This window comes from Diadema antillarum, unplaced genomic scaffold (assembly GCF_040938485.1).
Source record: "Diadema antillarum isolate AM-2024a unplaced genomic scaffold, OU_Dant_1.0 scf00000149, whole genome shotgun sequence".
NCBI lineage: Eukaryota > Metazoa > Echinodermata > Echinoidea > Diadematoida > Diadematidae > Diadema > Diadema antillarum.
Genome location: NW_027271038.1, coordinates 216,437 through 360,615, shown reverse-complemented (window position 1 = coordinate 360,615; position 144,179 = coordinate 216,437). Strand labels below are relative to the sequence as shown.

The 144,179-nt window shown below is 39.6% G+C and overlaps 1 protein-coding gene across 4 annotated transcripts; it reads right to left on the bottom strand.

Annotated features, from left to right (window-relative positions):
- Positions 1 to 27,032: 27,032 nt before the first annotated feature.
- On the bottom strand, positions 27,033 to 143,673 carry LOC139721757 (uncharacterized). 4 transcript variants are annotated; one of them, XM_071633079.1, is made up of 5 exons: positions 143,375 to 143,672; positions 130,315 to 130,598; positions 86,218 to 86,409; positions 44,742 to 45,071; positions 27,033 to 29,060 (listed from the first exon to the last, which is right to left on the bottom strand). In XM_071633079.1, the coding sequence occupies exons 3-5, from the start codon at positions 86,400 to 86,402 to the stop codon at positions 28,106 to 28,108; spliced, it is 1,470 nt and encodes a 489-aa protein (XP_071489180.1). In that variant the 5' UTR covers positions 86,403 to 86,409; positions 130,315 to 130,598; positions 143,375 to 143,672; the 3' UTR covers positions 27,033 to 28,105. The 4 variants fall into 4 exon arrangements, with proteins under 4 accessions (XP_071489180.1, XP_071489179.1, XP_071489181.1 ...); XM_071633078.1 differs by lacking the exon at positions 143,375 to 143,672 and adding an exon at positions 131,985 to 133,915; XM_071633080.1 differs by lacking the exon at positions 130,315 to 130,598 and having other exon boundaries at positions 44,820 to 45,071; positions 143,375 to 143,673.
- Between the last annotated feature and the right edge of the window lie 506 nt (positions 143,674 to 144,179).

Sequence of the window (144,179 nt, the reverse complement as noted above, 5' to 3'; positions counted from 1 at the left end):
CCACTTTTGAAGGCGCTAAGACAATTTTGAACACATATTTTGCGCCAAAACGCAATGTTCAGATGGAAATCTATGTCTTCCGATCATGTAAACACAAAAACCAGATCAAACGCTTGAGGCGTATGTGACAGAACTTCTCCACCTAGCTCTTACCTGTTCTTTTCCGGACACTGAAAAAGAAATCCTGAGTCAAGTCATCCAACACTGCTCATCAGAACGCTTGCGTAGACGAGCCCTACGCGAACCAGACAAGAGTTTGAATGAGATCGTCACAATCGGTCGTATGCTTGAACAGGCTGACCAGCAAGCCCGAGCCATGGAGAAGGACGAGGTGAATGCCCTCCCACGCCAAACATACTCTTCACCGGGACAAACACATCACGAGAAGGGATATTCTAAGCCTCCCCACCGTTCCAGTGATGCAAAAGCTCAAGCACACAAAGCCACTCGCTCTACCTCTACTACTTGTGGCAATTGTGGTGGTCGTTATCCCCACAACGGACAGTGCCCAGCAGCAGGAAAATTTTGTAATTCATGTCACAAGCCAAATCATTTTGCTTCAGTTTGTTGCTCTCAAATTTGTAGCAACTGCGGTGGCCGCTACCCCCATGATGGTCCATGCCCAGCAGCAGGGAAAACATGCAAATCCTGTCTCAAAATGAACTATTTCGAAGCAGTTTGTCGCTCCAAAGCAAGAGCTAAGCAACAGCTCAATGTTGTTGAAGACACCGATCCAATCGATCCAACACAGTCCGATGATAACGATGACTATTGTTTTCCTGTATCCAGTGGTCCATCTATCGCTGCTGTTTCTCCTAAGATTGAACTCTATGTGCAGGATGTTCCGGTCAACTTCCTCATCGACATGGGTGCTTCGGTCAATATCATTGACGAAAGCACATCCGAACGCCTTGGCAAACTGCCGTTTCGCGATACACGTCTGTCCCCATTGTTCCCATATGGCAGGTCAACACCGATACAGGTCCTTGGATCTTGCTGTTTACCGACGCGCCTAGCTGACCATGAATCAGTGCTTGTCGATTTACCATGTCGTAGCTGGATCTCAGGGATGCCTCTTGGGATATGACACTTCAAACTCCCTTTGCCTTGTACATGTCATTCGTGAGATTAGTGATTGCAGAAGTCCTTCCCTAAACTGTCACAAGGCATTGGTAAACTCAAAGGCAGAACATTCGAATTGCACATTGACAAAGATGTGCCACCTGTTGCAATTACAAACCGTCGCACACCCTTTCACCTATGCAAAAAGGTGGAAGACGAGCTTGCTAAGCTTTTGCAAGAGGACATCATCGAGGAAGTCAATGGTGAACCAACACCTTGGGTTTCACCATAGTCCCCGCCCCCCCCAAAAAAGATGGTTCCATCAGACTATGAGTGGATATGCGAGAGCCGAATAAAGCAATCCAATGCGAGCGCCATTGCATGCCAACAACTGACAAACATATCCAAGACCTGAACGGCGCTACAGTCTTTTCCAAGGTTGATTTGAGAGCCGGATACCATCAGTTAGAACTTGCACCACAGTCACGCTATGTCACGACCTTTGCCATGCATAAAGGACTCTACAGATACATGCGGCTCAACTTTGGAATATGTTCAGCTGGTGAAATATTCCAATATGCAATCCACGAGGTCATTCGCGATGTCAAGGGTGCCAAGAACATCAGCAATGACATCTGCTTTGGACGCGGACCAAACGCACCAGCTGATCATGACAGAGCAGTCAAAGAAACCCTCACAAAGCTCAAAGACAGCGACCTAACAGTGAATTGGTCGAAAGTACAGGCAGTTCACAACACTGACCCTCCAACCAACGCATCACAGGTCCGCAGCTTTCTTGGCATGCTCACATACAGCACAAGGTTTATTCGGGACTTTGCAACGATCAGTGAACCACTACGCAAACTCACTGTAAGGGATGCCCAATGGGTATGGGGTCCTGAGCAGTCAACCACATTCAATACACTGAAGGACAGATTGACAGACCGCACCACCATAGGGTATTATGATCCGCATGCCCCCATCGAAGTCCTGACAGATGCTAGTCCCGTTGGACTAGGAGCGATTCTCGCCCAGAACAACAAAGTCGTAGCATATGCCAGAAGAGCGCTCAGTAATGTTGAATCGCACTACAGCCAGACCGAACGCGAGGCACTCGCGGTTGTATGGGCCTGTGAGCACTTTGATATTTACCTTCGTGGTGCAACCTTATTCGACGTTATCACTGATCACAAGCCCCTAGTCACGATTTGGGCAAAACCACCACCATTACTACGTATAGAAAGATGGGATCTACGCCTACAACCCTACAAAATGGTGATCAAGTACCGCCCAGGTCGCGACAATCCAGCCGATTACATGTCTCGACGCCCAATCGCACACTCTGCAAAGTCGCTATCGCAGGATTTCGCTGAGCAATATGTACATTTCATAGCCACAACATCTACACCCAAAGCATTGTCACTGACAGAGATCGCTGACGAATTGAGCAAAGATCACACGCTCATGAAAGCCATAGACCTCTTGCAATCGGGCAGATGGCATGAAATCGCAAACCTCGACGACCCCGACATCAATAAACGTGAGCTTCTTGAGTACAAAAATGTCAAAGATGAGTTGACATTTCACACAGCCGGCGTATCGCTCCATGGTACTCTCGTCATCATACCAGCACGTTTATGCGGCCGAGTAGTAACACTGGCCCACGAAGGTCATCAAGGTATGGCGCGAACGAAAGCACTGTTGCGTTCGGTTTGGTTTCCAGGAATCAATGCAGCTGTCGAATCCATGATCAAACGGTGTGTCATTTGTCAAGCGGTTCAAGACACGCCCACACCCATAGAACCACTACGCATGTCTCCCATGCCTCCTGGCCCATGGCAGCACGTTAGTATGAACTTTTGTGGTCCTCTACCATCCGGTGACTACCTACTCGTCCTAGTCGATGAATATTCGCGATATCCAATTGTTGAGATCGTGAAATCTGTTTCAGCTGCAGCAGTCTTGCCGGTACTCGACAAAGTGCTTTCCATGTTTGGGTTTCCAAAAGTTTTGAAATCTGACAATGGCAGCCCATTCAATTCAGCACAGTTTGCACAATACGCGAAACATTGTGGATTTGTACACCGACGAATCACATCGCACTGGCCCAGAGCGAATTCACAGGCGGAATCGTTCAATAAGCCATTGATGAAATCCATTCGCGCAGCCCATCTCGAAGGAAAGAATTGGAAGCAAGAAATATTCGCGTTCCTCCACCAATACAGATGTATGCCACACACTTCAACTAGCGTCAGCCCACATCGCCTACTGTTTGGTCGTGATGCGATGCATTAGCAGAAGTCATACGCTGACCAACACAACAAAGCACGCATTCGCAGTCTCGACATCGGTGACCATGTCATGCTTCACCGCGATTCGCATGCAAACAAATTGACCTCGACATTCCACCCATTCTCCATGATCGTCGCAAGGAAAGGGAACATGATCACAGCGAAAGGAAAAAACCATGTTGTCACGCGAAACATTTCGTTCTTCAAGTGAGTCCCCATCGATGACACCTCTCGCGACACAGATGATCGCTTAGCTAATGATGTCGACAACGACGACAGTGCCATGCCTCCTATGCAGCAGATGCCTAACCCTCCCACAGCTGCATGCAACTCACCACCCACACGACGCACACAAAGGCACCATCGTCCTCCCAAATATCTCAAAGATTATGTCACCAATACTGTCACAAAATAAACATTAACTGTATGACATTATGATTGGTGACAGTCAAACTTTTCACAAGTTTGAAACTTTAAATTTGACCCCAAGCAAAACTTTTTTCATTATTAGTTTGTTTGCCCCCCCCCCCAATCGTTTGTAAACTTTTATTATTTTGCATATCAAAGGTGTTGAAACAAAGTGCCGAATATTTTGTTGAGTTCAACACACAATGTTATTGTGGTTTGAATGCACATGAGTACATGTATTTTAACATTTTGAGATATATTTTTGTGTATTTATGACACCAAAAAAAAAAATAATGATAAAAAGTATTTTAATGTTTTATGATAAAATAACCAAGAAGAAAAATATAAACAGGAGACTTTTATTATTATGTTTTTATTTAATGACATAGGAGCCCATAAAGATTCATGTAATATTCTTATTCCATAAGGGCATAGGATACATGCTCCATTTTTAAATCATTTTCACATTTACATTTGTTCGTGTATTGAATATGATGTAAATTTAGATAACTAAATTATTATAAAATGATGTCAGGCAACTCAAACTGTTTTGCTGGCTTCAACTAATACTGTTCAAATGAATGTTGTTCACTGACATTTTGAATGATATGCAATGGTATGGTTGTTTCCATTGTCATCCTTTTCTTAAACAGGTTTTGGTGTTAAAGGATTCAGTGTTACAGAGGTGTTAATGTCACATGTTTATGTAATATTTCACATTATTTTTGAACTTGTAAGTTTTCAGGATTTCTTATGCAAACTGATTTTCTCCCACACTACATCTCAATAATAAGTCAAAGTTATTTTTAATACTAAGTTCAGGCTGTGTACCAGTTTTAGGTTTATGCCAAGTGATATTTTTCTCATGTGTTCATTGTGCTTCATAGTCTACTCAATGATTTATGGATTTTTAAAAAAAAGTTGTTAGGTTGATTGATGATATTATACCATAGATATCTCCAAGTGCCTGTTTTTCATTTTTGTGTAACATTCACTGGATTTATTTGATACAGTACATACCTGCTGATTACTTCAAACATGATTTTATTAGACTTATGTGGTGAACCTTTTTTTTTTATTAGTAAATTTCATAAAATAGCTTTTGACGCATTGAAATGAGATTTGTTTTCTCAAGTGTTATTATTTTTTTTAAAGGACAAAACAAAAATGATAACAGTGACAAAAAACAACAACAACAACAAAAGACATTATGTCTTACTCGCATAGTATTTTTCATGCCAAGCAATTTGCAGGTATGGGTTTGACCAAATGAGAAGTTCTTCATTTCGCGAGTGAACTTTTTGACAGAACGTTTATTGTGTAAATGACAATTATGTTTTATTCGCTCCTTGCCTTGTCACAAAGACACTTGTAGATTGATTCATGTACCACTTCAGGTTATTTTTGCATAATTTATTTCCCTGTTTTAAGGTTTTGATTCATTTGTTTATTATTCTACATATTAACCAAAGTTTGGACATAGACTCACTAATCTTGGAATGTGTTTTTTTTTTCATTTCCTATGTAAGTAGTGTTGTTTGAACTTTTTGAAAAAAGGAAGGGGTGAACAGGTCAAAATAATTACATGTTCATACTTTGTTCGTATAGTGTAGGGTAAGTGTTAAGGGTTTTTTTGAGTTACAGAGTTATGAATATGGATGTGGTCTAGGAGGTTAAACTGTTGTTGTTAAACTGGAAATGGTTAAATGACAAATATTTGTTTTACATGTATAACGAAGCCTCCGGCTAAAAAGAAGAGGAGGGATGTAGTGTCTTGAACTATGAGGGCGCTAGTCTCTGTTTCGTTGTACCATCGTTGAACCATTCTGAGCAGTCATGGAGCGATAAGACTCCCGAGAATAAATGGAAACACACATCCAGTATAACGTGTCGGACTGAGTTTGATGTCTCTGTTAACCGTAACAAAACCCATAAAACAACAGGACATTACAAGGATCTCATTTGTTCAAATGGGCACTAGAAGGGAATCCCAACTCCCCCACCCTGGGAGGAAGGGGAAGGATTCTTGAAAAATCTTCTATGGAACCAGAAGTGATAGAGCTAAGTTACTACTATGAGTACGTGCATGGATGGCTGTGGTTTCAAATTTGTTTGTTGCTCATCCAGGGGTACCCCCCCCCCCCCCCTTGAGCCATTGGAGTCCTTAACTTTACATTTTAACTTCTTCTTAAAAATGTGTAGTCAAATTTTCTTCAAACTAGGCAGGTTTAATCCCTTGGGTGTTAGAATTATATTTGTACAAATGGGCACCATTCCCTACCAAATTTTCAATGTTGTCAGGAACTTGTCTGCAAGAATGCATGGAAAGTTAAATTGCAATACTCAGGTGAGCACAAGACCCCAGGGTCTCTTGTTTCTTGTGCTATGCTGTCAACTGAAATAGCATCAATGAAATAGTATCATCTAAACTTACATATATCTCGAAAGTATTGATGTCTACTTCATAATTTTCCAGTATATAACATCAATAATTCAGATTTGAATGATTTGTCACCCACTGTCAAAGTGGGGCAGTATGACTGCATATAGTGAGTGTGTACTTTAATCACTTAAGAAGGACTTTCATTTACATTTGAAGACATTTTAAAAGACGTACTCCGGGATGTTTCAAGGGGCAAATCATCAAGTCAAATGATTTTCATACTTATCAATCTGCCATTTTTATGTTCAAATACATCAAAAATTTACTCATATAGTAAAGTACACTCTTATCCCACTCGTCATTGCAATGACATTATTTAAATAACCTGAGGTTACTGTGTATGTGTCGCCCATAGATCTTTCTGACACCACAGACCGGATATATGGAATTCTCTGCCTGAACGAATCAAATCATGTATATCACTTTTCTTTCAAAGCAAAGATATATGAAAAAGCACATTATATCAAATTATGGGGATTAGCCGATATCTGATTATTGTAACTATAAAATGGTTAAGTTTTTGAATGTTTTGGTATCCCCCTCCCCAGTCTTTTACATCACACTATCTAATAAACATATATAAGTCTTTATTATCGTAAAAGACACCTCGTACCACGTGCCCGCTAGGCAAATTCACTTGGACTAGCACTCGCCTCATTAAGGTTACTTTCTAGTACATTGTACTATTTTTTCTAGTACATTGTACAATTTTTGGTGTCGCAATGTGATGCCAGAATGACACTCTGGCCTTTTTTATTCTCTCTCTCTCTCTCTCTCTCTCCATCTCTTCTCTTCTATTTTTTTAAATATAAATACATAATGTATGTTTTGCCCCCTTTTTTTTCTCCCTATCTTTTAAGGCTGTCGTATCTTCACGCTATATGCTTATTTGATGATAGTCTTCTGCATTCACACTCGCAATGGATGCGCCATAATTCAGTCAGATCATTTGTTTCACTATATCCCAAGTAGTTCCCTATCTACATGTTTTCTTATTCTTTTCTTCTTCTGTACACTTAAATTCCAATTATGTTCGGATGTACACACTGTATGCTTAATTGTGTGGAAAAAAGAAGAAGAAATGACTGTATTTCATTTGTATATATATTCAATGCAGAAAATTTTTGATAAATTCATTTGAATTGAAATTGAAAATGGTCCCTGAAAAATGTTGCTGAATTGAATTGAACTGAATTCACTGTTGAGTCTTGAAAACATCTTTTAATAGAAACTTCCAATTAATTTTAATCACTTTTTTGTTCACAGTCGAGAGAAAATTGTGAAACAATGACATGAACTCACTCATTTGCTTATCATATCAACTGTAGGAGGACTGTTCTGCAGAAATTACTGTATGCACTATAATTTTCGTGTACATAAATTTTCGCGAATTGCTGCTGTCAAACATTTTCGCGAGTGTTAAATTCGCGATTGGGGACCAGAGAAACTATGAAGTGGCAAAGAAGGTGTGAATTTCAACTTACTAGCAATTAAGAATGATACTAGTTATACACTGCATGAAATAAACTTACCAAACTCTGCGAACTAGTAAGTTAGAATTCAACATTTTTGAAGTGGTTAAGTCCATCGTGCTAGATATCTGACGAGTGGTCCCCTTGCGATAATGGATTGGCTCTCTACAGTATTCGTAAGTAGACGTGGATGTGCTATATGTACGTAAACAAGCTTAGCAAGTATGGTCTGTTGGGTAAGTCATGACATGGTATACTACTACTGGGCCCTGTTTTATCAAAAGATAAATTTAACGTTCAGTCAAAATAATCTATGATTAACCTCTCATATCAACTCTAAGTCCACTTAATCTATGATTAACTTCCAAGTTAACTTGAAGTCCGTTTTATCAAGACACCCACAGTTGTAAAAAAATTTAACTTCCTCCAAAATCAACATATAAGTTTTCTCAACCGCTCCAAATCCATGATTAACTTAACAGTTGATAAATATCAACTTTAAGTAGAAACAGTCTAGGTAGACTCAATTGTAAGGAAATTTACAGAAGAAAGATGACTGTCACACTTTCCTAGTCTAGCTCGGGTCTTGTCACAAATGTTTGTCTGTTAACTGCTCACCTTTCTCTAACATTTTGTTGCGTTTCTTTCATGTAATTATGGTTTTTTCCTGGCATGAAATTCACGATCGGCACGCATTGCTTACGCGACTGTAGCCGGCCCGGAGACCGCGCTGGTCGCAGTTAACGCGACTGCTGCATGCAAACACCCTAGACAGCAGTCTCAATCCCAGCCTGCGCGCCCGGCGCCTCGGCCCGCCCGCCCTCCAATCAAGCCATCGCCAGCAAGGGCAAGTAACCGAGTACGGTACTGTAACTGGAACCGCGTTTGTGCGCAATGCATATCTTGCCAAAGAACCCATATGCAAGGAAACCAGTGATTTCTGACGTGCGTAGGCCTACGTAGATCTAGTTCGTCAATAGATACTAATTAAGAGTTTAGTAGGCCTATAGATCTACAGAAAATAAAGAGTTTAATTCTATAGCACAGAGTACAACAGTAAATTGAGATCTAAGTTAGGCTAACCAGTAATAGGCTTAACGTTAGGCCTAAGTAACGTTCAGCGAGTCGTTTGTACTTACCTAACCCCGGGACGCTCCGTGTACACAGCAACACTGCGTGTTGGGGCTGGTCGCAGTTAGTACTTACCGTAACACATACTGCAGATTAGAGCGTCTATTGGAGTCTAGAATTTCGACATGTATGTTGATGTAGACTCGCGATCTATTCTTTACAAAGCCGATCTGCGCCGTAGAGGTAAAAACAAGCTACTGTAGTCACCACACTCTCACAAGTTTCCATAATCCTACATGTAAACACACAGGACTTCAGCCTATTGTAAGACTTGAAACAATGCATATAGGCCTACACGACCTTCACCTTGGACAGTCAGTTACGTTAAAGTTACTGTACGTTTAGATCCATGTCAATAAATACGTGAGTGTTTATTCCTACGTAGTGTGCGTAATCTTTACGGTACACGCGTACGCAGATTTTGTTGAGCTCGAGATGTGCTAGATCTATCGACCTACTTTCTTCAATACAACACAAAACGGCGTATTTTGTGGTTCTGTTGCAAACTTTATACTTTTAATTCAGCGGCTGTAGCGCTACTGCGTCGCACTAGCAGACTACGCTTCCGTGGCCATGGCAAATAATCATGTTTTTGTGGTTTGTTTTGCTTAAAGTATTGTATTGTTTTTGAGTAGACAGTACCGGAAACCAGCCTCGTCCCGTGTTTTTTGTTTTGACTAAATCAATAATTAAGTCATGGTGATCACCTATAACTATAATCGAGTGTTAAGTCTCTTCGTAAAACGGAAACTTGCAGTTGATTTAAAGTTAAAGCGGACTTCAAGTTGGATAAAGTTAGCGTTGATTTCAAAATCAACGCTAACTTTATCTTGATAAAATAGGGCCTTGAAATGTTCGTATCATCAAGGCAAGGGATTCATTTTGGAAGGTGATATTTTCGCGTGTTGTTAATTTCACGAATAGCTCCCGACTCGCGAAATTTGTGAAAATAAACCCCCCGCGAAATATATAGCATATACAGTAGTGAAATTTCATAATTTTATATAATTTTGTAAAGACTCTGTAGAATGTGTATGCATGTGAAAGGAAGAGAGAAAAAGAAACTGTATGTGTGTGAGAGACTGTAGCCTACATGAGTTATAAATACTGAGGGTAGGGTATATATACAGAGGATATTAAAAAAAGGTAATCCAAATTTGGAGGGCTACCATTTCATAATTGTGAGCTCTGGAGAGTGCAATGTTGGTTGTGTGGAAAGAGGAACTCTTCCTCTTTCCACTGATACCTAATTATGTTGACAAATGTCATGCATGAATGAGCAAATGAACTTCAAAGACAACAATGCCAAATTACATTTTTTTCAAGTTTGAGAGTTATCATGAAGAAACAATGCATGTCTCACTGAATGGATTGAATCTCTCAATGAAAGCAGTAACCAATGGTAACGCTAACAGGGCAGCCCGCATGACTGCAGGTTTGTGTTTAGGGCTTCTTCTAACCTTTTATGGTCCGTAATCTTCAATATGGCCACCTTTGTTGATAACTTTGTCACTCCCACAAAGGCTAAACCATTATCCATTTTCTCTCTTCGCATTCAAAACTTCGTTTGGCGCTGCGAGCTATGTGTTGAATATGGACAGGGAAAAAAAGGACTGTGTGGATTTGCCTTAGTAGGAGTGACCACGTTATCAGACAGGTGGCCATGTTAAAGGACAAGTTCACCTTCATAAACATAAGGATTGAGAGAATGTAGCAATATTAGTAGAACACATCATTGAAAGTTTGAGGAAAATCAGACAATCCATTCAAAAGTTATGAATTTTTGAAGTTTTTGTGCAGTACCCGCTGGATGAGAAGACTACTGCAGTGTATGAATAACTTAGATGTCACATGCGTACAACAATATAAGGAAAATATAAAGAGAATTTCACAAAATTCCATCTTTTGAAAAAAGTACACATTCCCCTGACTCGCTACCGACAAATGTTATGTGTAATATTATTCCCCCTGCCTTTAGAAAGAGGCAAGTCAAGTGCTCTTTTATTATACGAAAAAGTGAAAATATGTTGAATTTTCTTTTACATTTTCCTTATACTGTTGTACGCATATGACTCACAAGCTGTAGTAGTCTCCTCATCCAGCGGTTCCAACACAAAAATTTAAAAAATTCATAACTTCTGCATCGATTGTCCAATTTTCCTCAAACTTTCACTGATGTGTTCTACTAATATTGTTCCATTTTCTCAATCCTTATGTTTATGAAGGTGAACTTGTCCTTTATAGACACTCAGTCGTGGCGAGTGGTTTGTGCAGCACGGAGACGAACGCAACACGCTGCCTCCCTCATTCTGTATCAAATGTAGTGACCCCGAATGAGAATAGTGCTGGCTCAATGGGTCAGCGAACAAAACGTAAGAGTTCTGTGGGCTACAAGAGAGCTCTCTGTGCTAATCTCCTAACCGAAAATGGCTGTCCGAGCGAGCCACGGGAGCTTCCGAATAAACGCACAATAAAACAGTGCGCATGCGCATGAAGAGAGGCCAAAAGAGCCACGCGGCTTCTGACCTCTCTCCTCCAATCACCGCAGCTCGCGGTGACAATATTTGTGTATGATGCGTACACACACACACACGCGCGCGCGCGCGTCTTCTGGCCTCTCTCCTCCAATCACCGCAGCTCGCGGTGACAATGTTTGTGTATGATGCGTACACACACGCACACACACACACACGTGTCTCAGTGGCAGCATTGTTCCACACGTTTATGGATATAGCACCGAGTCTGGCATTGCGCAATTGCATGCACAAACTTCGGTCGTTCGGAGTTTACGTACCATTAGAGATGGCGATCGGCTGCCTTTAAAGTTATGAACCATAAAATGTTAGAAGAAACCCTAAACACTAAACCTTAACACATACCTGCAGTCACGCAGGCTGGCCTGTTAATGTTACCACTTTCATTGAGAGATCCCATCTATTCAGATAGACATGCATTGTTCCTTCACGATAACACTCAAACTTGAAAAAAAATGTAATTTGGCATTGTTGTCTTTGAAGTTCATTTGCTCATTCATGCATGACATTTGTCAACATAATTAGGTATCAGTGGAAAGAGGAAGAGTTCCTCTTTCCACACAAGCAACATTGCACTCTCCAGAGCTCACAATTGTGAAATGGTAGCCCTCCAAATTGGATTACCTTTTTTTTTAATATCCCCTGTATATATACCCTACCTTCAGTATTTATAACTCATGTAGGCTACAGTCTCTCACACACGTACAGTTTCTTTTTCTCTCTTCCTTTCACATGCATACACATTATACAGAGTCTTTACACATAAACAGACGTTATGCAGTGAATGAGTATGTGTGTTATTGTATGTGATTAATCTCGTGTGGGCACTTTTTGCCCAGATTAAAGTTGAAACATTGTACTTGTAAGGGCTAAAAATTCATCTTTCACCGATTTAAATTTGCTGGCAATATATTGGGAAGCTCTACCAAGAAATTTGTCCGTCTGATGCAATTTGCAAAGATTTACAAATTATGAGCCATTTTTTGTTGTATTTTGAGATCAAAATAGTGAAATAATAAAAGCCGGTCTAACAACTTTTATTCCTGAAGCGACCTCCCCACTCTATAGCTGATATGCAGATTGCTGCTAGTATGTGATGATCAAAGCGTGTCAAAGCAGTAGTATTGAATCGCATGCTAAACAAGCAGTAGGCAATGCACTCTTGCATGCAATGGATACCTTTGTGGCCCAATATGCTGTAAAACATGATATTTTTGCCGCACAACATTTTCCAGAATTGGAGCCAACCGCCTTTTTCGCGGTGTGAAATTTTTGGCAAGTTGCCTCTAACATTCAATGCATATAGTGTAGACAAAAACTTTCATGTGCATTTTAATTTCGCGAATCTAGGCTCTCGCGAAATTCACGAAATTAAAGTGCATGCGAACATTCCGCATTTTACAGTATTTTAATTGATGTAATGGAATATGAAAAACACACGTAGCAACCAAGATCCAAGATTGTAGTACTTCCAGTGAAACTTTTTGGCTAATATTTCACATTTTCGTTGTTGCCCAAGTGAAATTATGTTATTACGGCATGATTGCACACATTTTTTATTATGCATAATTTGAGGGCATCTTCAATCAGAAATCGACGGTCCTGCAGCCATACGAAAAGTATGTTTTCACTTTAAGATGGAGGATGGCTCCTTTCATATGAGGGAGGGAGCCCCGTAGTGTTCTTAGTTATTATATGGGTGAGAATTTTGAACCACAAGTACACTCGCTAATTGTATCCCCGAACAGAGTTCTTCGGATACTATGGATTTGGCCTCGTCGCGCCACGTCGGCCGCGTCCGCTGCCGCCAGCCGCCACAGCCAGCCGCGCTACCGCCGCAGAGATTCTTCAAATTTGACATGAAGGTGTATTATGATCAGACGAAGAAGCCTATTGTTTTTGGTGATGGCACCCTTACTTGTTCCGTCTTTATACATGAAAAGGAAAATTCAATAGGGTCTGCATGTGAGCGCTCTACTGGCTGCAGTTCTTCTTCGATCATCTTCAAATTTGGCATGAAGGTGTATCATGTTAAGATGAAGAGGCCTATTCTTTTTGTGATGGCGCCCTTGCTTGTTCCGTCTTTATACATGAAGAGGTAAATTTTAAAGAGTCTGCTTGTGTGTGTGACGCTGGCATTGTTTCCTGACCAATTTTTTTTATGCCTCCGCCACGAAGTTGCATGTTCTGCCTGACAGTGATTATCTAATGAATTCTAGGGTCATAGGCCAGATGAAAATGGTAACAATTTACTATTCAATACAGAAATTGAACTTTTTCTCCATACCTTGAAAATTACTCAATGCATAAACGTATGAATGGGTCAAAGTCAAGTTAAAGTCCGTAAATCACAAATTCATGCTCTCCTTTTCATCCAATTAACCTAGGTCAAGGAAGGTGAACATTCAACACATTTGTGACAAACTTGTCATTTTAACATTTTGCCAATTTTGTGAAAATGTAATCACACATTGTCCACATGTACTATTTAGACCTATTAGGAGAATCATGCATTATGGCGGAGGCATACCAGTCGCCATAGCGACATTTCTAATCAAATTTGGTATGTAAATATATCATAGTCAAATCTATACATCTATACCTATTGATAATGCTGCCCTCACTGTTCCACCTTTTACAGGGTCAAAGGTCACCTTGATCATTTCAAAATTTGCAAAAGTGCTTATTTATGCAATGACTTGATTGTTACTCAACAGATTTTATTCAGACTTGCTAGGGAGGAGTACGGGTGATCATTCTACATGAAGGACACAACAGTTTGTGGTGACGGCGCCCTCACTCAGTGTTCTGACTTTGGATGCAAATGCACATTTCTTGTGTGTGCTCTATCAGCCACATTTCTTATAAGATTTTCTTCAAATTTGGCAAAAAGGTGCATTATAGTGAAATGAAGATGCCCATATTGTTTTGGGTGGTGGCGCCCTCACTTGTTCTGTCTTTATACATGAAAAGGTAATTTTACAGGGTCTGCTTGTGTGTGCGACGCTGCCTTGTTTCTTTACCGATTTTTTTTTCAAATTTGGTATGTAAATGTATCATAGTCAAATCTATACTCCTACACTTATTTGGATTTTGTTGTATCCTGCAACAGTTGCCATATCATACAAAATTCTGGCCTAAAAAGTAATCCCGATGGAGTATGGGAGACGGGTTCGGGGGATACATGTGCTCGATTGCGAGTGCTCTAGTATTCACACCTTTTGACACTCTATCCCTTAGAACACACCAGGATGATCTTAGAAACCATTTCCTTTCATGTCATTTCAAAGCCTGCTGAATTTACTTTCAGGAAATGTATGGGTTGATATACTTTTGACTGATATTTTGAATTTGACAAGGACTTTAAACATCAAAATATGGTAAAAATGTTATACTAGCACAATAATTTTTGGTATTCAAACTAATGATGTGACTTTTTGAAAGGTATGTGTCATGTATTATGTAGCTGTGTTTTGGATCTGACATATCTTGGGTATGTACCATAACAATATAAGAAGTTTTTAAACACAAATAAAATCACAATTGAAAGATCAATTGAAATGACCTGAAAAGTCCTAGACGAGCAAAGATCTGTGATACTTTTATTTCTATCGCTACTGCAAATTCTACTTTTTTGTCCCAACAAAATTCTACTTTGTTGTCCCAACAGTAATGTGTACTAAAATTTGGTGTTCCACCTGATGTACATATCCTGCAAAAATTGTAGGTCTGCTGACTGTACATGGGATGAAACATGCTTTTATGCAAGATTATACTTGGTTTACCTCATGGAAGTGCATCCACTATTTACTAATAAAGATCATAGCCCACTAAACATTATTAGGGATATTCTCAGTCATAATCAACTAAGATCCAGCCACATGGTTGTATGTGTGTTTTGAGTTCCATTGGCAGAAGAAGAGCCTAGAAAGAGGAGAATTGAAGAGGGAAACATTTTATCCCTTGGGTTCAACTTTGCAACACCACCCAAGAAGATTCCTTTCACAGAAATCATACAACAAACGGAACCCAAACTCAGATACCTGAACAAAGCCACAGCCGACAACACAGACGACTCCTTGTTACTCAAGCTCTCTCCACAGCCAAGGCACCGCCACCCAACCTCAACAAAGAAGAACTAACAGCGGTAAAGACTCTACAAAGCAACGCATCCATCGATATCATTCAAGCAGACAAAGGCAACGCCATGGTCGTCATGGACAAAACACAATACGAACAAAAGATACAAGACATCCTTCATGCCCCTACATACGCCAAAATGAAATTGACCCGACACCTGCCACTGAGAGGAAACTCAATGCCAAGCTCCTCCAACTTCATCGATCTAATGCCCTTCCTCAACAGCTTTATTTCAGACTCCGTGCCTCTGCCAGCAGATGTCCTATCCTCTTCGGACAACCCAAAATTCACAAGCCACCAGTGCCTCTTCGCCCCATCATTCTACACCAGGTTCCCCCTGCTACGAAACAGCCAAACACCTGTCAGACATCCTACAGCCACTCGTTGGTAACACAGAACACCACATTCACTATTCCAAACACTTCATTGACATTCTCTCTCACACCACTGTCAATTCTACAGACACCCTAGTCAGTTTTGATGTAGAATCACTCTTCACCAGTGTTCCTGTCAACGAAGCCTGCGACATCATCAAACAACGTCTCACCGATGATGCCTCTCTTTCTTTCAGAACACAACTCACACCACAACAGATACAAGACCTCCTCCTTACATGCCTCAATTCTACCTCCTGATGGAGGGACACACACTACAAACAGCAACAAGGCGCAGCCATATAACGCTTTCCAGACAATAATGCGGTCGTATTCTAGAAAAAAGAAAAGGAATTTTGTAGCAAAAATAAAGAAGTCCTAGTGCCGTAAAATCCGTAGTTTTGCTTCGTTCAGCTGACTCAATCGACTCACCACACCGTCTCAGCACTGTAGCTATAGCGAGAGCGCAGCATGATCCATGCACCGCACATATACATGTAGTACATCGCCTAGAAACACCACACGTTGTTCGATCGCGATCGCACGTGCTGGTATAACGCTTTCCAGACAATAATGCGGTCGTATTCTAGAAAAAAAAAAGGAATTTGTAGCAAAAATAAAGAAGTCCTAGTGCCGTAAAATCCGTAGTTTTGCTTCGTTCAGCGGACTCAATCGACTCACCACACCGTCTCAGCACTGTAGCTATAGCGAGAGCGCAGTATGATTCATGCACCGCGACCGCACATAGTACATCGCATAGAAACACCACACACTGTTCGATCGCTATCATCGCACGTGTTGTATGTCCCAGCTAGCAGCAGCAACATCGCGCTAGTTTTGCATGACAGTCGTTTTGTGATATTCTCATGCCCAAGTATATGCGAAACATACTACGGAAATCGTGAAAGTGAATGTCCCGTAAGTTTAGATGATCATATTTTATTCGTTTTTCTTTCTTTGTTTCTTTCTTGTGTTTTCCGGCTTTCCCACACAGACGGAAATAATATCACGAAGCCGGAAATTGGACACCAAAATATGAAAAAGCCGGAATTCCGGCTATTGCCGGAAAACTGGCATCCCTGTAATCCGGATTCCAATCTCCGGCCACGTCCTACTAACAGCCAAGTTAGCCCTCACAGATATACTCCACCATCAACACACTCCGAGAACAATAGCACACTTCAATGACCGCAACACTCCACCTCGCACGCCAACAGGTGACGCCCAGCCTGCCCCAACCGACTACTTCCATCAAGGTCCGCATTCTCCATATATAGCCCGCCTCTTCTCAGAAACACGAACAACAACAACAAAAACAATCACACTTCACTTCTGACGAAGGACAGTCAACCTGCCCGAAACGTCAAGTTCCTCGGTTCTCCTAGTTATTCTTATAACTAGATATCTCTTACTCTACCTTCACTAACACCTTTTACTCAGTTTTTCTTTCTCTTTCCTCTCTCTCCTACAGTGTTATCTGTTTCTATGCTACTTATCTTTTCTTTTCTGTTCTCTTCTTTCCTTTCTTCTTCTTCTTTTATTTCATTTCTTGCTTCCACACAACCCAACGGTCCTTTTCAGGACCACTGTATTAATTTACAGTTTTCTTCACAGGTTATTTCTCTTTGCCTTCTCCCATCAGGACTACATCTTAACCTCGTTTTAATCTCTCATTTGCATTTCTCCAACAGGAACCTTTTCAGGATTTAACTGTCAGTAATTTTCCTCTCCACATTTATTGTATCCCCAGAACAGAGTTAGGAGGATACTATGGATTTGGTCTCGTTGCGCCACCGCCACCGCGTCCGCCGCCACCGCGTCCGCCGCAGAGATTTTCTTGTGAGCGCTCTACTGGCTGCTGTTCTTCTTGGATCATCTTCAAATTTGGCATATCTATGCAATGCCTCGAGGTTTTTTTTTGAAATTTGGTGTGACATGTAATAGCAAATAAAGATTCTCCAGAGAGAGTTTTGGGTCATGAGGTCAAAGGTCAGAGGTCAAGTTAAAATGTTAAAATTTCACTTTTTTCTCCATAACTTGGAAATGGTTCAAGGTATCTTCATGGAACCTCGTACATATGCATGTATTGACTAGCAGTGATTATCTAGGGAATGTAGGGACCATGGTCAAAGGTCAAGGTCAAGGTCAACTCCTCAAAATTTCACTTTTCCCCCATATATACTTGCCAGATATTTCTTGAAACTTGAGATTTCGTATTACCTTATAGAGATTCTCTGAGAAGTTTCTTAAGGTCAAGTGAAACGGCTAAATTTAATTTCATTTTTCCATATCTTGAAAGTGACTTGAGGTATCATCATGAAACTTACATTACACAGGGATGTCGTTAACAGCCGGTAACCTGTAAAATTTACCGCCTGTTCACTTGTTTCTTACCGGCTGTAATTCCTATAGTTCCTAGTTTAGATCTAGAGCTGGATACTAATCTGAAATTTCCTCGATTTTGGACCGCGCATAATCGGCCAATGTCGACGAAATCCCTTGCGATCGTCATCAAGACTTCTATATCTACGCGATCACATAGCTATTTGTTACGAAAAATCGAAGGGAATACGAAAATACAAAAACGTCTTTACAAAGTACGAATTCACAGTGGGAAAAAATAATGGGTAAAAAAATGGCAAACGCACATCGCATTATGTGCCATGTTATTTGTACTCGGATGGGATATCGATGCAACGTGTACGCACCGTATGTGGAAAGCGCTGAATAGAAAAGTGTGCGCATACGCAAACCGCTGCTTGCGTACAGTGTACACCGAACGGAACTTCGCGCGCGTGAATCCCTGCCACCTACGGACCCATTTTTCCGATCAAAATGAATTAATTTCCTTTGTTTTGTATCGTTTCTTGACTTGATCCCAAAGATCTCGTCGCAATACCGAGTTTCCAGTGTGTATTTATTTTCGCGTAGCTTTCGGCGCTGCAAACTTCTGCTAAGGCCTACTATTAAACTTATCGTTTTATTTCTGTCTCGCATGTACTGTATATGCATTTTCGTAACGGCGATTTCTCCGCTGTGCTGCAATACTACAACGTATTTCGAATCAGAGCGAGTTTGATCCCAGCCGCTTCAGTGTGCTGTGTGTTGTCTTTTGTAATGTTTGTGTTGATGTCGGGAGGTGTTCATACTTTGTATTTGTGATTTATTTTCCTAGGTGTTATCTCGAGTGATGATGGTGATCGTGTTTCTTAACCCTATTTCTGTCACATACGATGTAGCCAGACTGCTCAGACATTTTGCAGTGCACAGACACAAGATTGTTGATGGCCATTTCTGATTATTAGGTGATACGCTATCAGCGTATCACCTATTGTGATTGTCAAAATCTCTCTTTATTTTTTTTTATTCTTCTTTCTTTCTGGACAATTTTGTGTCGTCAATATCTCAAGAATGACATTATACAAATGATGCACAGGATAGAGTGTGTTAGTGTACCCGAGAGTGAGCTACACCTCCACTAACGCCAAGAAATAATCCTGTGCATCATTTGTTTTATAAAATGGGTCGAAAATTCGAAAACTAACAGCATTTGTCAGCGTTTTTCACGTACCTTTGTGGGTCAAGACGTCCGAGGATGTTCGTCCCAAACATTTACGCACGTCGCACTCGGAAATCCCGCACATGTAAGTACTGTACGTATAAGCGTATACGTACGCCACATGATTGTTGTGCACAAGAAAGGCCGGCTGGCAGCCCGAACGAGAAGTTGTTTACAGGATTGACAGCGCGTATGGTAGCGCGCGACGCACTTGTAACAACTGATTAAGTGCGCACTGCTAGTGTAAACATTGTGACGTCAGTGACTTTACGCTTTTTTGCAAGGCCGTGCATGATAGTAAAAATTAATGCACGCACACGTGACTCATTTCAGCGCTTCCAATTGGCTACATTCTTGAACCCATTTTATAATACGAAATAACATGACATTTTCAGTCAACATGTCTCATGACAAAATCTAGCCACAATAAGGTTTTCATGACAGTAACATATCTATGACGTCATCTAGGTGCCATTTTGTGATTTTCGGACCTTGTCACATGTTCGATCATAACTTCATAACTAGATGTCATTTCTGTATCATTTTCGGTGGACATGAAGTTCAGGTCACGCTCTATCTTACTTTTTAACGCTAGTTACACAGGTCATAATTACGCGTGCGTAAGCGCGCGTCAAAATTTTAAAAGGCTCAAAACGACTTCCCAATGGGAAATCTCGAAGTTTCAGACAATTTTAAGCGTTTCAAACATTTTCTCGCGTGCGTGTCCGTCCGCGCAATTTCGCGCGCAGAGCCCGTAAGCAACATGAAAATGCAATTTTTTTGACTGATTTGGATTTCTGATACTTTGAGTAACAATATCCATTGATTTCCGATCGATTTTGACCTATAACAAAGGAATGCACTGGCGTAAAAGTTGAAATTCCGCGCGCGCGTCTTTCTGCAAATATAGTGAAAAAACATGTTTTTGTTTATGTCGCCATAGCTCTTTAAAACGTCTGGTGACCCTATATTTCTATTGCATATTACAAAAGCATATGAATTGGAAATAACGTTTCAAGTACCAATATTGCCAGGAAAACTCATGACGTCATCATATCATCATCTGAAATCAAAAAAGTGGAATTAATTTTTTTGAGGTACTGTTTCTGACATTCATTTACTCGAATCTCTGTTGTTTAAGCTCAATATTATCCCAAATTCAGATATGTTGTACTTTGAACATTTGCCTTTTAAGTCCATGTCATGCTTTTGATATTTGATGACGTCATCATACCTTAAATTGTGATTAAAGGTAAAGACGCAAAATTGGACAAGTTCACGTGTATTGTCTATGGGAGGTGATTTTTTTTAAAACCATGCATTGACTTAACGTTTAAGCACCTTTATCTCAGCTGATTTTGCTTCATTTCCTCTGAAACTTTAGTATGTTGTAGCTGAGACAATAAGCTGCAGTAATCATGCATTTTATTCTTTGAAATCTTCTCATCAGATTGACAATTTTGCAGTTTAAAACTGAAACTGAAAATGGAATGTGGACAAAACGATTCCTCATGTATCTTTCACACACATAAGTTTACGTTCCCCATATTTTCTTGTCGAGATGTATGGCCGAGTGGATAAAGGCGACGTCTCAGAGACTTGAGGTTGCAGGTTCGAACCCCACAAGATCACGAAACAAAATACTTAGCTATTTTACTTTTTTTTTCTTCAATTTTGTATTACATATTCGTCCATGTAGAAATCACGTTCGTATATAAACGCACCTATACACACATACAGACACACACACACGCCATATCCCTCTTTTTTGTGTGTTGGAGACCACATTGCTTCGACTGCAGCAAAATTTTGCAGGTTGACTTTGTCAAACCGTTCATAGTATGTAATGACGACGACTGAGGTGTTGTACTTTGAACAATTGTCTTTCAAGACGATGTCATTGTTTTGTAATTTGATGACGTCATTACACTGAAAATTGTGATTAAAGGCAAGGTATCAAAACCAGCCGATTATAGGTTTTATGTCTGCGGGACGTATTTTTCCCAAGTTGCCAGAAATGGCATAGCGACCTCAGTCGTTACAAGGCCGCTTTTCCATCTAGCAATGCAATAGATGTTCACACGGCCACGTTAGTTGAGTGGGCATGGACTTTCCCCCTGTTATATCTATACATTGTTGTTTTTTTTTTTGTCTTACCATTTCCGTGGATGACCCGTGGCCGAGTGGTTACAGAAACGGTTTCGCATGCACGCTCAATATAACTTCAAGGTGCCTATATCACATTCTTTTCTTGTCGATCACAGATGACTGTCATCTGATGACCACAAGCATATCACCTAACTCGTCCTCAATGTGACGAGTTTTCATGTCTCGTTATTATTGACATTAATGTGTCATGTTATACATCATTTAAAAGCTTATGGTCTAAACTATCATATTACATAATAATCCGAGTGAGGGCGCCCTTAAATTTTAAGTAGGACGCCCTCTTATGTCACACAATTATCATTGCAGACTTACTTCTACATGTTACCACCTCATTCTTCCACACAACATGCTCTTGCATCACAAAAACTGTTAACCCTAAAAAGACTGGGGGGGGGGGGGGCTAAAAAGCCCCCCCTCGACATTTCGCGCGATTACTCAGCAACACGCAATGCTCTCGCCACGATGCTCTATGACTTTTTTCTTTCGAGTTTCCCGCACATTTTGACACCAAATTTGTGACGCCCGGGGGTACGGTTCTGAAGTTACATAACTTTTTGTACATGCACGTGAGACCGAAAATGGCTCAAAAATGTGATTTTGTGTACAAAGTCAATACAAATTGAGTTTTATCACATGGTTCATATAAATATGCTTATTTTTACTCTCAATGGCTAAAATCAATTTGTTTTAGTAGTATTATGCTTCAAAAAGGGTCTGCCACAAATTTTGCTGAAAAAAACAACAAAAACAAAAGGTCAAAAAAACAAAGAAATACATAAGAAATTCATAAAACAATAAAATAAATAAGAAATTAATTTTGATACCGAATTTTTTTTCAAGTACATTTGCTAAGAATGCTACAAAGAATATCTAGACCAAAAATGAGCACTTATGGAGCTTTATTTACTGATTTAGATAAATAAATTAGCATAATTAATCAAAATAAAATAAAAGAAGACTATTTTGGAAAATTGAAATACACGATCTTGTAGATTACATCGCACACTACCATTGTGCAAATTTCCGCGGCGATCGCGCGATCCACGGCAGAGATCTTAAGGGGGGGCCCTTTAGGCCCCCCCAGTCTTTCGAGCTACCAAAATAGCCCAGTCTTTTTAGGGTTAAGCAAAGAAAGACAGGATGGAAATAACCTGATACCCTTGTATTTATGTAGAAAGCATGTTTATTGGCAAAACTGTATTAACAAACTACATACAGAATTACTCTGAGGTCATACTTCTTGTGTGTTGTATGGAAAAGTCTTCTATATTAGTCGTGTTTTCTTAGCAAAACTGAAACATGCAGCAGTACATTGATTTTGTATATCAGAATTATGGCCATGTCTATGCATGAATAATTTTAGGCCACAGAGGACGATTGTTAGATGGACAATTTGTGTAGCCTTTTACGGCAGAAGACATCTTACAGAGCATTTAAACGCAATTTTACACACTTGTAAGCAGTTTTACATTGGAGCATGTATCATAAACTGTTACTTCCAAGATATTGAAATTGCTCGTGTGGTTGACATGTGGCACACCTGGTTCTCATGAACAAGGGGTGAAGACATTATCAGTCATTAGTGAGAATGATAATGTGTATTCATTTCATGACACTTCACTTTTAGCTCTTCTTTGCGTGTTACACATTGTAGGTGGACTGGCAATAGTGCAATTTCACAAAGGAAAAGTACAATAGGTCAACTAAGATTACAAGGTATTATGAATATTAGTGTTTACAACAGAGTGATTTGTACACTTTTAGTATCAAAAACAAGAATGATGTGAACCATGGTATTATTCATGTACATTCCGACCTCTCCTATCTGGCCTCCCTTTATCTGGATCTCTCTATTACCCGGATGTGATCGCAGAGTGATTTTTTTTTTTTCCAATCTAATAATTCTGGGGGAAAAGGGGATTTCAAACTCAAACAAAACTAGACTTGGAATTTGTCAACACTGACAAATTAGGTGATCCGATCTATTTGGAAATCAATGATTTGAGTCCTGATCCCAATAGGCATGACCATACAGGTTTCATCTGTGTTTAGGGGACATTGGCCGTGTGATGTTTGGATGCTCATTTAGAAAAGGGAGTCAGACCTGTCATCTTTGGTACTGAATTCCGTATACACTAACGAAGATACAGAATAAAGTATATTTGACCTTTGACCCCACTTTGCACAGCCAAGATGGCATCTGAGCAGAAAGTGTTTATTTTGTGAAATGATTCTTGTAACATGGTCTTTGTGTTTGCAAAATGTGGGAAAGATAGGACATGTATTCACCAAGATACAGGATGAAACATGTATGACCTTTGACCCTAATTAACATACTCAAGATGGTGTCCAATCAAGTAGTCGTTATTTTATGAAATAATGTATGTGACATGAACTAAACATGTGCAAAATATGAAGGTGATAGACCCTGTTTTTCTTGAGTTATTGCAAAAAAAGTTGCAGAAAGAAAGAAATATCGCAATACATCGAAAATAAGCTTTAATTTCAACCAAGTATTTTGATGTGATCCCGACATCGTATGAAAAAACGAAGGGCACACTGACGATAGCCAAAAGTCTCAGCTACAACATATTAAAATTTGGGAGAAATTCACCGAAGCATAAGTGAGCCAGTGCTCGAAAAAAATAATCATGTCAATTTTCATTTCCAGAAACACTGCACTCCCATAGAGATAACACGTAAACTGGTCAAATTTGTCAAGGTTACTTTCAATCCATTTTTACGAGGTGATGCCGTCATCCCATCAAAATTTTGTTTGCACACTATTAAAAGAACATTTAATAAGCTACAACATACCGAAATCTGGGTTAAAAATCGGCTAAGGATAAGTGAGATACGGTCGAATAAACTTGAAATTTGATGACGTCATTTTGAAAATTTACTTTTTTTATTTTGTTAAGAAATTTGATATCTTTTAATCATTTTTTCAGCATTGCCAACCCATGAAATGACATGTACAACTCATCAGCTTTAAGAATATGTAAAGAAAATGGGGGGTCACCGTCCATCCTAATGAGTAAAATCGAATTTAAAATTGGTGTTTTTTTGGCATAGTTGCACTGTATATCGCCATTGACGCGCGCGGGGAATTTCAACTTTGACGGGCTCGTATGATGTCATATCGAGTCAGATTGACTTGAAACTTGGTAGAATTGTTCTCTGACATTTCAGACATCCGATCCATGTGAAAAAATGGGAAATTTCCATTACATACAAGATGTGCGTGCGTATATGCGCGCGTGCGTACGAGTCCGTCGATTTTTTAATGAAATGCTCCAAATGACCTAAAACGTGTGCAAAACAATTTTGAGCTTGATTGGAGAATGTTAAAATTTCAACGCACGCATACGCCCTCGTTTATTGAAACATGATCAAATTTTAGGACATGAATCAACAGACCTTGACTTGAACTATGTGATATGTAAAGTTCATTGAAAAATTCCATTCCATTAATATGATACGAATGCAAACGTGATTTCACATGACGTCATAGTGACGTCACGGTTGACTGATCACAATGATACATTAGATCTGTCACGCCTAGAACATGATACATGGTATGAGTTTGAAAGTAATAGGCGAAGAACTTTTTGAGTTAACCGCTGCACAACATTTGAGGAGAAAGAAATAAATGAAGAATCAGTACAGATACAGAAGGTGATCCGAGAGGATACTCGGATCACCTAATTCCTATGCAAACTCACTTGAATTACATATTATTCACAACATAATTAACATACATTCACATCTAATTTTCGTCTATAGAAATAACATGCATTCAGACATTCACTACCCCCAAATCAACGCAAGAACATCTAAGAAGGACAACTTTTCATTAAATCAGGGCATGGTACAGGTGATTGTTCATTGAGCAAATGATGACATAAATGGTATCCCGGGTTACCAAATAAGAATCAGCCATTTTGTTGAATTATTTTTTTTTTTTAAAAAGGTTGTGCCCAGGGTTGTCAAAAAGTGGAAATTATTTTGGTGCCTGAGCTAGCGCGTGCTAGCCACTGCACTGCACTGCACAGAAGCACACGCTATTGGTAGCACAGCATGCCATGTACGCATAGTATAACATGCAGTGGCATGAGAATGACTAAGTACACGGGCACACAGTGCATGCATTTCTTTCTGGCTGTCTTCAAGTGGACGCGAGGTGGCGCTACACAACACAGTAACCCGGGGTACTACGGTACCCCGGGGTAACGCATGATGCATCAAATGTTCAGAGAATTCTGAACGCAGACCAGCTGACAAGGATGTGACATGTTCATGCAAAATTAATACATATATATGTATGTACCATTGGATAGGCAAATGTGTGTATTGAACACATCCGGCCAAATCATCTGGAACACATCTGCCCAAATCCCTTATCCGGATGAGCGCCGGTCCTGACATGTCTGGATAGGAGAGGTTGGACTGAATTCCATAGCAGTATTTCTCATGTTGTAGTGCAAAAATTAGATTTGTTCTTCACTCTATACTCCAAATGGAGAATATCATTGCAATTTATTCAAGGCATGCTTTTCCTATACATGGTTCACACAAACTTCATGAGTGCCCCCCCCCCCAAAAAAAAAAGAGAGAAAGAAAAGATGTCAACTTATTTTTGTATGTTTTATTATTCCTTTTTTTTTGTTGCCGAAGAATTGCTCCTCAAATCCAGCACACATCATAATAGTAATCTCCACAGATGTTACATAACCAAATAGCAGTATGCTCAGATTTTCTGCCAGTTTAAGCTTTGTTTGTTTTTTTTTTAATAAAGATGAGAGTGTTTAGTATGTTACTTCATATGCAATAAATTGTATTTCTTTTTAATGTGAACTGAGTGAAATTCTAAAAGCTTTTTTACTGTCCATTATTGCCTGAAAATTTGGTTGAAATATTGGGTCGTGATCAGGTAGTGCTGCTTTATCCATGTCTCATGGATACTCTCCTCTGGCTACTTCTGTTTTGTTGATGCTGTTGTTTTTATTGTCTCACTTGTGGGGTGGTATGATGAGAAAGGAAGGCAACCTTACCTTTTTTTTTAAACATATTTTGAGTTTAATGCAACACAAAACCATGTGATCAAATGTATTGGTGAACATGATGAGGACAGGATGGAAGCATGTTTTGATGATGAAACTCACTTTTTATCCCAATCCTTAGGCCAAGTGTTTTAACGTGCTCAACACTGTGACTCTACACATTGCTACAACTTCATCTATTCAATAACAGAGATAAGTTCCATTGTTTCAACAAAATATTTTCATACTAAAGAAAATTACTGTTTTTCGCATGTACAACTTCATGAATACACGATGCACAATATACAATGATTATGATATCTTCAATTTTCTAGATAGTTGGATCCCTTAACCCTAGAAGGGCCGGGGGGCGGAATCCGCCCCCCCCCCCCCCCCCCCCCCCCGACGTTTTGTGCTATAATTCTGTAATGCAAGAAGGCCTCTTCGTGAGGCTTCTTTACTTTGTTTGATCAGGTCTCACGCAACTTTTGAGACCAAATTTGTGACATCCTCGCATACTTTTGCGAAGCCACGCCCGTTTTTGTAACGGAATGTCGCCCCAAAACAGGCACAATTTTGTGATTTTGTGTACATTTCATATGGAAAACAGTGCTCTGTCATGAAAGTCATAAACACCTCATTATTTTTACAATTACTTTCATTGATTAGTTTTGTGCTAATTATGGTAGAAAAAGGGTCAGTGACAATATCGAATGAATAAACAAAGAAAAAACAAAAGTTGAAAAACAGAAATACATAAGAAATTCTGAAAACAATAAAATACATTAGAATTGAAATGAGTTTGGGAAGTTTTTGTGATGTAAAGTTGTTGAATATGCTAAAACAGACTTACAGATCAAAAATTAGACTCTCAATGCTTTTGATTAGGCTAAAATATGATCTTGAGCTTAATTTGCATAATTAATTAATTAAAATTAGAAATTGATTGTTTCAAAAAATCTTATAACACAATCTTGTAGATTATGATGCGGGTCTCACGCATGCAAAATTTAATCGCGATTACACTACCGATGGCCGAGATCTCTGGGGGGAGGGGCGGAATCCACCCCCCCACCCGGTCTGAGCTTAGACAAAAAAGCCCGGCCCCTTTAGGGTTAATCTGTTGAGGACGGACTGATTTTGCTACAACACGCATTTCCCGAAAACACCTGCCCGAGTATACATGGGGCTCATCCTCAACAGGTTAAATGTGGTCAACCAGCAGTAAGATAACTTCCCATTTCATAACTGTTTGCTTTCTAGTACTAATTCTCCGGTAAGGTTTCATCAAAAGATACTAGTAAATTAAAGAAGTATGAGATGCAAAGGAAGCTCAAGTAATGTAAGTCATACAAGTTGACGATCACATTATTTCTCCAGACTCTGGAATCATACATGAAGAGTTGTAACTGTAAAAGGAAGGTAATCACACTGCAATTGTGGCATTGGTGGCATCTTAGCAAGTGTCTCCTCAGTACTTCTAGGGTTGAATACTGTGATAGCTCTCATGGGATGCAGCCTGGTAGCACACTGGAGGAGAACTGGTGTATCTCTCAGTAGGCGCATGTGACTGCTGCAAACCTGACCCAGGGGCATCAATATCAGATCCCTCTGGAGCACTGTGAGCATCTTGGGCTTGAGCCTCACTGCCTGTGAAGTTCTTTGGGGAATGCACAGCAGCAGCCTCAGCCTGTGGATTACCATCAGCAGACTCGCCTCTCGACTTGCTTGCCTCAGGCTTTAGAGGGCCATTTATCGCACCCGCTGCAGGACATTGAGATGATGGGCTAGTCGGGTGTTCAGTGGGTGGAGGCACAACAACAGATGCAGATGCTGAAGCACCACTTGCTCCTGCCTCAGATGAAAGCATCCCACTCTCTTCGGCTTCCTCGTCATCTTCTTCGTCTTCATCAGCAATATCCTTGTGCCTTCCACTTTCATTGAGGACCTCCAATTTCTGGGACCAGTACTCTTTTTGAAGAGCAAGAATATCTTTCTCCAATTTCAGAAGCTGCATCTTGCTTTTATGTTCAGTTGTCATCATGGTTGTACGCTTCCTATGCTCCACTAGGTAAAGGTTAAGGATTTCCTGCTGGTTCTGCTCACTCAGACCAGTTATCACACAACCCGACTGAATATTTGCTGGTGGATCAATTTCTTCTTGGACAGACTTTTGCTTTCTGGCCTGTTTCTCTGCTTCTGCTTTCTTTGCCTGTGCTGCCAAAGCCCTTGCTGATGTACGTGTAGGTTGTGCTCCTTTTCCGCTCCTTCCAGAGGATGTTCTGCGACGTTTACGAGCACCAGAGCGTCTTGATGGTGCATAGTCCTCATCTTTGGCATCATCTGGCTGCTCAGTTTCACTCTCGCTGACAACTTCTCCTTCAAATGTCTCAAGCTCTTCGTATTCCATGAGGATGTCTTCAGTTGGAGGATTACTTTTAAGAGAAATAGGAATATGGAGACATTAAAAAAACATTGTCAGCAATCTTATATGAACATTACATCATGATGATTGTAACAGCTGACCCAATTATAACTTCATACTCTTGACTAAGAGAGGTTTTTTTCATTAAAAAAACTTCTTTACACAGATGTCCATGGGCTGCTACACAAGAAGTACTCACAAGTAGAACTATACAGTCACAAAACATGAAGTCCCATTTATTTGCATGTACGGAAGAGTCATAAACTCATGTCAAATAGAGAGTATCTTAGAAATAAACATATGAGATACTAAGAAACCACTTTATGCAATGTTAGAGAGCATACATTTCTAGAGGAATTCAAAGTTTATTTGTAGAAAATCGATTTTCACATGGCTGAGATATCCAAAAACAAAGTAAGGCAAAGTGATCCTAATAAAAGCTGGGTCCCACCTTTTATTAGGATTGCTTTGGATATCACAGCCATTTCAAAACCAATGTTCATCAAATAAACTTTGGATAGAATTCCTCATAGAATTATATATGCTCTTTTATATTTCATAAGGGTTTTCTCAATCTCATCTCAAAAAAATTCTCCATATAAAAGTTGAAAACCTGAAGCCCCATTTCAACCGAAACTGTAGCAACCTTTAAACAGGGAAGCCTAAATGCAAAATCATTCACCCTGAACAGCTCGCTATGTGGTGGCATTTCTGACACAACACAAAATGGATAAACAATATACAGTCAACCTCGCATAAGTCGACATAATCGGGACTGAGCAAAACACGTTGACTTACGCAAAAGTCAACATCCATGTAAGTCCACATTTTTGGGTCTCACTCGGGTTTGTTTACCACTACGTCTTTCAAGATTGAGGATAGGATAATTGCAAGCCTGCTGGTGTATGTGAGTATGGCGCACGCATTACCCAATGGCAACATAACAGGAGCGGGTGGTGTATTCGTGTCCACATCTCTACAAATCGCGTTTTCATTGTGGTTGATTTGAATTTTCATCACTGGGGACCCTTTGGAAGGCAGAAAAATTGCTAACAGCAGAGCTACCAAGTCTCATGCATTCTGCGTGAGACTCAAGCATTTAGGGGTCATCTCATGATCTAACGCATGGCACCCATTTTTCTCACGCATCGGGCGAAGTCTGCAACTTGGGCCTATACATGATAATGAGCATAGCTCAAAAGATTAAAGTGATAGTTGCAAATGGAGGTATATTTCCCTTTTGTCCTTCAAAATAAGTAAAAAATAGGGAGTCACTTAAGTATGCACCTGATCGCACCATGAAGAGCTAAAAATTGAAAAAGCTCCCTACCGTGGGAGGCCATGGGGGGGAACCCCTCCCACACCCTCGCTCGCGCGCACATTCTGAGTCATGAAAATCTCAGTCATAAAATTTTTTTGAACTTGGCATCCCTGTAACAGTTCAGAGCTGTTATTTTTTTTTTAAACAAGCCATGCATGTGAAGCACTATGCGATGGTGCTTATCATAGTAAAATTAGAAATGTCGCTATGGCGACTGATGCCTCTGCCAGAACGCATGATTCTCCCAATAGGCGTATAGTACAATGTCTTAAAAATGTGTGATCCATGACAGTTTCACATAACTGGCAAAATATTGATATGACAGGTTTGTCAGAAATAACTTGAATGTCCACTTTCCTTGAACTGGGTTTGCTATAATTGTCGAAGAGTGCAGGTAGACATATTTGGGGAATTGAGAATTTTTACTTGAATTCTGACGGACCCTTTTATAAGTTTATGCATTGAGTGATCTCCAAGGTATGAAGAAAGAGTGTAATTACAGTACAAAATAGATTTTTTTTTTTTTTTTGAGGGGGAGGCATTGAAACCTGGCCTTTGACCCTTAACCTTTGACCTTTGACATTCTGGCTGGAAATTTCCAGGAGAATCTCCATTAGGTAATGCATGTATATATTAAGTTTGAAAACTAATAATGCAAGCATTTCATATACTAGTGTATGAGGGAAATAGTAAAATATTGAGGAGTTGACCTTGACCTTTGACCCCATGACTATTGACCTATGACCCCTAAATTCCCTAGATAATCTCTGCCAGTCAGTACATGCGTATCTACCAAGTTCCATGAAGATACATTGAACCATTTGTGAGAAAAGTGATATTATATTTTCACCTAACCTTTGACCTTTGACCTTATGACATGAAACTCTCTGGAGAATCTTTATGCAGTAGTACATGTCTACACCAAGTTTCAAGAAAATACCTTAGGGCATTGCGGAGGCCCCCAAGAGGGTCATGGTGCCCATTTGAAGGAATTGAGATTCTATCCCCCTAGGGATGCTACCTGCTAAGTTTGGTCAAAATTCATCATGTTTTCAAGAAGATGAACATGTACAATTCAGGCTCCATTACAACTGTAGGACTTCTCCCCATCCCCTCTCCTGGGTCCAGGGGGGGGGGGGGGGGGGCACCCCTGATTTCGCCAACCCCATGAACAAACTTGAAACTACAGTCATCAATGTACTAACTCATAGTATTATCTAAGCCCTATCACTTCTGGTTCTAGAGAAAATTTTAAAGATTCCTTGATTTTAGGGGGTTTTGGCCCCCTGGGGGCCCCACAGGTGGGCTATGGTGCCCATTTGAACAAATTGAGATCCTATCCCCCTAGGGATGCTACCTAACAAGTTTGGTGAAAATCAGACATGGTGATCTCAAAGTGAAGATGAAAATATACAATTTAGGCCCTATTAGGACCCCTCCCCACCCCCCTCCCCTGGGTCCCAAGGGGGCACCCCTGATTCCCCTATGAACAAACTTGAAACTACAGTCATCAATGTACTTACTCATAGTATCAACTAAGCCCTATCACTTCTGGTTCTAGAGAAGAAGATTTTTAAAGATTCCTTCATTTTAGGGTGTTTGGGCCCCCTTGGGGCCACCCCCCCCCCCCCCCAAGTGGGCCATGGTGCCCATTTGAACAAATTGAGATCTTATCCCCCTAGGGATACTACCGGCCAAGTTTGGTGAAAATCGGTCATGGGGTTCTCAAGAAGAAGATAAAAATGTAAAAAGTTTACAGACGACGCAAGACGGAAGACGCACGACGGACGCCGGACAAAGAGCGATCACAATAGCTCACCTGAGCCGAAATCAACAAAAATAATGTTTAAAATCTTTGTACCCTGCCTAGGGGGAAATTTGCTCTTGCGACTTTTGCCTGAAACTGTTGTCACGGTTAACATTTGGTGAAGCAGCATGCATTTCGGTAGTTTGAAATGTGTAAATGTTGTGATGTCTTTCCCCTGCTACTAAGTTCGGTCACAGTGAAAGTTCCGTTTGATATTTTAATTTTGCATACGAAATAAAATGCAAGTCTTTTCAACAATAATGCACTTGCGCTTAGATGCAGTTTCTAGTTTTGTATGAAAAATTGCAAGTCTTTCTGCAATGCTCTTGCATTCAAATACAGCATTGCGTGTGATATCCCTGCAAACGGCGTGAACAACCATTTTCAATGAGCGTGCAGAGAGGAGGTGTGAAATAAGTGTCTTCAAATTGTGTACGTTAGTGACAAAAATCACACAAAATATCTTTTTGACTTAGCTCAGAAGGCAAGTGTAATCCCAAGGTACAATACTATGGGGCCCCCAATCCCCCAATATTAAGGAATCTTTAAAAAAAATTGGGCCCTTATTGTACATTTTCATCTTCTACTTGAGCATGCCTGGTCAAATTTTGGTAGAGCTGTGAATAATTTAAATTAGTGACTGCGTAAAAGGTGAACTTGCGATACTCAGGTGAGCACAAGACCCCTGGGTCTCTTGTTTTTGTGTTTTTTCAATAAGTATACATGATGTGTGTTTTGCCCATTTCTTTTTTTTTCTTCTCTTTTAAGGCTGTCGTATCTTCAAGCTATATTCTTATTTGATGACAGTCTTCTGCATCCACACTCCTAATACATGCACCATAATTCAGTCAGATCATTCGATTCACTATATCCCGAGTGGTTTCCAATTGAAGTGTTCTCTTATTCTTTTCTTCAATCCGTTATGTATATCTCAGTTATGTTTGGATGCACACACTGTATGTTTTATTATCTTGAAAATAAAAAGAATGACTATATTTTGATTGTACATATATTCAAAGCAGAAAATTCCCAATAAATTCATTTGAATTTGAAATGTGAATCATTTTCATTCGGTCCAATTTCCAGAAGGTCTGCTCTGGTTTCATCTACAGACATACAAACGGGGCATATCACACAATGAATATTACTAACCTTGTAGTGATGGAAGTACAGTTCACGTAAGGTATAAAATACTATGTAACCATTATACTAAAATCAATTGTGATTTCTTCTGTCTATTCTACATGTGCCTGTGTAGTTTGTGCCCCCGTGTCTGAATTGTGGAAAGTTTACAGATAATAATTTCTCCCTGTGACTTGCACTCCGCATGAAACGTATCTCGAGAAGATCCATACTAGTATTCAATCTGAAAAGCGCAACCGCTCAATTCGGTCAGGTATGTTTAGTATATAGCCCATGTGAACATCGGATGTATAGTGTAAATGGTAGTAGACCAGTTGGGTATTAGACTAAGATGGTCATTAGACTAAATGGTGGCAGACCAGTTGGGTATAAGACTAAGTGGTCATTAGACCAAATGGTCCATAGAGTGATCATAGACCAATTCATAAGTAGCCCAACTGGTTATTAGACTAATTGATAAATTGCCTAAGTGGGCGGAGCCCCAGTGCGAATTAGACGAAATGGTGATTATAGACAAAATGGTTACAGACGAATCGAGTATTAGACGAATAGGTGAGGAAACCATGTGACATGTGTGACCCGCGACAATGGTTTCAGGCAAAAGTCGCAAGAGCAAATTCCCTCCTAGGTGGGTACAAAGATTTTGACCATTATTTTTGTCAATTCAGGTTTTTTTCAGAAATCGAATCTTTGATATGTTTTCTACATCTATGCTAAATTTCATAGCATAAGACTAAGTTTTTCCTATAATCGAAAATGGAATTTTAAGCACCCTATGTTGGATCGCACTTGTCAGTTTTGAGCTTCTTTCGAACACTGCGCCAATATCCCCAATGTTGCTAGGTGAAGGGTCTCTCATGCGATTGGCTAGTGCGTCGCATACATTTACATAATTCGGCTTTCGGAGACACTAGATGCAGCGTTTGGGGAATGCTTTGTGCACGATTACATGTTCCATTGTTCTTGCTATAGTGGTTTATATACGCTCGCTCTGTAGTGAGTGCTCTTCGTTTGGCTTTCTATCCAAACTATTCTACCGCAATGTTCGACAACGGAAGTGAAACAAAAATCATGTAGCATGACATAATCGTGTGAAAAGAAAACTAAATATTCTCAAATTTGTCTCGGTATAACGAACACTGCTATAACGAGATATCGGTTATTTCGAGGAAATTTTCCCGGTCCCAAATTTCCTTCCACACAAGTCTATGTAAAATGCTACTCTTATAGCGAGATCGGCTATAACGAAATAACTGCTACAACGAGATAAAGTTTGTGATTTCCAAACAAAGAAAAACATAGCCAATCAAACCTGTTATAGCGAGGTAAAGCAAAATGTCTTCGGGTAAGCTTCACTTCGCCTGTGCTAGAGTGTCCCTCTTGCAAAAGAAAGCCCTCCGCATTATCTGCCATTCCCCTGTACGTTCTCATACAAACATGTTGTTTGCCTCTAATAAGCTCTTAAAAATTAAAGATTTATTTTTGTGTAATTTAGGCCAATTTATGTACAAGTATTGTAACAATTTGCTTCCACCTATTTTTGATTCCATGTTCCTGAAAAACCAATCATTTCATGCAGACGTTCCAATGAATTTCATTTACCCTCTTACGCACGATCCTTGCTAAAAATACACTTATTTATATCGGCCCAAATTATTGGAATTCTCTGAATCATGATATAAAAAACGCCCCATCCATACATTCTTTCAAGAGGAGACTGAAGTCCTTTCTATTGCAGTCGTATGACTATGCAGGACACAACTAGCCATTTGGCCTTCTTTCTCACATAAAGACTTACTCACTTTTTCCTCTTTGAAGAAGAAATTGTAATCTTTTGGATGTCTGCTGCCATCTACGCTTTCGCCATCTACGCTTTCGCCAAAAGAGTCAAAGACATGAATGTCTGTCTTATTCCTGTTCTCACGTCCATTCATTTCCTTGCTTTTCTCTTTTCAGACACTACAATATCACTTTTTTTTCCTCCACAACTATCATCTGTTTCTCTTGACACGCTTTTGTCGAAGATCACTGTCTCTGTTGTGCATTTTCGTTTGCTATTTTGTCTTCTATTTGTTAATCGTTTCTAGTCCGTTTGTCCCGTACAGCCTTTTCTTCAGTAGTTGTTTTGTTGTCTAGTCTTGTTTCATGTTTGTTCGTGTCTGTTAGTCTTGTCCATCCCGTTTTGTCCCGTACAGCCTGTTCTCCAGCAATTGTTTTGTTGTCTAGTCTTGTCCTATGTTGTTCACGTCTATGATAGTACGTGTATTTATCTGTGAATCTAATTCTCAGTGGGCTTCCAGACTTCTTCCTCTTTTTTTCTCTCCTTTTGTATTTATGATGCTTCAATTAATCTTTCCATTGATGTTGTTATTCTAGAGGGGCCCACATTCTACAAGCTCTGCTTTTTGGGGGGTCTCTCCATTTTTTCGCACTTTAAGCAAAGCTATACATGTACTTTATTTCGATCACTTCTGGTTTTTTTAACTACAATGTATAATTTCTATAAGGTCCTCCTCAATTGTTTTACATTCTTTTTGATACATAAGGTTCTGTTTACCTTATTCTCTGTTGTCAAAAGAAGTGTAACTTATATGTTTTGTCGAAAAATGAAATAAACTTTGAATTGAATGGAATTGAATTGCTATCATGTTCCGAGATTATAAAGCTCGATGCGCCAAAAACTGTCTTGTACGTACACAAATTTTCTTCAGTTCACTCTACAGCTAGCACCGCATGTTGTACGTGTATGTGTGTGTGTGCGCGCACTGATACATGCAGAAAATGTGGTGGGACGGCCGTATACATGACATCATCATGACGTTTAGCAAGTGTGAGGCAATCTGATGCTGTGATTGGCTTTCTACATAGGGAATTCCCCATCTTCACACACACGCAGTCATAATGTACGTACATACAGAATGTGTCGCACACACACACACACAGCATTGTGCAGACCATATTCAAGCTTTCCACACACAACACACACCCATACCCATACCATAACCACATACCAATCCACAGACGATCTTCACACAATCGCAAGCTATATAGATTTACAAATTCAAACATCTACAATTAATAAGAAAAACATTCTTGATATCAGATTTCATTGGCGAAAAAACATCTTCTTACCCATAAAGGTGAGTAATTACCTCACACACATTACCAAGTGATCAGTATTGATTGAAAGCTGATGGGTAGTCCCACATGTACAAATTAATGTCTTTATGGTATGCTTTCTTTTATGCCTACTGATATATAATGAGATATCGGCTGTAACGAGGAAAACGACTCGGTCCCGACCTTCTCGTTATATTGAGTTTCCACTGTATTAACGTCATTGCCCTCATGACATCACAAACTATAAAGCAACACTAGGGGCGGGGGTATTAATCACCTTCAGTGATAATTCTAGTTTTGCTGGCTAGTTTATATGAGTGTATATATGATTAAAGCCGAAATAAAATTAATGAAATCATAGCGATCCTGCCGGGTGACAGTATAGCATTCAAAAAATAGTTGAATAACGCATGTTAATCTACTTAATTGAGTCAGTGTTTAGAAAAAGAAACAAACGCATTTAACAGTTTAAATAGATCTGGGATTGTCCATTATCATGTAACAAATGATAACATAAATATGAGTGTGTATGGTTTAAGTCACAATAATTACTGAAATCATCGCGATCCCGCCGGGTTACAGTAGCGTAAAAATAGTTGAATAAGTGCATGTTAATCTACTTAATTGAGTTGGTGTTCAGCAAAAGAAACAAACACATTTAACAGTTTGAATAGATCTGGGTTTGTTCATTATCATGTAATGTTCACTGCATTTCACGATGAAGATTTTTCTTTCTTTCAGAATGGTCTATGAGGTACAGATCTGCATAAAAAGGATCACAACCTTCCAAATTCAACCCTGTCGCATATTTTTCAAGAACGGGTGTACAAAATGAGAGGAGATTTTCAGAAGAAAACAAAGAACGCATTTTTTAATCCCTTCGGGCGCAACAATCATACATTGTATGGGATTACAACCGAAATGATTTATGAAATCATCGCATTCCTGCTGGGCACCAACAGCATTACATACTTCGCAAGTTACAATAAACAACGCACGTATGTTACTCTATTTGCGCTGGTGTTTAGAAAAACTTCCTTTAACAAACGCATTTTTTACAATCTGATTTTGTTCATTGTCATTTTACACTGTATTTCACAAATGAAAAAATATCACTCTTTCAGAATGGTTCAATACAAGAGGAAGAAATAGGTGTAGAAAGAATCACGAACATGATCCTGCCGAGTAGGCCTACTTCTCAAGAACATAATTATTGTGCAACTATTAAGCGAAGAGATTTTTGGCAGAAAAATTAACGCATTTCAACTCCTATTTTTTCCCCATATTTTTATGTATAAATTCACAAATATTTGCCCTTTATTGTCTCAATAATAACGATCCTTAATTGTGTAATAACAACGCAAAGGATGTTCTTAAGTTTGATTGACGGGTATATGACGTCGTGTTTATGTTTTTCTTTGTTTTTGATGCGTACGGTTATAACGAGGTAATATCGCCGGTCCCACGGACCTCGTTATAACAGGGTTTCACTGTGTAATGATAAGCAGGTGCTGCGGGGATCTATCATTTGGTCTACTCCCACTTCGTCCATTACCCGTTTCGTCTCAACCCACATCCGTGGTTTTATCATATTTTCTGAAAGAGCTATCTTTCTTCTACATTATTCTTTAGTTTGGGATCATAACATGAATGGGAAAGTGTGTTTACAGCAGATTTTCTACAACCCCCTCTTTGAGGGAGAGTAGACTGATCAGGTTTGTATTAGAGGTCCCCTTTCATTTCTTGAAATCCTTTGGACACTCTTCACTTTCAGGTCCAATAACTCTAGAAAGGATAATGACACTGCTTTGAAAGTTGGCAATAATCATGGACAGAATGTGTGAATACATATACGATGTACAACATGCTAAATTTCAGCTTAATCTGGTAAGCCCTCCATTGTTGTTGCTCCGGTGGTTGACATCCTGTGTTTTGTCCCTTTCATCGCACAGCTAGCGCAGCCTGGTGAAAGATTAAGTGCTTGAATAGACCCTGTACTTCAGAGCTTCTTTTCTCAGTTCAAACTTTTCCAGAGTGTGGGCTTTCTTTCCGATATGTATATAGGTTAGGAGAATCCACTTGAGTTGAGTTATACATCATTTTAAAGTTTAGAGTCTGCTCTTTCAGAATATGCCCTTAACTAAAAATCCACATCTGGCGATTTTTTTGTTGGTTTTGTGGTGCAGGGTCACATTAAGTCCAATCGCCACTATGTCTAATAATGACCAGTCCCTCTACTTACGAGATGGGCTATGCCTATTCCGTCTAATATCCATTTCGTCTGTTACCATTTGGTCTATATGTGATCGGCGACAACGGTTTCAGGCAAAAGTCGGGAATTTTGAAAATTCATTTTTTTCACTGAATCATGTTGCCCATTTCCTAAGCTTTGCATTGATATAAAACACTTGTATTCTTCGGCAACATAAGTGGGCATAGAAAGAGAAATAAAATGCACTTTTTAAGTTGTTAGCCTGACAAACTTGCGAGAAAACAGGCTTTGAAGATTCACCTCTTTCTCAAAGACAATGTCCGAGCGGCGATGCGAGGGGAGAATCACCCATCCGTAAGATGGTGCCAATCAATGTTAAGCTCCGCCTCTAGCAACCACATCGCCTTCTGATTGGCTCACTGAGAGAGTCAAATTTCCCGGGCACCTTCCTCTGAGCTCAGAGTATGGAGCCGAAAAACAATGCGTTTCACTCGGGTTTGTTTACCAGTGCGTCTTTCAAGATGGCGAATACGATAATTGCACGTATGGTGTACATGTACATGTGTATGGTGCACGCATTACGCAATGGCATCCACACGCCATGACCGTGTGCATGTAACAGGAACGGTGGCGAATCCACACATTTACAAATCGCGTTTTCATTGTGGTTGATTTGTCTTTATCATTGGCGACCCTTTTGAAGGCAGAAAATTGCTAGTGCTGGCAAGGGTCACGCTTCCTGTTGTTTTGCTTTTACCAGACATGCATATGTTACTTTGTTCGGTGGTGCTAATTAAATTATAACAAGCAAACAAACAAACACGAGTCGTTAGTCTGGTGCGATCTTGATGTGTAGTATTTGAATATAATTGGTCACATATGACCGCTCCTTTAATCTCATCTACCTTCCATTGAGTCAGTCTGCTGTCATAATTTTTACTACACTGGAAACTCGATATAACGAGATGGTCGGAACCGAGTTGTTTTCCTCGTTATAGCCGATATCTCGTTATATCAGTAGGCATAAAAGAAAGCATAACATAAAGACATTAATTTGCACATGTAGGACTACCCATCATCTTTCAATCAATACTGATAACTTGGTAATGTGTGTGAGGTAATTACTCACCTTTATGTGTAAGAAGATGTTTTTTCGCCAATGAAATCCGATATCAAGAATGCTTTTCTTATTAATTGTAGAAGTTTGAATTTGTAAATCTATATAGCTTGCAATTGTGTGAAGATCGTCTGTGGATTGGTATGTGGTTATCGCATGGGTGTATGTGTGTCACGTGTGTGTGTGACACATTCTGTATGTACATTATTACTGTGTGTGTGTGAAGATGGGGAATTCCCTACGTACATGTAGAAAGCCAATCACAGCATCAGATTGTCTCACACTTGCTAAACGTCACGATGATGTCATGTATACGGCCATCCCACCACATTTTCTGCATGTATCAGTGCGCACACACACACACATACACGTACAACATGCGGTGCTAGCTGTAGAGTGAACTGAAGAAAATATGTGTGTACAAGCGTATAGCTGGACTACAGAGCTTTACAATCTCGGAACATGATTCGGATAGCACAGACGAAGTAAAGCTTTACCCGAAGACATTTTGCTTTACCTCGCTATAACAGGTTTGATTGGCTATGTTTTTCTTTGTTTGGAAATCACAAAATTTATCTCGATATAGCAGTTATTTCGTTATAGCCGATCTCGCTATAAGAGTAGCATTTTACATAGACTTGTGTGGAAGGAAATTTGGGACTGGGAAAATTTCCTCGTAATAACTGATATCTCGTTATAGCAGTGCTCGTTATACCGAGTTTCCCCTGTACCAAGTTTGTGCATTTGTCGAATTGGAAACAGAATAATTTTAGTTTACTGTACAATTACAGAGTTGACCCTGAGTATACAACTTACAGCAAGTGGAAACATGCTTTCCCCCACTACACTTAAAGACCATCATACACACCAAATTTGACCTTCATAGCTTGAATGGTTTATTTTGATACAAAAATTAGTGGTTACCATGGCAACACATTTTCCTTAAACTAACACATTGGCGTCTTGCAAAACTACACTTCTAGATCATGATACATACTAAATTTGACTTTAATTGCTTGAATGATGGAAAAGTTATTCGATCTGTAAGATTTTGGCAATGGTTTGTGTGACATACACAAAAATTATGTGTTCCACATCTATACCTCAGGGCCATAATGCCTACCAAATTTGGTTTCAATTGCTTGAAAACTGTGGAAGAAGTTCACTCTACAGGATTTTTTTTTAAAAATGCGGTTACCATGGCAACGCATTGTCCGATACAAATACAAAGGACATTTTGCAAAACTACACTTAAAGAGCATCATACACACCAAATTTCACCTTCATAGATTAAATGGTTCAATTTGATACAAAAATGAGTGGTTACCATGGCAACACATTTTTCTTATATTAACACATTGGTGTCTCGCAGAACTACACCTCCCGACCATCATACATGCTAAATTTGACCTTAATTGCTTGAATGATGTGGAAGTTATTCAATCCACAAGGTTTTGGTAAAATTATGGTTACCATGGCAACGCTTTGTCCGACAAACAAAAATTATGTGTTCCACATCTATACCTCAGGGCCATAATGCCTACCAAATTTGGTTTCAATTGCTTGAAAACTGGAAGAAGTTCACTCCACAGGATTTATAAAAAAACATGCGGTTACCATGGCAACGCATTGTCCGATACAAATACAAAGGACATTTTGCAAAACTACACTTAAAGAGCATCATACACACCAAATTTCACCTTCATAGATAAAATGGTTCAATTTGATACAAAAATGAGTGGTTACCATGGCAACACATTTTTCTTATATTAACACATTGGTGTCTCGCAGAACTACACCTCCCGACCATCATACATGCTAAATTTGACCTTAATTGCTTGAATGATGTGGAAGTTATTCAATCCACAAGGTTTTGGTAAAATAATGGTTACCATGGCAACGCTTTGTCTGACAAACAAAAATTATGTGTTCCACATCTATGCCTCAAGGCCATAATGCCTACCAAATTTGATTTCAATTGCTTCAAAACTGTGGAAGTTGTTCACTCTACAAGATTTCGAAGAAAACATGCGGTTACCATGGCAACACTTTGTCAAATACAAACACAAAGAGTGTCTTGCATAACTATACCTATAGATCATCATAGATACCAATTTTGAAATTGATTGCTTAAATACTATGGAAGTTATTCAATCCACAAGGATTTGGTAAAATTATGGTTACCATGGCAACGCATTGTCCGACAAACATAAAAGACATGTCTTGCACATCTATACCTCAATATCATTTACCGTAAGTTTCATTTCAATTGCTTCAAAACTGTAGGAGTTCACGACGCAAGATTTTCAACAGACCGACCGACCGCCTGCCCGACCAACATCACGGTGATTCCTATATACCCCCTTCACACTATGTGTGACTATGGCTGCGTTTATCAACTCCTTTTCTCAGCTGAAACAGGTTATCCAAACAGCTTTCAAGGAATTTTTACGAGTTGATAAACGCAAAGCTGTTTTGAAAGCCCTTTAGGAAAGCCTTTTATGAAAGGGTGCGTTTATCAACTCTCCTTTCTCAGCAGAAACAGGTTATCCAAACAGCTTTCGAGGAATTTTCACAAGTTGATAAACGCAAAGCTGTTTTAAAAGCCCTTTAGGAAAGCCTTTTCGAAAGCCCCAAATTTGTGACGATCCAAGCTGGTTTCCTAAACAGGTTATCAGAAACCTGTTTGTAAAAGCCTTTCGAAGTTGATAAACGCAAAGCTGTTTTGAAAGCCCTTTAGGTCGCCCTACTGCGGTTACGCATGTTTCCAGTTTCTGAAAAGACTCGCACCACGTAAAGTGCACACGAGTACGTGTACACAGGTGTATACATACAGCTATGTGTAATGCACGCATATGCTTGGAACAAGGAGGTGTTTCTCTCACCAACAAGGTTTGAGAAATAGAGTAACAACAGTCTCATTCCCTTTGATCCCATGTCTCATGCCGCCACTCAGAAATATTTGAAGTATGTGCTAAACTGGAGCTGCCTCACAGATAGGAAGACAATTGATTCATGTGGCACTGTATCATGACTCGTCACTCTCAAAGGAAGATATGTCTTTATGATGGTAATTGCTTTTCGCCGTCCCTTCTTAGAAAACAAGCGGCACATACATAGTACAGGCAGTCAGTGCCATGGAAAGGGCTCTCGAAAGGGCTATGGAAAGGGCTATGGCTATCGAAAGCCGTTTAAACAGGGGAAAGTTGATAAACGCAGCCGATGAAAACAAGTGGCACATTAATAGTACAGGGAGTGGACAGGGCTTTCGAAAGGGCTATGGAAAGGGCTTTCAAAAGGGCTATGGAAAGGGCTATGGAAAGGGCTATCGAAAGGGCTTTCAAAAGTCGTTTAAACTGGGGAAAGTTGATAAACGCAGCCTATGTGTGGCGGGGGTATAAGAACTGGGAGTCGGAACTAAAAATGGAAAGGATATACAGTAATGATAAGTTGCACACGCATTAAAATATTGTCCATTTTGGCCACGAGTGTCGCTACATGAAAAGTTTTTGAATACTTTATTTTTTTTTCTCTCGTTGCAGTGTGGTCTGACCTATTATCACACACGCGTATCTCGCGAAAAAGAAAATCGAATGATTATATTCAATAGCTTAGGAACATTGGAAGGTATTTCTGTGTCATATCGCATGGTTTAAAGAAAACATGAACTACTCTGCAAAACAGGAAAGAGACATGGATAGCTTGAATTTGGTTTTCAATGGTTCGTTTGTCATGTGATTGAAAGCGGCAAGTCAAGAAATGGAACCTTCCAAAAAGAAAATGGAATTATTATGATTATGTTATGTGGTTTAGAAGAAACATGGAAGGAACGGTACTCGGTTATTTGTCACTGATAATGGGTGGTAAAGAAGGATAACAGCGGGACTGAAACATGTTTGTTTCTGAGTCTTCCCACTTCAGATAGTACATGTAGAAATCGAGACTGAACGGGCACTTGTGCAGTGTGTTACTGCGTTCAGTACAGACTCTGTAAAACGGGATAGCTGCGTGAATTCGCTTCTCAATGTTTCATTCATCGCATGTTTGAAAGCGGCAGGTCAAGAAAATGGAACCTCGATGTACTGTAAAACATGATATATTCGCGGCATGAAATTTTCGCGAATTGCTACTGGCATTCAATGCATGTAGTGTAGACAAAAGCTTTCGCGTGCATTTTAATTTTGCGAATTTTGGCGCTCGCGAAATTCGCGAAATTAAAGTGCATGCGAAAATTCCTCGTTTTACAGGATCCGATCAGATTGCTTATGTTTCTTCTTTATCATGATGCACCAAAAATGTCCTTGTTATAACCAGAATCTCGTTATAACCGAACTCGTAACCGATTCGTTTTGCCATAGGTTTACACGCAAAGGAAAATGGGACCAACGCGATCACTTGTTATAAGCAGTTCCTCGTTACAACCGAACTCGTTATAATGGGGTTTCACTGTATTCTTATCCACTAAGCCAATCGTCCGACCTAAGATTATATGGGGCACACATGTGTGGTGCTTCTCAACTTTAGAGCAAGTCTGTACAGTGCACTCACATTATAATTGAACACATTTGTGATGAAATTTTCATCACAAAGAAATGCCGAGTGGTTTGCCGATTAGGACACCATGCATGATTTTTCACTGCTGCTTGGTTTGGGTGCAGAAGTGCTCATTGTTATATTCACACAAACTCTTCTATGTTTTTCTTTTTTCTTTTTTTTTCCCCTTTTTTTTTTCAGAATTTATACCACTGACAAGAAACTTCAATCCCATAGGTTAAAACGGATGTGGTTAGTTGGGACCTGATATTAAAAAACAGATTCTTATATCTGACCTCAGCTAAAATGGGTTTCCCTCTATCAGGAGTATTTTGCAAACAACACTAAAACAACCTGTCTCTCTACATTTCAAGAAATATGAGGCTACATGTAATTTCAACACAACTTAACAAAATTCTTGGACTTAATGCAGCTTACTCATAGAATCCTTGAGCATAGTCATTGTTGATTCTTCTAGCCATCTCCTTAAGTTCTTGGCAGAGCTCCGGCTGATACCTGAATTCAGGATGATCCTCTGTCCAGTCATTCTCCTCATTGTCCTGATCTCCAAGTCCATCATCAAGGTCAATGGACATAAGGCGGCATATTTTTCGGGAGAGAAGGGTCATGTTATGCCGTTTTCCCACCATCTTTGCCTCCATGTACTGCTTGTACTCCTTCCTAGCGGCCTGGACTAGATTCTTCCACTGAGTGCGGCATTTCTCCCCACCTTTGCCACGCACAAGGTGGTCTTCAAGGGGGCCAAACCTGAACAGAAACAACATATCACAAGATAGTGATCATCAATGCATCACACTTTTATTTACTTTTTTTTTGTACTGTGGGGGAGGGGATATTGTTTATAGCTGTGTTACTTTCATTCTTTCCATTGCAGTGGAATTCTGTTATATAATAAGATCGTTGGTTCCAGATGATTTATCTTGTTATACTTGGTGTTACAACAAACATTTCCCACTTTTGATCCTGAATTAGTTCAAAAATTTTACATCAGATGACATTGATATGAGCAATAAATGAACAGTGTACAATTTTGTTGGAGGCAATTCTAAAATGACAGTATAATTCAGTTTCATGAAATTAAACATTAATTTTTCAATTTTCAACCCTCTGTACAAAACTTTAACTTTACACAGAAGTCAATTGGTGTGTATGGGAGTGTGTAGTTGACACGCAGACAATAGTCCTGGACAATGACCAGGATTTGAATGCTCTATCTATTCATGAGGAATTCCACTAGCACAGCTAGTCTTTATTTATTCTGAAATGTGGTGTATGCAAGCACATGGAAGCATGTGCTTACTTTTTACATGTGCATGCATTTCACCCTTTGCTAGGAATTCAGACTGGCAGTGCCCAGGGCAATCCATCATGTATAATTAACCCTATTTCTGTCACATACGCCGTTAGCCAGACTGGCTCAGACATTTTGCAGTGCACAGACACAATATTGTTGATGGCCATTTCTGATTATCATTATTGACATTAATGTGTAACGTTGTACATCATTTAAAAGCCTATGGTCTAAACTTTCATATTACATAATAATCTGAGTGAGGGCGCCCTTCAATTTTAAGTAGGACGCCCTCTTATGTCACATATCTATCATTGCAGACTTACTTCTACATGTTACCACCTCATTTTTTCACACAACATGCCCTTGCATCACAAAAAGGTCTCACAGATGTTGTAGAGAATTTATTCAGCTTTCAGATGATATGATTTTTTCATCAATAGCATCAGTACTTTTCATTTTATTAACAAAAGTCTGTGGCAATTACAACCTAGATTTCACACATTTTGTGTATCGGTACTGTAATTTCTGATTTTGTGAATGATGTTGGCCTGAAAGTAGATAAAGCGTGTTTGTATCTTGTCAAGCTGATACAAATTGAATTGTGCTTTTTCTTTTAAACTTACATTAATCTTGTCCTATGATATTGCCATAATGATAAGAAAATCTGCGGATAAAAATTATTATTGAAAATATTCAAACTTCCGAGTGTCCATTCCAGTTGATCATATGCTAGTTGACGACTTTCTGCACTCTCCTCATTGAAACAGAGTTGAACTATCACAGCAGTCACTTTCTTTATAATAAACCTGCATTGAACTGAAGTTTCACATAGTGATTTCCTATGTAATAATAATGATAAACAGTCAAACATACCCGAACATCAAGACTGTACAGCTTCAGGCGGCCAGCAGGAGGCTCCTCTAACCCTATTGCTCCTTGCACCCTGCCCCGCTGGCCCCGGCTAACTAGAGACCCATTGCACTGCTGTTACTGCTGAGTAAACAGTTACAACTGCTGCACTGAATGTGCAGTGTTCATTTATTCTACAGATAGACCGGGGGCCCAGAATATTTATTCAGCTGAAAAGGGTCTCACGGTTTGATGGTCTCATCATATTAGGATGTGGCCAAGGGTCAATAAAAAGAATTGCTGGCAAGTCACATCCTGTGCCGTAAGCCTAGGGGCCACAAAAAGGGGCCCTGAAAAATGCATTTATTCAGCCAAAGGGGGTCACGGACAAAAGTTGGTGGATATTGTTCCTTTGGGTGTACCTATCATGAAAACAGCAATGCCAGCTATTTTATCCTGTACGGGGCCCCAGACAGTAGCCCCAAAGGGCCCCACCCATATGGTGTTATTCAGCTGAAAAGGGTCACGGCTAATTTCTTTTGCAATGGAAGAAGTACCCATCAGAGATATCCAAAACATCAATGCCAGCTATTTTATCCTGTATGGGGCCCCAGACAGTAGCCCCAAACAGTAGCCCCAAAGTGCCCCACCCATATACTGTTAATCAGCTGAAAATGATCTTGGCAAATTCTTTTGCAACGGAAATATTAGGTCCAGATTTGTCCCCCTCCCCCTCCCGCACATAATACGATCTTATCTACCTGAAAACAGCCATGGCTAATTTCTTTTGAGATGGATGTAGGCCCTGTATAGTACACGCCAGATATACAAAAGACACCATTTGTGTGTGTGTGTGTGTGTGTGTGTGTGCGTGGGGGGGGGGGGAGGGTCTCAGCCAGTAGCCAAGAAGTGCCCCCTGAATGATTTTAAAAGGAGTCAACTTCTTTTGCAATGGAACAAGTACACAACAAGATATCCAAAACACCAAAGCCAGTTATTATCCTGATATACGGCTAATTTCTTTTGTGATGGACGTAGTACGCAAAAGTGATAACCACACCACCAAAGCAAGTTGTATTATGCTGCACTGGGCCCCAGACAGTATAGCCCCAATGTGCCCCACCCATAAGGTTTTTTTTTTTTTTTTTCCAGCTGAAAAGGGTCATGGCTACTTTCTTTGTTTGCAAAGGAAGGAGCTAGTACTCAACAAAGATACCCAAAGCACAAATACCAGTTATTTTGTCTTTTACGGGGACCTACAGTAGCCCAGAAAAACCATTTCATTTGAGTTTGTTTAGCTGAAAAGGGTCATGACTATTTTCTCTTTTGGCAATTGAATTAGTACAGCTGAGATACACCAAACATCAAGGCCAGTTATTTTTTCCTGTACAAGGCCCTTTCATACAGTAGCCCACAATTAAGCGCCCCCACATGATTTCTTTTAAAATTAGTTGGAAAGAGTCATTATTAATTCCTTTTTCAACAGAAGAAGTACACAACAGAAATGCCCATAACACCAAAGTCAGCCATTTTATCCTGTACATACTGCATATGGGGCCCCAGACAGTAGACCAGGGCCCCGTTTCATAAAACTTGTGATCAGTGACAAGTTGTCATAGTTGTTATAAGCTACTGATATCCTTTCATCAGATTGGCTGAGAGCAAATTTGTCACAGAAATGTGGCAGTTGTCATTGATAACAAGTTTTATGAAATGGGGCCCAGAAGTAACCCCATTTGATTTTTAAGGAGAGTCATGGCTAGTTTCTTTTGCAATGGAAGTTGTAGACAAGAGTGATACCATACACACTAAAGCCAGCTACCAGGTATGTAATCCTGTACAAGACCCTACATATATAGTAGCACTAAAGTGTTCCCCCTTCTTCTGGTTTTATTCACCTAAAATAATAATAATGAACATAATAAAAACAACAATAATAATAGTAATCACCATCATCACCATCATCATGGCTAATTTCTTTTGCAATGGAAGTTGTACACAACAGCTGAGATACATGAAACACCAAAGCCAGTTATTTTATCCTGTCCGGGTCCCGAGACAGTAGCCCAGAAGTGCCCCAAATGGTTTGAGCAAAATGTCATGGCTATTGTCTTTTGTGATACAAGTGGTACACAACTGAGAAATGCAGAACATGAAAGCTAGTTATTTCTTCCAACATTTGGCCCAAGACAGTAGCCCAGCATTGCCCCACATAAGTTGTCAAAAGAGTCATGGCCAATTTCATTTGCAACTGAAGTAGAACACAACGGAGATACCCAAAACACCAAAGCCAGTTATTTCATCCTGTACGGGGTCCCAAACAGTAGCCCATAAGTGTCCCCTATGATATTTAAAATGGAGTCATGATTAATTTCGTAGACTATATCCAGCTGATAAATTTTGTAGATTGAATTACTTTCATGTTCACTATGTTTCTTTCCTATGTTCTTTCCAGGGCATAAGAACTCAATTTCCTTATTTACCTTCAAGGTTATTGAGATGATAAAAAACAATCTAGTCCAATTCGGACCTGTCACTTCTACAATGATCATTTTGAGGCTCACATTTCTTCCATGTGCTTACAGGCTTTCATTTGTATAATTCTAGATCTACAGGTTGTCTTATTAAGCAATTATTTCAGACAAGTTTGTGAATCTCATATCAACAATTGAAAATAATGTATCATAATATTTATTAAGAATGTTTACCTTTACAGAAAATATTAAATCACCAGTTTTGTTGAAGGAGCTAACATCATTAGGATTACAATTGGATGGGGGTATCGGTCACATTAAGTGATGGCTCAGTTTCATTTGTATTAATTTGTATTTGGATTTAGTACATATTTTTGTGGAATAATAAATATTATTCTAATTCTATATTGTTTGTAACTGTGTTACGTTGATATAGCTGATTCTGGGTGAATGCACTGGTCGGCGAGGAAGGTCTCGAATCTAGGTGATCAAGTTTGCCTTTTTCTCCCCTGGCAACCAGCGGTGTGCACCTAGAATCACCACAGTTATGATTAAATGTAATATAATAAATGACAATGATAACAAAAATGAGATTCCATGGATAATGACAGAAATTCATAAGTTTATACTTGACAGGTAGAAAGTATGGGGAATGGAGTGTCATCTTATCAACCAAATGCACACATACGTATCAAAAGGCATTTTATATTCTGAGTTCCTTGAGGCTACTGTCTGATGAAAATCTTATTGTCATCAACACATCACATTTGTTTCTCACAGTAAAATACAAAATAATTCTTTTCATGTCATTCTTGAGGTAAATATATCAGCTCTGGGATTTAGGAGTCATTCAGGGCTACTGTCTAGGGCCCTGCACAGGACAAAAGGGCTTAGGTTTTTCGGGTATCACTGCACCAAAATATATGAGCAATGATGATTGTCTCTAAAGCCCCTGTTCCTCTATGCCGTTCTCGCCATGATTTGACAATTTTCTAAGACCGGGAAGGGTCAGGTAAAGCATGAGTCGATCTGGACACAGTATGATGTTAGAACACTTCAAGAACGCTGTATTTACGACTAGCACGACGTCATGCTTACTACGCTCTTAATATACGATGATCGGGAATGAGACATTACAATCTCTGCCGCTGCAGTTAGGCTTTAGAATGATAAAACTATGCTGTCAGTGAGATGTTGCCGATGTTATCCGATCTACACACGCTGTATTTATACTCTGAATGATCTATGCAATCTTATCATGCTGCCTCCCCCTTCCACAAAGCTAAAAAGTACTCGATGTGCCCTGATGTACCCCTATTCGGCTGCCGACTCAGTCAGTCAACTTATTAGCATGCAGAACCAAAGAGATACTGTGGACATCGGAGGGGCTCATCAACTCGCGGTTCTTCTGCTGCAATTCATTAGGGAGTTTTCGCAAGCACGACGCGGCCAGGAGTTGAGCGTACCGTGTGCAAAATTTGCTTCTGCGCATGATCAAAGCCGAGAAACGCCCGGTACTCGGCCAAAATAGCGTTCGGTCCCGATGCATCCCAATGTATCCAGGTCCATTGTTCCGCGTCATTGTAAGTACACACTCACATACACATCATTAGTTCCTGTGTAAAGTTCAGGTTTTGTACAGAGGGTTCAAATTTGACCAAAATCTGGAACCTAAGTTTGAAATTGATCATGGATTTATAATAATCATAATATATAAGAATAAGGTCGTATTTACCCAGGGTAGCCTCTTCAGTGTTGCCACTGCTCTACCAGAGGGCCCTGCTATTATTTCCCCCCTTCCCCCCACCCCCCCCCCCCCCCCCCCCCCCCGAACAGAGTTCGGAGGATACTATGGATTTGGCCTCGTTGCGCCGTTGCGTCCACCGCAGAGATTTTCTTGTGAGCGCTCTACTGGCTGCAGTTCTTCTTAGATCATCTTCAAATTTGGCATGAAGGTGTATTACGGCTATACTTTTTGGTGATGGCGCCCTCGCTTGTTCTGTCTTTAAACATGAAAAGGTAAATTTAACAGGGTCTGCTTGTGTGCGCGACGCTGGCCTTGTTTCTTGACCGATTTTTTTTTCAAATTTGGTATGTAAATGTACCATCGTCAAATCTATACACCTATCTCTATTGATAATGCTGCCCTCACTGTTCCACCTTTTACAGGATCAAAGGTCACCCTGATCATGTCAAAATTTGCAAAAGTGCTTATTTATGCAATAACTTTATTGTTACTCAACGGATTTTATTCAGACTTGCTAAGGAGGTGTATGGGTGGTCATTCTACATGAAGGACACAACAGTTTGTGGTGACGGCGCCCTTAGTGTTCTGACTTGGATGCCATGTCACATTTCTTGTGTGCACTCTATCAGCAACATTTCATATCAGATTTTCTTCAAATTTGGCAAAAAGGTGCATTATATAGTGAAATGAAGATGCCTATTGTTTTTGGTGGTGGCGCCCTCGCTTGTTCCGTATATAATCATGAAAAGGTAAATTTAACAGGGTCTGCTTGTGTGTGTGACGCTGGCCTTCTTTCTTGACTGATTTTTCTTTTTTCAAATTTGGTATGTAACTGTATCATCGTCAAATCTATACACCTATACCTATTGATAATGCTGCCCTCACTGTTCCACCTTTTACAGGGTCAAAGGTCACCCGATCATGTCAAAATTTGCAAAAATGAGTATTTATGCAATAACTTGATTGTTACTCACTGGATTTTACTCAGACTGGCTAAGGAGGTGTTTGGGTGGTCATTCTACATGAAGGACACAACAGTTTGTGGTGACGGCGCCCTTAGTGTTCCTACTTGGAGGCCAGTCACATTTCTTGTGCATGCTGTATCAGCCACATTTGAGGTTTATGGGGAGTTATTGGGGAGTTTATGGGGAGTTAGTCATTCTACATGAAGGACACAACAGTTTGTGGTGATGGCGCCCTCAGTGTTCCTACTTGGAGGCCAGTCACATTTCTTGTAAATGCTCTATATAAGCCACATTTCTTGTCGGATTTTATTCAAACTTGCTATGGAGGTTTGTGGGGGGTTATTCTAGGTAACAATTGTGACCCTGCACCTCAAAACAAACAAAAAGTCGCCAGACATGAATTTTTAGTTAAGACCATATTCTGAAAGAGCAGACTTTAAGCTTTAAAATGATGTATAACTCAAATCAAATGGACTCTCCTAACCTATCTAAATATTGGAAAGAAAGCACAAACTCACGAAAAGTGTGAACTGAGAAAAGAGGCTCTGAAGGGATTATCAGATTAAATTGAAATTAAATATGCCTCATTAACACATTATGTCCATAATTAATGCCAACTTTCAAAGCAGTAGCACTATCCTTTCAAAAGTTATTACAGTTGAAAGTGAAGAGTGTGGACAAAGTTTTTCAGAAATGAAAAAGGGATTCTAAAGACACACCTAATCACACTATTCTACCTAAAATGTTTGAGATAAACTGCTAAAAAAAAACACACTTTCCTGCCCGTTTTATGATACCAAATTTTAGCATAATGTAGCATAATGAAAAAGTCAAGTTCGGCTAGGTTGACCCATTTCACTTATTATCAGTCCTCACGCAAAATCAGTGTGTGCGACTTTATGTTCGTTTTGAGGTGCACGGTCACAATTTAAGTTTCCATTGACAGCGCCCTCATTTTTCCAACTTTTGTATGTGCTATACTACATGTAACCTCAATTCTCATGGGATTTTATTCAGACTTGCTAAGGATCAGTGAATGGATGGTCATTCTACATGTACATGTAGGACACAACAGTTTGTTGTGGTGGTGCCCTCAGTGCTCCAACTTGGATGCCAGTCACATTTCTTGTGCATGCTCTGTCAGCCACATTTGAGGTTTATTGGGAGTTATTCTGGGTAACAAAAGTTTTCATTGCTAGCACTCTCATTGTTCAAACTTTTATAGGATGACATGTCATATTCCCTGTATGTGCTATATACTAGCCTCATTTCTCATCCGATTTTATTGTATCCTGCGACAGTTGCCATATTATACAACATTCTGGCCTAAAAAGTAATCCAGGTAGGGTATGGGAGACGGGTTCGGGGATACATGTGCTCGAACGGGTCTCCTGTGCGAGTGCTCTAGTTATTACCCTAGCATTGCCAGGTACCCATTTATACACCTGGGTCGAGAGGGACAGAGTGGGTAAAAACATCTTGTCCAAGGATGTATGCACTGGGCGGGATTCAAACTTGGGTTCTCCGATCGGGAGTCACGAGTCTTATCCACGATGCCACATCGCCCTCAGTCATTTCATGAAACTGGTATTGGTTTTCATATTCAAATCACTTCCAACTAAATTGTACACTATTTAGCTATTACCCATATCAATGACAGTTTTATCTGATATATAGTTTTTGAGCTATCAAGCATCAAAAGTGGGAAATGTTTTTTGTAACACCTAGTACCTGGATTCTTGTATCTATGGCAGAACACGCCATACTTGCCTATACCCTATCGCTATTTCCCTACCTGCTTTAAAAACGGCAAAGGTTCTCTCTGGTAGAGAGAAACAAGAAAAAAAAGGGTCTGTGAGAGCAGACTAATTCACAGAACTCCCTTTACTGCATAACGGGAAACCCTGCACTCCTTACTATAAAAGGCCATGCCAACCTCGTATCCTCCTCTTTCCTTTCCCGGTGCCTGCTAGGCAGTCGCCTGTGTTTTTAAGTACTGGCTATCTTTACAAGTTCTAATATATTACTTCCTCCAACTATCTTCGCAAGCACTACATTTTTCCACCAACACTTATAGAGATGTCGCAGACTCAAGATTCTAACTCTTCTCTATGACGACGGTTAGATTTGAACACAGAAAAGTCAGGGAATAATGACAGTGCGGGAGTCGCCATTTTGAGATGGGCTCTTCCGCGGCTGTCGCTCCGACTAACAATCCCATTCACTGAAGCGTACAGAGCCCCGAGAAGGGCTGTGCTGAATCCGTACATGAACCTCTCAAAAACCGACGTCAGTTCGGGGGAGAAACGAGAAAAATACGGACAATCAAAAAACCATAACTCCCAAGAAGCCGAACAGAGTTCAGGGGAAAATGAGAAAGATAAGGATGACCATAAATCCACAGATCTGCCTTCCTGAAAAGCCGACCAGTGTTTGGGGTAAAAGTGAACAAAACAAGGACAACAAGAAAACAATTGGTCCTCCCAAGAAGTTGATCAGTGTTCAGGAGAAAAACTGGAAAAATCAGGGCGGCCAAAATACAGGTTCACAGGCTGTACACAACATTCACAGACATGAAGGATGCATGCGTAGAGGGCGCACTGTATTCATCAGAATCCAACATGGATGCCCGTAGTACCAGAGAAAACTCAGCAATCGACACAAAATCCAGCCCATAGTTCTAACCAAGTCCCGTCTACATGTATCCCGAAGGCATCAGCGGCGGTGGCTTGGTTTATTCAGGCCATTCAAACGGCACAGCAAGGATATAGTCAGCCTTTTGGGGGAAGTTTGGAAATGTCTACTCCCGCCACTTCAACGCACCCGCGACAGCTACCCACCCCGATGGACCCCGGGAACGTACCACCCCCGCATCGCTAGACTCTGCGGGCAAATTGGCCAGACACTCGCACCCACGGGATCGGGAAGGGGCCCGACACCGTAATTGGGGATCAAGCCTGAGCCTGCCACGATCCGGCCTCTCGCGTTATGCCGCCTCCATCCAATTGGATTCTGATTCAGACTCGGACTTAGGCTATCATTGCCCTACCGTGGCTTGTGGTTGTTGGTAAAGAGAATTCAGCATGACTCAACATCCGCCACATCTCATAAAAAGGCTACCACTCTTCAGTCTCTGCCTCAGAGAAAAGCTCTATATAATGCCTGACAATCAAAGCTGTTTCGGACTTGGCCAGGTCTATGACTACGGGTCCCATACATACGCATAGTTTGAACTTGAGACAGGGAAAAGACTCTAGTTCCCCACCTACAGCAGCCGAAATCATTACAACATATTGCCCCCATTTGAGCCGAACCAGGAGAACATCACTAAGTTCCGCAACCCATTTTTTTTGTCTGGAGTCGGATCTTGGCTCCAGCAAAGGCAAAACAGCAACATGTTTCGTGAAATTGGATGCTCCTTTCTTTCCTGCATAAACCACCTCAACGATATGGGAAATCATCTGCGACCAATGCGCAGGGAGGTAAGTAAGAACCTCTTATTTGGAGACAAAGACTTTAAGGCCTTTTTCAAGGCCCCCTCCATGCCTGATGCATCCTTTCGAGTGGGAGATTCCAAAGCAAAACGTTTGCCATCACAACCCAATCCTCTTCGTACACAAGAATTTCAGAAATTGGAATCCCAACTAGTCAATGTAGAACATTCATCAAGAGCGTCTATGCGCCTGGCTACCTTCCAGACATAACTCCTTTCAGCACAACATGACAGACTGAATATCTCAGCAGTTGACTGCAAACACATTGCTGACCTCCTCTTACTGATTTCTGAACTGCAATTTGAGCAGGCAGCGCGGACAGCCTTACTCACCACACGAGTCAGAAGAGCATGGGTTTTGGAAAACTGCAAATTGAAAAGAATGCAACGAGACTCTTAGAAAAACTCCCAGTAAAAGGAGATTCCATGAAATCTTTGACTCATCTCTAACAGCTGTCTTGATGGCCAACAAGGCAGTCTACAAACATCAACCTACCACCCATCCAAGACTCACTTTGACACCTGGCATAGGGAGGCTTATAGTTATAACCACAATGGCCCATCCAGACCAACTCCATGGGAGACGATGAAATCACTCAGAATTCTAGGGGGTGGTCATTGACATTCCACATCTACGAGCAACACCGGCCCTGCACAAGGATAAAAGTAAGAGCCATGGCCCATGCCCTCTTATCACATCAGAAATCCTCGGTCAGGGATTGGCAAGTATTTTTAGGCCTGCTGGCCAGCCTGGTAGATGTGACATAATGTTGAATGATGAGAGTTCTACAACTACACCTCTTAAAATTCAAATGCCCCCCTACGCAGACAAGACGTATGAATATTCTGATGACGTCCAAGATCCGGGAGGTGATCAACCAGTGGATTCAACTGCGCTACTTAGAGGCAGGAAAACCCTTCTGGGACCCCCACCCAATGCTGACTATTCTGACCGATGAATCCAAACAGGGCTGACAAGCTGTTTTGGATTTGAGCCAAGCAGGGAGCCCCTGGGACCCACAGGAAAAGGGATGGCAAATCAACAGAATGGAAATGCTTGCGGTCAAACATGCACTCCAACACTTTCAGGTGTTAGAAGGGAAATCTGTCCTCATAAAGTAAGAAGACAGAACAGTAGTGACCCAGAGCTGCCAACCGTTCCGAAAAAATTCGTATTTGTTACGAAAAATCGAAGGGAATACGAAAATACGAAAACGTCCCTAGAAAGTACGAATTCACAGTGGGAAAAAATAATGGGTAAAAAAATGGCAAACGCATGTCGCGTGTGCCGTGTTATCTGTACTCAGCTGGGATTTCGATGCACCGTGTACGCACCGTATGTGGAAAGCGCTGAATAGAAAAGTGTGCGCACACGCATATCGCTGCTTGCGTACTGTGTACACCGAACAGAACTTCGCGCGCATGAATCCCTGCCGCCTACGGACCCTGGATGTTTACATTGATCGCCGTGGTATCCCCATGTGTGGCTCTGGCTGGGGAGCGTGAGTATAGTAGCTTAGCTACACGCTGTAGCCAGCTGCCACCACTACAGTACCCTATTTCGTTTTGAGGCGGGGTAGAAAGCGTTCTGTTGTACTATGTCTGCTTCTTTTTCTCTTCTTCTTCATCCACTTGTCCCTTTCCTCCCAAGTACGAAATGATTTTTAGAGTGTTGTGTGTTTTTTTTATAACGTTATTGCATCATTTTCTGCAAGGAAGAGGTGAGTTTCTGTTCGTGTATTGATGTGCACTGCAGTATGTGCAGGTGAAAAGCATTCGAACTTTCTTTCCCGAGTATCGTGGAAACTCGATGTATTTCTAGGCCTATTAAAGGAGATCTCATATAACAGAACACTTATAACAAACTATTTTCCGGTCAAAATGAATTAATTTCCTTTGTTTTGTATCGTTTATTGACTTGATCCCAAGGATCTCGTCGCAATATCGAGTTTCCAATGTGTATTTATTTTCGCGTAGCTTTCGGTGCTGCAAAATTTTGCTAGGGCCTAAGCTTACTACTAAACTTCGTTTTATTTCTGTCATTTCTCACACCTCGTTTGGTACGATTTCTTCCATTTTATATCACTTTATCCGTTCCTTTTATACTTTGAAGTATTTAAACGTAATTCTCTTAAGTGTCTCGCTCTGTTATTTTCGTAACGGCGATTTCTCCGCTTCGCTGCAATACTTTTTCGAATCGAAGCGACGAAGTTTGATCCTAGCCGCTTCGATGTGCTGTTTGGTGTATTTTCTAAAATGTTTGTGTTGTTGGGAGGTGTTGATATTTTGTATTTATTTATTTTCCTAGGTATTTATCTCGAGGGATTATGCGTGTTTCTTAATGTTGATAGGAAAAGGCCAAAATGATCTTGAGTGATGTCTGATGGAGATGATGATAACTATGCTGGTGACTGGTGTAAAAAGATGGCTTCCTGTGAATGCTGAGCGTACGTGACTGATGTTCGTTTTATTTCCCTTTCCCTCTTACTCTTCTTTCCCCCTTACTCTTCTTTCCCCTCTCAAGAATGATAAAAAAAAAAGAAATTACATACACCTCACAACAAAAAGAACCACGTGCTATAGCAACTTTCGTAAAGTTAAATCTAAATGTTCAATATCGGCAAAGAATAAGGGGAAAACACGAATGACAATAAATAACAGCGAAGAGATCGTGTATGCAGTCTCTTCGGCTCGAAGAAACTTGACACCCCACCCCTCTCCCTGGTGGAAATTTCCACAAAAGCATGTGCCACACCCAGGTGCGTGCCAGACGAAAGAATGCGCGCACTGAAATAAACAGCGTGTTAATATCCTGGAAATATCGATCGAAGAACCAGCTCATTAGTTGAATTAAAGGAATCATTGCAAAGATATGATTCTACTTCTATAGCCTTTCTTTTGGCGCATAGTAGGAAACATCGAACAGTCGATTATAGTGTACTTGATCGAATATCTAATGTTCCCTGAACAATAAAAAAAGGATTGATTATTCAGTCAATTAAAAATGCAATCACAGAAATACATGAAAGGTCTCGTATGCCCAGACAAATTCACTACGAGTAGGTCCAATGAGATGCAGTCACCACCTGGTTAGACAGCAAAATACGTGTAATGACAATTAATTTCAGGTCACGCTCATCAAAACTGCTTATTACTTTTCAAAGTTTTGGCTATCAACTTCGTTCGTGGGTGTATTTTGTTTGTTTTTTGTTTTGTGTGTTTTTCCCTTGTGAAAGACGTAATGATTTCTTCGTGTCGAACATAAACTGCACGTTTACCGTAAACAAGCCATTCAGCTCAGCTCAGCTCAGCTATGGCGCATTCGATCCATCGAACTTGCAGTAACCTCTTATAGGCAGGAGCACATTCCTTTAAACTTGAAAGTGAATCCACGTGTTTGCACATCGGCGCTTCCACACACAGCGCGGCATTTTGCGATCATCGTTATAGCAGACTTTCCGATTCCAGTCTGGGAAAAAGGAATTGGAATACTTCGGAAAATACTGATGTTTGAAATCCAATAAAATGAAAAAAGCCTGCAAACAGCGCATGATTATGTTTTAATAGTAAACAATAATTGGAAACACAGAACAGAGTTTTGCATCCGCTCACATAGAAGCTCTCTTGAGAAGATGAAAGCATTCCCCGTCCCCCGCTAGATAGTGGAAGCTTCCATAATCAGCCCAGCAAGTTTTTGGAGGTACATACTTGCACTTGTGCACATTCATTGCAAGAAAGCAATCAATCCACGCTGAACATTGCGTAGTTTGGCATCTTTATCGTGCTGGTGACCAGCTCGATGCTTCGGCATGTGTCATAACGTTTTTAGAGCCTGTAGGCCTCATAAGTCGACGAGTGTAATTCAAAATAGCAAAAAGAGGGAGATTGAAAAAATATGAATTGTGGTGGAAAAATACTAATTTTGGAGCTGCTGAGTACTAAATTGTGCTTCCAAGGGTTGGCAGCTCTGGTGACCTATCTCAACCGACAGGGGGAACTCGGTCATGCACGCTTTGCACCCTTAACACTAAAAATCCTAATCTGGGCCGAGAGAAATATCCATATCGGCCTCACATATCCCAGGTAAGGACAACTATATTGCCAATTCTATTGCGTAATACTCGTTAGATATTACGTCAGGAGAGAGCCCGCCATGTGTGCATGCGCAGTAGGACCATATACGTCATCATGCATGCTGAGATTCGGACGGAGGATTTTATCCCTCCGTTTTTTCTGTCATTTTTTCTTCGGATTTTGCCTATCTAGTGAATGTGTTTTGGGGTATAATTGCTCCAAGACACTAGAACTGTACCCTGTAATTGGGCAGACAAAACAGTTTTTGAGCATCGATGTGAGCCCACGGCAGCTTCACACGCCGCCATGGGCGGGCAACCAGCCGCCGCACAGGGGAAGCTCACAGAGCTGTGTGCCCCTACGGCTACACAAGATGGCGGGAAATCGAAACCTGCACAGCGCAAGTAAAGAAGAGCAAAACTACAAATCCCGCAAAAACCCAGTCATCGACAAGCTCCGATGTGAACACTAGACTGAGTAAATTGGAAGACTTGCTGGAGTCGGTTATTCAGCGATTACTGGCCGAAAATCATATTGCAAACTCTACAGGAGTATTGCATACGTCTGCAGTTACACCGCAGCCACGGGCTGCACTCACTACCGATGATACGTATACACATATGAGTACACAGCAGCCATACAGTGGCGAGCATTGTGAATACACGGGCGCCGGTATGGGGCAAACGCATTCAATCGCGGATGACGAGGAATGCTACCCAATCATGCCAGACAAAGTGCCACATATTGCGGCGAAGTTCGCAGTGAACGCAGATATCGGGGAACCGATAGAAGAAGAAATTGCTCAGTCAGCTACATATTTGCTCACACATCAACTGGAAAACAAAGTACTAGAGGAGACAGCAGCTAAATATGCTCTGCCCAGCAACTGCCAAGCTATGGATTCCCCAAAAGTGAACCCCGTCATTTGGGACAATCTTCCGACACATACAAAGTCAAGAGACTTGAAACTGCAAAAAATTCAGAAATCAATGACAAAGGGCATTAATGCCTTTGTCCGTTCGCTTCCATCGGGCAACATCACGGACCCACAACAAGATGCGCTGGCCCTACTTTGCAGTTCTTCTTTTGAGTTGAATTGCTTACGACGTGAGCTAATCAAATCAGACCTAGACACGAGATGTGCCAGGCTGTGCAAGCCAGAGAATATGGTTGGTACTACCAACAAACTACTGTTTGGCGACAACCTCTGCAAGAAGGTTAAGGACCTTATGGAAGAACAGAAAGTTACGGCAGGGGTGATGAAGGGACAAAGAAAGAGCTACTCAAGCCCACATCCCTACAGGGGATTCAGGCCCTCACCAGGGTTCGCTAGTGCTACCCACCGAAGCTACAAGGAAGCAGGCTGGTCCAGATCTCGTGCCCCTGCCACTGCGACTCAGCCTTTTTCTGGTACTGGTGACCGGCCTTTTTTAGAGCGGAACCCGAGGCAGTACCGCCAGAGCCAAGCACAAGGCAACAAGAAGCCACTGCCTCCAGCGCCTCACACACAACGGAAACGCTAAGCCTTTGTACAGAGGTGAGAGATGAAATAACTCCAGAAACCCCTCATGATTCTCCCAAAGTTGGAGGTCGACTGTATGCCTTTCAGGATAATTGGCGAGCTGTTACTTCTGACCCATCTATTTTACAGGTCATAAATGGTTACAAACTAGAATTTGCAGCAACGTTGCCACCATCCAGAAACAAACCCCCAAGAAGCTACGGGCTTTCTGAAACTGATAGAAGAGCTCTATCTATTGAGATTAATAAACTGTCTGAAAAGGGGGTCATTGAAAAATGCTCCAGAGAAACAGGAGACTTTGTCTCTAATATTTTCTCAAGACCCAAGAAAAATGGAGTTACATGCCTCATACTAGATTTAACAGATCTGAATAAGTATTTGCCTTACCAACATTTCAAAATGGAAAATATCCATACTGACTCACAGCTCTTGTCAAGAAATGCCTACATGGCATCAGTCGACCTCCAGGATGCATATTATGCAGTCCCCATCCACCCATCTCACAGAAAATTCTTCAAATTTGTTTGGGAAGGCCAGTATTGGCAATATAAGGCCCTGCCTAATGGCTTGAGCACTGCTCGATTATTCACGAAATTGTTGAAACCTCTCTTGGCAATGTTAAGGTAGCAAGGCCACACTGTGGTTTGTTATCTTGATGATACACTCATTATTGGGGACACAGTAGAACAGACAAAGAACTCTGTTAGAGCAGTCACTCGGGGCTTAGAAAGCCTAGGATTTCTAGTACACCCAGACAAGTCTGTACTACAGCCACAAAAAGTGATCCAATTTTTGGGCTTTATCTTGAACTTGGAAGACATGACTCTTCGATTGCCAGAGGCAAAAATGCATGAAATTAAGACACTCTGCTCAGAGCTCAGATTATCCCCAATAGACTGGGGGCCCAGAGCATTTATTCAGCTGAAAAGGGTCACACTTTTTGATGGTCTCATCATGTAAGGATGTGGCCAAGGGTCAATAAAATGAATTGCTGGCAAGTCACATCCTGTACCGTAAGCCTAGGGACCACAAAAAGGGACCCTGAAAAATGGATTTATTCAGCCGAAAGGAGTCACGGACAAAAGTTGGTGGATATTGTTCCTTTGGGTGTACTTATCATGAAAACAGCAATGCCAGCTATTTTATCCTGTACGGGGCCCCAAACAGTAGCCCCAAAGGGCCCCACAAATATGGTGTTATTCCGCTAAAAAGGGTCACGGCTAATTTCTTTTGCAGTGGAAGTAGTTCCCATCAGAGATATCAACTAGAAATGTCGCTTTGGCGACTGGTATGCCTCCGCCATAATGCATGATTTTCCCAATAGGTCTAGATAGTACATGTGGACAATGTGTGATTACATTTTCACAAATTGGCAAAATATTGAAATGACAAGTTTGTCACAAATGTGTTGAATGTTCATCTTCCTTGACCTAGGTTTAATTGGATGAATAGGAGAGCATGTATCTAGGGATTTAAGGACTTTAACTCGACTTTGACCCATTCATACATTTAGGCATTGAGTAATTTTCAAGGTACAGGTGTGGAGAAAAAGTGCAATTTCTGAATTGAATAGTAAATTGTTACCATTTTCATCTGTTCCTTGACCCTAAAATTCATAAGATAATCACTTTCAAGTAGAACATGCATAATATGTACTATGTTTCAAGATAACTTGAGCCACTTCCGAGATATGAAGGAAAAAGTTAGTTCAGCACTTTCACTTGATCTTTGACCTTTTGACCTTTGAGGCAAAAAAAGAAGAAAAAAAAAACTTTCCAGAGAATTTCTATTAGGTTACACATGTATGCATACACCAAGTGTAAAAAAAAAATAACCCTGCTGGCATTGCATGATAGGAGGGAAATAGTAAAATTTTGAAGTGTTGCACTTGACCTTTGACCCCTGACCTTTGACCCCCATGAACCCTACATTCTCTAGATAATCACTTCCAGTCAGTATATGTATATACTATGTTCCATGAAGATACCTTGAACAATTTTCCAAGGTATGGAGAAAAAAAAGAAGTTTTAATATTTTTGCTTGATCTTTTGACCTTTGACCTTTGACCTCATGACCCAAACTTTCACCAGAGAATCTTAATTGGGTAATACATGTATACACTAAGTTTCAAGAAAATATCTTAAGGCATTCAATAGATATGGTGGAAATAGTGAAATTTTATGTATTTGACCCTGACCTTTTGACCTTTGACCTTTGACCTCATGACCCAAACTTTCACCAGAGAATCTTAATTGGGTAATACATGTATACACTAAGTTTCAAGAAAATATCTTCAGGCATTCAATAGATATGATGGAAATAGTGAAATTTTATGTATTTGACCTTGACCTTTTGACCTTTGACCTTGAGCATGTGCACCCAAAAGTTGATAGGCACAACTTCACCCCCTAATACACATACATGCCAAGTTTCATTAGGATACCTCAACAGGTTTTGATAGTTAAATTGTCCACAAAATTCATTACGGACGGACGGACGGAAGGACGGACGGACGGACAACCCGAAAACATAATGCCTCCGGCAACACTTCGTGGCGGAGGCATAAAAACACCAATGCCAGCTATTTTATCCTGTACGGGGCCCTAGACAGTAGCCCCAAAGGGACCCACCCCCCATAGGCCTACGTACAAACACACACAAACATTGATTTTATTCAGTTAAAAAGAGTCACGGCTAATTTCTTTTGCAATGGAAGGAGTACCAATCAGAGATATCCAAAACACCAAAGCCAGCTATTTTATCCTGCACGGGGCCCCAGACAATAGCCCCAAAGTGCCCCACCCCCTATAAGCCCTACGTACAAACACACACACACACACACACATTGACTTTATTCAGCTGATAAGAGTAACGGCTAATTTCATTTGCAATGGAAGTAGTACCCATCAGAGACATACAAAACACCAAAGCCAGTTATTTTGTCCTGTACGGGGCCCCAGACAGTAGCTCCAAAGTGCCCCCCCCCCCCAACACACATACTCACACAATAGTTTCATTCAGCTGAATAAGAGTCACGGCTAATTTCTTTTGCAATGGAATTAGTACCCATCAGAGAAATCCAAAATACCAAAGCCAGTTATTTTATCCTGCATGGGGCCCCAAACAGTAGCCCCAGACAGTAGCCCCAAATTGCCCCCTTACCCCCTCCCCCACCCCCCCCCCCCCCACACACACACAATAGTTTCATTCAGCTGAAAAAGAGTCACGGCTACTTTCTTTTGCAATCGGAAGCAGTACTCATCAGAGATATCCAAAGCACTAACGCCAGTTATTTTATCCTGTACGGGGCCCCAGACAGTAGCCCCAAAGTGCCCCCTACACACACACATACACACACACACACACACACACACACATATATATTGGTTTCATTCAGCCGAAAAGGGTCACGGCTAGTTTCTTTTGCAATGGAAGTAGTATCCATCAGATACTTTATCCTGCACGGGGTCCCGTACAGTAGCTCCAAAGTGTTTTGCTTTATTCTCTTTATTGTTTGCATCTCTTCTTCTTAAATATGCGCTCCTTCGTCTTCATTTTCGCGACGACAACGCGTCCTCCTCATCATCATCAGTTTTGCTGTTCTGGCAAACATTTTCAAGCGTGTCGGCTACGTTCGATTTTAGAGTGGCGAGAGTGGAAGACGTGCATAATTGAGTCTGGGAAAGCGTAGGAACAGCGTAGCTAAAGCGGCCAACAGCGTTATCGAAGCAGGAATGAAGCGTCGTAGGAACAGGCCTTGATTTTATATGAGAGTAGAGAACTTAGTGAGAGCGTCGTTAAAGCGGGAAGGTCGTGCTTTGATCAAGAAAGCGGCGCAGCAGCGGGACCATGTCGTCGGTGTCTAGTTTAGACTATATATTTCCTGTTCTTGTGCCGCTGTTACTACGGTCAGAAAAACCTGGAATTGTTACGCTCATCCTGCGGTATTTACTCTGTCACTGCTCTCTCCCCGTTTGAGCTACAATTCAAAATAGGTCAATCTTGATGGGGAGATGAGGAAGAAATTTTGAACCAGTTCAAAATTTCTTCCCGATCTGTAAAATTGCCAGATTCAACCCCATCACCCAAACGCTGCTGCTACGATGCTCCCGGTCCCCGTACACTTTTGCCGCTCTCTCCCGATCTGACAGATTGAATAGATCGGGATGCAGATCTTGATAGTGGAATTACATGTGGGGACACTTTAGGAACACTCCGTGGGGCCCCGTACAGCTATATAACTGGTTTCGGTGTTTTTGATACCTCCTTGAGTACTACTTCCATTGCAAAAGAAATTATAGCAGTGATTCTTTTCACTTAGAATAAAATAATACGGGAGCACTTTCCAGCTACTGGCTGGGGGCCCCTTAACTGGATGGGTTTGTGTTTTACGTATCTCAGCTGTTAATTCCACTGCCAAGGAAAATAGGCATACATGACTCTTTTCACCTAAAAACAATTCATATGGGGTGGGAATACCTTAGGGGTTTACCTGTCACAGGCCCTGCATCCGGGCCAATATCGCACCTCTTTTAATCAAATTCTTTAATGTTGAATTAAATTTAGCAAAAATTTCACCTAGATGACATGGTAGTTCAATGTCATATTAATCTCTTCATTCAAATTTATTTTGAAACATTCACATTATCTCTAACCTTATTCTAAATAACACTTTTTCAACTGAAATCCATATATAAGACAAGTACCATTCCACTATCCGTTCATTCATAAATTCATAATGATATAGTCACATGATTACATGCTGCGCTCGTTCATTCAAATTGATTTCTGGCCATCTAATTTAACATGTTCTGCAGTCAATTAAACAGATATGTTCATGCTTGGCCACTTTCCTTATTTTCTTTCATCGTAGTTATTGTTTTGTAAGCATCATAGCATTTCATGTTTTCGTATTCGTTTAAGAGACTTTGACTCCATTTTTTTTAACGTGCTTTTTGAATCCAAAGAGGTAAGAAGCCACAAATTATCTGGCCGTTACGAGCGCTTTATTACGAGCGGTCGGCCAGTTCCAAGAAGTCAAGGTTATGATCCTCAAATGTTTTTTTTTTTTTTTAATTCTTTCTAAGTCTTCTAGAGATATACGTCTGTATCTATTGTGCTGTCATGACTATGAAAATGAAGTTAATCTGCATTACTGGTACACGTATAGGCCTATAATGACATGTATAAGAGAAGAAGCGTTACCAGTCTGGTTACAGAACAACCAAATCCAGTTATACTAGATAAGAAATATGATGCATTTACTTCTTTATAACAGTAATTTATAGATGAAACGAAAACACACATAGAAAGACATGTTAAAATGATCTGAAACAAAGAAATAGCATGATTTGAATTTGAATGAACACGTTTGGAATTTGACTGTCTTTCGCGAAATTTAATGACTGAAATACCCTTTTCGGCAAGGCAAGGCGAATTTGATGAACGTAGGGTACCAGCCAATTTGAATACCCATTTTACGAATTCGAACCTTCTATCAAATGAACCAACAAAAGTGCGAAATTGGCTGGGAAAACCTAACTGGCTTTGATGTTTTGGGTATCTATGATGTAAACTAAGGCCTACTTCGATTGTAAAAGAAAAACAACTACCACTGGTATATGACTCTTTTCAGAGCTAAATAATGTCATAATAATTATGTGGGGGAGGGGCGCTTTATGGCTAAGTTGTATTATACCTGGGCCCAGTACAAGATGAAATGACTGGTTTTCGTAATATGGTCATCTTGGTTGTGCACTATACAGAAGTATGCTTCCTTTGCTAATTTCTTGAGTGTTTTGCTACTGTAACCTATGGGACCCCGTATACAGGATAAGATGACTTGCTTTAGTGTTTGTGATATCTCTGTTCAGTAGGCCCTGATATTAACGTTACAAAAGAATTTGTAAGACCATTTTCAGCTGATTCACAGTAATGGATGGGACACTGTGGAGCTACTGTCTGGGGCTCTGTGCAGGATAAAATAACTAGCCTTGGTGTGTTAAATATCTCTGATACAGCTGTAGGTACTTCTTCCAGTGCAAAAGAAATTACCCGTGTTTGGGGCTATACTGTGCGGGGCCCCATACAGGATAAAATAACTGGCTTTGGTATTTTGGATATCTCTGATGGGTACTACTTCCATTGCAAAAGAAACAAGGAAAAGTAGAAATTACGCGGTGCCTAATGTATGTCCCGGCCGGAAGTAGCATTTTGTAGCAAAATGTACAATACAGGTCAAAAATCAAGGTCAAAGGTCAAAGAAGTCAAAGGTCAAAATTTTGTGTAGAAGTTTTGAAGCCCTCACCTGGTGCCATCTCATAAAGCAAACGGAATCGAAATCGGGTTAGAAATGGCAAAGGAGTAGCATTTTGTAGCCATTGTACAATATAGGTCAAAATCAAGGTCAAAGGTCAAAGAAGTCAAAGGTCAAAATTCTGTGTAGAAGTTTTGAAGCCTTCACCTAGTGCCATCACATAAAGCAAACGGAATCGAAATCGGGTTAGAAATGGCGAAGGAGTAGCATTTTGTAGCAAAATGTACAATACAGATCAAAAATCAAGGTCAAAGGTCAAAGAAGTCAAAGGTCAAAATTCTGTGTACAAGTTTTGAAGCTCTTACCTAGCGCCATCACATAAAGCAAACGGAATCGAAATCGGGTTAGAAATGGCGAAGGAGTAGCATTTTGTAGCCAATGTACAACATAGGTAAAAAAATCAAGGTCAAAGGTCAAAGAAGTCAAAGGTCAAAATTCTGTGTAGAGGGTTTGAAGCCCTCACCTAGTGCCATCACATAAAGCAAACGGAATCGAAATCGGGTTAGAAATGGCGAAGGAGTAGCATTTTGTAGCAAAATGTACAATACAGGTCAAAAAATCAAGGTCAAAGGTCAAAGAAGTCAAAGGTCAAAATTCTGTGTAGAAGTTTTGAAGCCCTCAACTAGTGCCATCACATAAAGCAAACAGAATCGAAATCGGGTTAGAAATGGCGAAGGAGTAGCATTTTGTAGCAAATGTACAATATAGATCAAAGGTCAAGGTCAAAGGTCACAACTGAAATTCTATGTAGAAGTTTCAAAGCTCCCACGTAGTGCTATCATATAAAGCAAACAGAATCAAAATTGGCTCATAAATGACAGAGAAGTAGCAAATTGAAGATTTTGATCACACATGGACGCACACACGGACACACGGACGCACACACGGACACACGGACACACACACGTATGGAGCCCGTTTCATAGTCCCCTGCTCGAACTCGTTCAGCGGGGACAATTAGCCGTGAACCTTTTCAGCTGAATGAAACTAATGTGTGTGTGTGTGTGTGTGTGTGTGTGTATGTGTGTGTATGTGGAGAAGGGGGCACTTTGGGGCTACCGATGATGATGAGGAGGAAGAGGACGCGTTGTCGTTGTCGCGAAAATGAAGACAAAGGAGCGCATATTTAAGAAGAAGAAGAGATGCAAACAATAAAGAGAATAAAGCAAAACATTTTTGAGCTAATGCTGTACAGGACCCCGTGCAGGATAAAATCTAACTTTGGTAATTCTGCAACAATTGCAATGTATTGATACTATTAGTTTTTCTCATTATTGTTGGTTTCTTTGTATGAATTTACATACATTGTTTCTGTCACTCAAGAAAGTGAGATTTATGTCTGTATGATTTTATTGTGGAAAAACGAATAAATTCGAACTTGAACTTGATATCCGATGGGTACTACTTCCATTGTAAAAGAAATTAGCCGTGACCCTTTTCGGCTGAATGAAACAAATATGTGTGTGTGTGTGTGTGTGTGTGTAGGGGGCACTTTGGGGCTACTGTCTGGGGCCCCGTACAGGATAAAATACAGTCAAACTCGGATACCTCGACGTCGGATAAGCCGAATATCACTTACCTCGGGGGCAAAATGAAAGTCCCGATTGTTCCTATGGAGTTTCTGTGTATTAAAATTCGCGTAGCTCGAAAAAGATAACTCGAAGTTCGGTTACCTCGAAGGGAAATCTAATGTCCCGATCTTAATTAACTTATTGTTTTTCCCAGCATGTTGCTCGAATCGAAATTGTAAACATCACTCAGCATCTCCGATTAAGTGCGCGTGGAAAGCGAAGACATGACACAAATGTTTTCACACTCGATTGTAAATGTTCTGAGACCAGAACAATCGCGCGCCCAAGAAGAAATACCCGATACACAGCTGACAAGGAAAATCCCCAACACCTACCAACACATGTACATGGTATGCACATAGCACCCGTGCCAATGGAGTGCTTTACGATAGCACTACGCGCTGCCCCATCATTTGCTTTTCTTTAACCACTGTGTTTTGATTTTTGATCGAGACAGTCATACCGTGCGCGTAGATTTTTCAACCGTCGGGGCGCACCTGCTTACGTTGACAGTTATATCTTTGCCATTAATCATGCTCCACTGTCAAAACATCAATCTCCCTCGTAGTGCCTTTTTTTTAAACTATTTTTTTTTTGCCTTTCACGAAGTTTACTTCCCCGAGAACGCAAGCACTGAAACTTTTTTTTTTCCCAGCAATGCGATTATGAAAATCTGGAAGTGTAGGCCGATCACAATGAAGAATAGAATTCACAGGGCTCCGCACTAAGTTTTATTGGGCCACCAATATCATTGATTTTTATTTTCTGGTGGTCGAAAGTAAAATCTGGTGACAAAAAAAAAAAAAATCAGGAAAAACATTAGAAAAACTAAATCGGTCCTACTAAACATAGACAAATTAATATTAAACATTATTGAAGTGATACAGATGTCCATGTCTAAAACAAATGAATAGAAAATTCAATCATCTTACTCTGTGTTTAAAGATTTGACAAATACATGTAGGCGCAGCTATTATTATAAAAGTTGATGCCCATATATTGAGGAGGTCTAAACTTACGTTTGAAATTAGAAAATGGGAGCATTTGCTGACATTTGTTAGCATCCGACATTTGTTTTAGCATTGTAAAAAGCCGACATTTGTTTTAGCATTGTAAAAAGCCGAAAGTTACCGTTATTCATTTTTAAATGTAAAAGCAAACAACCGACATTCATTTTAGATCTTACGGAGCTGAATACTATCCTAATCCATTTCCAAACGTGAAAGCAAACATCCGCTATTTGTTTTAGCATCTAACTGAGCGGATTAATACCATTAATCATTTCCAAATGTTAAAGCAACAATCTGTTATTTATTTTTGCATCGTACGGAGCAGAATATTACCGTTATTCATTTCAAACATCCGACATTTATTTCATTATCGAACGGAGCCGAATGTTACTGGGCACTGTCCACTTCCGAAAGTGAAATGAATCATCTGACAATCATTTTATCATCGCATGGAGCCGAATGTTACTGTTTTTCATTTTGAACGTCAAGGCAGACATCAGACATTTTGGACCATGAAACATATAGCTGAATGTTACTGATATTTATTTTGAAATGTACCGTAGCAAATATCCAATATTTTTTTTTTATCATCGTATGGGGCAGAATGTTACTGCTGTTCACTTCCAAACATGCCAAACGTAAAAGCAATCATTCGACATGTATTTTAGCATCTTCCGGAGCTGAATGCTATTGACATTTACTTTCGAACGTAAAAGCACACATCCGGCATTTATTTTATCAGCGTACGGAGTTGAATATTATTGTTATTCACTTCAGAACATCAAAGCAAACATTCGACATTTATTTTAGCATCTTCCGGAACTAAATGTTATTGCAATTTACTTTCGAACATAAAAGCAAACATCCAGCATTTATTTCATCATTGTCAGGAGTTGAATATTATTGTTACTCCTTTCCGAACGTCAAAGCAAACATCAAACATTGATTTTACCATCAAACGCAGCTGAATGTTACTGTTATTCATTTCGAAATTTAAAAGCAAACATGAGACACTTATTTTAGCATCATATGGACATGATGGAGCAGAATATTACTGCTATTTTCTTGTGAACATAAAACCGATCATCTGACATCTATTTTAGCATCTTCCGGAGCCGAATGCTATTGCTATTTACTTTCGAAAGTATAAGGAAACATCCGACATTTATTTAACCATCGTACGGAGTTGAATGTTATTGTTTTTCATTTCCGAACGTCATAGCAAAAATTCGACATTTATTTCAGCGTTTTCCGGAGCCGAATGTTATCCTTATTCATTTCCGAACGCAAAATCAAATATCTAACAGTTTTAGCACCATACGGAGCTGAGTCTTATCGTTATTCATTTCCAAAAGTATGAGCAAACATCCGACATTTATTTTAGTATCATACCGAGTCGAATATTACCGTCATTCATTTCCACAAATAAACGCAAAACTCTGACATTTATTTTAGCATCTTACGTAGCCGATTGTTACCGCTGTTCATTTTCAAAAGTAAAGGCAAACATCCGACTTTTTTTTTTTGGTGGCGCGATCGGGCCACCAAAATCTTTATTTCTGAAATTTTGATTTCATTTCCGATTTTCACTCAATTCATTCATATAAAAGTTGATTCAATTCAAATTGACAAGCATGCAAACAATCAGTAGGCACTATAACAGACACCATGTTGAACATCGATAAACGTCGAACATCGATAAACATCGGATAAGTCGAAGAAAATTCGACGTACGCGTACCTCGAAATTCGCGTACGTCGAACCATTTTCTTCAGTCCCGACGAATTCGAGGTATCCGAGTTTGACTGTAACTGACTTTGGTGCTTTGGATATCTCTGATGGGTATACTTCCATTGCAAAAGAAATTAGCCGTTACCCATTTTGGCTGAATGAAACTAATGTGTGTGTGTGTGTGTGTGTGTGTGTGTGTTGGGGGTGCACTTCGGGGCTACTGTCTGGGACCCCGTACAGGATAAAATAACTGGCTTTAGTGTTTTGGATATCTCTGATGAGTATGCCTACTACTTCCAATTGCAAAAGAAAGTAGCCATGACCCTTTTCAGCTGAATAAAATCAATGTGTGTGTGGGGGGGGGGGGAAGGGGGTGTAGCATGATACCATTAGGTTCATTGGTGTTATATTTCATGCGCTCATGAGCATCATGAGTTATGTTGCAGTTCATCAACACAATAAAATAGCAGTAACCATGCTGCCTAAATTGTTCTCAAGATCCGCCTCCTAAAATGACTGATTTGTAATCTGGACTATCCGTAGAACATAACATGGTGGCAAGCGGGAAGCATGGACGCCACAAGACTGAAATCGGATAAGTTCATGTCTATCTGAGTTATTTTCATCGAAGTTTTATGCTGTGCGCCAGGCCTAGTTGGACCGGACGGACGCCGCTCGGGGAAAACTGTGCTATATTGGTCACACGCAAAAGACTGAGTCATGAAGCCAAGCTACGCGGAGCTTGCCTGACGACACGACATAGACGGGATTGACTGTGACCAGTCGCGGATTGATACACACATGAACATCAGTAGATCACGTACGCGCAACGAACTGCCCATTGGCGTACATACGTGACATCGTTTCCGCTCGCTACACAACGGGCCTAGCTATAGGCCTATGCAAGATTACGAGTCAACAGGCAGCACCTTAGACGGGTAAATTCCACGTACGATTTCTCCGAACTGACTTTCGGCTCGGACCAGGCCAACCCTTGTGACTGTCAGCGATACATCCGACTGCTCTCCACGCTGCTGACCGACGATTCCGAAGCTCACGGAACACAGAATAGCGAATTTGACTGTGGTCAACACAAATGCTTCGGTCCAGTTTGCCATTGCTCATCGTGCAATTGCCTGATGTAAGCGCTGAGCGGAGCGGACCGAACTAGCCCAACGCGGACGGAGACCAGCAGAGCCTGCGAGTATACGACGGGAAACGCGTACGCGCAGTCGGTTTACATCGCTACCTGAGACGGACCGAGAGCGGTACCATCACCGTTAGGCGACGACGGGTGAACACAGAGACGTAATCACCGACATCGCTGGCCTCGCTGACCATTTGATGATTTCAATGTAAGATTTCCGTGGAGTGTGATTGAATAACTCGATAGATTGGAAGCAATTTTGTCAATATTTTAAAGGACGCTCTCCAGAGTGATTTACGACAGACCTTGTAGACCTAGATCATAGAAGCTCTGAGGTACATTGCCAGTCATTGGCAGTGGTACGATAGCCACTCAAGTCGGACGCTAACGCTAGAAATACAAAGCTGGAAATAAATGCTTGAACTAAATGGACGCTTTGCAGCATGAAAGAATGTAGACAATATTCCAAATGCTGTTTTTTGCATATCATCAGTCTATAAACTTCTCCATGTACTAGTGTACCAGCACAGTATATAGTCCTGTGACACACAACTAGGATAAGACAGTAGTCTTACTCCTTTGTGTATGAGTAGTAGTACTAGTACTAGTACTAGTAGAATTCCACGAACTTTGAATTCAGGATAAGACAGTAGTCTTACTCCTTTGTGTATGAGTAGTACTAGTAGAATTCCACGAAATTTGAATTCGGATCAGGATAAGACAGTAGTCTTACTCCTTTGTGTATTAGTAGTTAACGCGCACGATACTTGAATTAGGATAAGACAGTGGTCTTACTCCTTTGTGTTACAGTGATAGTGTACAGAGATTACACAGTGATAATTGCTTGTTATGTATGTGTAGCTACGAATTGTAAGCACTTGAATTGCATGCACATATTGCAGTAATTGCTAAACTGTATACACACACACGCGCACATTCAGTATGGGAGAAATGTCAGGTATCACACCACCCTCCATGGATTGGGAGACGAAAGATCCTCCCAACGCGTTTCGCAGTTTCAGACATTACTGCGAGCTGATATTTCAAGGACCCTTGAACAAAAAGACAGACCAAGAGAAAATCACATACATCCTTCTCTGGCTTGGACAAGAAGGTATCCGAATCTACAAGTCATGGAGCAAAGAAATGAAAAAACCGAACGAGCTGTTTGAGGCATTCTCAAAGCATTTCGAACCGAAGAGCAACTTCCGGTTGGCCAGATTCCAGTTGCAGAAGCTGAAACAGGAGCCAGATGAAAGCATTGACAATTTTCTGGCTAGATGTCGCACATTGGCACAGAGATGTCAGTTCAAGGAAGGGGAAATTGACGATAGATTGATTGAGCAACTCATTATTGGTGCAAGCAACAGGAAAGTACAAGAGATACTACTGGGCAAAGATGATACGCTCACACTAGATGCAGCTCTTGACGTTGCAAGAACTCAGGAAGCTACACGTTTGGATATGAAGTCACTGAATGAGAAATCTCTCAACCTTGATGTCGTGAGAAAAAAAGGCCACTTCCAAAGACAAAATGGACCGACACCAGAAAAAAAGAAGTGCCATTTTTGTGGACTGTCACATCCACCGAGGAAGTGTCCAGCATATGGAACCAAATGCAAACGCTGCGGCAAACTCAATCACTGGGAAGCCTGTTGCAGATCGAAGCAAAGTGGACAAAAGCAGAAAGCCAAGAGAGGAGGCTCCTACACAAGTAAAGCTCACAAGAATGCAGTGCACGAACTGCAAGAGGAAACAGCACCTGTTGACGAGTTTGAAAACCTGAAGTTTGAGACCATCACTATCGACTATGTCAAGAACAATGAAATGTTTGCTGAGATCAAGGTGGATCTCGGAAACAGAAAGGGAACATTGAAGGCTAAGGCAAACACCGGAGCCCAAGGCAACATTTTACCCCTACGAATATACAGACAGATGCACCCAAACAACATCGACGCAAAAGGGAACCCAGTCAAGGACACACTGAAAAAGTGTCAGACCATTATCACTGGATATAACAAGAATGTTATCCCTCATCTAGGTGTACACACGATGAACTGTCGGTACAGAGATCGGGAAGCAGCTTCCGACTTTTACGTTGTCGACACCGACGGCCCTGCAATCCTTGGCTTGCCCTTGTGTACTGAGCTCCAACTTATAATCATAAACTGTGGAATGGAGCAACAGCTGAGTTGTCCCATCCAGAACGAGGAGCACTTGAGAAGTTTGTACCCAGACCGATTTGAAGGAATCGGTAACTTCAAAGGCGAGCATCACATAGTCATCGATAAGGAGGTACCCCCAGTCGTCCACCCTCCGAGACGGTGCCCCATTAACATCAAAGACGACATCCAGACTGAGATTGACCAGATGGTTGAGCTAGGCGTGATTACACAGGTTGGGTGTCGATTGGGTGTCAAGTCTAGTGTATGTCCAAAAGCCTAACGGAAAGTGGCGGATTTGTCTGGATCCAAGAGATTTGAACAAGGCAATAAAGAGAAGCCACACTTCAATGCCTACCATCGATGAAACCAGACATAGGTTCGAAGGAGCAACAGTGTTCTCCACCTTGGATGCTAAACATGGGTATTGGTCAGTCAAACTTGACGAAGAATCAAGCCGACTCACAACGTTCAACAGCCCCTTTGGGAGATATCGGTTCAAGAGACTCCCTTTTGGACTCTGCACATCCCAGGATGTATTCCAGACGAAGATGAACCAAATCCTAGAAGGGTGCTCAGGAGTAATCTGCATGGCAGATGACATTGCTGTGGTAGGAAAAACTGTAGAAGAGCATGATGCCAACCTACACAACTTGATGCGAGTAGCCAGTAAACATGGACTTGTGTTCAACTGGAACAAGTGTAGGATCAAGCAGGAGAGCATTCGCTTCTACGGCTTAGTGTTCGACAAACACGGCGCTCACCCCGACCCTCAGAGAGTAGAAGCAGTTCAAGCTATCCAAGCTCCTACATCTCAGCGAGAGCTACAAGAGTTCCTAGGAATAGTGACCTACATGTCGCCCTTCATTCCTAACCTGTCAAGTTTGACAGCACCGCTACGAGACCTGCTAAAGAAGGACACAACATTTGCATGGTCACCTTCGCACCAGATGGTATTCGAGAAGACCAAGGCTGCAATATGCCAAGATGTCACCTTAGCATACTTCGACCCAAAGGAGGAAGTAGTGCTCGAGGTCGATGCTTCTTCAAGAGGTCTTGGAGCAGCACTCACGCAGCAAGGCCGACCTATAGCATTTGCATCCAAGTCTCTGACAGACACAGAACAACGCTATGCAAACATAGAAAGAGAGATGTTGGCGGTGGTCTACGCTTGTGAAAAGTTTCACAGCTACATATGTGGAAGACGTTTCACCGTTCTTTCCGACCATAAACCTCTTGAGATGATAACACTGAAGAATCTCGGAGCAGCGCCCCCAAGGCTGCAGAGATTACTCCTCCGACTGCAAGGATACGATATGGTAGTCAGGTACAAGCCAGGCAAGGACATGCTCCTCTCTGACGCTATGTCCAGACTACATCCACTTCCAGACGAAAGAACAGAAGAGCCACTCCAGGTCAACTTTGTAATGTTCTCAGACCAGAAGTTGACAGAGATACGTCAAGCCACATCGCAAGATCCAGAGCTTTGTGCTCTCCGAGACGAAATCATCCAAGGATGGCCTGATGAAAGACGTGAATTGAGTCAGAACCTTCGAAAGTACTGGCCATATAGAGACGAATTATCCGTCGAAAATGGTATACTACTCAAGGGATCCAGATTGATCATCCCGACAGGATTGAGAGCTGAATACCTGACCAAAATACACGAGGCCCATCAAGGAGTCACCAAGTGTCAGCTGCGGGCAAAATCCTGCATTTTCTGGAATGGAATCAACAAGGACATCGAAGAACTAGTTGGCAAGTGTCCAATCTGCCAGAAATACGGCAACGCACAACCAGCTGAACCCCTCAGGCCTCACGAGATACCGTCAAGGCCTTGGCAAGTTGTTGCAACCGACATCTTCATGCTTGAAGGAACAGAATACCTGCTGATAGCAGACATGTACTCCAAGTACCCTGTAGTACGGAAGATGCCAAACCATCCAACAAGCACAGCTGTCATCAATGCCCTGAAAGAGGTGTTCTCGGAACAAGGAACCCCTGAAAAGCTCGTTAGCGACAACGGCCCTCAGTTTAGCAGCGCACAGTTCCAGACGTTTAAGGATGAATGGAGCTTTATCCATACGACGTCAAGCCTAGGTACCCCCAATCAAACGGGTACATAGAACGCCAGGTACAGACTGTGAAAGCTGCCATGAAAAAGGCAAAGGACGGGCATGTGGACCCAAACATAGCCCTCCAGTGTCTTCGAGCAACCCCAATAGATGCACACCTACCATCACCTGCTGAGCTGATGTTTGGCAGAAAAATTCGTACAAACTTACCCGTCCACATTCGTAATCAGGACCCCAGGAGAGATGAAGTGAAACAACGCTTGATGGAGAGACAGGAGAGGCAGAAAGCAGACTTTGACAAAAATACCAAACCACTCCCTCCACTTTCCACGGGACAAAGTGTCCGTGTTCAGAACCAAGAAACCGGGAAGTGGGAAGAAGGCCGCATCGTCCACAAGCGGTCTGAGCCTAGATCATACGATGTAGATACCCATAGTGGTCACGTCCTCCGCAGAAACAGGCGACACATCCGTCAAACTCGAGAGACCTACAAACAACCCCAACCATACTCACACGCAGACAAGTATGAGTATAGCACTCCTCATAGGCAAAACACAAATGCAGACAAACCAAATCACCAGGACAACACAGACACCAACACTCAGTACATTACACGGTATGGACGCCAAGTTCACAAACCGGAAAGATACCGTGACTCTGCGTGAAATGTACATAAGTACATACCTTAACACCGAAGTAGATGAATTAGTGTTAAGTAGTAGTTAGTGAACAGCAAGAAGTGTTCAGAGTATGATGAATATAGGTTGTTTTTTTTTTAAGGATAAGATGGTATCAGATGAGTATACATGTATGCACTGCATGGGTATGCTCAGTGTTAATTAATTTCGGATAAGAATACAAAAGTAGTCAATACATAAGATGACAGGAAACGTATTTCAAACGTATTTGAATCAAGGTTTATGTCACAATATGTCTGTTTGGAAAGCATAGCCACACTTTAGCAAGTGTTGTCAGAATGAACATTCCTTTTTTTTAGAAAGAAAGGGGGTTGTAGCATGATACCATTAGGTTCATTGGTGTTATATTTCATGCGCTCATGAGCATCATGAGTTATGTTGCAGTTCATCAACACAATAAAATAGCAGTAACCATGCTGCCTAAATTGTTCTCAAGATCCGCCTCCTAAAATGACTGATTTGTAATCTGGACTATCCGTAGAACATAACAGGGGGGAGGGAGCAATTTGGGGCTACTGACTGGGACTCCGTGCAGGATGAAATAGCTGGCTTTGGTATTTTGGATATCTCTGATGGGTACTACTTCCATTGCTAAAGAAATTAGCCGTGACTCTTTTCAGCTGAATGAAACTAATGTGTGTGTGTGTATTGGGGGGGGGGGGGGGGGGGGCTCCTTTGGGGCTACTGTCCGGGGCCCCGTACTGGATAACATAACTGACTTTGGTGTTTGTGATATCTCTGATGGCTGCTCCTTCCATTGCAAATGAAATTAGCCGTGACTCTTCTCAGCTGCACGAATGAAAGCCGTGACTCTTTTTAACTGAATAAAAATCAATGTTTGTGTGTGTTTGTATGTAGGCCTATGGGGGGTGGGGCCCTTTGGGGCGTACTGTCTAGGGCCCCGTACAGGATAAAATAGCTGGCATTGGTGTTTTGGATATCTCTGATGGGAACTACTTCCATTGCAAAAGAAATTAGCCGTGACCCTTTTCAGCGGAACAACACCATATTTGTAGGGCCCTTTGGGGCTACTGTCTAGGGCCCCGTACAGGATAAAATAGCTGGCATTGCTGTTTCCATGATAAGTACACCCAAAGGAACAATATCCACCAACTTTTGTCCGTGACCCCCTTCGGCTGAATAAATCCATTTTTCGGGGTCCCTTTTTGTGGTCCCTAGGCTTACGGTACAGGATGTGACTTGCCAGCAATTCATTTTATTGACCCTTGGACACATCCTTATATGATGAGACCATTAAAAAGTGTGACCCTTTTCAGCTGAATAAATCTTCTGGGCCCCCGGTCTACAAGCACTACAATTAGGCAAGTTGCCAAAGTGATCGGAAAGCTGGTGCCAGCCTTGCCAGCAGTCCAGTATGGGCCTTTGTTTTATAGGGCCACAGAGAAAGAGAAAGTTGTTGCCTTAAAATTGCACAGAGGTCACTTTGACAGGAGAATGTCATTATCACATGTATCTAAACAAGAACTCAATTGGTGGGTTTCCAATGTCCAGTCGGCATTCATGCCACTAAGAAGACCCAATCCATCTGTTGAAATTCGTACAGATGCAAGTGGTAGTGTTTGGGGTGCCACTGACCTACAAAAATTCCACAGGGGGTAGGTGGAATGAAGAGGAGTTAAGATATGTCAAAGACAGTAAGATAAATCTATCTTGAACTACTAGCCGTAAAATTTGGGCTGCAATCACTATGTAGTAGAGCTAAACGATGAGCACATTCTCATCCGCACAGATAACACCACTGCAGTTTTCCTACATAAACAACATGGGAGGAATGAAATCAGTGGAATGTAATAACATTACGAGAGACATTTGGATGTGGTGTATTAATCACAATGTGTGGGTAACGGCATCACATTTGCCAGGCAAACTAAACGAAGAAGCAGATCGCTTATCTAGAAAGTTTGATGACAGGACAGAATGGATGCTTGACAGGGACAAATTTCAATCCATCACTGCTAGATTTGGAGAACCTGAAATTGATTTATTCGCATCTAGACTGAATAAGCAAGTACAGAATTATGTTTCATGGTTACCTGACCCAGAAGCAGTGTCAGTCGATGCATTCACTCTCAACTGGAATGGATTGAAATTCTATGCATTTCCCATTTTGTCTGATTGCAAAATGCCTGCAAAAAATAAGGGAGGATAATGCAGATGGAATAATCATTGTTCCCAACTGGCCCAGTCAAGCATGGTTTCCCCTCTTGCAGAGAAATGACAATTGGGAAACCTATGTTGCTCATAGGAGCAAGACACTCCTAACACTCCCAAATTAAAACACGCCTCATCCCTTACATGCAACTCTTGATCTTCTTTGTTGCAGGCTCTGTGCACACCACTATAGCACCAAGGAAATTTCGAGGGACATCATTAACATCATGGCTGCTTCTTGGAGAGATTCCACCAAGGCGCAATATAATATCTACATTAAAAAATGGTACCAGTTTTGCTGTGAGAACAATATCAACTGCTACTATGCGGATGTTACGGATGTCCTCAAATTCCTCAGTAAACTCTATCATGTGGAACATGCAGCTTACAGCACCATAAACCAAGCTCGCAGTGCTTTATCATCTTTCTTGACACTAACGAATGCTTCGTGTACAGTTGGTACACATCCCGTAGTCTGTCGGTTCCTGAAAGTAGTTTTTTCACCTACGGAATCCTTGCCCAGATACAAGGAAATCTGGGATGTTGGTCCTGTTTTTAGATTGTTGCGTATTATGTCACCACCAAAGTCGCTGTCTCTGAAGAAATTAACATTGAAACTGTGCATGATCATTGCTTTGACTTCAGCGCAAAGGATTTAGTCTCTGAAATTCATGGATCTTGATCATTTACAATTGAGAAACAGTTCAATTACTTTTCACTTTGAAAAACTGATCAAGCAGAACCGACCAGGGAATGTTGGGTTTTCGGTTACCCTCGAATCTTATCCTCCAGACAGACGCCTGTGCGTAGTAAGGTACCTCAGAGAGTATATTGAGAGAACAAGTATTCTCAGGGGGGATGAACAACAGCTATTCATCAGCTACAAGAAACCCCACAAAAGGGTATCATCACAAACTATTTCTCATTGGCTGAAGGAAGTGCTTACATCAGCAGGTATAAACACTGATAAGTACAAAGCGCATAGCACTCGAGCAGCATCAACTTCAGCCACAACCAGAGGTGATGTACCAGTGACTACAGTACTTGAACAGGCTGGATGGTCAAAACGAACGAACGTTTCGACGTTTCTACAATAAGTCAAAAGACGCCAAAATGAGCTTTTCGCAGGCTGTCACTCGTGTAGCAGAAAACTAATGACCTCTTGGAAGGTGCTTCAGTTATTCACATAACATATATGTTATGTCTGTGGGAAAAATGTATCGTCACAGGCTTTAAAGTCTCCTGACGTAATATCTAACGAGTATTACGCAAAAGAATAGAAAGATTAAACGAGAACTTACCTGTTCGAAGCTTTAATCTTGATTCTATTAAGTAATAAGAGGGTGATATTACGTCCCCTCCACACCCACCCTGCTGTTCTAACAGGAGTGTAAGTCGGCATTGTTTCGAACAGGATTGCAAGTTCCCGTATCTTTCATCTAGTGACAATCCATTTTTCACTCTTCGAAAATTGGTCCTACTGCGCATGCACACATGGCAGGCTCTCTCCTGACATAATATCACCCTCTTATTACTTAATAGAATCAAGATTAAAGCTTCGAACAGGTAAGTTCTCGTTTAATCTTTCTATTTTATCTCAAGGGGAAGCTACCTTCCCACAAAGTGGATGCTTCAACCCAGTGTAGCGAAACAAATGTTCAACCAGTGCCGCCAACCATTGACCTATTTGCCTCAGCCCTGAACGAACAACTACAAACCTACTGCACAAAGCACAAGGATTCCATGGCTCTGGCAACAGATGCTTTCTCCATTCCATGGAACAATGTTCTGGCCTACACGTTTCCCCCATTCGCACTGATCACAGAGTGCTAAACAAGATCCAGGAGGATCAAGCTAATGTACTACTGATTACCCAATGGTGGACCCGACGACCGTGCTTTCCAACCTTTTTGAGCCTTCTGAGAGACACACTGATAATCCTTCCAGTTAAGCAGAAGACATCTTGAGCCAACCAGGAACAACACAGTATTACCCAAACCCATCCAACCTGAGCCTAACACTATGGCCAATTACAGGAATTTGGCAATTGAGGCAGAACTTTCATCAAGAGCTGCCGATTCTATAGCACAGTGCCTCAGAGTGCCAACAAGATGAGGCTGTACACTCGAATTTAAATTAACTCAGCTGTATGCAAAGTATGATCTCAGTCGATTTTGCAATCAATAGTTTTTGTTTTCGTTCACGGCATCCTTCATTTCATTCTTCTTTTAATCGGATATCCACGTAATGCGTGCTTTCAACAAAATGCATCGCAAGAAGCTGGAAGCACGTGGCGCTCTGGTAGCGGAGCCATCAGGGTTGAGCATGTGTTTTGCACAATGCACTGTATAGCAATAGTGATTGAAAATAAGAAGTTGGGCACAGTTGCCTTGAAGGAAATATACAATGAAAGGATATATGTGACCCTGCACCACAAAACACACAAAAAGTCGCCAGACATGAATTCTTAGTTAATGACAGATTCTAAAAGAGCAGACTCTAAGCTTTAAAATGATGTATAACTCAATGCAAATGGATTCTCCTAACCTACATAAATATTGGAAAGAAAGCACACACTCAGGAAAAGTGTGAACTGAGAAAAGAGGCTCTGAAGATCAGTGTGTATTCAAGCGATTAATCTTTACCAAGTTGCGCTACCTGTGCAATGAATGCGACAAAAAACAGGAAGTAAACCATCAGAGTAACAACAATGAAGTGATTATCAAATTGAACTGAAATTGAACATGCCTTATTAGCATACTATGTCCATAATCAATGCCAACTTTCAAAGCAGTAGCATCATCCTTTCAAAAGTTATTAGAGTTGAAAGTGAAGAGTGTGTACAAGGTTTCTCAAAAATGAAAATTGGACTCTAAAGACACATCTAATCACAGTATACTACCAAAAAAGTTTGAGATAAACTGCTAAAAAACACACTTTCCTGCCCGTTTTATGATCCCAAATTTTAGCACAATATAGAAGAGTTGCTCTTTCAGAAAATATGAAAAAGTCAAGATCGGCTAGGTTGACCCATTTCACCTATTTTCAGTCCTCACGCAAAATCAGTGTGTGTGACCTTTTGTTCATTTTGTGATGCACGGTCACATATGTGACCCGCCACAACAAAAAGATTCTAAAGTTGCTGATGGCTGAGCCAAGAGAATCAAATTTGAAGTCAGATTATCACAATCAGTAACTAGAGAAGCACTCTGAGAGCGCAGACCTCCACCAAGCATGCAGCTCATTTCCACCACTGATCTTGTTTTTCCATAGAGATTTCAGTGATTTCTATCCATACATACTTATAGCATTGTGTGCTAAAAGTTGCCCGATTTCCCAATATAGAAGCCTTTGTTACGTCATAAACCCTCAGCTGCACGGCACGCCTCGCCCTACTAGAAACTAGAGCACACACTTTAGTGCGCACATGCAAACCTGAAATACACACAGACTGAACTCCTGCCAAAATATTAAAAATCCTTCATAAATTCCCCCAAAATTCTCAGATCACTACCAAAATGTAATCATCTGTTACAGTGAAACCCCGTTATAACGAATTCGGTTATAACGAGGAACCGCTTATAACGAGGTGATCGCGTCGTTCCCATTTTCCTTTGCGTGTAAACCTATGGCAGAACAAATCGGTTATGACGAGTTCGGTTATAACGAGATTCCGGTTATAACAAGGACAATTTCGGTAAATCATGATAAAGGAAAACATAAGCAATTTCATCAGATACAACGAGGTTCCATTTCTTGACCAAATTGCCGCTTTTAAACATGCGACAAACGCAACATTGAAAACCGAATTCACGCTATCCACGTCTTTTCCTGTTTTGCAGAGAACCGTTCCTTCCATGTTTTCTTCTTAATCACACGATAAGACACAGGAATACCTTCCGATGTTCCTACTAAATTATTAAACATAATCATTCGATTTTCTTTTTCGCGAGAAACGGGTGCGTGATATGAGGTCAGACCACAGCGCAACGAGAAAAAAATAGATAACGCATTCAAAAACTTTTCATGTAGCAACAATTGTGACCAAAAATGAACAATTGGAATGCGTGTGCAACTCATCATTATATCCTTTCCAATTTTAGTTCCGACTTCCAGTTGTTTTGCTGGTTTTGAGCAAATATGAGTTTGGATGATTAAAGCCGAAATAATAAAATCATCGCCTTAATCCCGCCAGGTGACAGTAGCGTTAAAATAGTTGAGTAACGCATGTTAACCTACTTAATCGGTGTTCAGAAAAAGAAACAAATGCATTTATTAGTTTGAATAGATCTGGATTTGTTCATTATCATTTAACAAATGATAATTTAAATATGAGTGTGTATGATCAAAGCAGAAATAATTAGTGAAATCACCGCGATCCCGCCGGGTGACAGTAGAGTAAAAATAGTTGAATAACGCATGTTAAGCTACTTAATCGGTGTTCAGAAAAAGAAACAAACGCATGTATTAGTTTGAATAGATCTGGATTTGTTCATTATCATTTAACGAATGATAATTTAAATATGAGTGTGTATGATTAAAGCCGAAATAATTAATGAAATCATCGCGATCTCGCCGGGTGACAGCAGCGTAAAAATAGTTGAATAACGCATGTTAACCTACTTAATCGGTGCTCGGAAAAAGAAACAAACGCATTCAACAGTTCAAGAACGGATGTACAAAATGCGAAGAGATTTTCGGAAGAAAATAAAGAACGCATTTTTAATCCCTTCGAGCGCAACGATCATTATTGTATAAAATTACAGCCAAATGATTCATGAAATAATCGAATTCCCGCTGGGCACCAACAGCGTAAAATACCTGGCAAGTTAGCGGTAAACAACGCACGTAAGTTACTCTGAAATCATCGCGATCTCGCCAGGTGACAGTAGCGTAAAAAAAAAAGTTGAATGACACATGTTAACGTAATCAGAAAAAGAAACAAACGCATTTATTAGTTTGAATAGATCTGGGTTTGTTCATTATCACAATTATAACACTGCATTTCACAGTGGTGATTTTTTCTTCCTTTCAGAATGGTCTACCAGGTACAGAATTGCGTAAAAAGGATGACAACCTCCCACATTCAATCCTGTCACATATTTTTCAAGAACGGTCATACAAAATGCGAAGAGATTTTCGGAAGAAAATAAAGAACGCATTTTTAATCCATTTGGGCGCAACAATCATACATTGTACAAGATTACAGCCGAAATGATTCATGAAATCATCGCATTCCCGCTGGGCACCAACAGCGTAAAAATACCTAGCAAGTTATGGTAAACAAGGCCTGTATGTTACTCTATTTGCACTGGTGTTTAGAAGAAGCTTAACAAACAAGAATCACAATAAAGAACTAACGTATCATTTCAGCCCCTATTTCTTCGTCTAATTCACAAATAATTTCCCTTTATTCTCTCAATAATAACGCTCAATAATTGTGTAATAACAACGCAAAGGATATGTTCTTAAGTTTCATTGATGGGTATATGACGTCATGCTTATGTTTTTCTTTGTTTTTGATGCGTACGGTTATATCGAGGTACCGGTTATAACGAGGTAATATCGCCGGTCCCACGGACTTCGTTATAACGGGGTTTCACTGTACTTGTATCATTCTAAAGCTTTCCTGCAAGTTTCATCCAAATCCGTTTATCACTTTTTGAGTTATTTTGCACAAGGACAAACAAACACACAAACATACAAACCAACGGTAACGAAAACATAACCTCCTCCCTTGGCAAAGGTAAAAACAATTGGATTCCTGTGTTTGATAAAATTTTGTTAGTCTAATCTAGCTTCTATCATCTGCCAAAATTTTGAAGAATTCAAGAAAAAAAATCAAGAAATGTCTACAGATTTGGATTTCATGCTGCAGCTAGACTCTGCCCCTAGCAACGAAGGAGTGATCTTACTAGTCAGTGCATGGCATCCTGGTTACTGATTGGTCATGCATAGACCACTGGTGCTAAGTTTGAATGAACATCACCAAGGTTGCTAGGAGCTTACCTTCTATTGTCAAGAGGTGAAAATTGTCTTGCCTCCCCTTGATCATAATAGCGTCGGAAGGAAAACTTTGAAGGCAGTTTTCTCGAAACGCTGATTTCCTAAACCACTTGACATGCGCTAATAATAATAAAGTCATCAATATCTCCGCAACCGAGTACTTTTAGGAGCCGTGGTGTGTATGAAAATAAACTGGAATAGTAAGGGAATAAGGTCATGTCATTTTAAGGAAATTGTGCTCCCCCGACTTTCAGATCCTTTTGTTTTAGCGGGTCACATATTGTGATGCATGCAGACTTTTACTGTACTCGGCGATGATTTGTTATCAATCTGTCAATGAATGAAAGGTAATTTACGACGTTTTTAGTCGCAGCTCTCATTCACGGGAGTTATGCTAAATGCTCTATGCTACTGCGTCTGTCTGTTAGGCAAAGAAAGCACACCAGTGCATAAGTTAGCTGATAGATGAACAAACCACAGAAAATGCTAAAAGGCCACACAAATACAGTGATTCTAAATATTTTCAATAGCAAAGTATGAAAGCAATAAAAGCAGTGCCATAATTAGGTAAATGCATTTGTACATACTCTTTTGCAATGGCTTGGTATATTTGTTCCCAGATCCGCCTCTTTTCATGAATAGATGCAGCCTCCTTCCTCGGGTCTGTGATAATGTCAAACCTATTTTTGACATGCTCAAAGAGAAAGAACTTTTCGGCAGTGTTCCAGTTCCTGGACCTGGGCCTGCGAGAGCCATATTCATCTTCCTCCATGTTTTTCCTGTTAATCAAGTGAATCAAACAAACTTGCAAGAGTAGTGATAGAAACATTAAAAAAGATTGTCTAAACTTAAGATTGTATTTGATGACAGGGAAGAATCTAGTAAAGTTATGTATCCCTGTGTGTATTATCATGTAAAGAGTAATGATTATCATACAAATAAAGCACAGGACAGAGTCGATCGGTGAGAATTGGATGCGCGAGTTTAACTTTGGAACTGTCCATCAGTGCAGCAAGTGGGTTTTAGACCGTTCCAAAATTAAACGAGAGCATCCAATTCTCACCGATCCACGAAATAGGCCTGTGCATAATTTGTGTTAATTAAATGGGCCTGTAAATTCATGAAATACAACCATTTTCCCCCATCATGCATCCGGCACACCTCCAACACTATACAAAACTTGAGCCATGTGTTTGGATTTTCCCGGACGCATGGCCATGCGTTCAAATTTTACCGAATACATGGCTCAGTGTAGATCAGTAAAAATCAGTGCATGACAATTGACTAATCAGATCGCAGAGTTTCTGAAGCCCATGTCATAATATACATTATCCATACATCAGGGAACATCCACTCTGAGCCTTTACAACATTATTTTTTCCCCAAAAAAGCTTTGCATCTGTGCATACAAAATTAAATCAGTACATCTCTGATATGTTAAATCAATCTTTCATAGCTTTAGTTTTGGTATTAGATACATTTTCTTTGAATGACTATCAATTGAATTTAACAAGTTTGGGGTTGTGATCATAAAACTAATAACATGCAGATTAGTCACTTACAATGTTTCTAAGTGCCTGCACAGGAAATAATCCATTTAAATTAAAGGGGAAATCCAATCCAAAAATAAGTTAGTCTGATGAAAAAAGAGTAAAATCTTACGAGTTCAACAGTAATAAAATATGACTGAAATTGGAGGAAAAATAAGGAAGTTATGAAATTTTGAAGTTTTTCTAATTTCTGCAAAACAGTTCTTGCACAGTGGATTTGAATAATGCAAATGAGTGAGCTGACCATGTTATAACCTCACAATTTTCCATTGACAGTGTACAGAAAATGAAGAAAATTCAATGTTTCTGTCATTGAAGTCTGAAACATGATTTTTTTCCTGGTTGAATAACTTCAGAATATTGATCAGTTAGATATCAGGATTTGAGCCCTGGGCATAATTGCGTTTGAATGAAAAACTGGAAACTTCACAATTTTATGTACAACTATATGGCAAGTTGTGAGGGAATGACATGCTCACTTTGTCATTTGCAGATATATTCATATTGACAGTTCAAGAACTGTTTCCTCAAAAATTATCGAAACTTCAAGATGTCATAACTTCCTTATTTTTCACCCGATTTTGATCAAAAGTTAACCGTTGAACTTGTATTTTACTCTTTTATATCAGACTAATTCATATTTGGACTGAATTTTCCCTCTAAGGTGACATGACTACCTACTTAAAGGCAGAATTACCATTTTGCAGATGAAACAAAAACCCAGCATTAGTGCTTTAAAAAGTAGTTCTATAATGTGAGCTAGGGATAGAAACAACCACTGTAAAAATTTGAATCGGTAAAATCAATGTTAAGTATAATTAAATATACAAAATGTGAACAATAGTTTAAGTTACAATAAAAATGTTTCCAGACTAAACCGTCTACAAATACGGTTTATTGAGAAAAATACAGAGATAGCCTCCTTATATTTTAGGCATTATTGTGAACATTTTATATGATAGGATGTTCTGTGGTACAACAGACCTACACATATGTGACCCACAACAACGGTTTCAGGCAAAAGTCGCAAGAGCGAATTCCCTTCTAGGGGGGGTGCAAAGATTTTGACTATTATTTTTGTCGATTTAGGTTTTTTGCAGAAATCAAATCTTTGATATGTTTTCTACATCTACACTAAATTTCATAGCATAAGACTAAGTTTTTCCTATCAAAAATGGAATTTTAAGCACCCTATGTTGGATCACACTCATCAGTTTTGAGCTTCTTTCGAATGCCGCGCCAATATCCCCAGTGTTGCTACGGCGCATGGTCTCGCATGCGATTGGCTGGTGCGTCGCATACATTTACATAATTCGGCTTTCGGAGACACCAGTTGCAGCGTGTGGGGAATGCTTTGTCCACGCGTGCACGAATACATGCTCCATTGTTCTTGCTATAGTGGTTTATACGCTCGCTCTGTAGTGCGTGCTCTTCGTTTGGCTTTCTGTCCAAACTATTCTAACGCAATGTTTGACAACGGAAGTGAAACAAAAATCGTGTAGCATGACATAATCGTGTGAAAAGAAAACTAAATATTCTCAAATTTTTCTACTTGTACATGTAGTAAAGATTATGACAGCAGACTGACTCAATGGAAGGCAGATAAGAGGAAAGGAGCGGTCACATGTGACCAATTACAGGGGAAACTCGGTATAACGAACACTGCTATAACGAGATATCGGTTATAACGAGGAAATTTTCCAGGTCCCAAATTTCCTTCCACACAAGTCTATGTAAAATGCTACTCTTATAGCGAGATCGGCTAGAACGAAATAACTGCTATAACGAGATAAATTTTGTGACTTTCAAACAAAGAAAAACATAGTCAATCAAACCTGCTATAGCGAGGTAAAGCGAAATGCCTTCGGTAAAGCTTTACTTCGCCTGTGCTATCATCTTCCGAGATTGTAAAGCTTGATGCGCTAAAAACTGTCTTGTACACACATAATCATTTTCTTCAGTGCACTCCAGCTTTTATAGCACTGCATGTTGTACGTGTATTAGTGTGTGTGTGCGCGCACACTGATACATGCAGAAAATGTGGTGGGACGGCCATATGTATACATGACATCATCGTGACGTTTAGCAGGTGTGAGGCAATCTGATGCTGTGATTGGCTTTCTACGTAGGGAAATCCCCATCTTCACACACACGCAGTTATTATGTACAGTACATACAGAATATGTCACATACACACACACAGCATTGTGCAGACCATTCAATCTTTCCATATAACACACACCCATACCATAACCACGTACCAATCCACAGACGATCTTGATACAATCGCAAGCTATATAAATTTACAAATTCAAACATCTACAATTAATAAGAAACACATTCTTGATATTGGATTTCCTTGGCGAAAAACATCTTCTTACCCATAAAGGTGAGTGATTCCCTCACACACTATATCAAGTTATCAGTATAGATTGAAATATGATGGGTAGTCCCACATGTGCAAATTAATGTCTTCATGTTATGCCTACTGATATAACGAGATATCGGCTATAACGAGGAAAATGACTCGGTCCCGACCATCTCGTTATATCGAGTTTCCACAGTATATTCAAATACTACACATCAAAATCGCACCAAACTAACGAGTCGTGTTTGGTTTTTTTTGTTTTGTTTTAATTTAAGCAAAAGGGTCGCCAATGATAAAGACAAATCAACCACAATGAAAACGCGATTTGTAACTGTGTGGATTCGCCACCGCTCCTGTTACATATGCACACAGTCATGGCGTGTGGATGCCATTGCGTAATACGTGCACCATACACGTCATGTACATGTACACCATACGTGCAATTATCGTATTCGCCATCTTGAAAGACGTACTGGTAAACAAAACCGAGCGAAACGCATTGTTTTTCGGCTCCATACGCTGAGCTCCGAGGAAGGTGCCCGGGAAATTTGACTCTCTCAGTGAGCCAATCAGAAGGCGATGTAGTTGCTAGAGGCCGGGCTTAACATCGATTGGCACCATCGTACGGATGGGTGATTCTCCCCTCGCATCGCCGCTCGGACATTGTCTTTGAGAAAGAGGTGAATCTTCAAAGCCTGTTTTCTCGCAATTTTGTCAGGCTAACAACTTAAAAAGTGCATCTTATTTCTCTTTGTATGCCCACTTATGGTGCTGAAGAATACAAGTGTTTTATATCAATGCAAAGCTTAGGAAATGGGCAATGTGATTCAGTGAAAAAATGAATTTTCAAAATTCCCGACTTTTGCCTGAAACCGTTGTCGCCGGTCACATATGCATAAAATGTCATATCTTGAAATTTTTGTAATCATTGTTCCCAAAGGTAAACCAGGGACTTTTATGAACGTGAACAATGAATATCACTTACTGTTTATATGCCATAAGCAACTGTAATGTTTTGTGAATATCTATTCATTTCACTATATGACCTAAATGTGCAAATTTATCTTTCATTATTGTAGAAAAATGTGTTGCCATGGTAACAGCATACTTCGAATGAAAATCAGACAATAATATTGTGAATTATGCTTACACTGCTTTTGAGCATTTGACTTGAAATTTGGCACATGTGATGGCAGTGATATCCAGTTGTACAAACTTCATTTATTAGATCAATGTGTTGCCATGGTAACATTTTTATGAAAAATCATAGAAATTGCCAATTTATTTATCTTACTGAGGTTTTGAGCACTTGACTTGAGATATGACATATGACACTATCAGTGAGCAAAATATACATACTTTATTCAATGTCAAAAAATACATTGCTATGGTACAAATTTTTTCAATAAAAAGCATACAAAGTAATTGCTGGTTGAGATAACTCCTTTAGTGTTAGGTGAGGTATTAATCACATTGCGTGATAGTTCTAGTTTTTGCTTGGATTTATATTGTCATAATATTATGGAGAGTATGTTAAAGGGATCATATAGTTTTGGTTGAGACCTAATTTCAGGTTTCTAACATTTTTCGGTGAGATAATGAGAAACCTCTTATGAAATATGAAAGAGCATGTAATTCTAAGAGGAATTCAACATTTATTTGATGAAAATTGGTTTTGAAATGGCTGAGATATGCAAAAAAGAGCGATTCTAATAAAGTGTGGGACCCACACTTTATCACGATCGCTTTGTTTTACTTTGTTTTTGGATGTTTCAGTCATTCAAAGCCCAATTTTCATCAAATAAACTTTGAATTCCTCTTACAATGGTATGCTCTGTACTATTATCATAAGTGTGTTCTTGGTATCTCACAAAAAGTTAAAAGCCCAATTTTCATCTCCTCCAATACTGTACTATCCCTTTAAAAAAATTTTCAAGTCTATCTGACATACAAGCTTGCAAAATTCCATGCCTGCATCAATAGCAATAATACAGTGCAAATGTGCAAAAAAAAAATGCTATTAAAGATCTGTTGTAGCTCGTAAGAATGGACGATGATCTCCACATTATTTTTACATGTTCTGAAAGCTGATGAGTGGTAGATGTCACCTATTTGGTCTGTAAGTCTTGCAAAATAATTCAAAGTTCTGAAAATTCCTGCAGAAAATGAAAAATATAAAATTTTATGATGTCATCAGATTTCCCACTTATTTGAGCATGTCTCACTTACTCTTGGTCAATTTCTACCGAAATTTTAGTATGGTGTAGCTTATCAAATTCTCAATCAAAATTATACTTACAATCATATATTTCATTTGTTGACTTCATCATAGTGGCAAAATTTTGATCTTAGCCTTGTCAAATTTGATCATTTAGTGTTTTATCATTATGGCAGTCCATTTTTTTTTTTTTTTTTTTTTTGGGGGGGGGGGGAATGCAAATTGACATGACTTTATTCATTGAGCAACAGCTCACTCATGCATGGTTGGATTTTCCCCAGATTTTGAGATGTCAGTGCTGGTACTTAGGCTATTGTTATGTGGCTATTTTTTGTTCATTGGATTTTGCCATCATTTCTAAGGATGTCATTGAATTTGAAACTCTGGCTTCAATTTACGGAGATTTTGTGCAGTGCTCATCGTTTGTGAGCTTTTTAGAACCTGAAGCTTATCGTCTGCAGAATATCTGTTCTCAGATAAACAGATCACAAATTGCATGGCCAATTGCCCCAAATCACAAATTAAAAAAATCACCTAATTTGTCAGTTATGACAAATCATACAAACATAGGTTTTTGTTTTATCCCCCACATACACAAAATTTATAAGGGGGTATATAGAAATCAGCGTGTGGGCGGTCGGGCGGTTGGGCGTCCTTTGCAAATCTTGTGTCGCAAACTCCTTCTATAGTTTTGAAGCAATTTTGATGAAACTTGGGTTACATGATGACATTGAGGTGTAGAGGTCCAAGACATGGTTTTTTTGTGTGTGTTTGTCAGAGAAAGCGTTGCCATGGTAACAAAATTTTCCCAAAACCTTGTGGAGTGAACTACTTCCACAGTATTTGAGCATGGTCTAATATACATGGACTGTTCACGGCAGTCTTTCTTTGATGTAATCATCGTTGCCGACACATGATTATACTGCATCTTAAAGGACAAGTTCACCTTCATAGACATGTGGGTTGAGTGAATGCAGCAATATTAGTAGAACACATCAATGAGAGTTTGAGGAAAATCGGACAATCCTTCAAAAGTTATGAATTTTTGAAGCTTCTGCTCAGTCACGGCTGGATGAGAGGACTATTATAGCTTGTGATGTCATATGAGTACAACTATATAAAGAAAGTATAAAGAAAATTCAAGATATTCTCACTTTTCTCACATAATAAAAGAACACTCGACTTCTCGCTTTCACAAGTCAGGGGGAATAATATTACCCCTAACATAAGTCAGTAACAAGTTGAAGAAATGTGCGCTTATTTTTAAAAAGTCAGTTTTGTGAAATTCTCTTTTTATTTTCCTTATATCGTTGTGCGCATGTGACATCATACACTGTAGTAGTCTTCTCCTCCAGCAGTGACTGCGCAGATATTTTAAAAATTCATAACTTTTGAACGGATTGACGGATTTTCCCCAAACTTTCACTGATGTGTTTTACTAATATTGTTGCCTTCACTCAATTCACATGTATATGAAGGTGGACTTGTCCTTTAATGAGTGCATTCAGGTGTCTGGACAATTACGATTGTGTGATCTTGTATCATCATCTCTAAGAAAATAATTGTTTCCCTCATTTCAGTCTTGTTTCGCTGATGTGCCCTTTTCTGACAAAAATGTCTTTGAATAAATACAGATGATGAGGAGCAGCAAAACCCGAGAACATGACAAATTTGCTGATTTGCACATTTTTGCACACGGATAAGACCTTGCCTAATGGCAAGATATACCTGTTCCCTACCATTACCAACCCTTTTTGCTCTGGAATAAGCTGCAGAAAAGTGAAATATTGAGATCACAAATGACAATCATTCTGCCAAAATGTTAGCTTTCTTTAAAAAGCTGCCTGCTTCTCCCAAGCGAAATTGTTTGAGGCATGATTTCCTAGCATACACCACAACTGCTAATTCACTTTACTTGATTTTGTGAGTTATTTTCTTCTGCGCATGTAGCTTTAGATTTCTTGAATCTCCGTCTTGTTCTTCTCCCGGCTTGCTGGGGGCGATGATGATGGGATCAAAGCAGTGAAGCATGTTAAAAAAGTCTTCTTGCACTTTTGAGATGTACAGGTGCGTGAATTAATTAACAATACGACGAATGTCCATGTATATTTGGTCCATGATTTGAGCAATTTATTTCAAATTTGGTATGTATTCTATATGATCTATAAAGTAGACCAGCCAAACCTCAAAAAAGGCTCTAGATAAGGATTCGACGGCATTTTTTGTTAATGCTCCGTTCTCATGCTGAAAGTCTTGCAAAAATACTGAGGAATAGCGTACGGCCGGATGTCAAGTGTACTTTTGCCGAAAAATGTCATTTTTAGCTCAAAATTCAGAAGCATGTCAAAAATCACAATTTTGATTTTTTGCTTGCATTCAATTCATATTTGAAAGATCATGAGTTTCAATTGTCCCTTTTAATGAAATTGCAATTTAAATGTGTTTCCTTAGCATTTTAAAAGGTCATTTTGGACAGCTATATATGGGGCTCTCAAATGTTTGGGTGTTGTTTTCTCGAAATAATATGCACAGATTAATTAACGTTCTGTAAAGTTTGTTTTTCCAAGCTAATTAGATGATCTTCCAAAAGTAATTTAATGTCTTATAAAACTACAAATGCTTCTTTGATTGAATGTGTCAATATCATTTCTAGTTTTCTTGAAGAAATCTTTACTTTTAATAAAAACTCTGAACATGCAGGAACTCAGAAAATGCTTTTTCGAGCATTTTCCAGTAGCCCCGCACTGCTTGTGTGCGCGCTAATACTAGTACAGTGTGCGTACGTCTACAGGTACAATCTCTCGCGGGACTAGAGCTGCATGTTTCAGTCATTGAGTTGGAAACGTGGTGACTGAAAAAGGGACTATTTCCTTCGAATGTAAGTATAAATTAGTAAATAAATACATAGTTCTTTATTGCACTGCATAAGGGAACTTTAAAATCTGTTTTGATCTAACAGTTAGATATACAACTTTGATCTGAGACTTGGTTAATATCAAGGTTCAAGCGCTAGTAGAATCTAACGTTTGGCCGATGTCTTATGACTGTATTTCACACCGATCCCGTGGGCATGCCTACCAACCCCCGGGCCGCCGCCCGACCGTGCTGGCAGTGCTTGTTAGTGGAACACCGATTACTAGTATTCCGTAAGGCACGTCTTGACACGGTGTGAAAAGAGGCCTACATTTATCGGTCTACGTCTAGATTTAGGTGTCTTGTTCGTTCGATCTAGGTTTCTATGGTAAATCTATGGCCTCGTCACATGCAGTTAGACTGAATCCTCATCTAATGTTAGGTCTAATCTATGTAACAGTTACACTCTCTCTGTCGACATTTGCTATCGTTAAGGGTTCTGTGTTAGATGTAGGCCTATGGCTACGCCTGTTATGCCAAAACAATTATTCAATCGGGCTAGGCCCTAATCACAATAACACTAGCACTAGCAGTTGTATAGACAGTACAGGCCCACTACCACTAACGTTAGATGTATTTGTAGGGCTAGAGCCAGGTCCAGGGCAAGGGACTGTAGTCTATACAGAAGGTGTATATGTAGACTAGATCTACTAACGTTTAGAGTCTAATCAAATATTAGACCTGTTAAAATCTAGTGGGTCTGACGTATAAATAGCTGGCGTCTAGAATTAGGATCTAACCTTAGTCAAGATCTGGGCCACTGATTCTACTTAACGTTAGAGGTTTCTAGTAACCTACTAGATATCTAGGCAGTTTTGTTGTAAAGACCCAGCTAACAAGGCCTAGCTAGACCTAAGTTTAGACATCTAGAGGTTCTAAAATCTATGCATATATTGTACATCTAACGTTAGGCTAACTTTTGATCTAAGTAAAAGTTCATGTTAGATCTAACATTTCTATCTTGATCTAACATTAGAATATCCTAACATTAGCACTAATACTAGTCTCTAGAGCAGAGATCTAAGGTTGACTCCACTCTTTATGGTACTGTAGACCTACATGGGTTTAGAAAAAGAGTCTAGGATTTAGGCCTAGGTGTTTTATATGCAAAAGCGAGTCTACAACTAACTGATCCTGCCATTCGAATATGCCCGAAAGAGAGAGAGAGAGAGAGGGAAAGTGTTCAGTCCCGACTGCCAACCTCTCCTAATCTGTGAATCATTTACATGTACTCTTCTAGTTTACAAATAGATCTAGTCAAAAAGGAACTATTTAGAAATGTCTTTACTCATAAGTACCAACTTCTCATGTTAATGTCTCATAGAATAAAGGTTCATTTGAAAAAATGTAAATATTACATTTTTAATGGATCGTTTATACCGACTCACTATAACCTGAATATCTTTCTTCTTTTTTAAATTTTCAAAAAGCTAAAAAAAAAAATCACATCTCAATAAAAGAGATATATCTATGGTTATAATTGATTTGCATGGGGAATAAAGAAAATTATGTCAATGCCAAGATGCCTTTTCAAAACAATCAAATTTCAAATTAATTTTTTTTTTGTCACTGTTAGCTTATAATGCTCTGCTTTAAAGATGAAAAAAAAAAATATTTGAGTCATGTTGATTTGTTTTCAGCTAGATGTACCAACAAGTGGACAGACTGAGTCTTGTCTTCAAACTTCGCCAGAGAGAGACATATCCTGACTTGCCAAAATCTAATTGTAAAGTCTGAGCTCTTTCTAACTGCAACAAAGTGCAGAACAACCAGAAGGTAAGAAACGGTAAATGTCTGAAATACATTATAGCAGTCTAATTTCAAATATCTTTTAAATACTAAGTTACTAAGTGCTGGATTATCAAATGTATCAGTTAAGTGCCCAGTTGAAAATAATGCCAAATCTAAATACATTCAATATTGCATATTCCTATTCCATTTGAATAAGTTGTAACAAGCATGTTTTCACTTTGACAGTTGCATTACAATACAATGTACAAGTACTTTGCAAACAAAGAGAGGAGAAGAATTTTATATCTCCATTTATATACAAAGGGGAGCAAATCTATGATCAAATGTGCATTCTTGTTTTCTTGTAAATTCATTGCATGTTCTATTGCAGAGGATCATATGAAAGAACGGTATTCTATCCACTGAAGAGGAGATATAAAAATCAAACATAAATGTAATCAAAGATATTATATGTAATGGAATATTTCTCAACCATGTCAATTGGAAATGGCGGTGGCACAAGTGTTTAATGTGCGCACAGATGAAAATACAACTGTACGTCTGTAGTCTCAAATCAATTTACTTTTCATTATTATGTTGCGTTAAGTATGATGTAAGGGTAATATATGCTGTGATGTATTGTTCTTTATTTTTATCAAGGTGTCAGCAACAGATGGACATGCTGAGTTTGAGATCACATCCACTAGAGGCCCAAAACCACTATTTCGGCACAATTGGACAATCACAAAACGGGAAAATTAAAGTTGTTAGAATAGGTTTCATTTTTATACCAATCCACGAGACAAATATTCAAGTTTGTAGTTGAAAAATATGAACACATAGTTTTGCTTTATTTTAAAGGTGTGATAATTTCTTCCATGGGGCGTAAATTTCATCATGTAACATACGTTACCATGTCATTCTATTTCAAATGCATTAAGATTGGTGACTACATTCTATGATTGAGATAATTATGCGTCAGATGTGAAGTATACCATCGGCTGCCATGTTTGTAAATGCTGCCTGCAGATGGGAAGGATGGCAAATGACCTGTATGCTATACTGAACACAGCATGTCCTATTGTGTTAAACCTTAGACAGGTAATGTTAATTTGTTTTCTCGATAATTTGACATCAGACTTTCTTCAGAAAATATTTTTCACCATTTATCAGTCCCAAATTGCCAGCTAATTCTTGAGTATCATCGATGAAACATGTGAAACTATATGCGCAAAAATATAGTCGTTAGATTCCACGTAACGTATGTTTCACGTTAATGTAACGTAAGTTACAAAGACAATACCACTACATGTGCAGCAAATTTTGGAACATTTTCTTTTTGGTTTTTGTATATATTCTTATACTAATTTCTCTTCAACTCTAAGTGAACGAATATTATAACACGATGTCGCAATATTATGGCGATACAATTCTCAAAAATAACAATTAAAATAGTTGTAAAACTGCAAGACTTTATAACATGTCCTCGTATAAACTCTTCAGTAGAACAGTAATCCGTAACTGTTGATATTTTGAAGACAATTGGCTTCATACTTATGAATTTATGGCATTGAAATGATAAGAGTTGGGAACATGCTGTTTCGTGCCTTAACGGATGAAAATATTGTCATGATGTACGTGTAATATAAAACGAGTGGTGGGTAACGTAGGTTTCACTTAAATTTTATCATAATGAAAGTTTTCGTATGCTTGATGTCTTGTGACTTGTTATCTTCATATTGATGTCTTGTAACTTGTTATCTTCATGCTGTTGAAAGATATGTTTCGAATCCATAACTTTGCAGACTCATCAGTTGTCGCAACAGTTACTCTATGCAGGAACAGTTTGAAAATAGCAATTGCAATAGAATAGTATTCACAAAATTTTTAACACTTGTATGAAACAAGAAACGGCAGAAACGAGATGATTACTCTGTTAAAGTGCTTCGTAATGAACAATAATGCCGTATTGCTTGTATTTAAAATGTCTGAACTCGGTAAAGGAGAGATAGGGAAAGAAGGAACCGAGAAATGTTCTTTGTTAACTAAATAAATGGCCACTTTACTAAGTTGACTTTGGCAAAATGAGGTCCATGAAATAACGTCAAATTACACAGTTTCATTAGCACAATACTGGGTAGGATGAATGAAATTGTCATTAGTAAAATGATGTACTCGATTTTCCTTGTTATGTATGCATAAAACAGTATAATCCACAAGGATAACAAGAATAACAAGTCTTGCATTAATAATTCTTGCCGTATCTTGAAATTGTCTCCAGGAAAAATGTTTTGAATCTTTAAAAAGAAAAGTGAAAGGACAAGTTGGTATGCATGCACAACAAAGATACTGATAATGATTATAGGCATGCAGGCCCGTAAGTAGGATTTTTATGGGGTGGGGGATGGGGTCAGGAGTTAGAGAAAGTCGACCACTTCCAGTATTAATCTCCTGACGGGCAGAAAAATAAAAAGCTCCCGTGCCTTTTTTTTTGTTTTGTTTTTTGGTTTCATTTCTTTTGCCAGGTTTCATCGACTGACAAGCAAGAAAAAAAAAGAAAGAAAAGAAAATTGAAGAAATGTAAAAAAAAAGGCTTCAGCTCAATTCGATGCTGCCAGTACAAGCCCAATTTCATGTTTGTTTGTTTGTTTTTTATTTCAAACGGGGGAGGGTGAGTCCGCGATTCATTTTTTTCTTTTTATTTCCTTTTGTTTATATTTTGAGTGCTGGCAAAGGGGCGGGGGAGCCTGAACCCCCTCCCCTATAATTACCCTGATGTGGTAGGGTAAAAAAAAAAAAGATGTGTAACTTTGCTTCTTTTCTTTGTTAACTATGAGACGGGCATAAGTTTTTTTTTCTTGAATCTTTGCTTAGAGATATGCTGTTTTTGCCATTCTGATTACAGCTAACACGTTCCCTATAATTATGGGGTTTTAATCCTAGCACTGCTCTTCCCCATTGCAACTGTATAACTTCAACGAGAAGGAAGAACAAAAAATGTTAATGTCTTAAACATATAGCTTACTGAAACATATATTACTATAATTACTATTATCATTATCATTATTATCATGTAGGCCTGATCTATGATGGTAACAGTAATACAATGTAGTTGAAATTACATTTCTCTAATGCACTGTATTTTTGTTGCCTTTTCTTCATTCAAAATGTGTGTTTCTTCACTTTGAGATCATCAACGACATTACGACAGAAATTTGAGTTTATTTTCTCCATTAAAAATAGTCAGGGAGTAAGTCACCATATTGGTTTATGATAACCAAAGATAAATATAATAGAAAAGACGTATTTCCCTACAGAATTCCTTCGACAATAGTTCTAGAACAATTAAATGTTATTTTTATCCACGCACATTCTCTAAAATATCCTTTTTCAATGACATGAATTGATGAAACTTACGTTACCAAAACTAGAAACTTACGTTACTACATTAATGCAGGGACCTGGTCCACTAGTTTTGAATTATAGGTCTGTGTAATCTCTAATCTTATTAGCTATGCATTGAATTTTCTTAAAACAATGTTAAATTCATTGCTTATACCTGAAACATCATTAAAGCCAAGTTGAACATCAACGCCCACCAAACGATTTTTTAAAGATACTATGATTATGTCCCCTTTTACTGCATCCTCCAAACAAACAAGAACATACAGCTGTAAATGAATTTGATATGTTTTGACGTAGAAATTCATCAACATCATAACTGCAGCAATTAAATTGTCTCAGATTAAATGGGATTTTCCGTAGATTGTCTTTTATTAACATGACAACATCTTGAAACTTACGTTACCAAAATTTGAAACATACGTTACTTAATAAATTGAGTGATTTATTTCAAAAGAATAAGCCTGTACAGCAAAGTAATTACTGGATTTTTACGGTGAAACCTACTGACTTAATAAACACACAATAAACAGAAGTAAAGCATGATTCTATGAAAAAACAACAACACATTTCCAACAATCAAACACTTACTCAGTTTTTCAACACATCATGTAAAGGTATTTTGCGCGCTGCCAATGCTCAAGATGCCAGTAAAAGAGGTTGCTGAGCTATCCCATGGCCTCAAATCGACGGCACAGATTCGAGAAATATACATTTAGGTGGTAATTAATGGTGTAATTAAGCTTTCTGTCATTTGGTGGTAACGTAAGTTACATCACGTATGTTACACTTGTGGATTAAATCGTATAAGTTAGCAACATAATGATGAATCTTTTGCCACCCATGGGTATGAGGACAATCTACTCCATAAGTCTCAACTTTAGAACAATCATTCAGAGCCATGCACCTTCATACTTTTTACAAAGATGGTAACATATGTTACTTCTCTTAAATCTACCTTTTTAAAATCTATATTTGCGAGATTTGCAGTCGCATGTCTTTTGAAGCTGAGTGATGAAATATTTTTTAACATAAACTTAGACCCCTTTTGGTCAGAAAAACAATACAATTGTGTAGTATTCACTGTAATAGCATTACCAAGTTTGCAGTACAAAGATGGTAACGTATGTTTCAGCAGATCTGGCGACACATTTCCATCAGGTAGTTTGTTGTTAAAGAATGATAAGCTTATAAAGTTGTGATAGGTTTTCATAGAACGTTCGGCTACTTTTCTGAAACTGTGAGTAAGCTTCTTCTTTATGCTCATATTTTCCCACAAAGTTGAGAAAACATAAAAAATCATCGTTGGCGACATGCACTTTTGAGCCTGTTGGCCGAACTTAACCCTCCACCGATGGCTTAGTGGTACAATCTCGCCTTCGAAATGATTTCAGTTTTTGTCTATATGTCCCTTGGCATCACATAAAATCACCGGAGCATTTTGAAAGAGCTTTTTATCTCTCCTAGGTGAGAAGGAACATAAGCAACACGATTTTTGACCAATTGCGCCGAAATAGTGGTTTTGGGCCTAGAGTGAGGGGGAGATAGAAAGATGTCCTGACTGCGATGTAAATGCCCTTTCCAGCTCACAAGTAAGTGTCAACGTTTTGAAATTAGGAATATTATCTCATGAATTCAAACCGATTTATGCAAGGAAATCATATCCTAATCTACATAAAAATGAGAGCATGATACAATCAAATATTTGTGTACAGGAATTACAGGTATCAAGATGACTTCCATCCTACATAATTCATTTTCAGTAAGATATGGCTTTAGAGCATCAAAGATGATAATAACAATGACATGATTAATGTATGACATGTAATACAAATTAATGTTGACAGTGACCTGAAGATCCAAAATCTCATAGTAAGGGATTCATGAGATCATGATGATTAATTCTATTTCATGATGAATGTGTTTGTTTTTTGTTGCAGTATAAGTACATATATCCTGTTTCACTCATAAAAATAACTTATTCAAGTTTTCATTAATTATATTTTCGACCAGAATTACCACAAAGTGGACAAAATGGACCCTGCAAACCACAGCCAACTACGGACAACAGAGAAAAAGAAAGAGACAGATGTCCTGACTACCAACTTCTAATCTGTGCATCCTGTACTCTATTTCGAAAAAAATATGGGAGGTAAGCAATAATGCATGTAAAATGTAAACCCCAAATAGGTTGGAATATTTTGTCAAGCCTTTGACATCTTGACCAAATTTTTGACTGTCGATCGTTCATTGGGCAGAAAATTAATGCATGTTTTGCTAAATGAATGCAGTACTGCATATGCATGTAGTCAATCACTCCAACAACCAAGGTTCACATGAATCAATGCTGATTTTTTTTTTTTTTGAGCCTCTGTCAAAGGTGGTTGCAGGAGTCTTTATGTTGTTGCAGTCATCCATTCACACCGTGGCACATCTGTCCTATTCTCATCTCGCAATAACTTAACACGTACTCAGCAGATCATCTTCAAATTTGGTTTTATACAGAAGAGATGATTACCTGGGCCTTTTAGCATTTTAGTTTCTGTTGTGATTTTGCTGCAGATTGTAAATTACATGGAAACCCTGATTTCTATTGACTGTAGAGCATTGCTACCATGGTATTGTATTTACCTTTGGATGGCAAAGTTACCATATTAAACCTCTAAGCAATTTGACTTTGATTAGTTATGAGGGTATTGATGTGAAAGGTCACGGGGTTATTATATTTGTTTTTTGTTTGTTTGCTTTTATTTCTGCATTCAATCAGATGCAATTTGAATGCAAACTTCAAAAAGTACAAAGACAAAGAATAACAAGTGCAGTGAAATAAATCGATAACAGTACATAAATAGATTCACATAGGTGATTGCATTGAGCAATGTAGATACACAGAAACATAAAATAAAATATACAGTATTTTTCAGTAAACAACAGAGATAATTGAATGCAGGAGACCACCATCATAAGCGATTAAGCTTGAAATGGATGGAGGCCTCATAAAATGACTATCCAACGACATAACTCTCTTGGAGGAAGGTGATCAGGTGAGTGCAGTGCAGTTGCAGGTGAGAGTGCAAGATGCAGTTGTAGGAAGAAAATTGAGATTGACAATAAGATGACAATCTATACTATAAATATTTGTTAGCTCAATTAGTTTGGAGAATATAATTGTATCAAATATCGTTTAAGTGAAGCTTTCAAAGAATAAATACTTGAACAAGACTTTATATTATCCGGGAGATTATTCCAAATATCCGGACCCGAATGTCTTATAGATTTGTGTGTCACTAATAATTTGGGATTCAAAAGGTGGAAATTTCTACATATACGAGTAGGGTACGAATGGACAGAAGTATTGAACCTAAACATGTTATCAAACGATGATGGAAGTTGATGATGTATATATTTGAACATAATTACTGCTACTTGAATAATATTCAAATCAAAAACCTTCAATGTTTTAAGCTCATGAAATAAAGAATCAGTATGAGCCAGAAAATGTGATCCTGTACAAATACGTATAACTTTCTTTTGTAATTTAAATATAGAATTTATTTTGGTAGAGCCGCAAGTACCCCATACAACATTGCAATAACTTATATATGGGAGAATTAAGGAATTTTATAATAGAAATAAAGTTGAACGAGGAAGAAAGAACTTCAGCTTGGAAATTATCCCTATATTTCTAGAAATACACATTGTAACATAATGTAAATGCTCATTCCAAGTCAAACTTTCATCTATATATACTCCTAGAAATTTTGAATTCATTTTCTTTTCTAATGGGATATCATCAATGTTAATAAGTATCAACGTATCTTCATTATGAGAATGAAGTTTGAAATGAATAAAATGAGTCCTTTTTATATTCAAAGAAAGTTTATTAGACTTAAACCAATTTGATACTTTACTAATTTCAATATTTAAAGTGTCATTTAAAATCTTAAGATCTTTATGAGAATAAAATATATTCGTATCATCAGCAAATAGAACAAAAGAGAGAAGAGAGGATGTATTTATGATATCATTAACATAAAGAAGGAATAATAATGGGCCTAGAATTGAGCCTTGAGGAACACCACATTTAATTAAAAGGGGGTCAGATTCACAACCATTAAAAATAACATATTGTCTTCTATTAGTTAGATAATCTTTAAGCCATAAAAGTGCTTGTCCTCGAATACCGTAATGACTAAGTTTGGTGAGTAAAATAGAATGATCAAGAGTGTCGAATGCTTTACTCAAATCGCAAAATATACCTGCAACATGTTCTTTGTTTGCAAAAGCACTCGTAATTTTGTCATAAATTTGTATTAGTGCTAAATCAGTTGAATAATTTTTTCTGAAACCATATTGATTGGGAATAAGTAAATCATACTTATTAATAAATTTGAGAAGTCTATTATAAACAATTTTTTCTAAGATTTTGGATATACTAGGCAATAAAGAAATAGGACGATAATTGCTAATTTCATGAGGATCATCTTTTTTATGTACAGGATTAACTTTCGCTATTTTCAGCAGGTCAGGGAAAATACCTTGTGATAAAGAAAGATTAAATATATAACTTAACGGTTCTGCGAGTGGATAAACTATTTCTTTCAATAACATCATACTTATTTTATCAGAACCACAAGATTTAGAGCTATTTAAAGATTTAGTGATACTAATGATTTCACTGGGACTTGTTGGGTTAAAATAAATAGACTCTTGATTTTGGTCAAAAAGATAATCTGTAAAATGAGCAGAAGTATTGCTAATTTTAGTAGCAAGTTCCGGACCGATATTAACAAAAAATGAGTTAAATGAATTAGCATACATATTAGGATCATTTATTTTAATACCGTTTAATGTGATATCATCCGTTGGCGGAGAATCAGGCTTTTTACCTAGGACCTCTTTAATAATTTTCCATGTTGCATTAATATTCGAAGAAACCTTTTTCATTCTATCAGAAAAATATAATCTGCGGGATAAACGAATCAATTTTGTCAATTTATTTCGATAAACTTTATACATATTCAAATTAGATTCAGTTGGGTTACGAATATGTAACTTATACAAAAAATTACGAGTGTTTATGGATTTCAAAATACCTTTTGTAATCCAAGGATTTCTTGGTTTATTTCGGTTACTTTTTATTCTGCATAAAGGAATATTATTTTCATAATAATACAACAATTTATCGTTAAAACATTTATATACCAAATTAACATTGTTAATACTATAAATATCTGTCCATTCCTCTAAAAATAAATTCTGTTTCAATAATTCCACATTACGTTTTGACTCTTTATACATGTAGTACCATATTTTATAATGTAATTTATTACGACCCACTTTACGTTCACAAATTGAAAATATTGGTAAATGATCAGAAACTTCAGAACATAATATACCCCCCATAATTGTATTATTATACACATTCGAAAATATATTATCAATCTGAGTTGACGAGTGTGGATTTATCCTGGTGGGTTTATTGATAATCGACATAAAACCATATGAATACATTAAATGCATAAAATTAAGGGAATTATTGTTATCGGATGTGGGGGAAAAGTTAATGTTGAAATCACCAAAAATAAAAACATGTTTGCTTTCATTACCTATCTTATGGAGATATAAATCCAATTCATCACAAAATAATTCACAATTCAGATCAGGAGGTCGATAAATTAAACCTATAATAACGTTTTTAGAGATTGGGTTCTCAATTTCAATAAATAACGTTTCTGCATATCTTAACGTGATTTCAGAACGGATTTTGAACTGTAAATTTTGCGCAATATAAAACGCAACACCGCCACCCCTTTTTCCTTGACGATCAGCCCTAACTAATTTATGATTGGGTAAATTAAAGATATCTGGGGAGTTTTGATGTAACCAAGTTTCACTTATTCCAATAACAGAAAATTCAAAATTGTTTAAAGAGTGCAAAAGATTTTCCAAATATTCAAAATTTTTATTCAAACTCCTAGAGTTTATATGAAGAAGTGAAATATTATCTGAACTATACGATACAATATCATTGAATTCAAGGGGTGTGTAATATTTACTGTCGCGCATAAGCATAATGTCAGCAGGAATATCGGGGGTATTCACATGTGACGACGCCATTCCGTAATACAGAGATGTAAATTACCGGAGATTTGAGAGACAACAACTGCATTGGTGCTAATGTGCATTTTGCAAGTGCATACTACTGTGCAGGTGTGTGTGCAAAGTGCAAATGTGTGTGGGGTTTCAATATACAATACAAAATTTGGTACAATTAGACCCATCTTGGTCACACTTACAATAATTACTAGTACGCAATTACAACAGATCACCAGGGGATAGCCGGACCACTCAGTATAAAGGTGTTGTGTTTTAAAACACGTACAGACAGAGAATTCAAGGACCGTGACACTTGCCCAGTTAAAGTTCAGGGAGACTTTCCCGTATACAGGGGGGGGGGGGGGGGAGGGGAGTAAAGGGGAGTAAACAGTAAAGGTACATTTCTTGCAACATCTGTATTGGTTATTGAATGTGGGACTTTTAACCATGCACCCATTAACACACGTATCAGAGAAAAAAAAAACAGTACAAATACTGAATGGAAATCAGGGTGTTAATAGCAACCCGTTTAACATGCGTTAAACGCAGGTGCTACTTGCAGTGGCTTAATTACCATTGGAGATCAGTCGGCCGTGGCGCGAAAAAGCAGCCACGCCTCGTGTCGACACACAACATGTGAACGATTATACATTCATGGAAACTGCTTACTGTACATGTATAATACGGACGTCTTATCAATGGGTTCGGAGTTTCAACAGGTGATTCGTAGAACAAAGGGATTTTTTTTTTCCGGACAATTCACAGGAGGATAAATATCTGCCAAAGCAGTGAGGGATGTGCTGTACTAAAAATAATAATAATAATAAAAAAAATCGGAGTTCAATACCAAAAAGTGTGGGAGGTTTAAAAGAACCATCTACCAGTTATAAATTAAAAGAGATTAGTGACTTTCTTTAAAAATTTAAAGTTATGGGTTCAAAAACATTTTGAAACTATGAAGTGAAATATGTGGGTAGAAATGTCTGGCTTCAATCTATACGTGAAAAAATGAGGTACTATAAACTGTCACCATACTGTGGAGAATGACCAGGTGGTGGATGAGCATAACCTTGCAAAATTGAACCGTGTATCCCTAAAATGATGACCGAAAAAGGTTTTCTTTTTTTCCCGTTAAACTTTTTTGATAACCGCCATCAAAAAAAAAAAAAATATATATATATATATATATGTACATATGAATGTATATAATAGGAAATAAAAATGGTTGAAACAAACCATGGTTCTATCATTCATTACACACAGCGTTGGGAGTCACAGTGGATCAACAAGGAGGACAGATAGCGGAGGCGTGGAGGGGAAACCTCGCCTGACATTGGTTTACGCACAAGACACGTAATTAACAACACATATATTTGTAGTGATGTTACAAGGTACAATTGAGTTCTATGGTTAAATATCGAAAAAGGAAAAATGTATGGAAGCTTAGTTGACAATTGGTTGACTTTAGATGTTCTTGCTCAATAACAATAAGTTGTAAGAAAAAGGAAAACTGTCAACCAAAGAGCTCCGGATGGGAATGTGCTTTGACATTCCCATTCCCAGTAATGGTGGACTTGGCAATTGAAGGCAACCATTTTCAATCAAAGATTACGTAACTTTTTTACGAGTCAAAGGGCGATGCCCGTCAGATAAATCCAACAGGGCAAATAAAATCTTCCTGTATGGTAGCTTTTTAATGGTTCCTGGAAGGTAGTGACAAACATACATTCTTTTCGTGGCTAATGTGTTAAATTATTATTTTTTCTTTATTTGTTATTTTTTTTAACTCAACCAACGCCATTGTGCCTTACATGATCCTTAGCCACAATAAAACCAATACAAGTTGATCATGAGAGTCAAAGTGTCGAAGTATTTGACCCCTCCATACGAACAGGAAAAATGGCTCAAAAGACCGATATAAAATATTAGATATAATTTTTGCCGTGGTGAGGAAGGGGAGCCACGCCCTGTGTCTATATTTTAGACGTGTGTGGACAACTATAAAGACTACACATTTGTTTGTTTTTTTTATATATAATTATGGTTACGTTGCAGAAATAACTGAATAAAATCATTGGTTAACACAAATTCATTATAGAAATTCATTACAAACTTTAGAGTTCCTTTATATGAAAACCAAAGGACCGAGGCCCTTGTCCAGTTAGGGAGAGGAGGGGGGGGGGGGGGGAGTAAAGGGGGAGTGAAGGTACATTTCTTGCAATCTCTGTATTGACTATCAAATACGAGACTTTTAACCATGTACTCAGTACCCATTAAAAGACACGTCGAAGAAAAAAATACTGTACAAATATTGAATGGAAATCAGGGTGTACAAACAGGAACCCGTTCAACATGCGTCAAACACAGGTGCCACTTGCAGTGGCTTGATTAACATACAGAGATATAAGTAGGTCGTGGTGTGAAAGAGTAGCCACGCTCAGTATCTACACTAAACATGTGAACGATTACACGTTCTTGCAAAATTCTGATAGTACACATGCATAGAATAAGAACGTTACGTCAGTGGGAACACCTCTGACTTTCACAAAGATGATTTGCAAAACAAAATAATTTTGTTGGGCAAGTACAGGGATAAATGCCTGCCAAAGCAGTGCAGGGGATACTATACTGAGAAAATCGAGGTTCAATAACAGGAAGTATGGAGGTTTGTAAAAACCGTTTGCCAGTTATCAGTAAACTTCAAATTGATTAGTAACTTTCATTCAGAAAGTTGGAGATATGGGTTCAAAAAAGTTTTGAAACTTAAAGGGAAACAGGCAGGTGAACATTTCTGGCTTTACAATATATGTGAAAACGTAAGGTACTAATTGTCAACATTCAGCTCGCAGGCTGGTGGCGGATGAACATAACCTTGCCGATTTGAACTGTGTACCCCTACAGTGATGACAGAAACTGATTTCCCTTTTTTCTCATTAGGTTTTTCACCTTACCGGTTATCAAAATCTTTACAATATAATGTGATTTCTTTAAATATAATAATTTATGAAGTGAATCTCTATACATTGATTCACAGTGGATCAACGAAGAGGTCGGATAGCAGAGGCGTGGAGGGGAAACCTCGCCCTGACATTGGTTTACGCATGCACAAGACACGTAATTGGCCACATGTGGTGAGGCTAATACACAATTGAGTTCTATGGTTGAATATCAAAACAAGGAAAAATGTTTGGAAGCTTAGCTGACAATTGGTTGACTTCAGATGTTCTTGCTCAGTAACAATAAGTTGTAAGAAAAAGGAAAATTATCAACCAAAGAGCTCCGGGTTGGAATGTGTTTTGACATACCCGGCCGCAGTGATGGTGGATTTGACCATTGAAAGCAGCCCATTTTCAATCAGAAATTATGTAACTCTCTTTATTTATCAAAGGATAATGCCCGCCACTAAATCCAACGGGCAAGACAGGGTATAAAATGGAACATTCCTGCATGCATGGCAGCCTTATTTAGCTGCTGAAGGATGGTGACAAACATACATTCCTTTCGACGCTAAAACGTCAAATGTTGTTATTTCTTTTTCTTTAATTATCATTTCTTCTTAACAAGCTAACGCAGTTGTGCCTTTCAGTTGTTCTTCGTCACAATAAAACCAATACAGATTGATCGTGAAAGTCCAGGTGTCAAGGTATTTGACCCTTCCGAACGAACAGCAAAAATGGCCTAGAAGACCGATGTAAACTAGAAATATCACTTAAGCTGATTAATACCCCCACCCCGTGACGACAGTCTTACCCAAGGAATGATCTTTCCTTGATCTTCTGCCATTTAAATGCCGTTACCATGGCAACGCAGCTTCCGACATGTCCGAAAAATATGTCTTGCACATCTTCCCACCAAGACTATTGTGTGTGCCACATTTCATAAGCTTTTGTCAAAAACTGAGGAAGTAGTTCAATCCACAAGATCTTTCCTTGATCTTCCGCCATTAATATGCCATTACCATGGCAACGCAGCTTCCGACACGTCCAAAAAATATGTCTTGCACATCTTCCCACCAAGACCAATGTGTGTGCCACATTTCATGAGCTTCAGTCGAATACAGAGGAAGTAGTTCAATCCGCAAGATCTTTCCTTGATCTTCTGCCATTTATATGCCGTTACCATGGCAACGCAGCTTCCGACACGTCCGAAAAATATGTCTTCCACATCTTCCCACCAAGATCAAGGTGTGTGCCACATTTCATAAGCTTTGGTCAAAAAACTGAGGAAGTAGTTAAATCCACAAGATCTTTCCTTGATCTTCTGCCATTAATATGCCGTTACCATGGCAACGTACTTTCGGGTACTGTCAAAAAATGCGTCTTGCACATCTACAACCAAAGGCACACATCTGTACCAAGTTTCATGGAAATTGGGCAAAAACTGAGGAAGTAGTTTGCAACACAAACTTTTCCATCATTTTGGCTCATAATATGTGAGCTGTTACCATGGCAACATACTTTTTGTCACTGTCAAGAAATGTGTCATGCTGACCTATATCCTAAGACAAACATTCAATATGAATTCCATGAGAATTGGAAGAACACTGATGAAGCAGTTTTGCCATGAAGCATTTTGCCCTATATTTTACCAATAACATGCCGTTACCATGGCAACGCACTTTTTGCCACTGCGGAAATATGTGTCTTGCACATTAACATATTCAGATGAACATCTGTACCTAATTTCATAAAAATTGATCAAAAACTGTGGGAGGAGTTCGCGACGCAAGATTTGTACCCATTTTTGCCCATAATATGCCGTTACCATGGCAACGTACTTTTGGGTACTGTCAAAAAATACGTCTTGCACATCTACAACCCAAGGCACACATCTGTGCCAAGTTTTATGGGAATCGGTTGAAAACTGAGGAAGTAGTTCGCGACGCAAGATTTGCAATGGACCGACCGCCCGACCCCCGACCGCCCGCCCGACCGCCCGACCGTCCGCTGATTCCTATATACCCCCTTCAAACTTCGTTTGGCGGGGGTATAAATATTGACTATAGCTTTACCGTGGTGAGGAGAAGGAGACACGCACTGTCTATATTTTAGACGTGTGTGAACAACAAATACAGGGATTTCGTGTTTATTTTGTTTGTTTTTTTATACAAAAGTATAGGTATGCTACAGACATTATCTGGATCATCGGTTGATACAGAGGATATACAAAATTCAGAAGGTAGTTAAATTAAGCCGAACGTAATTCATCAATAACAATTCACAACAAATGAATAGATAATTTGTGATTTTAAGAAGTACTTTTGAATGCAATGTATCGTAGTAACAAAAGAAAGGAATGGAAGGTCATGCCAGTAGAGGAAGAAGATTCACGCACGTGGTTCAACATTTTTAAAGGCACAGGACTACCTTACATTCGCCAAAAGAAAAAAGACAACAAAAATAGAAAGAAAAAAAAAGGACCAGAGTTATCAGATAAACCTTACTCAAAACGACTGGACAGAATTTCACTACGAAAAATAAGCATGAAAATATATGCATGAAAGTGTTGAATGTATCCAGTTGCAGTATCAGGCAAGCACTACCTTGAAATTCTTCTGAATGGAATAAAAAGCTTAATGGAAAGAATTGGATATTTGGATCATGAAAGTTTCCTACATTTTATATTTCGTTGTGTACTCACGGTTAAATTGCCACAATTAGGATCTACTGTATAAAATATACTTTACCGTTTTAAGGTCACACTACATATAGAGGAAATCAAGTAACCGTATATCTTTGGCGTATAATTATGTCACTGTGTCGTCACCAAAGATTAAAATGCCCATGTCACTTTCCTCATCAAGTAAAGACAGATACACCATTCTTTTTTTTTCTCTCTATCTCTCTCTCTCTCTCTCCAGAAACAACCCTGCCAGGCTATCCGGTCCGCATCCAGATTCCGTATGAAGGATGTCATTAGAACCTGAACTTACATTTGGAATGCATCCATCTAAACTTCTCAAATGTAATCACAATGTGCTTTCAGGAATATTATAGAAGTGGAATACAGCTGTATATATATATATATATATATATGAAAGACAAGTGTACATATTAGGAATTTCTACTAATCCAGATTAAATGCTTCTTTTCTTATCTTTTTTGTTCTTTTTTTCTTTAGTGATGAAGTAAAACAAGGTCTGATATCAAAATGTGCACAACACTACTTGGCAAACAGAATTTACAATATGATTTGATATAGATCTACTTCCAATTTTGATTGCAGCATTACAGGGATGAGGGATGGTCTACTTTTGGTTGAGATGGGGGCTGAGATGGAGATTTTGTGAAATAATGAGAACCCTGTTATGAAATATCAAAGAGTAAACAATACCAAGAGGAATTCCAAATTTATTTGTTCAAAATTGGTTTTGAAAAAGGCTGAAATGTACAAAAACAAAGAGGTCCTAATAAAAGGTGGCACCCACTTTTAATTATTATCATTCTGTGTCACTTATTTAAAAATTTCTCGGCCGTTTCAAAACCAACAACTTTAATCAAACAAACTTCAAATTACTCTAAGAATTTGATGTTCTTTCATATTTCATATTTCATATTTTAATTTGCTTGCAAAAAGTTAAAGTCTGAATCTCCATCTCAACCAAAACTATACCATGCCTTTGAGACTCAGTTACAAGCCACATACTAGTAGTTCATGGAAATTGATCCTGTTATTTCCTTTGGAGCCCAAACGCCAACATTTTAATCCTGTCAGATTGGAATGTCTTTTGTTTTTGTTTTTATGGGGGGGGGGGGGGTCAACAAAAGGGAAGTGAACTTTGCCTTTCTTTGTCAGATGGAGGAAAATATATGACATGTTGGTCAGAAAAAAAAAAGAAAACTGCACGTTGAAGTGCTTAAAAAGAGAAAACTTCACAAAGGAACAGTTGTTGAATCTGAAGGGAAATAGCACAGAGCATGCTTTTTCTAGTTTAAGATATAAAGACATAAGTAAAAGGTTCCAATCCAAACACCAAGTACAAGAAGTAGTGAAAAGAATATGATCTGGTCAAGATGTATGTTTTGCCATTTTTTATTTCACATGTGCCATAATTGTCATGATGTTGGTAATACTGTAATATATGTTAGTTATTCAGGGCCCCAGCAATGTATTCTGGTACTTGGAATAAGGGAAAGTATTAGAAGGAAGCATTACCCACGCGTGTTGGAGAGGTGATTTCTTTTTTTCTTCACTGAGAGAGGAATACTCAGTACAGATATCTTATCACATTGGTCTGCAGAACACAAAAATAATATCAGACTAAAAGTAGAATTTTAAAAATTTGGAAGTAACCATTTTAATTTAGTTGTACAGTGACAAAAGTTCAATGCAACAGCGTACAGTCATAATTAGCTAGGATATGTAACCACAAACTGTGAAAAAGATAGAGATATTGAAATATTGCCTAAAGAAAAAATTTTGTTTTTCCAGCCGGTGTAACATTTGTGATGGTGGACACATATTATATGTCACATTTAAAAAAAATTGAGCTTATCAATGCAGTTAATGTAGTCAGCGCAATTTGTATTGTTGATTTTCAAAGTCTTTGGATGTATGTCACAGAGATTTGTTCGTGATAAACATTTTCACTGATGACTCATTCTTTTTTAATGCTTTTAATCATTTTAGAAGATTGCTTTCAGATGGAATTTTTGTTTTTGTTTTTAGATATCCACAAATCGAAACTGAGGTTCTTTACCTTTCAAAACGAAATACTGTTGAAAACAAATAATTATCTATATTTTGCAGGACTCAAGCATGTTCTTACTGTGTATGGTATTTTTATCAGCATTTTGGTAACCAGCAACATAGATGTCAAGATCTGCTATTCTAGTAAATGTACGCTAATGGCAAATCATCATTTCAAAAAAGAGAAATTGCCTCGTTTACTGTTTATTGTATTTCATTGTGTGTTGATATAGTCTGTGAACGCTATTTGAGATGGTGGTTGCGGGCATGTGTAAATTGTGTAGTGCGTTTTGTTGGTTGACTGGGAATTTAGAGAGTTGGTGATAACCGAAATGATTTTTTTTTTTCACAAAGATGTGATAATATAGAACAAAAAAATCGACTTGCAAACAAACAATTTGTTACATGTCTGCTCCAAGGACATAGAACTTGGCCAAGGATAAATATAATCTGCACCATAGAATAGATGATTTAACTGACTTAATGATGGGAAGGGGAAATGAGGCTGTTATTGCATTGTACGCATTTCAATTCTACTTCCTTTTTACTTCTTGTTTTCTTTTTTGAGGGTGATATTTGCCTCACTTTTTCTCACAAATATCTGGGATACATAATATTCTGATGTCGCCGAATAAGTGTGCGTTCCAAACAACGTACATGTAAACAATCAACCATCATAAAAGAAACATTTAGTAAGTCTTCTGCGGGAGAATAGATCAAAATAAAATGCAAACACCTCGCCTTAGAACATTACAAAAGTAAAAGTGATTTCGTGCCTATCCCTTGCAGGGCTGCGTTTCAGGGCCTGAGAATGCAAACTATAGCATTGTATTGATAACCATGAATTCCTAAGCATTATCGGGGGAAGGGGTGATTATGCAGGATGGGAGATTTGGTATCGTAATTTTTCCCAGTAAAACGTGATTTGTTATCACAGTTTCCATGACAACCATTTCCAAACATAGTAAACAATTTATATATAACTCTTAGGTTTCATTGTTCAACATAGATTAGTTAGATTGATACATTTTTCACACACAAAAAACATGTTTTAACACTTGTACGTTTTACAATCATGAATATCTGAAATTTTCAGGGAGTGACCTAATAATGATCAGTTGCCATGGTAACAACACTACTGACCACCCCTCTTTGTATTTTTTTAAAGGCAAATAAGCGCATTTCAGTCATATCAAGGTGCCACAAAGGGTTTTTGCAGTCAGCTATCCAACCTGTCCATTGACTTCGCCGATTAAGCGGGGTTCCCACTATCGTACGATCTATTACGAATGCCACGATTGGACATTCGTAAGTGATCGTGGACGTCTCGTTGAACTCGTCTGAAATTTCATGTTTGGATACGAGGTTATGCGAGTCAATACGTGTTGCTCCGCTTGGGTGCGATATGGTCACGATTGGTCTTTTTCAAGCAATACGATCTGTCACGATCTGGTCTCCCGTTCAAATACGATCCGAGTGTCCCGATTGAGTCCATGATTGGACCCGATCTACCACTATCATTACGATCGGGATCCTTGATTTGGTGCGTGCAGCTACGTTCTGATACGTGCTTATACGAATACCACGAACTAATGCGTGTTGTTGAGATAAATCTATACGATATCTTTCACGATCGCGATCAAAAGCGACCCCCATTTAAGGTGCATTACTCGAATGGGAATATTATAGTCCGGCTGACGATGGATTTCATTGTTTCTTCAACTTCTGCAGAGTGATTAGGCCTACTATCCACAACCATTGATGATGGCAAGGGTTGTCAGGTTGAGGAATATAAGAACATGACATTTGCAGTATTGTGAATGACGATTACATTACCATCACATGGAAAGCATCACCTTGGTCAACCACAACCTCAGATAGTCCCTCCTCTAACTTAACCTAAAGAAATTAATAGATTATTGAATCGACGTGCTCATCCTTTCCCCTCCCCCCCCCAAAAAAAAAGAATACACAAGATCAGATCATTGCCCCATCTTCTCAAGAAAAAAAGATCACGACAAATGTTTTCACCTTTCTTTGAAATACATGAAGAAAAAATTATACATGATGATATTGAAGCTTAAAAAGAGGATGGGATCTTTTTGAATGCTAACATAGTATATTATATGACTCAATATAAGAAAGTTGCCGAACTGATAGCATTGCTTGTGTGTTTGATTTCATATTCGCATAGTATGTATCATATGCATTTTTATTTCAAAATGTCGTTATCTCATGGAGTATTGAAAGTTTGGTTGGTTTGGCTTGATTTATTGTTTTATTTAAGTGTTTAACAAAACTGACATAGACACAACAGAAAGGTAACTCCCCTAAAATAATGTCACTTTTTAACCAAAAAAAAAAAGTCTTAAGCAAAATTATTTCGCAGGGGTATTGTTACACTTATTGACTAACTTCTATGTGAAAAATAATGACAGTGACCAATAGTCATGCACGAGTGACCTTACATCCACGACAATGGTCACTTTTCAAAAGTCACAAAAGTTACTTTGTGGGGTATGTTAAACATTGTGCTTCTGGTGGATGTTTCAGTGGTGTTGTTATTTCATATTTCATTGTGCCACCCCTCCCTTATTCAACCTCGCGGAATACAAAATATATACGATTTGCGAGTAAAATAAGGGCAAATGTGCAAAATAAGCAGAAGGAAAGTGAAAAAGTCGATCCCGATCAAAACGATTAAGAAGCATGATTAGATAAGATTTGCAGCATTTTGATACGATCCAAGACAATCTGATGCGATGATCACGATCAAAAATTAATCGTGTTAATCGTAGAAAATTTTTGAACCGCCCAAAAATTTTCTACGATTAACGTGATTGCCACGATTGACCCCTAAGATCTGATACAATCTAATACGATCTGATAAGATCACGACGATTGCTTCACGATTAAGACCACGATTTCAATCGTGGCACCAATCGTGATAGTGGGAACCCCGCTTTATGTAAGATAAATGCCTACACGCACTATAGCATGTACAATATATATGGGCCTACGTTATACACTTGTGTTTTTCATTCAAAATGCGCGTCCAGTAAAAATACATCGTCCCATTTGGGAAAACATAAAACGAGTTATCTTTCGCCTTATCTTATAATTTCTTTGTTGCATAAGATATCAGGACATATATTATATTTCGAAAAAATAAAAACTTTTGAATAGATTGATTTAGGTAGCTTAGAAAAACTTTGAAATATTGGTAGATTTTACGAAGTACAATTTTGAGTAAATCCCGGTTTTATGTTTCATTGCACCATATATGTGCATTAATATTCTACATTCAAATGTATATTAGCCAGGTTCTAAACTTGAAATGGAAGATAACACATTTCTAGTTTGAAAGGTACTAATCAACCATTACTATTTTGATAAAAAAAACAAAAATTGTGATTTTTGACATTCTTTCAAATTTTGGGCTAAAAAAGGCATTTTTCGGCAAAAACGCGCTTGACATCCGGCCGTACGCTAAACTTCAGTATTTTTGCAAGACTTTCAGCTGGGAAACTTAGCATTAACAAATTTTGCTGTCCAAAGTAAAAAAAAATCGTCTTGGCTGGCCTACTATATAGGTGAGGTTATGCAAGACACACTTTGTGTTTGTACCCAACAAGGCATTGCCAGCTAACAGTTCATTTTCTTTTGAAAATCTTGTGATGTGAACTACTTCCACAATTTTTAAGCAGTTGAACACAAATTTGGTATACATAATGACATTGAGGTGTGGATGTACAAGACATGTTTTTTATGTTTGTCGGAGAAAGCATTGCCATGGTAACCACAATTTTCCCAAATCCTTATGGAGTGAACAACTTCCACAATATTTAAGCAATTTATTTCAAATTTGGCATGTATAATGATAAATAGGTGTAGTTATGCAAGACACACTTTGTGTTTGTACCTGACAAGGCATTGCCATGGTAATGGCACATTCTTTTGAGAATCTTGTGGAGTGAGCTGCTTCCACAATTTTGAAGCAATTGAACTCAAATTTGGTGTACATGATGATATTGAGGTTTAGATGTGCAGGACATGTTTTTATTTATGTTTGTCAGAGAAAGCATTGCCATGGTAACCACACTTTTCCCAAAACCTTGTGGAGTGACCTTTTTCTACAGTATATAAGCAATTTATTTCAAATTTGGTATGTATAATGTGTTTGTACCCACCAAGGCATTGCCATGGTAACAGTGTATATTTTCGTGAAAATCTTGTGGAGTGAACTGTTTCCACAATTTTGAAGCATTGCACTCAAATTTGGTGTACAACTTGTACATAATGACATTGAGGTGTAGATGTGCAAGACATGGTTTTTGTGTGTTTGTGGGAGAAAATGTTGCCATGGTAACCGCAATTTCCCCAAAACGAGTAATTAACTTCCACAGTATTTAAGCAATTTATTTGAAATTCAGTATGTGGGCCTATAATGATCTATAGGTGTAGTTATGCAAGACACTCTTTGTGTTTGTACCCGACGTTTTGCCATGATACAGTGTGAAAAAAACTGCATCAAATCTTGTGGAGTAAAGTACTTACACATTTTTAAAGCAGACTGTCATGCACCAACAGAACACCCGTCAGCACCGGCATAACATCTGTCATACACCGACAAAACATTCCTGGATCAGCACCGAATGACTGCAACTGTTCACGCCATGTTTGCCATCTCGAACTCTCATGTCCCAACTGGACACTTTTATTCCACCCCACCCTGGTTTCACCAAGGCACATCACAGTTCTCCATCACACCTCCTCCCAACAAGAGGAAAGTTATGAATGTAACTTTTTGACTATAAACACCTTCGTTGTACGGCTTACTTCACTGTTCTTGGGTACAATTCAGCTTACACGATTACAAACTCAAATAGTTTTGTGTTGTTTTCTTAAAACCTCACCTGGCATACTAGTCTTATAATTACACTGTTCTGATTTTGAGCCTTATCAGAATCAGTTAACTCCGGCATCAATTGTCCACTTTTAGAACAATATATGAACACTTGACAAGCCCCGTACAAAATATACAATAATTACGCAATGTGTCTACAGTAATACACATGTGAAACTGTTTTCAAATGGGTGCACATACGGGTGCACATATTTCGGAAAGATTACACCAAGTGTAATCAGTCATTTCTCCAGTAGCATCGATATTTTGACTGAGACTGTGCTTTCTGGTAGTCTCGACTGTAATTATATCCTCACATACTTGACTAATAAACTTACATAACTTCAAACATATACAGTATCTTTTTTATTTTGGTAACACATACACTTCATCTTTAAATGTGAAAACCAAAAATACACTTTCTTCCTGAAATTGTTCTGACTGTTGCAAAGATATGTCTGCTTCTCCAAACAAACTTTCACTGGAGTTTCACTGGATGAGGTAACAGCACGCATCTCTTAATTATAACAAAATCGTATTTAGACACTATAACACATGTGTACATCTACTCAATGTACTTGCTAATAAATCTTATACTTATGTCAACTCTGCGTCATAAGTTAGCCAAAACAACAACAAAATTCAACCACCAGGCATTTCTTTTTGTCCCTTCACACATACATGTTTTGTCACTCGTAAGCATGTTATAATATACAATGTACAAGTATGTGCAAACTCTGGAAATATTGAGATCATACTCGACACACAAATGTGACTCTGTCACTCTGTAACGAAATAAATATACAAGTTATTAATTTACAGAAGTGACATTATATCTTGGCTTCTTTATGCCTCACTGTCACTCAACACTTTTTCATTAATACAAAACAGCACAAATTCTTTTGTTTTAACACAAATCGGTTGACATAAAACTCAAAATTTGATCAACAGTTTTCCTGTGACTGGCCTGTTGTGTTTTGCTATACTGTTTTTGCATTTGCAAGCATTAACTCTGTAACGTATCAGTATACATAACGAGTCCTTCATGTGACAACCTCCGGAACAGCTCTCGTAAGATGAGCAACATGCTCCTCCCACGTATTGCTGAAAACCAACACATAGTCTATATAGACAACACAGTTACCATGACCAGCAATAACTCGATTCATCATCCCGAAGGGCATGACACGACACTGGTATAACCCGGAGGGCGTGACAAACGCCGAGATCTCTCTTGCATCCTTGTCTAATGGCACCTGCCAATACCCTTTCATCAAATCCAATTTGCTGACATACCTAGCACTTCCTACCCAATCAATACATTCCTCAATCAAAGGAAGCGGAAACGAATCAGTCTTGGTTATGATATTGACCTTCCTGTTCTCTATACAAAGCCTGGACGTTTCGTCTGACTTTGGGACTAGCACTACTGGGGAACTCCAGTTGGAGCTACTGGGCTCTATGATTCCATTTGCAAGCATGAAATCTATCTTCCTATCCACCTGTTCTCTCTTAGAAGGATGAATCCGATATGGATGCTGCTTTATGGGTGCACTGTCACCAACATCTACCGTATGAACAGTGTCTTTCGCACAGCCCAATCTATCACTGCAAACCTCCGGAAATTCCTGGAAGATGTCGACAACATCTTGCCTCTCTGAATCAGACAGATGACTGAGCAGTAACTCAGGATTTTCTAGTGCCTTTGAGTGCCTGACTTGAAACTCACACTCTGAGAATCTGGAGCATCAGGTTCAAACTCTTCTGCACTTTTCCCAGCACTGTGTAAGACATTCTCACTCACAACTGCACCTACATCTTCTACACGTTCATGGTATTTCTTCAACATGTTAACGTGACACACTCTCTTGGTTTTTCTACGGTCAGGCATGCTCACCACATAAGTCTCCTTCCCAAGCTTCCTCTCTACTACATTGTACATAGGGACCACTGAATTTAGCCTTCAATGCATCTCCTGGCAATGGAAGTAGTACCAAGACTTTGTCTCCCACCTCAAACACATGACTCTTTGCCCTTCGGTCAAAGCGTTCCTTCATTGCCTGTTGCAAAGACTTCAAGTGTTCTCTCGCCACTTCATTCGCTCTCACAAGACGCTCTCTGAACATGGAGATGCAGTCTAAGGCATTGGAATCTTTCTCTTCCTCATCAAACAACAGCTGCTCTTTCACAACTTTCAGGGGCCCTCTTGGCTCATGCCCAAACACCAACTCAAAGGGGGAGAATCCAGTGGATTCATTAGGCACTTCACGAGCAGCGAAGAGAAGAAAAGGGATACCTTTATCCCAGCCCCTGGGATTATCCTGACAGTAGACCTTCAACATCGTCTTTAGCATCTGATGGTACCTTTCTAAGGCCCCCTGTGATTGCGGGTGATATGCAGACGACTTGATCTGTTGAATACCAAGCTGGTAAATCAACTCCTGAAAGACACGAGACATGAAATTGCTACCTTGATCCGACTGTATTTCTTTTGGTAGCCCGTACCTAGTAAAGAAAGTCAACAAGGCATCCAGAACTGACTTAGCAGTTATGCTCCTCAACGGAAATGCTTCTGCGTATCTCGTGGAAAACATCCATCACAGTCAATAAATACTGACATCCCGACTTGGACTTCGGCAATGGACCAACACAATCTATCATCACACGGCTAAATGGCTCCTCAAAAGCCGGAATAGGAATCAACGGCGCAGGTCTAATGGCATGATGTGGTTTTCCTACCACTTGACATTCATGACACGTTCGACAAAATTCAGACACATCCTTTCTCATCTTGGGCCAGAAGAAATGAGTTCTAATTCTATACAAAGTCTTCTTGACACCCATGTATCCGGCCATTGGAATTTCATGTGCAAGACATAGAATTTCCTTTCGATACGGCGGAGGAACAACTATCTGGTCGACAATCGTCCAGTCCTCATCTGCGGGACGATCTGGAGGACGCCATTTCCTCATCAAAACACCAGACTTTACATAGAAACATTCTGGCACTCCCTTCGCCTCATCTACAGTCAATGCACCCTCTCTCAACTTCAACAACTCCTCATCTTCCATCTGTGCTTTGATTAAAGCCGGCTGACTGAACACACCTTCTTCCCAACTTTGTTCTCTTTCACCTTCACTAGTCACCTTTCCAAAGAATGTGTCACCAAGAGAAATTTCACTTTCAGAGTCCTTTCTCTCACGCTCTGCTTCACTTGCTCGAAACCTGGTGATAGCACATGTTGGAAATACTTCTAGGAATTCATCGACCAGTTTTTCGCTTTCCGGCTCGTACACTGGAAGGACACTCACTCGACCTCCTGCAAGGTCATTACCAAGCAAAAAGGAAACTCCATCCATAGGGAGAAATGGAACAACTCCCACAATCACTTCCCCTGAAATCAGTCCACTTTCCAAATTCACTCGGAATAGAGGGACCGCCTGCGTTCCTCCATTGACATCATGTATCAATACTTTTCTGCCCGTGTTACAATCTATGGGCATACTCTTCACATCTCCTACCGTAAGGGACTGTGTAGCTCCAGTATCACGAAGGATTACAACTGGTACTCTAAATCCGGCAATGGTAACTGTACCCTTGGAAATGAAGTCCTTGTACTTTTCATCCACACGACCACTTGAACATGTATCTGTCATTTTTGAGACACTACTTTTCACAATTACATGATGATGATGATGATGAAGTCTTGTATAGCGCCGGTATCCGCCAAGTCAGGCGCTCATTTGGATGACGCTGTTCATCACTTACACTTGACTTAACAAAACCACTGGTGGCTGCTTGGTGCTGTTTCTCTTTTGTTTCAGCATCTGAACTGTTCTGTGGACGTGTGTCTGCATGGACTAAACCATGTGTTGCTTTTTGCTTTTGTTTTTCTTTTGCTTCATTTTGTTCCAGCAATCACCTACACTCAGACTTAATGTGACCCGTTTTCCCACAGAAAAAGCATCTCACTTCTTTGTATTGAGGCCGTGGCGATTTTGGGTGCTCTTTCTGTGATTCAGTCTTTACTTTATCCCTATGACTACCGTGCCACTTTTGAGTGTCAGGATTTCTCAACTGATCAAACTTCCTCTTTCCCTCAAGACTTTTTGTTTTCACCTTATGTGTCAACTCATACTGGTCAGCGGTGACTGCTGCACTCTTTACATCACGTACTCTTCGATCTTCCAAATATGTTCTCAGATCTGGAGTTGTCGATTTCTTGAACTCCTCCATCAACACTATCTCTCTCAAATCTACTTTCATTGATCGAACCCATCGATCAAACATTATTTCTTTTTCTCTCAGAAACTCTACGCAAGTCTGTCCCGAACCTCTCCTATATCCTCAAAACTTTTGCCTGTAGGCTTCTGGGACTAACTGATAGGCAAGAAGGACTGCTTCCTTAAAGGGGAAGGCTAGTAACTGATCAGTGGGAATCAGTGGAAATGCTGGGAGATGATTGTTCCAATCCTTATGGGATTCATTCAAGAGTTCATTGTATATCTATTGTTGTGTGAAAATGATTTGCTTCAGAACGGTCTCATATTCGAGTAATGTGCAGATTAATGCCCCGTCACTGACCAGGGACGCTAACCTGGGAGCATTAAACTGCACATTACTTGAATATGAGACCATTCTGAAGCAAATCATTTTCACACAACAATAGATATACAATGAACTCTTGAATGAATCCCATAAGGATTGGAACCATCATCTCCCAGCATTTCCACTGATTCCACTGATCAGTTACTAGCCTTCCCCTTTAACTGTGTCATAGTTATTTGCCTCCTCATCCGAGAGAGCAGACACTACTGAATGTGCCTTGCCTGTGAGCTTTTGTTGTACTATCATAGACCAATATTTCTTCTCCCACTCCAAATTTCTGGCTATTCTCTCAAAGGAGAAAAAGAAAGAGTCTACATCCTCTTCATCAAAGCGGGGGACCGTGTTTGCCATTTTTGCAATGTCGGGCATCTTTGGTCTCGACATAGTAACATTAGGCCAATGCCCTGGGACGCTACTGGCCTGTGCCTGGGTCAACTCAATTTGATGTCTCATTAAATCTTGTTCAAGTCTCAGATTTTCTGCCTTCATTTTTTCTTTTTCTAACTCCAATCTAGCCAGTTCTAGTTGTGTGGAATCTACCCTCGTATCACTAGGTCTAGTAGTGTGGTAATTGGAGCACTCTTTCAACCAGCAGTAATCTCATCTGTACTCTCACTCTGGTCTGTGTGTTCATATTCTACACCACCCAGTTCAAGCTTCTCCACCAGAACTGCAAAGATTTCTTTCTTTCGACTACACTCTCTGATTTCAGCATCTACATGGGTTGCAACCTCAATCAACTGGGCTTTCACTAACCCTCTCAATCTACCAAGAGTGACGTCTTTCACAAACTCTGCAGCATCGAACTTGACTGCCATGATTATTCACATCTAGCTTTCCGACTAGATTTCAAGACTACGTCGCTAACGCATTGCCTATAGTACACCCCAACTGGGTACCGAACTACGAGAAATGTCTGAGCAATTCAGACCTGACAAACACTTGTATATCTCGAGGCCAATTTCCTCGTAAAGCCACATCTAACGATGCTAATCCAAATGACCAGAAAGTGACACACTAATCTGATAAAATGACATTACGGAAACGATAATACGTACCCTTCCTTTCCAGCAATCAATGCTGCAACCCTGGTATTCAGCTAGCGAGAAGACCAGTACAAGTGCGCAAAACATACTCATCGCATCGCTTCGCGAATCGCACTTCCATTCACAACCACTGCTAACGCAGCCCCATTACACATACCATGCAATGTCACGCAGTACAAAATACCGCTACGAACGAACGACACTGTTACATTCGCTACCCTGCGTACACATCTCACATGAGTGCGAACACTACACATACTGTACCTCCAACGTACGGGCATCAATCATTACAACGATGTACCAAACACCGAAATACTACCCAAAAGACGGCTTGTTTGTATGTTCATTTCCCGGACATGTTCCCCACATGTCATGCACCAACAGAACACCCGTCATCACCGGCATACCATCTGTCATACACCGACAAAACATTCCTGGATCAGCACCGAATGACTGCAACTGTTCACGCCATGTTTGCCAACTCGAACTCTCATGTCCCGACTGGACACTTTTATTCCACCCCACCCTGGTTTCACCAAGGCACATCACGGTTCTCCATCACACAGACAAACTCACCAGGTACTCAAAAGGTACTACACACATGTATACCCACATGTATACACACAGACAGACAGACACACACACACACACACACACACACACACATAATCTTTTATCAAACCCTGGTTCAATTCTTTTTCATAGGAATCTGGGCTGCAGGTGCAGGGGTATTAATCACCTTTAGCGATACTTCTAGTTTTTGTTTGTTTTGTTGTTGTTTTTTTGTCTTTTAAGGAATGTATGTGCTTTGCATGGCTTGAACAGGGAAGTGGAGCAATACGGGTGTGGATATCTCCAATATAAGCGGCCTTGGGCATGCTCAGAAAAAAAAAAGACAAATAAGACCTCTCAAATATTTTATGGCTGGAAAATGATCTTAATAATACAGGGTACAAATGTACTTATAATGAGCCAATGTCCTCAAAGCGCAGATGGCTGTTTTTCAGCTCACCTGAGCCAAAAGGCTCAAGTGAGCTATTGCAATTGCTCTTCATCCGGCGTGCGTCACGAGTAAACTTCTTACATTATTTTCATCTTCTTCTTGAAAACCCCATGACCGATTTTCACCAAATTTGGCAGTGGTGTAGCATTCCTTAGGGAAAGGATCTCAGTTTGTTCAAACGGCCACCTTGAAAATTGAGGAATCTTTAAAAATCTTCTTCTCAGGAACCAAAAGTGATAGGGCTAGTAATGAGGTGGGACATTGATGACTGTCGTTTCAAATTTGCTCATGGCAGAATCAGGGGTGCCCCCCTCGGCAAGCAGGGGAAGGGGGAGGGATCCAAATGGGGGCCTAAATTGTACATTTGTGACCTACCACAACAAAAGGATCAGAAAGTCGCTGAAGGCTGAGCCGAGTTTGAGTTTCATCAAAATTGGTCAAAACCATCAAATTTCTCTCTTTTTGATTTTATGACTTTCAATGGAACAGAAACATGTCTGAAGATTTGAATTTAGCACCACAGATAGACTTTGCCCCTAGCAACAATCTTATTAGTCAGTGCGTGGCATCGTGGTTACTGATTGGTCATGCATAGACCGCTGGCGCTAAGCTTGAATATACATCGCTGATGTTGTCAGGAGCGTCGGAGCTAAATTGTACATTTTCATTTTCTTCTTGAAAACCCCATGACTGATTTTCACCAAACTTGGGGGGGGGGGGGGGGCCTCAGTCCCCAATCAGGGCTGCAAAGGGGGGGGGGGGGTGTACATTGTACATTACATAGATCTTCTTCTTTAAAAAAAAAAAAAAAAAATGGATTTTCACCAAACTTGGCAGGTAGCATCCCAAGGGGATAGGATCTTCAAGTGGGCACCATGCTCCCCTTTGGGGCCCCCAGGGAGCCCAAACCTCCCACATTAAGGAATATTTACAAATCTTCTTTTCTAGAACCAGAAATCACAAAACTACAATGTACCATAAGTTAATATTATGAGTTAGTACACTTTGATGACTCTAGTTTCAAGTTTGTTCATTGCAGATCCAGGGGTGCCCCCCCCCCCCCTTGCAGCCTGGGGGAGGGATCCGAATGGGGGCCTAAATTGTAACTGCAAAGGGGGGGGGGGTGTACATTGTACATTACATAGATCTTCTTCTTTTTAAAAAAAAAAAAAAAAATGGATTTTCACCAAACTTGGCAGGTAGCATCCCAAGGGGATAGGATCTTCAAGTGGGCACCATGCTCCCCTTTGGGGCCCCCAGGGAGCCCAAACCTCCCACATTAAGGAATATTTACAAATCTTCTTTTCTAGAACCAGAAATCACAAAACTACAATGTTCCGTAAGTTAATATTATGAGTTAGTACACTTTGATGACTCTAGTTTCAAGTTTGTTCATTGCAGATCCAGGGGTGCCCCCCTCGGCAAGCAGGGGAAGGGGGAGGGATCCAAATGGGGGCCTAAATTGTACATTTGTGACCTACCACAACAAAAGGATCAGAAAGTCGCTGAAGGCTGAGCCGAGTTTGAGTTTCATCAAAATTGGTCAAAACCATCAAATTTCTCTCTTTTTGATTTTATGACTTTCAATGGAACAGAAACATGTCCGAAGATTTGAATTTAGCACCACAGATAGACTTTGCCCCTAGCAACAATCTTATTAGTCAGTGCGTGGCATCGTGGTTACTGATTGGTCATGCATAGACCGCTGGCGCTAAGCTTGAATATACATCGCTGATGTTGTCAGGAGCGTCGGAGCTAAATTGTACATTTTCATTTTCTTCTTGAAAACCCCATGACTGATTTTCACCAAACTTGGGGGGGGGGGGGGGGCCTCAGTCCCCAATCAGGGCTGCAAAGGGGGGGGGGGGGGGGTGTACATTGTACATTACATAGATCTTCTTATTTAAAAAAAAAAAAAAAAAATGGATTTTCACCAAACTTGGCAGGTAGCATCCCAAGGGGATAGGATCTTCAAGTGGGCACCATGCTCCCCTTTGGGGCCCCCAGGGAGCCCAAACCTCCCACATTAAGGAATATTTACAAATCTTCTTTTCTAGAACCAGATATCACAAAACTACAATGTACCATAAGTTAATATTATGAGTTAGTACACTTTGATGACTCTAGTTTCAAGTTTGTTCATTGCAGATCCAGGGGTGCCCCCCTCGGCAAGCAGGGGAAGGGGGAGGGATCCAAATGGGGGCCTAAATTGTACATTTGTGACCTACCACAACAAAAGGATCAGAAAGTCGCTGAAGGCTGAGCCGAGTTTGAGTTTCATCAAAATTGGTCAAAACCATCAAATTTCTCTCTTTGTGATTTTCTGACTTTCAATGGAACAGAAACATGTCCGAAGATTTGAATTTAGCACCACAGATAGACTTTGCCCCTAGCAACAATCTTATTGGTAAGTGCTGGCATCGTGGTTACTGATTGGTCATGCGTAGACCGCTGGCGCTAAGCTTGAATATACATCGCCGATGTTGCCAGGAGCATCGGGGCTAAATTGTACATTTTCATTTTCTTCTTGAAAACCCCATGACTGATTTTCACCAAACTTGGGGGGGGGGCTCAGTCCCCAATCAGGGCTGCAAAGGGGGGGGGGGGGGGGTGTACATTGTACATTACATAGATCTTCTTCTTTAAAAAAAAAAAAAAAAAAAAGCGGATTTTCACCAAACTTGGCAGGTAGCATCCCAAGGGGATAGGATCTTCAAGTGGGCACCATGCTCCCCTTTGGGGCCCCCAGGGAGCCCAAACCTCCCACATTAAGGAATATTTACAAATCTTCTTTTCTAGAACCAGCAATCACAAAACTACAATATACCGTAAGTTAATATTATGAGTTAGTACACTTTGATGACTCTAGTTTCAAGTTTGTTCATTGCAGATCCAGGGGTGCCTCCCCCCCCCCCCCCCTGCAGCCTGGGGGAGGGATCCGAATGGGGGCCTAAATTGTAACTGCAAAGGGGGGGGGGGTGTACATTGTACATTACATAGATCTTCTTCTTTAAAAACCAAAAAAAAAAAATGGATTTTCACCAAACTTGGCAGGTAGCATCCCAAGGGGATAGGATCTTCAAGTGGGCACCATGCTCCCCTTTGGGGCCCCCAGGGAGCCCAAACCTCCCACATTAAGGAATATTTACAAATCTTCTTTTCTAGAACCAGAAATTACAAAACTACAATGTTCCGTAAGTTAATATTATGAGTTAGTACACTTTGATGACTCTAGTTTCAAGTTTGTTCATTGCAGATCCAGGGGTGCCTCCCCCCCCCCCCCCCTTGCAGCCTGGGGGAGGGATCCGAATGGGGGCCTAAATTGTAACTGCAAAGGGAGGGGGGTGTGTACATTGTACATTACATAGATCTTCTTCTTTAAAAACAAATTTTCACAAACTTGGGGGGGGGGGGGGGGGGGGGCTCAGTCCCCAATCAAAACAAAAAAAAATGTCGCTATGGCGACTGGTATGCCTCCGCCATAATGCATGATTCTCCTAATAGGTCTATAGTACATGTGGACAATGTGTGATTACATTTTCACAAAAATTGGCAAAATATTAAAATGACATGTTTGTCACAAATGTATTGAATGTTTACCTTTCTTGACCTATGTTTAATTGGATGAATAGGAGAGCATGTATTTGGAGATTTAAGAACTTTAACTTGATTTTGACCCTTTCATAAGTTTATGCACTGAGTAATTTTCAAGGTGTGGAGAAAAAGTGCAATTTCTGTATTGAACGGTAAATTGTTATCATTTTCATCTGGCCTTTGATTTATAAGAGAATCAATGTCAGGCAGAACATACATAAATATGTACTAAGTTTCAAGATAACTTGAGCCACTTCCGAGATACGGAGAAAGAAGTAAGTTCCGCACTTTCACTTGATCTTTGACCTTTTGACCTTTGACCTTCTTGGCAAAAAAAAAAATCCCAGACAATCTCTATTGGGTTATACATGCATGCATCAAGTTAAAAAAAAAAAATCCTGCTGGCATTGCATATATAAGGAAAATAATAAAATTTTGAAGTATTGCCCTTGACCTTTGACCCCTGACCTTTGACCCCACGAACCCTTAATTCCCTAGATAACCACTGCCAGTCAGTACATGCATATATACTATGTTCCATGAAGATACCTTGAATAATTTCCAAGATACAGAGAAAAAAAGTGAAATTTTAACATTTTACTTGACCTTTTGACCTTTAACCTTTTGACCTCATGACCCCAAACTTTCACCACAGAATCTTAATTTGGTAATACATGTATACACTCAGTTTGAAAAAAATATCTTCAGGCATTGCATAGATATGGGGGAAATGGTGAAATTTTAAGCATTTGACCTTGACCTTTGACCTTGAGCATGTGCACCCAAAAGTTGATAGGCACAACTTTACCCCTTAATACACATACATGCCAAGTTTCATTAGGATACCTCAAAAGGTTTTTGGATTTTCACCAAACTTGGCAGGTAGCATCCCAAGGGGATAGGATCTTCAAGTGGGCACCATGTTCCCCTTTGGGGCCCCAGGGGGCCCAAACCTCCCACATTAAGGAATATTTACAAATCTTCTTTTCTAGAACCAGCAATCACAAAACTACAATGTACCGTAAGTTAATATTATGAGTTAGTACACTTTGATGACTCTAGTTTCAAGTTTGTTCATTGCAGATCCAGGGGTGCCTCCCCCCCCCCCCTTGCAGCCTGGGGGAGGGATCCGAATGGGGGCCTAAATTGTACATTTTCATCTTCTTCTTAAATGCAACATGATAGATGTTCACCAAACTTGGCAGGTAGCATTCCTAGCTACAGTGAAATGACGTCCGTGGGACCGGCGATATTACCTCGTTATAACGGGTACCTCGTTATAACCGCACACATCAAAAACAAAGAAAAACATAAGCACGACGTCATATACCCATCAATCAAACTTAAGAACATCCTTTGCATTGTTATTACCAGGGTTCTCGCCAGGAATTTCTTCACGCTTGTCGGCACTTATACGCGCTGTTCTGGGGGTGGGTACGCAGAAGCCTTCGTTAATGCTCAATACAACACAGATAAATCGCCGCTAAAATGCCACTAAAAGCGACATTTTCATGGAGATGTAATGAACGTTGTGAAACAACGCAGAAACTCCATACCTTTTGTTGGCAGCAGTTCCTGAATAATAAATGAAAGAGAAGTAGGTGCCGATGGTGAAGGTTCCGATTTCTTTTAGGCCTTTCCTGTTTCACTGTTGCAATAATTAGCCGTCTCTGCATCGCAACAACGCACGCCGTGTACTAACTATACCCGTAGTGTTTTTGCTTTCTCGCCGTCTGCTCGACCACGTGGTAGGCCTACTGCATGCAGATGCGCGAGAAGCGATCGAGAACTTTCGGGACATCCTTGCACTTTCCTTTCTGGGTATACTGCGGTAGTTTGGCTGTGACATCAAAGAGATATCATACAAAAATGTAATGATGGTCACTATTCCGAAGGTTTGTTTATAATAATAATAATAATAATACATACAATTTCTATAGCGCCGTTCTCCACTTTGATTAAATGCTCAAGGTGCTTTACATTTGTACATCAAAGCAAACAGACTAAAGATACAAGTACATCACCGTAATAGAAGAAGATGAAGAAGCAGAAAAGAAAATAAAATCATAAAATGAAACGATTCATTACTGAGTACTTCGAAAGTCTGTAATCAGAAACAACAACGCCAAAGGTCGGTACTACAGATGAATGTTCAAAATAAACAAAACTGATTTCGTTCGGAGATTAACAAACATTTTTTTTATTATTTTCCGATCAACGAACCTTCAGAAAGGAATCTATCATCTATCATCGTTATTGTTTTGGAATAACAAACCTTCAGAGTAAGAAAACTAACCATTTTGGGGCCGTTGTTGTATTCTGAAATTATACTAGCAGAACGTTCGAAATAACAGAACTGATTTCGTTTGGATATAAACGGGGCAATTCCGCAGTTAGATGGACATTACATGGATAAAAGAAATGTGCCTCTTTATCTTACTCTTTAATTCAGGTATCAACTAATGCCATGATGTTCACCAATCACTAAGGTCTTTCAAATTCAGTAGATTTTATTTTTCGTATTTATTGATTTTGCGAGATCTAAAACCATCATTTAAAATGAACATGTGGGACTGGGGATACTGAAATTCACTTAAATGCAAATTACAGTGGGTAACTTTGAGATTTTTTCCTCAAATTTTTGCTAAAAGGTAAAAGATGAATACATTTAAATACTTCAGACGTCATGTTAAATTTTTTCAATTACAAAAGGGTGAAATGACCTGCGGAATTACTCCGGACAAATGTAACGTTACTAACTGTAACGTTACTAACCATGCATTTGGGGGTCTAGCTAATAAATTATCGGTCAAACTGCTAAAAATATTTGCGTGAACATTTGTCATGATTCAATAATTGAAATTAATGCAACACTTTGTTTCAAGTAACTTGAAATTTTGCACACTTTTTGTTACAAGACACTGATTTTTTTGTCATGTCCTTTTTTCGTAACGTTACTAACCAGCCCTTTTAGTTGACATAGCAATTCTAATATTTCATTGGATTGTGCTCATTCTTTTCTATATCATAGACCTGGGAAGGATGAACATGGTTTCACATGATTTTGACTTGAAATGAATAAATGATGATTTAGTAGTAAAAATAAATATCTAAATTTCTTTAAATGTAACGTTACTAACCACGGAATTGCCCAAACGAATATTTCTCCTTTATCATTTTTTGATTAACGATCATTCAGAGTCAAGAATGTAGAGTATTATTTTACCATTATTCTTTCAGAGCAACGAACCCTCAGAGCACGAAAACTGTAACCGTTTTGGGGCTGTCGTTTTATTCTGAAATCATACCGGCAGAACATTCGAAATAACAAAACTGATTTTGTTTGGAAATAAACGAACATTTCTTCGTTATCGTTTTCTGTTTAACGATCGTTCAGAGTTAAGAATCTAAAGTATTTTATCATTATTCTTTCGGAGTAACAAACCCTCAGAGTAAGAAAACTGCAACTGTTTTTGGGCAGTCATTTTATTCCGAAATTTTACTGGCAAAACGTTCGAAATGACACACTGATTTCGTTTTGAAATTTACGGACATTTTTCTTTATGTAATTTTTGGTTAACGAACCTTCAGAATAAAGAATCTACAATGTAGATTTTTATTATTACTATTTCTGTCAGAGTAACAGACCTTAGAGTATGAAAACACGCTGTTTTGTGCCGTCATTTAATTCCTAAATTTCACTGGCAGAACGTTCGAAATGACAACTGATTTCGTTTTGAAATTTACGGACATTTTTTTCTTTATTATTTTTAGGTTAATAAACCTTCAGAATATAGAATCTAGTATCTATATCATTACTATTTTTTTCTGTTGGAGTAACGAACCCTCAGAGTAAGAAAACTGTTTCATTCCGAAATTTCACTGGCAGAACGTTCGAAATAACAAAACTGGTTTTGTTTGGAAATTAACGGACATTGTTTCTTTATTATTTTCCGATTAACGAACCTTCAGAATAATAAGGAATGTAGTATTATTCTATCATTATTTTGGAACAAACCCTCAGAGTAAACCCGTTTGGGCATCGCTTTATTTAGAAATTTTATTGGCAGTGAACTGAACACTGGCTAACCAAACTGCTTTTGTGAATGTGAAAAACATTGTTAACTTTCACTAAATCAAGAACTGATCTGGAAGGAGAACAATTCACGTGTTAACGAAAATCAAAACTGCATCACAAATATGATATGTATAAATGCCTAGGCCGTCATTGCTATAGAGAAGAACATTTTGCTCTCTCCCGTAAAAGAAAAAAACAAAGAAGAAAATGCTCGGCATTTAGACCAGGCGTCCACTAGGGCGCGGACAAGACCCGCAATGCAAATTTGGTATTCCGCACTCCTTCAGCAACCTGTCCGCACATTCCTGAACGTGTCCGCTCACTGTCCTAAACATGTCCGGGCGTTTCCGCACCTTCGAGAGAGAGAAAAATTTCCGCGTCCAAATTTTGATCGAGACCAAAATTTGGACGCGGAAATGAACTTCCTGACACCTTTGGCGACTTGTCCTGATGATGTCCCGAGGATGTCCCGCTTGTCCGGAACCCTTCCGCACATGCTCTGGAAAGAATCCCGCGGTGTGGGGAAGCTTCGCGAATGAAAGCGGAAGACACCAGGAATGTTTTAGGACAGCGCGGAGCCGATGCGGATCTATATATATGCAAGTGTCCGGAACCGATGCGGAAATTTTGTGATCCAGACACGAAAGTGTCGACACTTTCCCTGAGTGTCATGCCAACGAAACGCAAAAACAGCAAGAAGGGAGGCGAGGCCCCCATGCAAATATCCCCATCACAGGCACACCTTTCGTCTAATGATGAAGAACAGGTAAATCTAAAGAGTTCCCGGTCCCAGAAGGCAAAGAAGAAGGTAGTAGAGACTGTGCCAATAGCAACCAGAAAGAAGTGAAATCAGCCCCCCTAACCTCCCAGTAAGTTTATGTTGATTTGATCTTTTCAGAAATCATTTTTCATCTGAGTGACTTTCATGGTTCCCATTACTTACTATGGTACATTTTCCTTTATGTTGTTTTCTTATTTTATTTGCAAACAAACTAGGTTTTCCCATGTGACAGCCCAGTTGAAAAATCACAAAAGTAGGTGGAAATACACTCAGAAAAAAAAAGCATAGAATTTTTGGCTAAATGTTAATGTATTAAAATATAAATATGAACAAGTTGTTATTCATATGTAAAATGCTCTCTAATGATACAATATATTAGAACAAAAGACAAATTCATCACAATAAAAAGAATGAATTCAATTGCAAAAATATACCTGTGGTCACATGACAATGTAATATCTTTGAAATCCAAAATAACAATGAAAGCTAAAGATAATGGAGGATAATGAAGAATTTTCTGTCAAATCAAATTTCAAGTGAAATGAGAGAAAAAGCAATAAATTATGAACTCGAAAAAGTGTTTTTTTTTTTGTTTTTTTTTTTGCTGAGTGTATATATTTAAGTACACTCTAAGCATCACAAATCATGTCAGAAATATTCTTTACCTGAATAATTTTTGTAGTTGTTATTACCTAATAATTTTATCTTCTCTTTTTGTTTTAGTTGCAAATAAACTTGATTGTCCAATTTGACAGCCCAGGTGAACCCCCCCCCCAAAAAAAAAAAAGTAAATTAAAGTAGGTTGAATATATTTCCCAATTTTTACTCTTTTTTACTCACATACTCATGCTGAGAGCTTTTTACTCTCAGCATGAAAACAAAAAAACAAAAAAAAACTTCTCGGACTTGAATCATTGCAAAATGTTCAAAAGTGATCAAAATAAGAGAGAGTTAGAGATGCACAAGGGTAAAAATGAGAGAAAGAAAAACGAATTTAATGATTAGGATCATTTTGGCATGCTCTGCAGAAGTATCAGACAAAACATGTATATACTTCACGATGGATAAAGCACAGGTCTAAAAAAAAAGGGAATAAAGAATTACCTGTATATAAGTCTCTGGAAAGATATTTTCTTTCCTGAATGTAGCAAAGGGTTGGTGCTGACCCTGAGCCAAGTGGTATGAATATCTACTCATTGGTACAGTAGCAGGATAGGGAAAACCAGTATGACTGATGGGACACAAAAACGTGACTTATGGGACGCTATCAACTACCACATTTCGAAATTGAGAGAATAATATTTACTGATACCGGAACAAGTTCTAGAACATCGTAAAACCAATCTATGACCAAAGAACATTCAGAAAATAAGCCATCTGAGAATTACACATGCTGTATTATGGTCATAATAGTGTATCAGAAATGATACGTAAATTCTGCAAAAATTGGCAATTTTCATGAAAAATGAAGGTTTTTCGGATATAACTCCACTCCATGTTCACTGATGTTCACAAATGAGGTATCAAAATGTCCGTTGTGAAAGGCTGCTTTGAGTGAATTATACCAGATCATCTAATTAAGCTTCATTAATCATCTATACTCGATAGTTTGAAAATGTATAAAAAAACATTCAAATTTATTTATATGTGTGTTCAAAAAGTTTGCGAATATCATCCATGTGACTGTAGGTAGAGAAAAGATTGTTCTCCCAGATGAGACATTAAAAAAAATATGAGTCGTCAGCCGACAAGCAGACAATCCCATTCTTCGACTTTTGGTTGTCACATTTGTAAAATAATATTGACCAATCAAATCAATATAATATCAGCAGCTACTGCGGAAGCACAAGGAGCATAATGACGGCTAGCAGTCAAATGAGGAAAAGTCAAAGTCCGCCAAATTTATACCTTTCCATTTTCCAGGTATTGTCCGCAGTTTGTCCGCATGCCTCACTTATGTTGTCTGGAAGGCATCCTGATTGTCCGCGTTCATTCCTGGTGTAATCCTAGATGTTTCCGCGCCGCCCGGCTACGATTAGCATATTCCGAGCTATTTCACACTCTTCTGGAGCGATTCCTGGGAATGTCCGCAGTCAGTCCGCGGACATTCCTAGAATGTCCCAGGACAAGCCGAGTCACACAATTATTCCGCATCTGACGCGGACAGGATGCCAAAATGACAGAATTTGCTTCCGCAACCCTTCCTGGGCTTGTCCGCGCCCAAGTGGACGTCCGCCCTTAAGCGCCTGAAATGTCAAAATAATATTTTTTACATTATTTGAACAACCAAACATTCTTTATTTTAAATTAAAAAAATATTAGAAATAGATAAAGAATGTATGGTTCTTCACGTCAAAACGTGCGCCTCCGCGTGCGGTATCCATTATCAATTTTACGCGGGAAAAGCGTAGCTCCTTGAAGCAAGAGCATGATAAAAAAAAATGAATAAACACAAACACACATACACACACACACAAACCAAACTTCCCTAATGAACATTAACGTAATACATTATACGTTGTGTTCATGAATCCCAAACGGATCCATTTTCAAAGATGTGCAGTGATTGGGTCAGAGAAGGGATGGAAGTACAATTGTACGAAATGGAAAGGAGAGCAAACTTCATATCGGTGATGGAGAACAAATGTTTCAATAATGAACTAGAAAAGGGGGGAAGGGAGAGGGCTCAGAACTCCGCCTATCTATGGATCATTGGCACTATTTATTCCTTGCATTATCAAAATTTCCGAGAAAATTGAATTCAAGTCCATTCATAACTTTTTTTAGTTATCTAGCCGGAAAAAAAAAAATGAACCTTGGTGGTGATATTAACTGATGCTGGTGTAGAGAAAAACAAAGACAGCTTGCTCAAAAGATGCTTCCTTCTTTCAGTTTATTTTCTCCCCAGTCATTCCTATCGTTCTCCTCCCATGAACCCCTGCTATGCACGGACGATGAACAAAACAAAATGTTACCGACGCTACAATAAAAAAAGAAAGAAACACGTGCTCGAAGCAAATTATCTCCACTTTTCAAGTTGAACAAATTGATGTTTGTAATGAAGAATTAAAAAAAAAAAAAACACGACCACAGGCAGTGGGGAAACTTGATATCATGGCTCGTGGAAATTTCGTGGAAATTTCCACAAAAGCCAGGTGTCAGATAAAGGAATGCCGCGCGTACTGCCACCTCGCTTCAGTGGTCGTAAACAGCGTGTAAATAGCATGTAAACCAACTGGGAACATCGATGAATGATTATCCATTTATTTTCTGCCCATGAAGGCCCCCTAACCCACCTGTTAACAAACCAAGCCAGAAGCACGTGGAGCATTACGTACGTTGAACTTGAAAGACCATCATGACAGAATTACTATAAATTTCGGTCCGGAGAAGGAAAATGGAATATTCACAAATGACGTTTACAAATCCATGGAAAGTGAAAAGGCTCAAATGGAACGCATGGCTTTTTAAATAAAAATAAAAAAAATAACCTGCTGAAACTACAAAAAAAAAAAACAATTTGCATTTGCTTACTCCATCGCACGTTCTTTTTTCTTTTTTTAATGAAAGATGGAGTTAATTTTCTCTTTGCGGCAATGCTTTGAACGCATCTAATTTTGCGTCATTGCCGATGGCCAGCTTCCTAAAGAATTGATACAAATCCTTTCAAATATACAAAACAAAGTCTAAAAATCCTGGATCCTGGCGGTGAATTCCGATGGTAAATCCTGCTCACTATCAGAATTTAATCATCTATTCCTCGCGCCATTTTACCAATCAACTGTTCCCGAAAATTTCATCCTAATCTGTTCCCAAATTTTGACTTATTTTGCGGATAGAGAGATAGACAGGCAGACAAACGATCAAACAAACCAAAGCAGCAGCAAAAAAAAAAAATACAACCTTTGGCGAGGGGGGCATGCATTTCATATCGTTTTTTTTTGCGTAACCCGACAACAAGCGTGACAACAAGCGAGCACGTGTCAGCCTTCCTCAGCCTCCCTCGGCCTCCGACCCTCTCTTTCCATCCTCTCTCTCCCTCTCACAATACCATCGTACACACAGGCGGCCGTCTGTGGCCGGCTGGGTGCAACCAAGGAGGTATGAGATACCTCCTTGGTGCAAACAGGGAGGTGGACCTCCCTGCTGCAACTTCACACAAATTGCTCTGTGTGTGGATTCCGAATCAGAGCGCATGTGAGTGAGCAAGTGTGTGATGTGGTGTGTATGTGCAGCTAGTACGTCGCTATGGTGAGCCGCGTTGTTGTGATCGGTGCGGTGACTGCGTGGATAACTCCTTTCAACATCTAGTTTCTTTTCTAGCCAGATAATAAAGAGTGAAAAAGGCGAGAAATTGGTCCAAACTAATTAGCTCGTCAAGCAAGTTCACGCGTGGTGTTACCCTTGTCGGCAAGTTTTACCCTTGTCGACAATTGTTTCTTCAAACCGCACGCTTGTCGGCGCCGACAAGGGTGATATACACTGGCGAGATCCCTGATTACACAATTATGGGTCATTATCATTGAGAGAATAAAGGGAAATCATTTGTGAATTGATACAAAAAAAAATAATTAAAAAGTATGGGTTGAAATGCGTTAATTCTTTATTTTCCTTCCGAAAATCTCTTCACATAATAGTTGCACGTTATGTTTTATGTTTATGACAAGTAGGCCTATATTATATTTGTGATTCTTTCTACACCTATCTCTTCCTCTTGTATTGAACCATTTTTGAAAGAATAATATTTTTCGTTTGTGAAATACAGTGTTAAATGACAATGAACAAGATCAGATTGTATAAAATGCATTTGTTAAGTTTTTCAAAACACTCCTATGTAGATACACACAGAGCGAACTAGCTACCTTGCTACGGTAGACACACACAGCGGGCTACTACTAAGTATTAGCTGCATGCACACACAATCAAGCTTTGCGCCATGTGGCGGCGAATGCGTTAGATTTACATATTGTATGTATGAGTGTATTTGCGCAGACGTTTCTATGGTTGTTGCATACGAAGCCACGCCCGACACGTTCGCTGAGACCAAAAAATTATTGCAAGGAGTGTTTTCAAAGCGATATCCCCACCCCCAAGATGTGGAGCTAGCGATAAACTAACCTCACCATCGGATTCAGCTTATAATAAACTACTCGCATGCCACACGCTGGTTCGAGTATCGAAGCAGACGCCGAGATACGAGGAAATACTGTATACGCTATATATTTCGCGGGGGTTTTATTTTCGCGAATTTCGCGAGTCGGGAGCTATTCACGAAATTAACACGCGAAAATATTACCTTCCAAAATGAATCCCTTGCCTTGATAATACGAACATTTCAGTACTACTATACCATGTCACGGCTTACCGAACAGACCATACTGGCTAAGCTTGTTTACGTACGTCCACGTCTACTTACGAATACTGTAGAGAGCCAATCCATTATCGCAAGCCAAGGGGACCCCTCGTCAGAAATCTAGCGTGACGGACTTAACCACTTCAAAAATGTTGAATTCTAACTTACTAGTTCGCAGAGTTTGGCAAGTCTTTTTCATGCAGTGTATAACTTGTATCATTCTTATTTGCTAGTAAGTTGAAAATTCACACTTTCTTTGCCACTTCATATTTTCTCTGGTCCCCCAATTTAACCACTCGCGAAAATGTGTGACAGCGGCAATTCGCGAAAATTTATGTACGCGAAAATTATAGCGTATACAGTACGTGATTCTGACGCTGTTTTCATCAACTTATAGTCGGAAATATTTACCAGCGCTCTAATAGAAGATGGAGACCAACTTCTCCTTTCATATGATACCAAATTCGTTAAGATTTGTTGGCGGCTTGCCATGGGGAAAAGACAATAAAGGCAAAATCCAGCTCAAAATTTCATGTCAAAATCGGCACTACGCGTGTTTCCATTGCGCCCTATGGGAGTTGCGTGATATGAGATAGGGCGCACATTCGCGGTAGGGTTGGCAACGCACAATCCGATCCGACACCCTATTACTAGATTGATGCTCTAGAAGTTATCTGTGGGAAAAATCTACCGGTAGGCCCATGCTAGACAGAAAGATCTGTCTGTCCTGAGGAGTCTTTTAATTTTTTGAAGTTATCGCTCTCCTCCAGAGACAGACGGAAGGTTGTACTATACCTCGCTGTGTGAGGTAGCCACCTCAACCTTCTTGATTGCACCTAATTCACAGCCCTAGATCGGCAAATTTAAACTTGTACAGGGTACAGCAAATATAAATCAATATTTCAAGAATGCATTGCACTCACCACATTAATGAATTATCCAACATTTTGGTAGAACTTTCATGAAAAAAGATTGATGCAACTACCAGCCCATCGGTACAGTCGTATCAGCTCTTCAACATACGAATCTGTTAGCCAATCACGTGCGAGGTAGATTTCTACATGTTTTATTAAAACACGTACCTCGCGTGTGATTGGCTAACGGATTCAAAATGGTGACTTACAGCTATCGAATGGCGATGTTGCGATATGGATACAAATTTCTGCGATCTAATCTAGTTACTGTGAGTATTTTGATTGCATAGTGTGAGAAAGTTACCCCAAATACTGCTACTGTATAATGTGTCATGGCAAACTTGTTTGAATGTAAGAAAGCTGTATGACATCATAATTGGGTTTATCATAACTTTTGGTCTGTGCGCGACCGCTGGCAGAGCATATCTGTATTGACCGAAAGATCGGTCTGTATCTGGTAATCGGGGAAATGTTCCGCGGAGATTGCGTCTGGCTTCACGGATCCCCTCCTATACAATGTCATGTCTACAGAGGAGAGCGATAACGTCAAAGAAAATAAAAGACTCCTCCAGACAGACGGATCTTTCTGTCTAATATCCGTACAGGAGCCAGTATGATAGCCTTCGGTCTGTATAGTTAGGAGTGGATCCGTGAAGCCACAGACACAGTCTCCGCGGAACATATCCCCAACGACCAGATACAGACCAATCTTTCGGTAAAGGCCCATATGCCTACCATGGACAAAATGTTAGTCTTTAAATATACCATGCAAGCATGTTATTATCGGACACAATATTACCGGACACGCACATTTTTGCGTACTTGACATTCTGTACGCACGAGACTTCATAGATTAGCCTCACAGAACTTCGTGTGGACCGAAATCGCAAAAAATGTGACATAAAAATGTAAAAACACAAAGAAATTAACATTTACCTCAAATTTATAGTTGAATGACCCGCACCTCGTCATAGTTAATATTTATGCATGTTGGAATCACATTTCGTGACTAAAATTCTATGAAATCCCACTCACATACAGAAAAAATGCTGACAATTCCAATAGAACCAAAAGTTCACTGATCGATATCTGAAATTTGTAGCCATCATCCTCAAACGCCAACGATGCAGAATAGTTGTGCGCTATAGGTGCCCACAACTCGTCACCCACGCATGCAGCTCCCATAGACACAGCACGTAAAATAGAAATTGTGTTGTCGATTTCTCACAAGGTTTTATTGCATGAACTGTTCGAAATGTTCAAGACAGACATTTTGATTTTTACCGTAAAATACGAAATTTGAACCTCATTTGCCAATTTTTTCTTTGTCATTCGCTCGGTGAGAATGTGTACCAGGGTACAGTGATTTGTGGAATGAATTGTGATTCTGGTGCAAGGATTAGGTGTGAAAGACGCCGATTATTTCATTGCGAAAATAGTGTCCGGTAATACAATGCAATTTTGCACCGCGCAGAAAGACAACTATTTTTAGAGGGGTATGTTTGAAGCATATTTTCTGAAAACTGAAGCGAACAATTGACATAAGTACCGTAGTTCATGGGTAAAGTCGGCCTAGCTGGTAAAGTCGGCCCCCAGCGCGCGCATTACAAGTAACGTTAGTTGTACTGCGCGCGCTGGGGGCCGACTTAAATTTACCTGCTAGGCCGAGTTTACCCATGTAACTACAAGTCGACGGTAGGCTGAATTCGTAATTTCCAGGAGTCTATGAATAAATGTGATGGTGCTATTTTTAGCCAAAATTTCATCCTCTGAGTACGGAATTCAAAGCCACGAAAAAAAGGGTCCGGTAATAGCATCTACTATCCTACCACACCAGGTACCATGGGGGTGTTTCATAGCTGTTCTTAAAGTTACGAACGACTTAAGAACGACTGGTGATCATGCAGTTCTGATGTGCTTCTTATCAGAATTTGGGTCATTCCATGGAGTTGGGTCTTCTCTAGATTTTCATGTTGTGTAGGGAATAAAAGTCATATTCTGAAAAATTTATCAAATAATTGTCTGTGGTTTGCAGTTATTCTTGGAGAGAAATGTGTGAAGAATTATTTGATGAAAAAAAAAAAACAAGCCTGTGTACAAATGTATTTTGTCTGTGACTGTTTCACTGCTGATGTCTCATGGTTTTTTGTGGTTTATGTTGTGACATTATATAGATGATGACGGGCGGGGGAGGGAACATACCGAATGTTCCACCCGAAGGGTTTGAAATGCTATTGAGGGAGGTTATAAGTCCCGAGACAAAGTCGAGGGACTTATAGCCTCCCGAAATAGCATTTCAAACCCCGAGGGTGGAACGTTTGGTACATGTTCCCGACAACAAAAGTCATCATCTGTTATATTATATGGGTTAGTCAAATACGTCAACGTCAACCACCAAAGATCGTAGAGATTCAGTGTACTTACGCGTAGCTAGCGTAGCCCGACCAGATGCTGTTAATACACAGTGAGCTACACAGCGACTGGGCTGTATAGTGTACAATCTTTGCAACCACCAGCATGCATTACAGCAGAGCACAGCAACGCACTCGATCGCTCGCTCGCGCAGAGCCAAATTCACTGTGCGTGCGGTGGTGGCCGGTCCTAGGCCTTCTATCATTTGTTACGTGAAAATGTTCCTCTCCCATGGGAGAACATTACCAAGAATGCGTGGGCGAACATAATGAATGTACCTCCATCACGTGACTCTGTTTAGCCAATCACTAACCGGTATTTGAGTAACCCATTTAATATAAATGCCATTTTCATGGCAATGTAAAACAGGAATATACAACCCTATCATAATAAAGAGAGGCCAGGTGACTTCTACAAAGACTATAAGGCACATAAACATTTGTAACAAAATAAGAACACCAGAGCATCTTGAAAGCCACCTCATACCTATGTTACAACGAAGTCCGCAGCGATTTTTGTTGTAACATAGGTATAGCATGGTTTTACATACACTTCCAATCATAATAATGATCACAAACTTTATTTTTATAATGAGTTATATTTCAGGAGTTTTCTTATCCAAAAATTAGCATCAAAATCCTCCAAATAAACGAGAAAATACGGAACATATCACTGTACTTCCGTGCAATGTCCGGCCTCTTCGTGTAACCATGGAGCTACATGGAGCTACGTAGCTCCATGGTGTAACGAACGCTAGACGGAGAACGTAGATCAATTGCCATTGGTCTGAGATTAGATAGCGTATGGAGCAGAGCATAAAGATATTTGATCTGATTTAGAGGTCTTAATTATAATCAGGGGAATAAATTTAGTTCTGTCCCCAGGGGGCCCGTTGCATAAAACTTACCATTGAATTTCAGTGGTATAAACTACCGTCAAAATTAGGCATCACAGCCAATCAGCATCAAGGATTATAAAATTTACCGCTGATTTCAAGACTTACCGCTAGAAAGGAGCGGTTAGTCCAGCGGTATTAAGGGTTTTATGCAACAGGGCCCGGACTACAATTGCAACTCACCAGTTTCACTTGTGTTTCACACAGCCAAATCCACGGGTATAGTGTACAGGCTTCTGCAGCCAAATGGAGCTTTCTGCTTATTTGTGCTCTTAAATACCACACACTCCTTTTGTCATTGGGCTCGCTCCTGCCCACTGCATGTGTGGAGTGTGTGCAGGATGTCAGTGAGCTTCCAGTGTGTCCTGTGAATGTGTGTGTGCTATATATGCCTGTGCTAATGCATGTACACATATATGCTCATGCTGCATGAATTGTGTGTTTGTGTGTGGTTAGGATCAAAGGTCAATGATCTGTGTGAGCAGGGCAGAATAGTAATGATGGTGTGGATCTTGGCTGCAAATGTGAACAAGCTGTCAACAAGCTGATCGAGAAAGACACACGCTGGATGCGAGAATTTGTCAAGACTGACAAATTAGGTGATCTGATGCATATATGATTTCTGAGATTCTCATTGAAGAAAAGGGAATCAAACCTTTCATGCCTACAGATTTAAAATGGAAAGGGCATTATGTTCACAAAGAGACAAAATGAATCTCATTTGACATACAAGATGGCGTCTGAGGAAAAAGCCATCTTTGATATGAAATATCCCCTTGACATCAGGTACCGTTAGTGCACCAGTTTTCGACAGGACCCAGATTTCGACACCCAGCAGATAATTCTTATTGAATTTTTACATACTCAATACAAACGTCTGACTTCAACAACCAACCATAAGTTATCAATCACATTTGTAGTCTTATAACACCGTTTGTCACTTGTCATCCATAATCAGACGGTAGAATATTTAGGAGAAAAGCAACAC

Bases quoted from the DNA above. Each gene is read 5' to 3' on its own strand.
- LOC139721757 (XM_071633079.1), bottom strand. From the start codon at position 86,402: ATGGAGGAAGATGAATATGGCTCTCGCAGGCCCAGGTCCAGGAACTGG. The intron at 45,072-86,217 runs GTATGTACAAAT...GTTTCTGTTCAG, and splicing joins TACCAAGCCATTGCAAAAGA to GTTTGGCCCCCTTGAAGACC. The intron at 29,061-44,741 runs GTAAGCTGCATT...TTCTCTTAAAAG, and splicing joins TATGCTCAAGGATTCTATGA to TAATCCTCCAACTGAAGACA.